Here is a 141,031-nt window from a genome sequence, read left to right as displayed (position 1 = left end):
ACCCCATGCCTGGGTACATACCTGTCCTTGTGTCCCTGCCTGCCAGGTTTTCCTGCCCAAATACCGTGGAGACGATGGAGGTGGTGCCAGTGAGGACAACCTGATGACCAGCTTCCCGCCGGGCCCCAAGGCCGGATCTCCCTTCCCCATCGGACACATGGGTGCTGGAGGCAGCAGCCTGCTCCCCTCTCCACCTGCGCTCTGCGGGGCCTCTGCCTGCGACGTCCCCATGCGTGTGGTGGCGGGCGAGCCCCCCGAGGCCCGGGTTGTTCCTGGCCGCGGCATCTGCCTGGACCTTGCCATCCTGGACAGTGCCTTCCTGCTGTCCCAGGTGGCCCCCTCCCTGTTTATGGGCTCCATTGTTCAGCTCAGCCAGTCTGTCACCGCCTATATGGTGTCGGCTGCAGGCCTGGGTCTGGTTGCCATTTACTTTGTCACACAGGTAGTATTTGACAAGAGCGACTTGGCCAAATACTCAGTGTAGAGTACGTCCAACCCACTGAGGGAAAGCCTGCCTTACTGGGTCCCCTATTCCAGTCTGTTAGCCCCACGGGGCTGGGAGCTGACCACCCGGTGCCTATTGCTGCCAAAGTGGTGTGGCTTTCTGCTGCCTCCCCATGGCAGTGTGGTGCATAGCTGCCCAGATAGGGGATGGGGCTTCTTCCTTCCCACCTCTCCCCAGGCTTCAGGGCTGGCAGGCTGGTGGCTCTCCATATGGCTTCAGTCTGGGCTTCTACAAGGAGAGAAGGGCAGAGAATTTAATTAACTCCGTGCACTGGAATGCAGGACACTGCAGAGGGATTACCCAGGCTCAGGGTTAACAGCTAGTGTCCAGGTCAAGACATACCCAGAGAACAGATGTGGGGGCCTGAGTAAACTCAGCCACCTGGCCTCCCACCACCAGGGCCCCTTGTCCTGTAAGTTCCCCCAGTGTCGCTGTTGCATGGGAGTTTCTAGTGTGAAACTCTTCTCCACAGGATTTGAAAGTATAGAAGATATTTGGGGGCAGAGTCCTGAGGGGAGAAAGGAAGCTGCCTGGCCCCGCAGCACCGCCTTTGTGCTGTTCCCTCACCCCTACATTTTATCAGGACTTGGCTTGTTGGCCCCTGTGTTGCCATCATAGGGACTCAGGCCTTTAAATATTTAACTTATTTATTTAAGTTGAAGAGGAATCAATTCCCAGCCCTGCTGGTATCTAGGAGTTGGGTCAGATAAGATCCCCAGCTACTGAGATGGCTGGTTATTGGGCTGAGCATTGCCAGAATCTCTCCTGGAATGATTGGTCTGGCCCCCAAACTGCCTAACCCTGAGCTTGGAAGCTCTGCTCACCCCAACTGATATCCCAAATCCTGTTACCCAAGGCAGGGAGGGCTGGGGCAAGGTGGAGGGTGGGGTTCCAGGTCTCAGCAGCCTCCCCCCACTCCCCTCCTCTCTTGGCCCAGCCTGGGCTCCCCCAACTCCCCTCTGCTCCCTCTAGGACTGGGCTGTTGAAGGAGCTGCCCAACCCTCACCTTTCCCCATTGACTCCTCTCCTTGGAGCTGTTTTGGGACCAGAAGCACAGAGTGTGGCTCCCTGAGCCTTTATCTGTCTCAGCCCCCAGGGCATATCTGTGTTTGGGAAATCTAGCACAGAAACTCAGGAGCACCCCCTGCCTGGGCTAAGGAAATCTTATCTCTGGAGAGGGGGTTTAAGTGCCGTTTGCAATAATGTTATGTCTTATTTATTTAGCGGAGTAAATATTTTATACTGTATGTGAGCAATCAGAGTATAATGTTTATGGTGATAAAAGTAAAGGCTTCTTATATGTTTAACTGGTCTGTGTATCTTTTCCGAGGAAGAAAGACCAGATCTCTCTAAAATCGTCCTCAACTTTCTTTCTCATCCAGACCTTGTTTTGGCAGCTTCAGTTCCCAGCATCACCAGCAGGTGGAGCCATACACCAGCACGCTTATGTCCTTTGGCCATTGGGTGTGGCTGTGCTACCCCAGGGTTCCGGAGGCCCTTTGGGAACTTGAGGGAGAGGGCCGGAAAGGTGCGGAGTGCAGGGGAGAGGGGGCATTTTCCCCTTCAGATGGCTCACAGTGTGGCCACGGAGATGGAGCAAGCACCTATTAATAGGAAGCACTTGGCACATATGGGCAAGGATTTTGACACCACTGTGCCTTGGTTCCCATGCTTTCCCATCTCCTTCACCCTTCCTGCCAGGCGCAGGTCAAGTTCAGCCTTCTCAGCTTCACTGCCTCCCTCACTCTTCCTGTCCCTTAAATTCAAGTGGTCAGTAAACACGCTGTGCAAGGACTAGCTTTATTTTTTCACACGTTCTCTTTTTTATTTAACTTTGTATTTTGGAAGTTTTCAAACATACACAAGTATTACGCCTGCTATAATGAGCCCAACTGCGACAGTTATTAACATTCTGCCATTTTATTTCATCTATTCTCTCCCCCTCACCCCACCCCCTTTTTTCTTCTGGGATATTTTTAAAGCATTTGGAAGATACAACCTCATTTCACCTGTAAATACTTCAGAGTGTACCTTTAGGAACTTGATCACAATACCACGTAAATATTCAACAAATAGTAATTCCTTATCATCAGTTACCCAGCCCATGTACAGTTTTCCCCAGTGGCCTTGAAAATGTCTGTTTACTATTAGTTTGTGCAAATCAAGATCCAAGTTAAAAAAAAAAAATAGTAAGTTGCAGTTAGTGGCTAATGCCTCTTAGGTTTCTCTTAAACTCTTAATAGTTTCCTTCTCTTTTTTTTTTTTTTTTAATTCATTGGTGAAGCAGCAGTTATTTTTCCTACAAAATTGTCCAACTTAATATTTGGCGGACTGTATCCTCAGTGATACTTAAGATGTTCTCCTCTCCCCCCAGCTTCCCCCGTAAGTGGTGGTAAGATCAGGAGGCTTGGTTAGATTCAGATTTGATTGTCCCATCATAGGGACTCAGGCCTTTAAATATTTAACTTAATACCTCCGTATACTCCTCTTAATAATTTTAAAGCAAATTTCAAACATCATATTCCATATCTAAAAACTTCAAAATGTATTTCAAAAAGATAAGCACTTTTCAAGAAACCCCACAGAGTCACATCATCATTATCAGACCAAGAAAAAAATTTCTTAATATAATCATATACCCAGTGTTCACATTTCCCTGTCTCATAAATTTTTAGGTATAGTTTCTGTTCAAATTGAAATCTAAATAAATTCCTTATGCTGCAATTGGTTGATGTGTCTCTTAAACCCCTTGTCGTCCGCGGGTACCTCCTCAATTTCAAGTGTTTTTCCTTGCAGTTTATTTGTTCAGGAAACCAGGTGGCTTGTACTGTAGACCATCACTCTGGGTTTTGCTGATTGTATTCCTGTGACGGTATTTCACCCGTTTTTGTTGCCCCTGTATTTTCTGTAAATTGGTAATGAAAGTCAGAGACCAGGTCAGATTTGTTGTTGTTTGCTTTTGCAAGAACACGTAATAGGTGTGTGCACCTCCATAGAAGGGAGTATTACTGTCTGGCTGTCTTCCTTTTTTGATGTTAGCAGCCATTGGTAGCTTTACTTTGATCCAGTTATTTCATAGGCAGTGGGAAACTACGATACTCTCTTATTTCTTTAAACAAATGCTGGCCTCCTTTCTCACATTCATGGGCTTTTGACATGGATTCCCTTGCATCCCCTGGTGATGACAGGTTTTTTTTTCCCCTTAATATCATTATAGATTCATGGATTTAAACACATGTGGTGTGTTTCAGTCCTTTCCATTTGTTACCCAAGTTCAAGTTGTCCCCGTCTTTGGCCAGTGGGAGCCTCTTCAAGTTGATTTCTGAGTCCTTTTGACGAATTCCTAAATGGCCTTTGAAAGCTTTGCTTTCCGGCCTGACTAGATGTCCCGGCTCATCGTGTGTATTCCCTGCCGCAGACCTGGAATGAGCTGTTTTCTCCAGGGGTCTCTGATTGCTTTTTGTGAGCAAAGGTATTTTCCCATAGAGACCATAAAGTCGGCATTGGGAGTGCTTGTTCTTGGGTTGATCATTGGTTTTAGGCCTTTTCAGTGCATAAAGTTAGGGGAAAATATTTTTAATGTAAATACATGGTGAGTTTATATTGTTACTTTCAATTCAAGTTCAGGGTTATAGATTTTATACACACACACACACAAACACACACATACACACACGTTTTACTTCTCTGTCTAATTTCTACCACATTGAAATAGACCTGAAGGCCTGGCCCAAGGCTTTTAGTGTGTGTGTGTGTGTGTGTGTGTGTGTGTGTACATATGTTGCAAGAAGCAAAAAGAACTACCAGTCAGTGGGGAGGATATAGCTTAGTGGTAGAGCGCGCGCTTAGCATGCATGAAGTCCTGGGTTCAATCCCCAGTACCTCCATTATGAATAAACAAATGAATAAATAAATTAAACCTAATTACTTCCCACCATCACCAAAATAACCAAAAACCAAACCAAAACAAACTCACCAGTTAGCTGTTAATCTCAGCCCGTCTGTGCCTCCAGCACATAGCTCTGGGCCCAGCGGGCATGTCCATCCCGTCTCCCCTGGGCCTCAGCCCTCCCACTCTCCTGTGCAGACTGTTTCGGAGCACACAAAATGGGACTAGGAATCAGCAGGGACCAGGAAGCTTGGGCTCAGAGGGGCTTTCCTTGCTTTTTATAAGAACTGCAATATAGTGACGTACAATATTACATTAGCTTCAAAGTACCACATTACAATTTGACATTTGCATACATTATGCAATGATCACCACAGTAAGTCTAGTAACCATCTGTCCCCGCACAAAGTTCTTACATCGTTGACCACATTCCTTATGCTGTATAGTCCATACCTATGATTTATTTTATAACTGGAGGTTTGTACGTCTTAATCCCCTTCACCTCTTTTGTCCATCTCCCAGTCCCCTGTTCCTTCTTGTAACCACTCATTTATTCTCTGCATCCGTGAGTCTGGTTTGGTTTTGTTTTGTTTTGTTTTGATTTTTAGATCCCACATATAAGTGAGATCATGCCGTATGTGTCTTTCTCTGTCTGATATTTCCCTTAGCATAATACCCTCCAGAGGCACCCATGATGTCACAAATAGCAAGATTTCTTTCTTTTTATGGCTGAGTAATATTCTGGGGTGTGTGTACACATACATACGTATATACCACATCTTCTTTATCGCTTTATCCACTCATCTATTGGTGGACACTTAGGTTGCTTCCATATCTCGACTGCTATAAATAATGCTACGGTGAACACTGGAGTGCATATATCTTCGATTTCAAAAACACTAATTCAAGTATTTTTATCTTCAGGTACTCAGAAGTGGGAGTGCTAGATCATATAGCAGTTCTATTTTTAATTTTTGAGGAACCTACACACTGTTTTCCATAGTGGCTGCACCAACTTACATTCCCACCAACAGTGCACAAGGGTTCCCTTTTCTCCACATCCTTCCCAACACTTGTTATTTGTTGTCCTTTTGATAATAGCCATTCTGACAGGTGTGAGGTGATATCTCATGATTTAATTTGCATTTCCCAGGTGATTAGTGATATTGAGCATCTTTTCATGTGTCTGTTGGCCATCTATATGTCTTCTTTGGAAAAATGTCTATTCAGGTCCTCTGTCCACTTATTAATCAGGTTGTCTGTTTTTTTTTTTTTTATGTTGTTTGAGTTCCTTGTATATTTTGGATATTAACCCCTTATCAGATATATTGTTTGCAAATATCTTCTCCTGCTTAGCAGGTTGCCTTTTTGTTTTGTTGACACTTTCCTGTGCTGTCCCCAAGCTTTTTAGTTTGATGTAGTCTAATCCCATTTGTCTGTTTTTGCTTTTGTTTCCTTTACCTGAGGAGACATATCCAAAAAAATATTGTTAAAACCTGTATCAGAGAGTATACTGCCTGTTTCCTTCAAGGAGTTTTATGGTTTCAGGTCTTACATTTAAGTCTTTAATTTGTTTGAGTTTATTTTTATATACAGTGTGAGGAAGTCCAATTTAATTCTTTTGCATGTAGCTGTCCAGTTTCTGCAAAACCATTTATTGAAGAGGCTGTCTTTCCCCATTGTATATGCTGCCTCCTTTGTCATAGATTAATTGACTGTGTAAGTATGGGTTTACTTCTGAGCTGTCTATTCTGTTCCATTGATCTATTTGAGTGGTTTTTGTGGCAGTACCATACTGTTTTGATGACTGTAGCTTTGTAGTATAGTTTGAAACCACAGCGAATACCTCCAGCTTTGTTTTCCTTTCTCAAGATTGTTTTGGCTGTTTGGGATCTTTTGTGTTTCTATACAAATTTTAGAATTATTTGTTCTAGTTCTGTGGAAAATGCTGTTGGCATTTTGATAGGGATGGATTGAGACTGTAGATTGCCCTGGAGAGTATGGCTATTTTAACAGTATTAATTCTTCAATCCATGAGCACAATATATCTTTCCGTTTGTCTGTTGTCTTCAATTTCTTTCATTAATGTCATGGTTTTCCAAGTACAAGTCTTTTACCTCCGTGGTTAGATTTATTCTTTTTGATGCAACTATAAATGGGATTATTTTCTTAATTTCCAGCACAAGTTTTCAATGTTTGGGGCCAGCTAAAACAGCTCATAGGGAAGTGGGGCCCTTTGTTGGTAGTCCGTCAGGTTTTTTTTTTTTTTTTCAATTGAAGTATAGTTGATTTACAATGCTGTATTAGTTTCAAGTGTATGGCAAAGTGATTCAACTATACATATACATATATATATATTCTTTTTCAGATTCTTTTCCATTATAGGTTATTATAAGATACTGAATATAGTTCCCTGTGCTATATAGTGGGACCTTGTTGTTTATCTGTTTTATATATAGTAGTGTGTATATGTTAATCCCAAACTCCTAATTTATCCCTCCCCTGCCATCCTTTTCCCCTTTGGTAACTATAGTTTATTTTCTATGTCTGTGAGTCTGTTTCTGTTTTGGAAGTAAGTTCATCTGCGTGATTTTTTTTTTTTTTTTTTTTAGATTCCACATGTAGTGATATATGATATTTGTCTTTCTCTGTCGAACTTACTTCACTTAATATGATGATCTCTAGCTCCGTCCATGTTGCTCCCTTGGGACAGGTGCTAACTTGCTAGAAAGTACAGAAGGGGAGGAAAGAAGCAGGAAGAAAGGGAACTCTGGGAAGGAGGAGGAAACTGCAAGTACCTCAGAGACATCACAACTAACACGGACTGAGTCCTCTCCGTGTGGGGCCTCAGACAAGTGCAGTCTGGCCAGTGCCCTTAAGAACCACTTAACTTAGGTGGAAAGGAATGGGCACATATGAATCAGATGCACAGAGATGTATCAGGCAGGATGTAAGTGGACAATGTAGAACATGAACCAAAGAGACTAATAGAATTTAGAAAAGGGAAAAATGAGATTGTTTTGTGGTGGAGAGAGGAAGGCTCAGGCTATTCCACAGCTCTCTCTGCCCTCATCATGTGGATCCCAGCGTGAGATGGACCCCGGGTCCTGGCTTGTGGTTTAAGCCCAGGAATTGGAGAAAGTAGGGGCTGGGATGAGGTTAGATGGGTGGTGACCCATCCTTTGTACATTCATGGGTCTTCTTGTCTGGCCTGGGGTGCCCCTCCCTGCAGGGCCAGTTACTGTGAGATAGGGGAGCAGGAAGGCAGGGGATGGGGGCGGAATATCCCGTGGGTGTGCAGCTTGGATGTTAGGTTACGTCTTGTGCTGCTGGGGTAAAAGCTCTAGGTTTCCAGGATCAGATTTGATTACAGCAGCCTGGCAGTTTTGTCACCATTGGCTGGAGAGCTATTCAGAGTTGGAACCTAACACTGTCACTAGATCTCCGCACACAACAGGAGGCAGCTTGGTGTGCTCTGGCGACCTGGTCACTTGACCTCAGTCTGCCCCTGACTAGCATTTGACCTTGGACAAGTCATTCTGCTGTGTGTACAAGGAGGGGGTTAATGTCTCATCTCTACAGACACAGCTCTAGACTTCCACACCCCACGGTTCTGTGTCCCCTCCCCAAGAAACTGTTTAGCACTTTCTAGTCCCCAGTTAATGCTCTCCTTCCATCCTTTTCAGGACATAATATCTGCCTACCTTCCTATGTGCTGGACCCTAGGTTAGCCCCGGGGCTGTGGCAATGAAGACACAACCTCCAGCAGCTCGGAAGGGGCTGTGAGGAGGTGGACTGGGAGCAGCCTCCCGCCTGTCTAGGGGCCCACATCCTGGAGGGGAAGCGGGCTGCAGGGAAGCCAGGTGTGGGTCTGCCAGTGAGCAGCCACCAGACCCTGAGACCACCTCTTCTCAGTGACGTGGAGAGATCATGGAGACGGGGACCCCCTGCTGTCCGTTCACCAGTGACAAAACCGAGGCTGGCTGCGGGGATGTGACATGTCAGAGGACACACCGACTCAGGGCTATTCTTGTTTCTCTATGATCACCAATTTTAACAGGTGGAGGTGAGGGGTATGTAAGAAGCCTCTACAGTATCTTTATAGCTCTTCTGTAAATCTCTTATTATTCCAAAATAAAAAGGTTTTATATATATATATATATTTTTTTTAATGTGGAGGACTTCTGACCCATCTCACCACCTTCTGATTTGCACCAATAAAGCAACTGATCAGCCCTTACTGTTCACTGAACACCCGATAGGTATGAGGCACCACGGTACCTACAACTAAGGGGCTGATGAAGATGTATCAGACGTGGGCCTTGCTCTCTGTGAGTTCTCAGACTTCCCCATGGAAAAATAAGACATGTTCAAATGAAAAGTTTTCTAACGGTACAAGGCAGTTTGCCAAGTGCCAAATACACAGGAGTACAAGGGAGCAGGGGAGAAACCACTGCCAAGAGGACGTTTTTTAAATAGGGACAAAGATTATTTCCTTCTATAAAACAAATTAAGAGTGTTCTTGACTTAATGAACACTTTTGAAATACATGAGCACTTCCATCGATTGTACATACATTTTCTCAGACTTCATGCATTAGTCATAAAGAACACCACCAAATCTTACTGACTCTACGTCCTAAATATCCCTCACATTTATTGCCTCACTGCCAGCCTCACTGCCACTGTCATGTCGTCCCTCTCCTGGACCAGTCCATTAGCCTTATCTGCCTCCCTTTCTCCAGGCGAGTCTCGACTCACCCCGACTGCAGCCGCTGTTAGGCCTGTGCTTGGACTGCAGCCTGGGTCACTTCCCAACGCACTGAGCTGGCTGCCCCGCACTTGGGTGGCAGGGAACCTCGGGAGGCTCCCCTGCACCGGCAAGCAAGCTCCTTCACACATGGCTCCGCCCACCTCTTTCTCCCCTTTACCGCCACCTCCCTGTTCCCCCAGCCCCTGCCTCAGGCACAAGGAGTTTCTTCCCACTGCTGAAGCAGACTTCACCCTCACGAGCTCGGTGCCTTTGCCCCTGCTGCCCTCTCTCCACGGAAAGCCCTCTCCCTCATCTCTGCCTGCGGTAATTGTAGTGGTCTCCAACCCTCAGCTTAAACATCTCCTTCTCTGGTTCCCCAAAGTGAATCACTTCCTCCTCTGTCTTCCCACAACGTACGGCCGCAGTGCTACTCTTGTACCCTGGGCAAAAACTTGACTTATTCATCCACAACTTCTTTCCACAAACATTTATTAAGCAACTACTATGTGCCAGAGCTGTGACAGGCTGAAAAGACAGGAGCAGTCCCTGCCCTCTTGGAGGTCCCCAACAGGTAAGGGGTTTGGAGATACGCAGAAGCAATACAGAGCGTGTGACAGTGCCTTGACAGGGGACACAGGGCTAGGGGAGTGGGTGGAGGGGCCCTCGCCCAGTCTGGGAGGTGGCCTGGTTGGCGAGGGGGTCAGAGAGGGCTTCCCAGGAGAAACGATGCTCAGTGAGATCGGAAGCCCAAGCAGCATTCGCCATCTGTTCCCCCATCAAGTTTTTCCAGAGCAAAAGCCACATCTTACTCATTGTTGTGTTGCCCCAAATCTAGATCTGTAGCTTCACATAGTAGGTGCTTAATACGTTTGCTTGCCTGGTTAAACGAACTGTTGAGCAAACAAAACGAATGGGCAAACAAAAACCATCTTACTTTTAAGCAAGTGGACAACCTCAGCCTAACGCTCCTGCTTCCAGCATCAGGTGGCTGGGCTGAACAAGGCTGTTTTGCCTTTGCATTTCATGTGGTTTATTGTAGTATTTCTCTTTGACCTTTAGATTCAGTTTAGTAAAACCGTGAGAATGATGAGTGGTTTCACTTTTTTTTTTTGGAATGAGTTTGTGGGTTTTGTTTTGGTATGCTGGGAAAGATTTAATTTATTAAAGTCTATGAATTTTATGGATAATATCTTCCTCAAAATTCTTTTAAAATATTCTTAATGTAAAAAAAGAAAAATTAAAGATGTGAAGTGGGAGTGGGAAGAAATTGTAGGGGTGGTGGGTGGGGAGGCAGGGAGAAGAGGTGGCGTTAAATACCAAGGGTGACCTTGCCCATATGTCTGGGGGTTCAAAGCACTTTCCCATCCAACTTCTCTCTGGTTCACAACCAGGGCCAGGCCTTTTGAGTGACCATCATCTACTTCTACGTGTGTGATGGTTCATCTTATGTGTTAACTAGACTGGGCCATGGGGTGCCCAGATATTTGGTCACACATTATTATGAGTGTGTCTGTGAGGATGTATGAGGGGGAGATTAACATTTAAATTGGTGGATGGAGTAAAGCAACCATGGGTGGGCCTCGTCCAATCAGTTGAAGGCCTGACCAGAACCAAAAAGCTGAACTTCCTCTGCGTAAGACAGAGTTCCTTCTTCCTGACTACCCACGAATTGGGACATCAGCTTTTTCCTGCCTTTGGAGTCAAACTGAGACAAAGGCTCTTCCTGGGACTTGAGCCTGCTGGCCTTCAGACTGGAGCCCCACCACGGTTCTCCTGGTCCTCAGGCCTTCGCCCTTGGACTGGAATCACAGCACTGGCTCTCCTGGCTGTCCAGCTTGCCAGCTCACCCTGCAGATCCTGGGACATGTCAGCCTCCGTAATGGTGTGAGCCAATTTTTTGTAATAGATCTTTCTCTGTATATGAATCCTATTGGTTCTGTTTCTCTGTGACCTGTGACTCATACGATGAGGTTTTAAATCGTCAACTCCTAGATGCCCGAGCAGGGCATCAGACACCGCCCTCGGCTTACAGACGATGAAACTGAAGCCCAAGAAGGAAGGTTCTTCCCGTGGCATATTTCACCTGCCATGTTCACTAATCAGCTGGTGCTTGGAGTCTCCTTTACTGGAAACCATATTTAGAAATAATACTTAAAATGCAAATATCCCTGGGAAAAGAATATACTGATATGAATTCATAAGAGAATATAAATGACTTGATGAACTGTTTTCCAGAGAGCAATTTTTGATGGGGGAAGGCAAGGGTACAGGGTGAAAAGATAGATGTAGTTTCTACCCTCTTGGAGGTCCTCGATGAATGAGTTTCAGTGAGGTACAGAAGCAAGCCATGCATGATGAGCATCATCTGGCTCTTGAAAGTGAAAGGAGGAGGCATTTCGGACAGTGGGAGGTGGGGTGCAGCAGGCGCAGGGCAGGCCCACAGACCTCATCTCCTTATGACCTTGAGAGCTGGCCCAGACCACTGTCTGCGTTGCGCTGGGAAGCTTACACGTCTGGGGGGATGAATGGCTGGAGCAGGCCCAATCCTTCATCTCAGGGAGCTCGCAGGAAATTTCTGAAAATACAGACTTCGAGCAGTAACGCTTGCATCTTTTTAAAAATAACATTTTGTGTGCATGCGTCTGCCTTCCTGGCTACACTGGGATGTGTTGTGGGTAGAGTGGGCGGAGGGTGTTTGGAGCCGTGAGGCAACCAGAAGCCTATTTTCAAACCTTATGTATAACCTTTTTTTTTTTTTGCTTTCAGCTGGTATGAAGCTTCTGATTTTGTCTTTGGGCGACCAGCCTGAAAGAGAAAGCCACGTTCTGCCAATCTGGCCAGTATCGTTAATTGTCCTTCCTCTTCAGAGCAAGGGCAATGCGTGAGATGGTGAAGCTGTGTGAAATTCCATCGCCCAAGGAAGGTGTGGAGGAAATGGGGATGTGTTTAGCTTGGGGAAGAGACTCCTCAGGGGATTTGAAGTCAGTCCTCAGCTATTTAAAGAGCTGTTGTGTGGAGGCAGGAATGGAGTTGTTCTGTGTTCTCCGGAGGGCAGGGTGCTGGGAGAGGTTATGGGGATACAGATTTGGAAAGTCTAGGGTAAATGCGCTGCTTCGGGAGACAGGGAGTGCTCTGCATTGGAGGTACTGGAGCATGGGCTGGATGAGTGCTTGGTGCAGGGTTGTGGCGGAGAAGCGAGCCTTCAGGGCTGGTTGATCTACGTGATTTTTAAGCAATTTCTAACCCTGAGATTCTCTGATCTGAGGCTCTGGACAATGGTCAGGTTTTACAGATAGAAGAGTTGAAGAGGTTTAAGTGTGACCATTCATCCAATCAAAAGTGTTGATCTGTTGTATACGAAGCCCGCTATTCAGCATGAGAAACTAAACTGGGCCCTGAGGAGTACAGATGGCTGTAAGGCAAAATGGAATGCTGTCTTGGCTGTAAAGACATGTCTCCTCCTCTTCTGTTAGATACAGAACCTGGACGAGGAGGCAGAGTTAGAATCTAGGAGATTGTTTTAAGATGGCTGAGGAGAAGGTGTCAGCAGAGGGAGACGGGCAGGAGGAAACAGAGAGGAGACCGAATGAGGAAAGTGTTGGGAGCGATGGCCCCTGGTTGTTCAGAAGGGGCTTTCTTGCCTGCAGCCCTGATCGAGTTAACATCGAGTTATCATGTACTGTGGTCTGAATGTTGGTGTCCTGCCCAAATTCGTATGTTGAAATCCTCAGCCCCAAGGTGACGGCATTAGGAGGTGGGGCCTTTGGAATGTGCTTCAGTCATGAGGGTGGAGCCTTTGTGAGTGGGATTCGTGCTCTTATAAAAGATACCCCACAGAGCTCCCCCGCCCCTTCCGCCCTGCGAGGACAGAGAGAAGGTGTTGGTTTCAACCCAGGAAGCAGGCTCTCAGCAGAATGTGACCCTGCGGGGGCCCTGACCTTGGGTTTCCCACCCTTCAGAACTGTCAGAAATAAATTCCGGTTGTTGGTAAGCTGCGTGGTCTGTGGTATTTTTGTTATAACAGCCCGAACGGACTAAGACATCATGGAATGTTTGACTCATTCAACCCCGCTCCCTCTGCCCAGACGCCGAGCTCACCAATTAGCATGACGCTCATGATGTGGCTTTTCATGCTAATCTCTCCGTGGGAGAAGTGGATGAGAGAAGGACCCCTGTCACAGCACTTGTCCCAGTGTCATAATTGTTTGCTTGCCAGTCTGTCACTCTAGGCAGAAGTTTCCTGTAGCCCTCTCTCTTAGCACAATGCCTGGTACTTTGCAGGAACTCATGAAATCCTTGTTAAGTGATGAAGGCTGGAGGGGACAATCACATCTAATTAGGGTGGAAGTGCGCCGTGGTCAGGAGAAATAGAGAAGTAACTTCTGAGAGCTGGGCTTTTCTTGAAGTAGGAGTTCCTCTTTCAATGTGTACTAAGTCCCTCTTAGGTACCAGGCACTGTGGACAGAGCTGACTGACACAGAATTTGCACTCTAGGAATTCTATGGGATGGAGGTGACATTCCAGGCTGAGGGAGCTACCCGCACAAAGGCTGGAGTCCAGGCAGGGCTTGATGTGTTTGAGGGAATCTAGTGTGCGGGGCTAGAGATTGGGCTGAAATGGGCGAGACTGTAAAGGGTCACTAAACAAAATAGGAAACATGGAAGGATGATAGCGCCTTTCAACCTTGTTCTTCACAGGCCTGTCAGGCCAGAGTTTGGGCTTCATCCTGGAAGCAGTGGAGAAATCAATCACTGAGCACTCCAGAACAGATGAGTGACATAGTCAGATGTGGGTTTCAGTAATTTTCCCTGTGGTGATGTGGAGGAAGCGCTGGAGCGTCAGGATACTGGGAAGGAAGTCAGAAGGCTACTGCAATAGTCCTAGCAAGAGACAGTGAGGGCCTTTGGGACAGGCATGAGGAGGAGGGGACAGATGTCAGCTATTCCAGAGATCAGGTACAACAGATCAAGGTGACTTGTGGAAGGTGTGGAAGGAGGACTCGTTAGAGAGGACCAAAACGGCAGGGGAATGCTTTCAACTGAAATTGGGAAGGAGGATTGGGGAGGTGTGGTAGGTACAGGTAATGAATTCAAGTTGTATATTCTGAGATACAGTGAGGGTGGGGTCAGGAAGACATCCAGGTGAAAAAATCCTGTAGGAAACTGGAAACATGGATCCAGAGATTGGGGGAGAAATAAGGGCCAGAGGTAAAGGTTAGGGGTCATTACCATTTGGGTGGTGAACAAAGCCTTGGAGAGAATGAGGCCCCTCATGGGGAGTGTACTGAGGGACAACAGTTCAAAGACAGAACTCTGAGGCAAGGGTAGAGCCCATTCTTCAGAGCTGGTGGAACAGAAGCCCCAAAAAAGACAGAAACTGGCCAGAGAGATAGAAGGATCATGGAAGCCAATAGACAATTGTGTTGCAGGGAAGGTGCCAGGAAGGGACATCTAAGCCTGCTTTGGAGGTTGAGGGATATCTACCTAAGATAGGTGATGTCTGAATCGGTCTTAAGGAGGAGTAGGAGATGGTGGACAGGATACTGCCTGAAAAGGGGAGGCCGGAGCTGGCAATTAGGATGGCTGCAGCCTTCCTTAGGGAGGAGCCACGCAGAGACAGTAGACATGTTCAGCAGATTGGAGAGAGAGAGCAAGGTGAGAAAGCGTAGGTGGCAGATAAAAGCCATAACTTTTTGAAGTTTGATACTGAAGGGAAGGAAAGAGGAAAAGATAGACTGATGGTTGAAGTTTTCTTAGGATGGGTGACTTGAACAGCAGGACGCTTCTCCGAGTCAGGCATGTTCGTGCCCTTCACCCAGACGATCTAGTCATTCCATGAGCATTTACTGAGCAGCTCCTGGGGGAGGGACCATGCTGGGTTCTGGGCTGCAAAGGAGAGCAAGACTTCTCAAGGACCCAGTCCAAGGATTGAAGACATAGATAAGAAATTTCAGGTCAGTGTGGTGAGTGCCACAGACAAAGTCAGTACTGGATACAATGGGAGACATTGGAGGTCACACTCAGTCTAGGGGTTTAGGAGGACTCCCTGGAGCAGGCGACATCTGAGCTGAAAACATGTAGAAACACATAGAAAACAGCCAGGCGGGGCAGAGCAGGGGAGAAGGCATTCCAAGCAGGATGTTTCTCCTACAAATCCCCTCTCCCACATTCTCGTGGGAGTGCCCAGGTAAATACATGAGGAGCCTCCTGACTGTCCAACTACGACTCCCAGCACTTAATTTTCCCCATTTAACATGCTGTCCTGTCATAGTGGTTTTCACCCCCTTGTCTGTTAGAAACTTCCAAAGAGAAGAGACTGGTCTTAGTCATCTCTGTACCTCCTGAAGAATCCAGTGTGGTGTTCAGCACATCACTGATGCTTAAAAATTATTTTTTGATATGAAATCTTCTCAGGTCCAAGGGCCACTATCCTGGCTAATAAATTTCAAAGGGGGCCACTGGCAGGATTAAGGAATAGAAGTAAAAAGGGAAAGGAAAATTAGACATAGGAAGAAAAATAAGGCTGGGAGAGAGGACTGGGATGGGAGGTGGGGAGAAAGCAAAGAAATGAAGATAAAGTGTGCACAGCGAGGAGGGTTACAATTCCAAACCAAATCTACCCAGAACTCTCTGCTCCACGAAACCCTGCCTGTGGATTCTTTTCCATCACAGGCAGACCTTCCTATTCCCCCTCTACTTTAGGGCTCTCCTGTTGGAATCTGATCGCTAGACATATTTGATCAGTTACAAGCATCAGGAGTCGGGGAGGCTGAGAGAAAGAGGGGGAGGGGAAAAAAAGCCCTGCAGATGCAACAATGTTTCCACTTTACAGGGTGAGCCCAGACGGAATTCCAGTTTCCTTCCCTTGAGAGAAGCAAGCCGGTGGCTCTGTCACACTCTTGAATTGGGTATACAACTCACACATTGTCTTGCATAGCAAAACTAACTTTGTTTTGCAGCTGGATAAATAAAGTAAGGAAGAAAAAAGCTGGCATTACACATTTTTGAATTAGCACCAACTCTTTCAAACTCCACGCCTTTCAGGATATGTTCCTTAATGCGGCGGGAGGTGGTCATTTCACTCCTCTCCCAATCCCTCTTCACAAGCAAACCTGTTTAGAGCTACGCTTCTACCTTCCCCTGCTTGACGCTTTTCCCATCATCTCTGGCTCCTTCGCTGAATGCTTTATCCATGTCAGTAGGATCAAAAGAGACAGTGTGAAAGAATTCTAAAAACAATGGAAATTGTAGATAGCAATGATGGTCTCTGAGGGTGTCAGTGTCATCGATCCAAGACAGAAAGTTCTTAGGAAAAATAACAAAGCCTCTTTGAGTTTCTTCTACAGTAAACAGCATAGTATTACACACTGGTGATTCCTGAATTAATTGCAATTGAAAAAAAAATTTCCAGCCTGTTATAAAGTATACAAGAGAGGAAACAAAACTTCAAGCTTAAAATTCAGAGCAATATGTATCCTACAAGGAGTTGGTCAATCCACTGAGAATCTTGTACAGTTACTCACGAGGTGGATTTCATGAGCTCTTGTCTATTCAGTCACACCTTTTTTTAAAGTTCCCTTCTCTTCCTCTAGAACACACTCCATGTTGATTTTCAGAAGCCTGGAAAAAGTACATTTATCAAGGACCAATAAAATTATTTTAGGTTAAAAATAATAATGGCAGAGGAAAGAAGTAGCCTGGATGTAGATTCCCAACTTGAAAATGATATGAAGTTATTCCTGAGGTGTGTTTGTGACAGGTCATGAAATGTCTTAGAGAGTTGCTATGCCCCAGGCATGTAACTGCAATGACTCATGTCTCATCATGCCCTCTCTGGGAAAGCAGTGTGTTGTGTGAAGCTTACGGCTAGGGCTGAAAGATGCTTTCAGGAGCCTTCCTCAGTCCAGAGGCCACAAGTACCTTGTTCAAGGACCTTATCATGGGTTTTTCTCTAGACCTTGAATATCCTCTGATTTTAAGTCTTATTATTGGGGATGAAATGTCTTTGCCCAGAACAATAGTCTTGGTGAAAAGAGATTTCTAACCATCATTTCACTGGTTGTCTTCGGTGAATTTTAGCCCCTTGATAGGTAAGGGGCTTAGCAAATGCTGCACAATTCAATAGACGGCTAGTGAACATTTTATTTTCAAAGATAGCTCTTCCTCTAAGATTTCAATCCCCATGCACACTATAGGTCATTTAACAAGAGTTCAAGGCATCATTTATTTGCTCAACCGTCTTTTTCTTTTACTCTATCCACCACAGACTAGAAGTTGAAAGATAATGACTCTATTCTTTTTAAAGATGTTGAAAGTGAGGCCCAGAAAGGATAAGGATAAGGATTTCCACAAGAAGATCAGGCTTCGAGTTTTGGGAGACTGAAAGGCTAGAACTCAGAAATCCCCAATTTTTTTCTTTCAACTCAGTCATGGTGCAGTTTGCCTCCTATCTGTCCCTCCCTGGGGTTGTTGGTGCTCCTTTTGACTTAAAGGATATCTTTTCTTTATTTATGTGCTGCAAGACACTGCCTGAAAAGACTCACCAGGCAACTGGATGGCTCTGTGCTTGCGCAGTGAGTCAAGTCCATGAAATATTTCTTTAGGAAAAAGGACTACAGTCATCCCTCTGTACCACAGAGGGTTGGTTCCTGGACCCCCAAGGATCCCCAAATCTGAAGATGCTCAAGTCTCATACATATGGCATAGTATTTGCTTATAATGCACTTCCCCTCCACATACTTTAAATCATCTCTAGATTACTTACAATACTTAATACAATGTAAGTGCTATGTAAATATTTGGTGCACAGCAAATTCAACTTTGCTTTTTGGAAACTTCCGGGTTTTTAAAAAATATTTTCCATCCGCAGTTAGTTGAATCTGTGAATGTGGAAACCCTGGGTATAGACCCTGGCTGACTATACTAACATGGGGTAATGTTGAGGCAGTGAAATAAAAAAGAGGGAAAGGGAAGCTGCCTTGAGAAGAAATGGTCATAACTCGTTATTGGGATAAGAAATGTAACTAAATAGGGGAATTGGGGTGGCAAAGCTGGGATAACTGTCATGGTTAAAACACATAATCTAGGGCAGGTCAGACAGAAAAGGTATGTTTAAACACTTAATAAAATCTGCAAATTTTATGTGAGATAGTCCTGAGTAGCTAAGGCTAAGAATGGGAATCCATCTCTCTGGTAGGAAAATGACCAAACAAGATAACAAAAAAACACATTCTCTTTGGTTGACCAACAGAGCCACTATGGAGTTTGCAAAAACAGAACCATCTGTTGTGTGAGGAACCATGGACAGAGATTCTGTATTTATAGAATCCTGAGTGAGAAAACCAGGTATATTAATAAAACTATTTTTTCCAGTTCACTAATCTGAAATCCACTTTTCTTTTAGTTTCTCTGCTGTCAACATGTACTGCGTTTAAACAAACAAGAACCCTAGTCAATATAAAAACAGACAGACTTGCTATGAGTAATTTCAGAGCTCCCAAAGTAGGCTCTTTTCCAAAAATACATAGCAATTGACAATACTGTCAGCTCAGCCTACAGGGTTACAATACACCTACAGACCCTGAGGCTAAATCGTATTTTATTGCTAATTTGGAGACAGCCGGACAGTCTGCAGAGGAGCTCCACAACCCTTAGCAGGTCTTGGTATGGGGTTTTAAAATGAAACCTTCCTGTAAACAATTGTTCCCAAAGGGTGTATCTTAAACAGCCTATCTTAAAAATTCTTATTTTTTATTGGTTTCTAAAATGGTAGTTGTTACAAAGAAAAAACTCTTGTATTAGGGGTAAAGAGTGCTAGTGTATTTCAGATTTTGCATGTTCCTTTCAAAACACATACATTCTATTTATTTATTTAACTTTTTAACACCTTTATTGTGGTATGGTTCCTGTACAGGAAACTACACATATTTCAGATGTGCACTTTGATGAATTTTGATAGATCTCTAAACCAGTTAAACCACTACCACAATCAAGATAGCTAACATTTCCATCATTCCCCAAGAGGTGCAATTTCTAAATTCCCAATTTATTCCCACCCCCTTTAACCTCTGGTAACCATAAATTTGTTCTCTATGTCTGTGAGTCTGTTTCTGCTTTGTAGATAAATTTGTAAAACAAATTCTTAATGAAAAGATGTTTACATCCTTTGGTAAAACTATTTTAGAAAAGGTAACATCTTTTAGAGGCCATTGCTTTTCCAGGAATACCTCTGTGTATTATAATTACTCTGTATTAAAGTGGAGGAGGTTAAAAATTGAAGTGATTATTCTCTTCCAAAAGCCTTCAAAGGAATGATAGAACCACATTTCTCTCAGTGAGTTTAATTACCTTTACCATGAATTCAATTGTAGGGAGGAGGAGGGAAAATAAATGACATCACTATTTACTGGGTGTCTACTATGTGCCAGGTAACACCCTAAACACATTACAGCTTTTATCGTATTTATCTTCTCAGCAATGTTGCACACTGCTATCTTCGTTTTACATGATGAGAGGAGGTTCAGAGAGGTTAAGCAACTCATTGCAGGACACACAGCTAGTAGATGGCCAGGAACAACCAGTAACTAAGGCATTGAACTGTTCTTGGCTTCCTGCTGAATGGGATACACATTCTATTTATTAGAAGTTTTGTTCAGCTGTCTCTACATCCCTTCTGTTGCTAAGTTGTTCAAGTACCTTCCTGTACCAAGTATGATCAGGTTCTCTAAGAACTGTGTTTAATGAGAATCTATAGGCTGGACACTGAAATGATTTACGCATCTCATCTAATCATTACAACTCTAAGAGAACGGGTTCTCTCCGGCTTATACAGGACGCAACTGTTTTGGGAGGTAAGGAAAGTTGCTGAAGATTGCAGGGTTAGTCAGAGGTAGATTGATGACCTGGATGGATTCCAGGTCTCTGACTCCAGCGTCAAAAGGAGCTTTCCCCACAAAACCAGGGATTCCCCTGGTCAGTCCCCGGGCTAGAGGGCCAGAGTTGCCGACTGAATATTTATCAAGTGTTGGTCGTGTCTGGGATCTTACACTTCGATGAGCAGACTGTGGCGGTACCAACCTCTCCTTCCACCCAGCCAGGAAGAAGGCAGGACGGGAAGCCTGGAGGGTGAAGCCCTCACACTTAAGCTTCACAACAACAGAAGTGGTCCCTTGGAGGCCGCTCGACGAGCGCCACCTCTTCCCTCGGGCGGGGGAGGCACGGAGGGGCCCCAGCTCCTCCGAGGTCCCGACGCCCGTGGCAGCTTTGGTGCGAGGGTTCGGGTCGTGCGCCTCAGCAAACAGTAACTGCTTAGTAGTCCAGAGGAGAGTGCACAGCTGGGAACCCCAGGGGGCGCCCTCGCCGCGCCCACACCCGCACCCCTGGCCCCCAACCCCGGGACAGGGGCGGCGGCGGCGGCGAGCTGCGCCCCTCCGCCGGCGGCCCCTCCCTTCCCGCCCCCGGAAGTGACGCGCGGCGGCTCCGGCGTCGGGAGGGGGGGCCCGACGCAACCTGGGGGGTTTGAGAGTGGCGGCGGCCGCGGAGCGAGTGGCAGGCCCGGCCGCGGCGAGGAACGCCCCGAGCGCGCGCGCCCGGCGGGTAGCGGCCCCGACGACCCGCGGCGCCGCCGCCGCCGCGTGCGGGGGCGGGAGGGCGGGGCGCTAGGAGCCGCAGCGGGTGCGGCGGCGGCGGGAGATGCGGGCGGCTGCGGGCACCCGGCGGGCTCGGCTCGGCCGCCGCCGCCTTCTCTGGCTGCGCCGCTGGGGTCGCAGCGGCTGCCGCGCCGTCCTCGAATTCCCAGCGTGAGGACGTGGAGGGCGGAGAGGAGCATCGTGTTCGAGGCGGAGACCTGGAGAGAGCCCCGCGCGCGGCCTCGGTGAGCTGCGAGCCCCGCGCGCCCCGTCCACCCCGCGCCCCGTCGGGGTCTCACGGCCGCCACCCACAACGGCGGGGAGCGCGGGCGGGGACTCGGGGCACAACAGGAAGTGAGCGCGCGGGGGCGGGCGCGGGGGCTGCGGCCGCGCGCTCCCCTGGGGACCCGCCCCGCCCCGTCCCGCCTTGTCTGGCGGCCCCAGCCCCGAGGCGCGCAGGTGGACGCGGGAGCGCCCCGCTCCCCTCTCTTCGCCTCTTGTTTGGTCCCGCGAGGCCCCTGGGTCAAAAGGGGGTTGGGAGGTTTTTCTGGGTTTTTCGTTTAGTTTTGTATTTTGCCGGGGTGGCGGGGCTGCCGGGAGGGGAGCATTTCTGACTTTCTGTAGTGAGAGGAAGTTGGAAAGTGAAAGTACAGTTTACCCAGGCCGAGTGAGGTTGCGGCTCTTCCCCCGGACTTTGATCTCCTCCGGGGCACACGGTCATCCGTGTCTCTTCCTCCCCCCCCCCCCCCCCCCGCCCCAGACTCGCTATTCATCCGGTGTCAAGTTTCATTTCTTTTTGTACTTCTCTCCAGCAAGCACCCTCCCCCCCTCCTTTACTTTCTGCTTAATGTACAGCTGCAGCGAGGCTGGTGGCTTCTTCATTCCTGGGAAGACCAATTGGAAACATCTTTTGGTGGCTGAATATTAACTGGCTTTGGCAGGAAATAAGGGGCATTGTTGACTGAAGTAGTCAAAAAATACACAGTTGGCTTTTTTCCAGGTTTTTGCTTTTTGAAGTTTAGGGTTTTAAAATTAAGATTCCGGAGTTTTACTCCTTATGGGAACGATTCACGCATGTCTGGTTGGTGGATCAGATCCTCCCTTCCCTTTTGCCGTCTCCTACTCACCACCCCACTGCGGAAAACCTGGTGCTTCGATACTCAAAACTGTCAGTGATGTTTTCGTTAAAATGTAGTGTGATTCAGTTTTACCCCCTCGGGAACTCTTTCCTCTTTGATTTTATTTAAACATTAAAACTGCGTAAATGGAATCCATTTAGGGAAGTGTTGTTTTTAAGTTTTATTGTAACAGCACACTTTCAATATTTCTGTTAGGATACTGTGTGGTTAGATACACTAGGTTACTTTTTGACAGCGAGGATGGTTTTAATTCAAAACTAGTCTTGATACATATCATAATTTGTTTTTGTTTTATTTAAGCAGCACTCTGAATTTGGAGGCTGGAATTTATTTTTTCGGGTCTAAATACTGTTTCTGAAAAATGGACTATGGGTCACCACAGCAACTGGACTATGTGTATTATAAACATGTTTAGGGTGGAAAAGGTTTTATTTAATAGACTTCCTTTCTCTAATGAGTTACTTCAGCATGTTCCCTCTTTCATTTTAGCACAGGGATTAATCCACTATCTTTGAAGCATTAAGGTAGAATCAATTATGTTTTCCACATTTAACCCCTCAAAAGTCAGATTCCTTCATTTGGATCAATTAAGTGTTTCCCTCCCTCCTTATAATGGTACTGAAAAACTTTTAAAACAGTAATTTTTGGGAAAAACTGTAATTGTAGAATCATTGAGATTTTTGTGAGACGTAAAACGAGAGTTTGGATTTTTTTGACTGATAGGTAACAAGAATAAAAGTAGTGATTTTTTTGGCTCTTTATTTTACCTTTGTAATTTTAAATAACTGTCTTTTGTAACTTTTTCCCTCTTAGTTCTCTTTTATGATTGAGGAAATTATTGAATTTCATATTAATAGCACATTTTTGGGAACTAGAATGAAGAGGTTCAACTTTATATGTCCAGTTGTTCACCACCTGTTCAAAGAATAAACTGATACCAAAACTGAATGAGTAAAATATTCCTTTAAAGTGCCCACTGAGCATGTTTGTTTTATGTCTTCGTTATTTTTTTGCAGAAGAATTTTTTTTCCCCAGTATTTCAGTCCAAAACCACAGTGCCCTTTTTCTTTCACAACAACTTTCTATCCCAGAGGCCCTGTAAAGTGCTAGAGAAGCTTCAGTGTTTTCCGCAGAATTATGTTCTGCCCTGAAGTATCCACCAGCTCCACCAGCTTTTCGCCCAGTACAAGCTCTCCTCTAATAACCAAAGGGGGAGGTGCATGTTAAACCAACACCCCCTTGGGAACACCTCTCATTTGCTCAGGATGGCACGTGTATGCTCATTGTGGAGATGTCGGTGGTTCTGTCTTTTTGCATGTATGGCTTAGCTGTTATAAACCTGTAGGGCTCAAGCATTATCTACATGATAGACATTAAGACTCTAGGATTTGGTTTGGGGAATTTTTCCAAAAATAAATGGAATTATAGGTACCAACTTTGTAATAGTCCTGAGATTCCGGTTCTCTGCCTGTCTTTCTTCTTTCCTCCTCCCTCTCCTCCTTCCAGCATCATCATCATCACCGTCATTGTCATCATCTTTCTCACACATATACACTCTCCTATAAGCAGTCTTTTTTTTGGGGGGGTAGGTTTATTTGCTTATTCATAAAAATCATTTATCTATTTAATTTCTTTCTTCCAGAACCCAGGACCTCATGTGTGCTACACACACACTCTACCACTGAGCTGTACCCTCTCCCCTCCTATAAGCATTCTTGATATGAGGATGATATCTGAAAATGCAGAGACCGAATTCTTTGGTTAAGCTGAAATTTACTAGGGAGTAGCAGATTTATTAGACTATCAAATAAGTGTTTAAATGGAAAACATCTGTAGTTAAAAAGTAACTTGCCATGGGTAGGGATCATCAGAAGAAAAGCCTCTTTGGTAAATTCAGGAAATGGCAGGGCATCTTCCACCTCCCCACCCAGTACTTGGTGGATATAATAAACAAACCACCATTTAACTTTTAACAGCTCAGGTGAGGCTATAGGAAACTATGATTTCCAGTGGGCATGGTTATTTAGCGTTAAAGTAACACTTCATATTTGTAGATTATTGTCACAGTATCTAATAATGTAATACTTCTTTACAACCCACTGGTGATCTGAATGCTTTTACCATCTGGGGAAGTGGTTTCCCTAATGAACAGAGTACATGACTGTGATGAAAGAGACTTGGATTCATGGCCTCAGTTTCTCCATTAACTCTCATTATGGGAGGCATCTCCCCCTTTTTCTTCTTTATTATTTTCCCATCTCTATTTCTGGATGACAGTATCTCTGTACAACCAGCTTCACAGTGATAACTGGAGGACATTCTGAGTGTCTCAGAAAAGTTATAGAAATGCAGATGCTTTCCAGTACTGTTCCTTGTCTCAGCCCATTTTGGAAGCAGGCATAGTTGATCTTTAAGGATCCCATCCTCTCTGAGTTAAATATGGTTAGAGTTAGGTTTCTCAGCCCTAACTTTTGTATTGTTTGTACTGTTTCTTTTGATATCTTTATTGAGATATAATTCACATACCATAAAATTCACCTACTCAAAGCGTTCATCAGTTCAGTGGTTTTAGTATATTCACAGAGTTGTATACCACTGCCACAATCTAAATTTAGAATATTTTCATCACCCCCTTAGCAGTCACTCCCCATTCTTCTCCCCGCCTACCCTTCCCGAACCCCTGTTCCCAGCCCTAAGCAACCACTGATCTACGTTCTTTGCCTATTCTGGACCTTTCATACAAATGGAATCATACAACGTGTGGTCTTTTGTGGCTGGCTTCTTCCACTTAGCATAATTTCAAGATTCATCCATTAAAGGAGCCCACATCAGTACTTCATTCCTTTTTCTGGCTAATACTCCACTCTGTGGTTATACTACATTTTGCTTGTCCACAGTTGATGGCATTAAGGTGGTTTCTACTTTTTGGATGCTATGAATACCATCGTGAGCATACCACAAGAGCACACTTGTACAAGTGTCTGTGTCGACATACAGTTTCATTTCTCTAGGGCATATACCTAAGAATGGAATTACCGGGTCATTTGGTAACTCTGTTTAGTATTTGAGGAACTGTCAAACTGTTCTCCAAAGTGGCCACACCATTTTACATTCCCACCAGCAGCATATGAGGGTTTCACTTTCTCCACATTCTCGCCAACACATGTCATCTGTCTTTTTGATTATATCCATCCTAGTGGGTGTGAAGTGGTATCTTATGTGGTTTTGATTTTCATCTACCTAACAACTAATGATGTTGAGCATCTTTTCATGTGCTTATTGGCCATTTATATATCTTTTTGGAGAGATGTCTTTTCAAGTCCTTTGTCAATTTTCAATTTTTTCCTAGTCATAAGAATTCTTTACATAGTTTTGATAAGTCCCTTATTATTTGAAAATAATTTCTCCCATTCCAAGGATTATCTTCTCACGTGGTGGTATTATTTGTAGCACGAAAGTTTTAAATTTTGGTGTAGTCCAGTTTACCTGTTTTATAGTATTTTAATGGTTTTGGTTTGTCTTCAAGTCCTGTCCTGATCCATTGGGATCTAATTTGTAGATAAAGGAAGGTTTTTTGATTTTTTGTGTGTAAAGTTCCATTATAGACCTCTTAGGATGTCCTTGTATGTATTTGGCCGGAGTTTCTGTTCTACAGAACTATTCCTTATAAACAAGGTGTTTTGAAGTTTTTGTGAGGAAAATAACTGAGAACATTTCCTTGCTGCTTGCTCCATTGTCTAAACCAATGGTTATTAACTGAGATGATTTGTGCCCCAGGAGAACATTTGGCAACGTCTAGAGACATTTTGATTGTCAAATTGAGCAGGATGTGCTACTGGCATCTAATGGGTAGAGGCCAGAGGTGTGGTTAAAACTGCATACAGTGCACAAGGACAGCCTCTAGGAACAAAGAATTATCTGGCCCAAAATATCAATAGTGCTGAAGTTAAGAAACTCTGGCCTAAACAGGAAGATCCTAAAACTTGAACTGTTGGAAGATTTCTCAGTTCAGGTCTTGATAATCCCATAAAGGTTGCTATTCAAGCAAAAGGAAGGTCTACACAAATGGAATCCCTGTGGACAAAATGGTGACAGAATTGTAAAGTAGAGAACATTTTGCTGAATTTTCAGTGCTGCCAATTTATATGTAAATTCCGCTTATGATAATGGAAACCATGTGGAGGAGAAATACCAGCGGAGCAAAAGTAGATTGTTCCCTATACCTCCAGCCACCCTGAGACACACACATACATGTCCTGGCACAGAAACCAACTGGACTAACTTAGACAGATGCTGAGATGGTGGTCTTCTCAGGGAATGTGACAATGAGTTTTTAAGATAAAATTTAATAACAGTGATACTCTATTGATTGGCATTCATCAGTCTGCTCCTGTCATTTATGCAACTAGCTTTATCTCCCAGCAAGATTTTTCTTTCTTTTTTTGAAAAAAAATTTTACTTATCACTGTATTACTTAATTGTTTTTTATTGGAGAGGGGAGGTAACTAGGTTTATTTGTTTTTAGGAGGCACTGGGGATTGAACCCAGGACCTCTTGCATGCTAAGCATGTACTCTACCACTGAGCTATACCTCCCCTCAAGGTTTTTCTTAAGTGGCTTGTCATGCTTCAGTTTGGACTCTGGATCTAGATTGCCTGGGTTTCAATCTCAGCTCCACCGTTTACTTTTGTGACTTTGGACAGGTTACTTAACTCTTATGGATCAGTTTTTTCCCACAAGTAATGAGGCTGCAGTAGTATCTGTCTTAGAGAATGGTTGGGGGGACGAAATAAAGTAATACAGTTAGAGGACTTAAAACAGTGCCTGACATACAGTGTTATGTAAGTGTTGGCTGTTAATTGTGTATCTTATCTGATGCCTCTTTCAGCTCATTGCTATGGACAGTGCTATCACCCTGTGGCAGTTCCTCCTTCAGCTCCTGAAGGAGCCGCAGAACGATCACATGATCTGCTGGACCTCTAATAATGGGGAGTTCAAGCTTTTGCAGGCGGAAGAGGTGGCTCGTCTCTGGGGGATTCGAAAGAACAAGCCTAATATGAATTATGACAAACTCAGCCGCGCCCTCAGATACTATTATGTAAAGGTAATACACGTCCACTTCAAAGCAAGAATTTTTCCTTCTCTTCTGTTGATGTTAGCCGTACTAATGTCCTGGTTTATTTATTTATTAAAAGAAATTTTTTAAATTGAGGTATAATTGACATACAAGATTATATTTGTTTCCTGTATACAGTATAATGGTGCAATATTTGTATACATTGTGAAATGATCACTGTTCTGGTTTATTTAATCCAATTTATTTTCTACCTTCAGCAGTTTGGAATTAGAATGAAAGATGTAAATGTTCTAGCTGTATTTCTGTAAATTCTTATTCAGTACCCCACTCCTACTGCATTTATTTCATTCCTAATTGTAATTGTCTTCAAAGAAGAAATGAGGATAGAGGTGGAATAAGGAAAAGGAAATTTGAGATTCTTAAGTATAAATAAATACTCTTGTTTCTGTCAATTTACTTTAAAAATTGTCTCATCTGGGGCATGGGTAATAGCTCAGTGGTAGAGCATATGCTTAGCATGCATGAGGTCCTGGGTTCAATCCTCTGTACCTCCATTAAAAAAAAAAAGTGAAAAAAATTTGTCACATAATTCTTTGTTTTTTAGCTTTACTTAATTTTTACTTTTTAGTTTAACCCAGAACACAAATTAAAACCTTAAAGAATAACTGTTAATACGTAGATTTGATTTCTTAGTTAAAATTTATTTTTTAAATTTCTTATTATTTTGAATACATTCTTGGGCCCTGAGGTAAAATAAATGGCTCAAATGGATAGAATTAGAATGAGAAGCTGGAATCGTAATTTCTTTCATCTGTAAGTGGTTGATACTATCAGCTTTCCTGTATGGAGATACGAGATAAGAAACAACTGGGGTTTCTGAAGGAAGTAGGGACCTTAGCAGAACTAATGTTCTAAATTCCTTTTGACTTACTCAGGATGTGAATGGCTTGTACCTTTGCAATTATTTGAGATTGCAGTTCAGCAATTTTTGACTTCACACAGATATTTGGTTGACAGTGTTTAGCAATTAAAATCTCTCAGCTTTTATGTAATGTATCAGTTCCATTGTTAATAAGACATTTAAATGTTTTAACTTTGACTCCATTATCGTAGGAACTGTGTTTGATATGACTAGATAAATTTGGATGCTTTTGAAGCTTTCAAGTGAACTACCTATCAAATAGAGAACCCCATTAGGTCAGCTTTTTCCTGAGCCGTTGTGGGGGGGTAAGTTTATAAGAAAGTGTAAGAATGCCTATTTTATTTATTTACAGAATATCATTAAAAAAGTGAATGGTCAGAAGTTTGTGTACAAGTTTGTCTCATACCCAGAGATTCTGAACATGGATCCAATGACAGTGGGCAGGGTTGAGGGAGACTGTGAAGCTTTAAGCATCAGCGAAGTCAGCAGCAGCAGTTCCAAAGATATGGAGAGTGTGGGGAAAGAGAAGCCTCCCCAGCCTGGTGCCAAGACCTCTAGCCGCAATGACTACATACACTCCGGCTTGTATTCTTCATTTACCCTCAACTCTTTGAACTCCTCCAACAGGAAGCTTTTCAAATCTATAAAGGTTGAGAATCCGGCTGAGAAATTGGCAGAGAAAAAATCTCAGGAGCCAGCACCATCTGTTATCAAATTTGTAACAACACCTTCCAAAAAGCCACCAGTTGAACCTCTTGCTGCCGCCATTTCAACTGGCCCAAGTATTTCTCCATCTTCAGAAGAAACTATCCAAGTGTTAGAAACCTTGGCTTCCCCCAAACTGCCTTCGCTGGAAGTCCCAGCTCCTGCATCCAGTGTAACTACGGCCTTTACCACCACCCCTCCTATTTCGTCCGTATCCCCTTTGCAGGAACCTCCTAGAACACCTTCACCACCGCTGAGTTCCAACCCAGACATGGACACAGACATGAAGTCAGTGGCTTCTCAGCCAATGGAACTTCCAGAGAACTTGTCACTGGAGCCTAAAGACCAGGATTCAGCTTTGCCAGAAAAGGACAAAACAAATAATTCATCAAGGTCCAAGAAACCCAAAGGGCTAGAGCTGGCCCCGACCCTCGTGATCACAGGCAGTGATCCAAGCCCACTGGGGATATTGAGCCCTTCTCTCCCTACAGCTTCTCTCACGCCAGCACTTTTTTCACAGGTAACACTCTTTCTTTTCAGTGTCACCATTGTTTGCTCTTACTCACCTTTTAAAACAAGTCCAGAATTTATTAACCTCAAGTTCTCATTCACTCTGTAGCTTTGTCTTAGGGAGGTTATGTATGGTTCCGTGAAGGTAACCCAATTCCTCACCTCATTAGGATTGTCAAAATAAAAGGTTTGGAATGTTGTGTTAAAAAATTCATTGTTCTACAAGTAAACAAATGTTTAGGTTTTTTCCACTTTCTCTTAAAGAGAATACTTTTTTTTTCTCTCCTTTTTGGTCTTATACCAAACAGCAGTAATCTCAAGTTAGAAAACAGACCCTGAGGACCTTAAGAAAAATGGTGTGATGTTGAGTACCAAATTTGTACAGTTACATGAGATATTTCTTAACTTGCTCATCTCATGTAACATTTAAATAGATTACTCCCAGACCTTCTTGTTATTAAAGCGAAACTGTGTATGACTCAGTTACCCATTATTTCTCTGCACCTGAATTCAGATTGGTTTTTCTGTTTAAAAAAGATCCTACAAAAACAGGTTAGAAAATATTTTGATCTTTATCTTTCCTGGGTTGTTAAAGTAAATTCTGAGGTTTTTTTTCATCATGGTAAAATTTCAGACTTGGAAATATTTGGAGTGGAGAATAAGACAATATTTGGGTTCAGGGTTATTTGTGTATCATTACGAGGGTAAAACACAATCCTGATAAGCCATTTAGTTCTATTTTTGTTCTGTGTATTGCAGACGCCCATCTTACTGACCCCGAGCCCCTTGCTCTCCAGTATCCACTTTTGGAGTACTCTCAGCCCTGTTGCTCCCCTAAGTCCAGCCAGACTGCAAGGTGCTAACACACTTTTTCAGGTAAATTGCATAAAAGTTTGTTGTCTTTTGTAACTGGGGCGTGGTAAATGAAGGAAGAGGTGAAAGGGCGGTATCCACTCTTCCGTTTAATCTCGGTAAAACTTCCACTTAATGAGTGTTCTTTAGATTTACTTTTGAATTTCTCACTGTTAACTTTCCGGCCAGCAAACAACTCACATAAATATTCACAGTAAAGTTTCCTTTGCATTATTTACTGTTTCATGCATTTGAATTAGACCAAGAATTGTTCAATACTGCAGTAGATTTTGAGCCCACCCAATTATTTTTTGTCATTTTAAATGCTAGAAATCCTCTTTTCTAGGGAAAAAAGCATATTTCTGTGTACGTATGTATTTTAGGGGGGGAACTCTGCACACAGGTTTCCCCTTTTAACTGAGGAGTGATGAAAAATAGAGAAAACTCTTGAGAAAAGTATTTCAAATACTCCCTTTTCCCCCTCACTCAGAATTGATACTCGTCAACATTTTAAATATATATATATTATACTATCTCTTAACCAGGATCTTAGGAAAGGCCTCACAGCTTTAAACCACCATTTTGCCCAAATCTAGACTTTATAACTTGCAGACTTTCTTGTAGTTGGTTCATTCACTTATTTGAGGGTGACTCCCTGGGAAATTTTCTTAGATTTTGTAATTTAACTTCTCATTTATTCTTTTGGAAATGAAGTGGTAAGGGGGGAAAAAAAGAACATTAAAAATCTTTTTACTTTGGCAGTTTTTTTCTTCTTTGCAAAAAGTTCTCAATTATTCATTTGAGAAAATGTTGAGAATTTTCCATATTTCATTTTTACATTTTTCTTTGCCTCTCACGGACAGATAATTGAGTTAAGAGAGAGATCTGTGACCTTCAGCAAAGTCACAGTGCTCGAGTAGCTTCAGCCTGACGTCCCCATAGAGACGTGGTCTCAGAATGCATGTTGGGAGCCCTTTTCCCTGATGAGCACCCTACATCTAAACATCTAGTTATACATCTAGTTACACACAGAGTGAGGAGACGGGCATCTCCTTCTGGACCTCTTATTGGCAGTCTGTGATTTGCTTTATAGCCGAATTATGCTCTGTAGTGCATGCTGTCATTCACTGGACTTTCTAAAACCTTCCTTTGAAGTTAAGTGTAAACCTGTGTTCCTTAGGATCTGAGAGAAGGTATAGGTTTGTTCTTTCTGTTCCATCAAGGTAGGCTGGAGAGTGTGTTAATATGTAACATATAAGACAAACAACTTTTTTCTTTCAAGTTTTTGTGTCATCATATTCTCCCATGATAAACAATGACTGCCTTTGTCCTGTGAGTCACTGCAGGTGGCTGTCACGTTCTGCCTCAGGGAATATAATAGTGAAATTTGGGGTTGTGTAATAGGATGATAATGTGTGTCATTTTCTTTCTCAGTTTCCTTCTGTGCTGAACAGTCATGGGCCGTTCACTCTTTCTGGCCTGGATGGACCCTCCACCCCTGGCCCATTTTCCCCAGACCTACAGAAAACATGACCTATGTGCTGTGGAGTGAGAGAACCAAGGAATAAGGAGACAGAGAGACTTTCACCGTGATCACATTCAGAGTGAGCGGTTGATAACTTCCACAGTGCTGATGATAGACTGTGGTGATTTTTGCCATTCTCCATTAAAACGCTTTTTTAGGATTCTCTTTGAAGAGGACTCAAGTCAGACTGTGTGTAAAAATGCCTTAATTGGAGTCGAAACTCCATTTCCCTCTTTTTCTTTCTTTTTTTAAAAATGTTTTGGATTTTGTGTTACATTTTTGGTGGGGTTTAGCAGCTAGCTATGCTTTGCAAGAGCAACTAAGAACAAAGTTACTCCTTCTGCCTTATTGGGACCCTTTACCCAGGAAAAAATTATGTTTTGAGTATATTATTTAAAGCAATGTAAGTTAAATGAAATTGGCCACATGCTTTGTTGAATGCTAAGAATGAGTTGTGCGTAAGTAGTGGAGGAAGAAGAGTCATTCCTATTCACACAAAGTAAAATTGGAGCAGGACTGTTGGGGAGGTTCTGTTTGGCTGTCAGCTGTAACACATGTAAGCACCTCCACAAAAAGGCGTCTTACTTACATTTATTCAGGCTGGGTCTCCTAGCCGTATGTGTGATGTTGTCTGAACCTGTCAGCAGAGCATGGAGCTGGTTTATTCCCACATAGGAAGACCTTTAAGCCTGAAGCTTAAGACAGTGTTTGGAACAATCAGTGAGAATAGGGGACCCCGTCTCTGGCACAGGAATGTCATCTGCTCTCTGGGTAGAGTGAGCACACACCTGTGGAATACAGCTTGCTACATGATGGGTTTTGAGGGGATGAACCTGGGTTTTGAAATTTTGAGGCATCTCTGAATCAAAGATTCAATTGAATAAAATAACTTGAAACAAGTGGGGCTTTTCCCAGTTATAAGGTACCCAGTGTGAAGGACCCTTTCTTCTGTTCATTTTATCCCGTTTTCTACTTTGTGTTTATCTTTTAAATTCAAGGTTGTTAGAGGTTGTGGTAGTTTTAACGATATAATTAGGAAGATGAAAAGCAAAGTGAAGCCTCCAAGTCTGTGGTGAGGTGAAGATACGCTTTTTTGAAAAAAAATTTGTTTTTAATTGGGAGCAGAATCCATTTGGAAACGCTCATACATAGGGATTGGATTATTTATTTTTGTAGTGAAAAACAGGCCTTCATCTCTACCAAATTTATAAAGTATTACCATAGGGTAATCAGTGCCAGGTCCAGGCAGATTTGTTGATCCCCCAAACTGAATTAATACCAACATCACAGTGGTGTCTTTTGAAAAATGAGGCTTTAAAATCCAGGATTAGATGGTATGCCGCACCACCAACCACTCTGCCCATTGAGCTAGTCTTTTAACCCTAGAAATAGTTCCTATAATTGAATCACCTGAACTAAATGGAAAGCGGGAGTGAGGATTTGAGGGCTTAACATGACACTGCTATAAACCAGCATCGTCCAGATGTATAATGTTCACTTTAGTTTGTTTATATACAGTGTAGAGGAACTCTAGTGTAAGACGTCAGTGCTAGTTGGTTAGTAGCAGAGGGACGGGATTCAGGGAGCTGCCTTTATATTTGTAGCGTTGGAGACCTGTTACTGGTTCATTTGTGGCCACCAGCGGAAGAGTTCTGTTCCTGAGATGTGCAATAGTGGTGTTGCCGGGGAGTGTCCAGTGGTGATGGGGAGCAGACGTCCGGGGTGTTGTCCCCGACATGGAATCATTTCGTTTGCATGCCTGTTTGAAATTAGACTGCTCGGCAGCACTTTGCAATAGTTTTATTAGGTTACTTAACATTTTGTACATTAAATAAGTAAATATTGATGGCTTAATGTAGAGATATTTTAAATTTTGAAAGCACAAAAGAGTATCTTTTTGAATCAAAGGAGAAAAGCCATTGGTTGGTTTTCACAGATGATATCTTTGATAATTAACCGTGTCAGCACAGGGGTGCCCGGGAAGCCAAGGGCACCTTGAAGACTCAGTCAAAGCAAGTTCCTAGGAACTAGTTTTAGTGAGTCCTCTGCCTCTGAGCCTCTCCCGGAAGTCTCTGAGAGGCCTGGGCCTTAGGGGGTAGATGGTCATCTGCTTATTACTCTTTGAGATCAGCTGTTCTGGGGAAGCTGGTGTGTGTGTTTGTGTGCGTGTGCTTGTGTGTTCGCTTTTTAAATGAAATGAAGCTACAGCCTTAGCGCAAGTATTTGAGGCAGATCATTCTATTTGTAAACTACCTCCTTCCTGGGAAAGTCTCTGTATTTTTTTGCGCATCCGCAGAGTTCTTAGCATTAAAAGGTGACATACCAACTTAAGATCAGCCTTCACTGGAGAGACTTACATTTGGTAGCTGTAGCTGGTGTCCATCACTAGTCACTTTGCCAGGATGAATGCTGGTGGGCAAAAGTGGCCCAAGTGAAGACGGGAGCATGTTGAATGAGTTTTTGAGACTAACACGGTGATCAACTTAGCTTTCCATTTGCCCTGGCCCTTACCTAGTCAGTCGGATGCTGGGCAACGTTTAGCAACCAGGCCCTCCTTAGGGGTAAAAAAGACCCTTAAATTGTAGCATTTGCTGATTTTCCATGATGTAAGTTATCCCCCCTGTGGCGGATTCTAAGTGGCCACCTTGGGGTTGAGAAGGGATGTACCGCTGGCTCAGAGCCACACGCTCAGCCAGCGAGCTGCTGCGTTCATTCCACGCTGAGGGCATTTTCACGTACTTTCTAAAATCACTGTTTTCTTTTTGGTTTGTCACACTTCTTTTGTGATGTAATACTCCTCGTGGCATATTTTGTGTGTTCAAAGGTGAAACTTCTATTGATTTGAAAAAATTTATACATAATGGAAGAATCTAGAAACCCTCAAAAGGTCAACCTTAAGCTTCTTAAGAGTTCAAATATAGGTTTACTTTTTTTACATTTTGGTGGTTAAAATACAGATACAGTGATTTTTCTTTAGATTTTGATGGGGAAAATAAGCCCAAGAGCCCAGATAGTAAAAGGGTACTAGACTGTTTTTCACACTGGATTTTTTCTTTTTTTACACTCAAAGAATTCCTTGAAGATTACATACTATATTAGAGATCAAAAAAGGCAAAACTGACTGTTGTATCTCTTTACATGGCATGGTTTCTGGCTTTCTCCCTACGATGTGTCACTTAAGACTTGGAGAGGACACCAAGTTAGAGGCTTGGGGTTCTGGAGCTGTCACTGCAGGCTGCTGATATGACCCCTTCAGTTCCATTCACACCTGGCACTGTGTCATGTCATCTGATGACACTGCTTCACCCTGGTCTCATCATTTGTGTTGTGATTCTAAAGTTCCCAAAGACAGTTTTGTATATTTCTAGTGAATTTATGCACATTAGAAACACTCAGTGGCATTTCAGAAAAGCAGTCTCTAACCTTTTGGAACACACACCTTAATCAGTAACAGGTTTTGAACACAGATTCCCCATTGCAAATTCATACACATATACATCAAGTTATATACTGCTGGACTGAAGTAGTATGTATGTTACAAGACACAAATACACAAAAACAGAAGTTAAGGAGGGCATAAAAATAAATCTTGAGTGGAAATTCTAGTATTTTCTTCCTGCACCCAGTAGACTGTCTTCTGCACCCCCCCCCCCCCCCGTGGCATGTACTCGACTTTGAAGACCCCTGAGTACTGTTTCTCAGTCTAATCTTGGGGGGGAAAATGTGGATGCCTTATTGTGATACATGGGAAAACCCTTTATGTATTTGATCTGATTTTTATGTAAAATCTCTAGAAGATACTAGGAATTTTTCAGAAGAGCTTGTCATCCTCTCTCCCAAGCTTCACATTAATTCTTTTTCATAAGTTGCCGAACAGCCCATTACCAGATGCTTTCCAGAGCTTCACACGTATTACTTTTGACAGCCCATGTCTCTTTCCTTTTCATCTTAGGTATCACTTTATAATTTACTTTTATTTTGTTAAGTGCTCACAAGCTTCTTTGGGCCTTTTTCATGTTTTATTTTACCAACAGTTTCAGAATCACTTCAAGTTGCTTTATGCTTAAATTGCCTAACAACCTCCGTTTTCTTGCTGCATTAGTGTTTTTGATTTTTTAAAAATTGGTGCCATTCTTGGCATCTGAAGATATACTTTCTTGATGGGTCTGTTCTGTCCGTCACTTCACTTGGTGTATATATTTTATGTACCCATGCTAGAAACCTAGAGCTGTGCTGAGGCGCCATCGCTAGGTGTGTAAATAAACACGGCAGCAAGTGCTAGGTCTTTGTGCAGAAGCCTGGCGCTCCGGAGGAAGGGCCACACCAGCAGGAGAGTTCGACTCCTCACCGGCACGCGCTCTGTGACCCGAGGGCGGGACAGACATGGAATGGGAGAAGCTGATTGGTCAGCTCGTAGTAGTGACGTGGAGGTCAGCCGTAACTGTCTTGAGCAGGTACTCTGACCAGAGAATTAGTTTGATGGAAAATGTTTTTTGTTAATTATTGTCTTGGTTTGGGGTCAACAAATAAATGTCTTGTTACTGTTTTTAGTGCTGCTGGCGTTGCCTGAAACAAGGTGCCCTGTTAGTCCCCTGTGTCATCAGAACCGTGCTTACTGAAGTTGAAGTTTTCATCTTAGAATCTGAATTCTTGTGGGTGGTGGTGTATTAAGCAAGAAAAGAGGGCGGTTTGATTTCATTTCTCGTACTCGGTGGAACCTGTTAGGATAAAAGTCCTGTTTTTACCTGTGAACAGGGCAGATCTGAAAGGTGAGTTGTTGATGTAGTATGAATGTTCCATTTGAAGCTGCCAGTTTCTTCACGCTACTTTTCTGTGGGAAAAATTGTGATAGATTGACAGCCTGCCAGGACATAGCAATTTCTAGGGCGCTGCCATCCACACTTAGCCATTGTGAAAATGGAAATGAGAGTGGTTTGTGTGAGAGGGAAAGTGTTGGCTCTGAGCTTTCTACAGAAACCAGGAAATGCAAGCTGTTGTTAGCATCATTTTAAATGAAACCTCTAACAAGAAAATTTGTGAGGGATACAATCAAACACAGTAAGTCTCTTGAATGCTAATCTTTTGAGTATAATGCACATCAGCAAGTTTTATGAGGTTGACATTTTTATTTTAAAATATTTAATTAGGAAACGAGAGCATTTCTTTCCAAGGCATTCTGATGTTTTGGCTGAGTGCATATGTGTGTGTGTGTTGTGTGTGTGTATATACTGATGTATTGACTGAATATACGTTTGTGTGTATAAATAAATCTATTTTTCGGAGGGATCATATATTCATCCTAGTCTAGGATGGTTCCTAGGCTATTTTATACTAAAACTTAAGGGAAAAATTTGGCTGCACTTTGCAGTTGCCACTTTTTAAAAATTAATGCCTTGCACATTTCAGTTTTTTTAAAATACTTAGAATCATAAGCCTTAAAGACTAATTGCTTGTCAACATTTTAGAAATACCGTACAGTGCTATGTGTGACATACGCTAAGCAAAGTCATCTTAAACTGTTCTCTTATGTTCATGTATTATTGAGCAAATAAGGATGTTCTTTTTTTAAATTTCTACATTATTTTTGTGTAAAATCCTTGTTATGTTGGGTTCTAAGTTTCTCAGAGAGGAGCTGTATACTAGAAGTCGTGTTTCTAAAATACAGATCTGACCATGACTCATACGGTGGGGGAGGAATTCTGGCATCGTAGCCTAATCTGTCCTCATGAACTGTACATAGTAAGCATTAGCAGAAACCTCAGAGTATCTTGGGTTGAATGTTCTTCCAACTTTGCCTTGGTTCCCATCTCATAAGGGCCCGTTCTGGTTCTGAACCCCTCCAAGGATTATAAGCCACGCGAGGACAGGCCTGGGATCTTCTGGACGGGATGAGGGTGGGGAGGTGCCCTGTGGCTTAAGTTCCAGCCAGTGGAATCACTCAAAGTTGCCTAGAGTTTAGGGGTGGGAATGCCATGTACTGGTATGAAATCACTTGGCACTTTTGGGGGCACCATTATTAGCACTGTTTTATTTTTAATAACTGGAAGCGCTTAATGATTATTTTGTTAAATTTCAGCTTAAGGATATTGAGGGTCAGGGAAGTAAGGTTTATTTCTTGTTTATATTTTCTGGAACTTAAGACCTGTTTGGAGAAGGGATAAACGATAAATGACCCAATGAGCCATTCTAGGCTCTGTAAGGTATGCTCTTTTGGCTAGGATGTTCTAAAATAATTTACAAGCTTTTAATACTGTGCTTTGTAGAAATGTATGAGTTTTAATGATTTGTCGTTGGTGGGTCATACTCAGCTTTGTGAGCTCGCCAATTTTAAGTTTCTTTCCTATTTAATCATTGTTGCTAATTGTCTGTCATGCAGGGGACACAGTCCCTTCTAAGACATTTCATACTTTTAATTTTTGATGGCAGTATTACCAGTGGGCTTTATATGTACATTACATTCATTGTTTATGTGATAAAGTAGCATATTGTATGAAGTTCCCCGTTCTGTATTAGTGAAATTAACTGAGGTGCATATATATAAAGATAGAAATGAATACAATTAATGTTTGATTACTCAGGCCTGTTTATTTGGGTTGGCCATTCGATCTTTTCCCATCACAATCATAAGTGTTTCTTCACTTTTACCTTCTAGCAGTTTCATTTATCTTTGTGGGCAGGGGAGATTAAATATGAAACTCAATCCAGTCATTTTGCTGCTGGTTGGCTTTGGTTTGAGGCAAATACAATTTTTGACTAAAATTGGTTTTTCTTTTTAGAATTATGCCCTTTTCACCAGATAATCAAGTTGGCTTTTTTTTTTTTTTCTTTTAAAGTGTATAATGTTGTGTTTTGCAGAACAAACTAATAATTTTCTAAGAGCCCTACTGGATCTTCAAGTGGTGGACATCACTTGAAAATTAAATAATGTTAAATTTTTGATTTTCACTGAACCAGTCTGTGAGTCAGGAGGAAAGCATCTGTCTGCTGTGGCGTTGACACAGAGTTGCGTTCTTCTACGTCCGTGTCTGCAGTTTGGGCTCTGTGGTAATAAGAACTCGTCGGGGTGCTTTCCTCAAACCTCTGTCCATTCAGCTGAGGAGACAGTTACTTCATTGTTTATTTTCCCCCTTGTTTATCTTTTTTTAATTTTACTTTGAAATCTATCTCATAATATCTAATACCCACTACTTTGATATAAATAGAATACATATGATGCCATTGCACACTTACCCAAAAGACTGCATTACTGTTAAAGTGTCATTGATAACTTGTCTTGATTAATTTCAATGTAATTTACATTAGGGAGACCTTCAGAGTATTAAAATCACTTTTTTTTTCCCTAAAAATCAACTCAAATGATGGTAACTGCTAACATTAATACCATGTTAATTGATGCAACTGGAGAGAAACTGCCACATCTTCTAGCTAAGCAGTCTGACTTCACCTGTTGGGAAATGAAGGGATGTTGTTTTAGGGAGGTTAGGATGGCTGGAGCCAGAGCCTTGAACTATCCATGTGCCCGGCAAAGAAGCTTTACAGAGCTTGGGGTGGTGAGCAAGAGCATGCGCTAGCACTTTGAGGGCTTTATAATATGCTGCTTTTAAGAGGAAAAAGTGTAGTTGATAACTCAGTGCATCTCCAGACACAGGAAGGGGTTGCTCTGAATAGCCAATCAGGTGATCTTTTTTTTTCCTCTCGCTTCAAGTTTTATGCAAAAATTACTGTTAAATTCTGTAATGATGATACAAAGATGATACATTTAAAAAATTATTTTATGTAAGAACTGACAGAGGAATCTGCTTTGTATAATGGCAAGCTGGCTTTAAGAAAGCACTGTATCAAATTTACTAAAGTCCAAGATTATATCGATGTGTTAATAGATGTATGTGCAACTAGATATGGACAACAATTGTATTTTTTTAAATAAATATTTTTAACAAAATGACTTTCTGAATTGATTATTTCCTTCTTGCACATTGATTGAGGTAGTTTCTGTGTATTTTATTTTCATCTATGCTAAATGTGGGTAAGGTAAATTCAGCTTTCCCAAGGGTTATCATTAAAACCTGGCCTTCAGCTATCTGATGTGCGTCTACATTAAAATATTTAAAGCCTGTGTTGAGATAGGTAGTGAAAAGGGGAAATGTAAAAATGATTGTTAATATAAAAAGGAATTAAAAGATTATTGACTTGCTAGAAAAGTTATTTGCCATGTGAAATCTTTTTTATTTTAGTTTTTAAAATGTGTTTACGCTTTTAAAAAGTATTTAAAATTTTAATCAGATTCTTTTGTTTTAGCCCTTTGTAAGTAGCAGGCTTTGCTTATTTCTGCTTTAGGCACTGTTCCTTCATGTAGTTGTGGAGATTAGAAACTGGAGACTTCAGTTCATTTAGCAAATGAAATTAGGCCCGTTTAGAACTGGGTTGATAATATATACGTGGGGGCAAGTCGGGGTAAGAGGTAGCAGAATCACATCAGAGGTCTGTTTCATACTCCACGTGAGAAGAAGTTGAGTAACAAATTGTCTCTGGGGACAAGAGTTCACTAGCCCTGGTGAGATGTCCTTCAGATGGTGGGCAGTGGGTGGTACACTTGTGAGGACTGCTGGGTTCTAGACCCAGGTTCTCAAAACGCACTGCCTGGAACAGTAGTCCCACAAGGGCAAGTAAGTTTGGGAAACTGGGTCTTCACCCCTTGAGAGTCAAGATGCATATTAGACCTATTAAAAGCTTGAAGAAGTCTTAGTGAAAAAGCCTGTTTAATTCACAATTTTCTAACCTTTCTGACTGTTGACACATCCTCTTTTGAGAGGCATGATGTCGATTTTGCAATTACTTTCTGTGTTTCATAAATGCATCTAATGATAAACCCTAATATTGAGTAATTTTCCAGGGTTGGCATTATTAGGTAGGAGATAATCATTAACAGTTGTTAGCTTTCACATTGATTGTCACTACAAAGCACTGCGCTTACTGGAATAAACCCTGGAACTGAAAGGCGTCCGTGAAGGTGACTTCATTTGGAACATTCTAAAATACGAGGACATTATATAATGAAAAATGAAACGATAGTTTCTAACCTCTGTGCAAGTTAGGTGGCAAGCATTGGCGTCAAGGAGGTTGCTGGGACATCGGAGTTGATTTTATGACTCGCATGTGTTTTGCAGGCACCACCATTCAAACACTCTCTAGTCAAGGTCCCCTTCCATCCTGCCAAATACAACGGCTGAGGTTCAGTCCACGGGGGACCTTGTGGCAGCACTGATTACTTCCTCCTACTTAAGATACGCCTCACATGCCTTCCAGGAAACCACATTCTCTCCTGAACTTCCTCCTGCTTCTCTGGTTGCTTCTCTTATTTGCTCTGCTGGATCCTGTTCTTTTTCTCCGACCTCTGGGTGTTGCAGCATCCCAGGGCTGCATCTCCCATCTCTCTCCACACTCACTCCCTAGACGATCTCATTCAATCCCGTGGCGTTAAACACTCTTTATACATTAAGTGACCACAGCATTTCCATCTCCAGGCTTGACTTTTCTTTGAAGCTCCGGATTTTATATCTGTCAGCTGCCTTGACATCCAAGATAGCATCGCAAAGTGAACGTGTCCGGAAAAAACTCGAGCGCCCCCATCACCTTCCAGTGGCCTTTTCATGTACCCACTACACAACTCAGATGCCTGGGTTTGTTCTTGATTCCCATTTTTCCCTCTCACCCCACACCTAATCTGTCAGCAAACGCTGTCCGTTTGACTTTCAAAATACACTTTAATCTGATCACTTTCACTACTTCCGGTGCTACCAGCGTTGTCCAAGCCACCATCATCCCTTAATGGTTTATTGCAATTATACCCTTCAGGTGTCCCTGATTTCATCCTTGCCCCACAGTCTATTCTTCAAACAACCAGAGTATTACTTTCGAACATGTGAATCAGATCATGTCCCTTGCATGCCCACAATGCCCCCAATAACCTCACATAACTTAAAAAAAAATTAAAAATCCACATTTCTACCATGGCTTAATGAGCTGGTCCCCAACTACCGCTCCAGTCTATTTCCTGCCGCTCTCCGCCTTCCTTCCTGCACTGAGCCGCCCTGGCCTGCTCGCTCGCTGTTCCCCAGAGGCTACAAGCATGTTCAGTCTAGGGCCTTTGCGCTGGTTGTGTCCCCTCCTGCTGGATAGGATCTTCCCCAGGTCCTCGGATGCTTGCTCCTGCCTCTCTTTTAGGTTTCTGCACAAATGGTACCTCTTTAGAAAGGCCTCCTGGAGTATCTCTTGACATTTCCTCTTCACATCCCTCTTCCCTGCTGTATGTTTCTTTGTGGCACTCAATCATCACTCACCCTGTGTAACAGTTATCTCTGTTAACTTTGTGAGGCAGGCACGTCTGTCTCATCTCTGCTGTATCGCACCTAGATCAGTGCCTTAAACTGAGCAGGTGATAGAGAAATCTTTTAAATGACTAAATGGATTCTCTAAAAGACCTCTACGTCACTGTGTCTTCCTTCGTGAATCTGGTGTACTGACGGGTTAAATTGCCACATCCAAGTAGCAGAGGGAAATCTGGGAACAGGGCAATTCCACAGGACTCTGAAATGTCGCAACCCTTCAAAGGAGGAGATCAGGAAAAAAGCCCTATTTGCTCTGTAACTGATTTTGAAGTGTGGCATAAAAACCTAGCTGCTTTCCCTTATTCTGATTATACATAAGAGGAAATAGTGGCTCGCAGTCCTGTCTCTGAGAGTTTTGTTTCTTCTAAAATATGTCATGTGAACCTACAGTATGAGGGACACCTGCTTTGGGGGAATATTTGGTCATTTGTTTCTTATGTAAAAGGAACAACTGTCCTTCATAATGGACAACACACTTACTAAATTTAAAATATTTTATTTTAGGAAAGGTACTCTTAGATTTGTTTCAATCTTGTTTTCTATATTCACAAATAAATCATGATCACCTTAGATACAGCCATGGATTCTTCTTGCTAAATCTGTATAAAAAGGATGTTGTCTTGAAAAATCACCAGAAAAATATAGCTGCTTGCTTTTTCCCCGGATCAGTCACTCACTATGGTTAGAGTGCACATTTAAGTTTGGCTGCGATCTAATACTTTTAAGTATTTACAGACACAGTTAAAACTATACCCCTAGACCACCAGCTTTCAAAAGAATTTGGATCTGTCTGATTTACAATAAATACGTACCAAACATATGAACGATTTCTCAGCTGCTAGCGAGGAGGTTTTAAAAATAAAAATTGCTAACAGTTATTAAGCAAATTTCTATGTCAGGCATATAAGAACTGCTTTACACAAATTCACTTAATTTTTTCAGAATTCCTTTGAGGTAGGGTAAGGTTATTTTAGAAATGTCACTTCACAGATAAAGGAAAGCAAGGCTGGAAGAGGTTCTGTGATCTGCCCAGGGCCACGCAGCTAAAAGGGGAGGCCAGTGCCTGAACCAGGTCTCTCTCTGTAGCCAGACCCTCCTCGCTGCCCCACGCTGATGGCAGATGGAGCTGGCTTACATGACAATGCCTACGGTTCCAGGATAACGCTTTCAGTGTGGGGCATGTGAACCACATCACTTGGCCAGGTTCCTGAGAACCACGACCCACTTACTTTGTACATTTATACATGGACATTTGTATTTACACAAAGTTCAGGTAAACTAATACATGAACAGCGACTGTAATAAGCCATTGCGCTACTTATAGAAGTCCCAGCACTCTTAGCCCTCCGAGTCCAGTTTGCATTCTCTCTCTGTATGACTACAGGGTTTCATCAGGACAGGAGTGAGTGCTCCTGGACAGACACCCCCTTCAGCATACCACACAGCTTGAACTGTTCAGCGGCCCAGCTTTTTGTTAAAGAAAAGAACGTTGACATGGTGGAAAGAATTTTTTCCTCCCCCTAGAGGAGATGTAAAGTTTAAGTTAGATATTTTTGAGAAATTCATGCTGTTTCTATACCTTTTGTAAGCTATTCAATGTCAATGAGAAAAGCAGAGCCATCTACCCCATTCTTCCAGGCAACTTCTGGACCAGTCAGCATTGGTTATTAGCAGTGGTATGCTGGTAAATGTTGATCAAATGGATCTCGAGAGGGAAAATAAAGCCATGCTTTACACCACAGAAATTGGCAAGAGCTATAAACAGTCCCACCATGGCTGATCTCAAGCCACTCACGTGTTACCAATGAAAGTGGAGTTAGAAATACACAGAAGCACATCTTTATGTAGTATTTCTACCCTGCGGGTACAATAAATAACCTCAATAACACAGGTAGAAAAAAATTAGGAAGTGATGAGCTTTGAGTAGTTATAGTTAAATTACATTAAAAGCAAAGGTAGTAAGTTTATATAATTTAATTTTAAATAATGGCTGCATTTTAACGACCAGCTCTCAAAATGAAAACTCAACTGACTTCTATAAGCTGGCATGCGCGAGCCCAGCATACCACTGAGTTAGTGTCCCAAAGAGTCAACTTTTCCTTTTGCTGCTTTAGGTTATAGATGAACTACGACAGCAGCCACAGGGGTCGGAGGGGCTTCGGAGTATTAATAAGTAAAAGCACGTAAATCCTTTGAGCATGCCAGGGAATCGCTTGGGGTTTGTTTTGATTGATTTTTAGAAAATCTATCTACATAAAGCAATGATCATCATTGTGTCTAATTTCAACTTGTTTGTTCAAACTTCCAGTTAAGAGTGATCTTCAAACCCAGGCTGTGGTCCACGGAGGAGGCGGCCGATGGAGTGAAGCAGCTGTCTTCATCCTTCCCACAGGGTCTCCTGGCCCGCTCTCACCCAAAGTCTGAGCCAGGGAAGAGGAAGGTGACCTGAATACCCAGGTAAACTTCCAATGATCTGCCCAGGGTGGACTCAGTTACCAGAATTCAATTTAATTTCTTCCACCCAACCAAGGATTAGTGAAGGTTGGAACCGAGGCGTCGAGAGGTTGCCTCCATTGCCGCCCCAGCGCTCCCCTGCCCTTTGGCCGGACGTCTTCGCCTGTCTCACTCACCCAGTTTTACCTCTGGTAGCACTCAAGACTCTCCATCCCAAGTGCTTTGTCCTGGGTCGGAACTGCAACAGAAAAAAACAAAAAACAAAAAACAAAAAAAAACAGGTGTTTCAGCAGCTCAGGTTAGTCACGGCCCTCACTCATTCTGAGCGCTTACCCAGGCTTTTTGTTTCTCTGCCATTTGGTGGCTCACGTTGGGGGAAAGGTCAGACCTGCGAAATCTGGCAAACTGCTGGGGGAGGCAGTCTGTTGAGACTAGTGTCCAGGGCTTGGGGAATATCTATTTCTTTTTGTCCCCTGTGAACAGGGGAACTCATTATTATTCATTGGATGTTCAGCAAATCTCTCTGGATGGATGGCCTGACTGCCAAGTGCGGGGCTGGACAACACCTGGACCTGCTGCCTTGGACGCGAGGCTGGAGCGGGTGCTGACTGGGGGATCCCTGCACTGGTGCTTAAAGGGAGCATGTGTCCCTACAGCGAGAGAGGGCTGTGGATGCCTGTTCCTTTAGCCTTTCTGTGACCAGTATTTTGCCTTCTGCAAAGAGGATGAGGGTTCTGCCTGGGCACCTTTTCTTAAGAGCTACGTGCACAGCTGGTGCAGTTGCTGGGGCTCTGAGAGCTGTGGGCAGAAAGGCAGGTCAGGGCTCAGGGTCACGAGAACAGCCCTGGGACTCCCCCTGCCTCGGGTCTCCAGGAGCGGGACTGTTATTAGGAGATGTCCCTTCCAGGAAGGAGCTTTTCTTTGCTACTTGGCCTGAAGGATTTCTTTTTGAAAAAGAGATTTGGACTCGAGTCAAATCCCCAACTGCAAAGAGATGGCCAGTTAGGCTGCTGGGCCAAGTTCCAGCTAAGGAGGCAGGCTCTGCCTTTCAGGTCTCTGTACAGGCTGGAAAGGCATTCTTGGCCCCCGGTCCCACGGCAGGGTGGGATGTAGGAAGCCAGTTCACAGTGCGTGCCCCTCTCTGAATGGAGAAACCATGAGTCAGCCTGTCCCGTTCCCTCCTGCCCTGAGAGTGGAGCTCAGACAATTGCAGGACAAAGCAGGAAGAGGGGAAAAGGAAGCTGTAGAAAAATAAACATTTCCTTGCATTTTACTTGGAACAGAACATCGTTGGGGGCGTGCTAAGATCCACAGCATCTCCCACATGCCCCCCCTACCCCCGCTCTGTTTTCCTCCTCTTGTGTAGAAACAGATTCTTTCCTTACCTGATGAGAGTCCAGAGTGCATCCTGTGGAAAAACAGGAGCAAGATATAGAAGGTGAAAGCCAGGCACCCAAAGATCACGCCGCAGACCAGGAAACTATAGCTGCCCCGAGCCTGGAAAACCTGCCAAGGGGGGAACACAGAGATACAGATCAGCAAAACCGCCCACGAAGATGTATGGGAGGCAGCGGCCTTCTCAGGCCTCGATGGGTTTTTCAGTCGAGTTGAGGCCCGTCACACCAATTGATAGAAACACAGGTAGGATGGACATCTTGGCCTCGTTTCAAGTTACGTTTCTGAAGGTGGCAGAAATCCTGCAGTAAGGGGGGGTGGGGTGGACCCAGTGACCCCTGTGGTCCCTTTAGCTCTGTGCCCTGGAACCTTCTAAAAATCTCCATGTCTTCCTTAAAACTCCAATCATATTAGGAGATTCTATACCCTCAAGGCCTGACCAGAACTGTCATGGAAGGTTGAAAACACGTGCCAAAGTAGCACATGGAATTTCCATGGACCCATCACCAACTTCAGAAACGAACACCGGTTTCCTCTGCCCCCTCCACCTCCCCCCTGCGCTGGGTTGCACCGAAGCAAGCCCCAGACATCACGTCATCTCAGCGCAGAGGGCACCATAAGGTGCAGCTCTTCCCCCTTGTCCAGCAGAGCGAAAGGAAAGGGGAGGAGAATCAAGGAATGGTTAGAGGGATCTTGGAGACTTGAAAAAACCTAGGATGGAATGTCATCTCTGTTGGTTATCAGAAGTGTGACCAAAGGCAAGTCGCTTAATTTCTCCGAGTTGCAACATCGTCCTTTGTAAAAAGGAGAACAGCAGTGTTTACATTCTAGTCTTCTGTCAAAAGCAGATGTATTTTTTCCTTCCTGGTGAACAGATGAAATGGGGGTATGTTTGAAGAGAACTGGGCAAGTCGGCCCTTGATCAGGGCCGGAGGTGGGCAGGAAAGCTGGGCCCTTTGTAGGGTGGCCAGAGGCGAGGAGAGGTGGGGCAGGGAGCGGTAGGTGGAGAGGGCTGGAAAGGAACTCTGCCTGCAGCCCAAGCCCAGCCCAGGCTCTGAGAGCTAAACGTTCCCGCGGGGCCTCTGGCCCTGCTCCCAGACAGGGCTTGTGTTTGCTTTGGATGGTACCACGTATCCTTTGCATCTCCAGGTCCCACATTTGGAGGCTCAGCTTTCAATGCTGACTCGGAAACGGAAACAGGTGACAGAGAGTGGAGCCCCGCTTGCTGTGTGGGAGGCTCAGGGAAGGGGGAGCGTGGGTTCAGAAGGGGGCTGGCCACGTCATCTCACCTGCCTGGAGGAGCACACCCCGACGACTCCCCCATCCCGCGTTGCCCCACGTACCGAACCGACTAGCATCTGGAGGACCATCTCGCCGATGCCTGCCCCGGTCACCAGCACCGTGGTCGCACAGCCTGACCAAAAGAGAAGGATTTGGCTTAGCAAAAGCCAGCTAAGGAGACAGAAGACTGCTGGCACAATCCAGGTTGTTTCTGGGAAGCCTCTGGAAAAACAGTGTGACTGCCTAAGAGGACTGTTTTGGATTCCTACGATTTCTTAGCCTTGAGCCCTTAACTTGGCTTTGGGAATTCTCAGGTCCTACTGTCACTATAATTCCTTCCTTATTCTGAAACCGTCCATTCCTCATGATTGTCTTCAGGGTAAATTCTGGCTTAGCCTGGCATTCAGGGACCTTCCCAATCTGACTGCCAACTACCTTTCCAGGAAGACTTCCTGATCTCCTCAGGCCAGCCCTCTGCTAAGCAGGCCAGTGTCCACACTGCCCTGGCACTGCACCGACCAGACACACCTCTGGTTAATCCCACGACATGGTATAGACCTTCAGAGCCAGACTTGGGTTCCAAGCTCACTGTCACCTACTAGTCAGGTGACTTTGGGCAAATCCTTTCCCTTCTCTCCAGGCCTTGGTTTCCTTCTGTAAAGCGCGCGTGACAACACCTCCTTCGCAGGGTTGCTGTGTAGACAACTCGGACGTGACACAAGCGAGTGCGTGGCATAGCGCTGACACACAGAAAACCCTCGAAACCAGGCCAGTTCTCTGTTTAAACCCTTCAACGCCGCTGTCAGGATCAAGTCCAAACACTTTAATGTAGTTTGCAGGGCCCTTTATAATGTGTCCGCATTGACAGCTCTACCTCCAGGAGAAGCTCTCTTCTGCCTCCTGACCCTGCACACGCTCTCCCCGCCAGCTTCTGACACACGCCTTCACTCCCTCCTGAACATTCCTCTTCCTCCTCCTCTTTGGCAAACTCCTGTTCATCTTGTAACAAGTCCAGGTTCAGATTTCCTTCATAATCCTCTCCCGCTCCTGCCGTCCCTGAACCTGGGTTTCTTGCTGCTCCTCTGTGCTCCCGCAGCCCTCCCCACCCCCTACTCTCACATCTCCACATCCGTGTCCCCAGATCTGTTTACCAGGCAGCCTTCCCTACAAGGCTGTAAGCCTAGGAGAGAGGACCTGGCCTTGACTTTCAGTTCAGTGGCACAGACCACTGCTGATTATTAGCACAGTGGCCAACGTATGGTCGTCACCTAGCTTTTTTTTTTTTTAATTTTTTTGAGGGGAAGTAATTAGGTTTATTTATTTATTTAATGGCGGCGGCACCGGGTATCGAATCCAGGCTCTCATGCATGCTAGGCACGCACTTTACCACTGAGCTGTAACCTCCCCACTTTTAATCAAACACAGATCATCACTGTCTACTCTGAGCTTCAAGTTCCTCGTTTATCTCACTTAAACGTTTCTACCTGTCTCTGTGTCTTTGCTCTCAGGCTGTTCACTGCCCCCGCCCCACCCTTTCCTGGAATGCCTTTCATTTTTCTTTCTGACTTTCCAAATCCTGGGCCAGCTCAAGTCTCATCTCTTCCATGAAACCCTCTCTAGATTCAACACTGGTCAGTGGCACCCCCTGTCTATTCCACTCATGCCTTCAAAAGCCTCTCAGTCCCTCTGGGCATCGGTACAGTGCTAAACACCGATGGAACCCAGATGAGTAATTAGAGTTACCATAGATACTAAGCACCTGTGAGCCAGGAATGCTGCCAAATCAAGAGCTTCACATTTTCTCAAATGCACAAAACAATCCTAATAGGAAGGTATTTGCATCCCAATTTTGCAGATAAGAAAACTGAGGCTCAGAAAGGGGAAAGGAATTGAACTGCACAAGGTCACAAAGCCAGAAGGTGTGGAGGCAGGACTGACATTCGGGTCTGCTGGTAACCTCCAAGCCTGTGCTCTCGCCCTTGTCCCTTGCTGGTGCCCACAGGGAGCATGCTGTCAAGGAGAGAATGCAGATAACATGGGTACAAAAGCCTGGAGGTGGGACAAACACAAGAGGCCAGTACAAAGGAGGGCGGCACACCCTCCCAGTGGGATCAGAGAAACTTCCCAGAGCGGGGAGGGACTTGAGGAGAAGACAAAAGGGTGGGAAGGGGTAAAGAGGGCATTCCAGGCAGAGGGGTCACTATGTGCCAAAGTGTGGGAATACAGAATAGTTTTCATGCCAGCAGGGAAGAACAAGTAATTCAACATGGCTAGAGTGTGGGCTCCGAGGGGAAGCAGAGAGTGAGAAGGAGGGAGAGAGAGTGAGAGCTCCACAGGGAGATATGAAGGCTGTGATCAGCTCTGGGTTTTAAAGCAAGCCCTCTGCAGCAGTGCAGAGGACGGCCCCGTAAGTGGTCCTCACCCTGGCTACACGTCAGAATCACCCAGCAGCTCAGGACCAGTTACATCAGACTTTATGCTGATGATGCCCACGCAGTGGGCTTTGTTACAAGGGCCCCAGGTGATTTAAATGTGGAACCAGCCTTGAGAACCGCTGACGGAGGCAAATCCAAAGGCGAGGAGGCAAGCCAGGACCTGCCAAGGCAGGGATGGAGATGATTAGAAATTACGAAAAGCTGGGCACAATTAACTATTCCAAGCAGGTAAGTGGAGATAAAGGCCTGAACTAGTGCAGGGATGCTGAGAAGAGAGGAGGACGGATTTGAGTGATCATTTGCAGGAGAGACAACCAACGTAACATTATTATTATTAAACTCTAACACTTGTTGATCACTTAAAACCCTGTGTGACATGTGATACCAACATCATTTCATTACTTTATTTTACTTGTTTGAGGGTTGGGGATTATCTTTATATTCCAAGGACTCCAGGTCTCAGGATCAACTCAGCGGATAATTGCTCTGATCTGGCCTTGCCCCAACCTCAACCCCACCAAACACCAATTTCCCCCATTCCTGCTCTAAAGAAATCACTCATCTTTAATGCTGGTTTTCCAACACCCTAGGGAGTCTCTGGTTACTCCTAAGAGTAACATTACATGTTCATAATTAACTTTTTTTATTTAACAAAAAGATATTTACTGTACAGACTTGGAAGACTACAGAAAAGGAAGATGCATTGACCGAATTAGAGGTTTCTGACATTAAGGAAGCTATGTCACAACCCCAGATCAGGTGTGGAATCTTTGTTCTAATCTGTTTCGAACAGTGTTCACAAGAACAACAAAGCAAGGAGGTTCTTTTAGTGATAAATTACGAAACTCCTTTCCAATGCCTCAACGTTTCCCCTGCAACTTTGCTTTTCTGTGAACTTGGACATTCCAGCACGTGCATGTTACACAAAATGCCAGCTGTGGGTCAGGAGCCACTACTATGGGGAGAAAGAAAATGGGAAAGAGATGCTTACTGTGTTTTCTCCGTGGTCTGAAGTCACATGATACAGGTATAATGTCGAGCGGAGGGAGCCACGTGGGTCAGAACAACCTTGTCAGTGAGCCTGTTCCCACGAGTCAGGGGGGAGCATTCGCTTCCATGAGGAAGTGGGGCAGGGAGCTTCTGGCTGGAGGACCCCAGGAAGCGGGGCCTGGTGGGGGGCAGCACCCAGCCTGAAGGAGGGCTTTGGCACTCTTCACGCCCCTCCCCACCCCAACTCACCTTTGTACTGCAGGATGTCCTCGGTGTAGGCCAGCAGGCTGGGGAAGGTGCTACTTAGGAACAGGCCCAGACTGGCTGTCCCCACGAACAGGAAGATGACGTTGTAGGAGAAAACAAGAAGCACCAGGAACGTCACCACCACGCCAATCTGGCACAGCAGAGATGGCGGCGATTAGAAATTTGAGGAAAGTTGGGTGGCCATTGAGATAGGAAAAACCAGTCTCCTAACTTGGAAAAGTGCCTCTCCAGCCCCAGGAGCAAGCACTGCGTGACCAGTGCGCTACCCTGTGGAGTCTGTGGGAACTGCACCTTCCCCTGCCGGGTGTTGGCCGAGGAAGCCCTGAGAATAGGAGGAAGGCGGGAGCCTAGGACCCCACCCAGACATCCCTGTCAATCCACTGCAAGTGCTTAACAAACGCTCAGCTCCTGCTCCCTTCCCGCCACCCGGCCACCGCACTTACAAATCAAGCCTTAAAGAGCCACCCTGAAAATCTCCAGACTGGGGAAGTTTTAAAAACCTCCAACTCTCCTATGTTAGCCGGGGTGACAGGAGACCGAGGAGGCCCAAAGTGAACTGGCAACTCTGCGTAGCCCCCTCCACAGTCTGGCTCTCAGTCTGCATCCCACCTGCCTTCCCGCTCCTCCTCTTCCGTGCCAGGCACACTCCCTCTCCCCGCCCACCTTCTTCCCGAGCCAGCTGTCAGCTCCCTGAAGGCAGAGACCTCATCTTACAGGGTCCTGCAGGGCCACCCTCACCACCCCCACCCCGGACCCCCGCACAGAGCGTCTGCTCATTAACCAGTAAGCGGTTGTTGAGATCCAGGAGCACTTCAAGAGTAGAGTGGCTGCTACTTTATCAATGAGCAGAATCTGGGAAGAAGGTGCAGTGAATGTGAGATGGCCCCTTGGCGGCTGCAGCACTGGGGAGCTTGCTCAGAGCAGTTCAGCTGCGGGCCCAACAGGCTGCCCACCGAAAACACATGAAAAGCTTTAAAACCATCCAGACACCCACGTTCCTCTCCACACACCCCTGAATCAGAATCTCTGGAGTATGGGCCCAGGCATCTTGTATCCCAAGTGCACCTCCAGTGGGCCTAATGTATTTGGAAATCACTTGCTCTAGAATAGTGTTGTCCCAAACTTGCTTGAGGACATGAACCCCCTGGGGTGCTTGTTGAATATATAGATTACTAGGCCCCCTTCCCTGAACATGCTTTATTTTTTTTAATGTGGGATTTTAAAATCTTTTTAAAAATGTTTGCTCATTTTATTCTATTTTTTTTAAATTTATTTTTAATGGAGGTACTGGCAATTGAACCCAGGACCTCATACATGCTAAGCACGTGCTCTTTCCACTGAGCTATACCCATCCCACTTCCCCTGGGCATTCTGATTCACAAAGTCTGAGTTGGACCCAGAAATCTGATTTTCCTTTTTAAAACCCAGCACCCCAGGTGAGTTTCTCATCAGTGCCTAACTCACGTGGTGGCTTCCAACTTTCTTCTTTCTCACACACCGAGTCACACCCAACTCTCCTCTCTAAGCAGCTGGCCTCATGTGCTACAGAGGCTGGCCACCACTGGCACCTGTTCCCTCACTCTTCCCCACCTCGTGGACCTGCGGCATCTTCCTGCCTACATCACGTCACCCCAGACCCAGAGAAAAGGAGCCCTCTTTCTACTGAACTACTTCTTCCCCTCTGCCCTTCCCATCTCCCCTGTCCCAGGGCCTTCCCCACTCACCTCCTCTCTGACAATGGTATCCACACAGCACCCCCCCCCCCCCCCCCCCCGCTTCCAGCCTTCCTCCCTTTCTCCTCTGCCTACAAACAGGCTCACACCACCCGACTCCTGTCAAACAAAACTCCCTTCAGCTCAGAAATATCTGCAATACTTAAACGTCTCCACTTCTCATCTCCTTCTCACCTTTAGCCTCTTGAGTTCGGCTTCTACCCTCCAGACCCCCCATCTGCACTGAATGGAAAATTCTTTTTTGAAGGTCATCAACTAGCACAAGGCCAAGTCCAAGGGCCTTTCTTGCAGCTCATGATCTTTGGCTTCTGTAGCCCCAGCATTATTCCCCAACCCACTCTCTGCTAGAGATTCAACCCAAGGAAGTACTTCCTGACAGTGGATTGGACTTTCTGGAAAGCTAGTGAGATTCCAGTCACTGGAGGTGTTTTAACAGACTCTGGACCCCTTGGAAGGGATATAATAGAGCTGATTCGAGCCCAGGTTGGAGATTGGGCTAGATGACCTCACAGGAATCTGTAATCTGGACCCCTCTGTCATAGATGGTGACATGGACACACATCAGGGCACAGGTCTTAACCCATCATCGCTCAGACCCAGACCTCCTGCTACCAGAGCAGACCAGTTCCTTGAAGGCCATCCTCCATGCCAGTCTGGCTATTTAAGAATCATCTGGGAGAGTCTTTAAGATGCAAATTCCCAGAGATGGTGATTCTGGAGGCTGGGGAATCCCTGGCCTCCGCTGGCCACAGGGCTCTGACCAGCTGGGCACCAAGGGGAACGAGGGAGGACCAAGGCCAGCACCTGCTTTGCTCCTGGCAGGCTGTCAGCTGGAATCTGCTCCAGACACAGTACTAATCACCTCCTGCAGCCCCTGTCTTCTCTGAGTACAAAATCAGAGGCCCAGAGAGAGGAAATAGCTTTTCCGAGATGGCAGAGGTAGGCTCCGCCCCTGGATTTCCATTCCTCCCCCACCAGCATGTCCCTTCCCTCCTCTCCTGCCTCTGCTCCTGCATGCCCACCCTGCTGGCATGTCCAGTGCAGGCAAACGTCCTGGGGCAGCGGGGGGCCAGGAGTGAATGGTTCTTCTGGGTCTCCAAGAAGTTAAAGGAGGCCACTTACCACATTGACGAAAACCATGGTGGCTGGCTTCACTCTTGAGGAGATGGGAATGGAGATGAGCCGACCCAGGGTGATGAAGCCCCAGAAGAGGCTGGGGAGGTAACCAGCCACCTTGTGTCCCACCGACAGCGGTTTCTCCACTGCATAGCTGTACACAAAGGCGGAGTACGCCCCCTGTGGGGAGACAGGCCCCGCTGAATACACCTGCAGCGCACGCTCACCAAGGAGGCCCGGCCGGGGCAGGTGTGGTGTGGGCTGGGAGGACTGGCTCTGCTCCTAGAGGCTCCCCTAGGGGTGGGCTTGGAGCGGAGACCACATGGCGCGTGCAGGCCCAAGCTGAGGGCGGAACCTGGGCGCCACAGCTGACGGATGGCACCTGCAGGGGCTGGAGGATCCAGGAAGGTGTTTCTGGGTCCCCAAAGGAGTCCTGAGGGGTCTGGGCACAAAGGCTCTGCTCCCCTCTTCAACCAGAGTAGAATTCCACTACATGTCTTATTTATGAGGATTCCGGAAAGTTTTTTTTAAATTTTTTTTTTGCTGAAGGAAGGGTACCACAGCTGAAAAAAAGTGTGTGTAGGCATCTCATTTTACGGATGAGAGGACAGAAAGAAGTGACTCGCTCAAGGTCACACTGAGTTGGAAGTCAACCAGTACTGTCACGAGTACTTTCCACCGGGTCATCTAGGTTTTTAGGGCCCTCTCCTCAGAAGGTCCCTCATATAGCAATCGGTTAATCAAACAGCCATTCAAAACTGTCCTAATCTAATCCTTAGAGATTTCTGGGAAAAGGCACTAAATAGGGTAACAGAGGTCACTAGTGAACTGAACACTGGGCCCGGATCCTGCCTGAAGCTTGTTTACTGTATGGCTTGAGAAGCCCAGGCTTGGAACACATTCCAGGAAGCAGAGCGCCCTTGAGTTTATATGGTATGACTTCTCCTTGGGTGAACAGGGCGTTGCCCCATTTTTAAAAAATGCGAGGAGCCTACACTCAGTGACAAACCAGAGAGTTCCCTTTTCACAGAGTTCATAAAAACAAAAACACCTGAACAAGCCAGGAGAGCGCAGCTCCAAGGAGCTGTGGGTGATTCAGGAGAGGCTCGCCCCAAAACTTGTATTTGGGTTTAAGTGTTTGGATCAACTGTACTACAGGTGAGGTCTCTCAGAAACCTTGATGCTCCTCCTTTCTCTTATGATCCCCGGACTTGAGGTTCAGGGAGCCCAGGGGGTGCCCTCAGAGGGCAGGCTCACCGTCATCCCATCGGTCATGAACAGGACCAGGGCGGCTGTGATGTGGATGGCGAAGAAGGAGTAAGGGGCTCCTTTGAAGTTCCTTCTCTGGCAGCAGCTGAACAGGTCCTCGTGCCCTGGACGAGACACAAGGAGAGCAGGGATGAGGCTCAGCACCCTCTCCCCTCCCTCTGCACGTCGGCCAAAGTGGCTGGCAGCCAGGAGAGCCCTGGCAGAGCCTTCTCTAGCTTCCAACTGTCCAGAAGCAACAGCCCCTGTCTGTCTCACAGTGCTGTTGGAAGCAAGGCTTAGAGAGGTCAGGTAACCCGCCCACGGGCACACGGTGAGGGGTGAGGCAGAATGGAGGTGGGAGCCAGAAGCCTGCCTTCCTCATTCTCTTGGCCCATTTGCTCCATCTCCCACCTTGCGAGACCAGCAGCGCCAGGGGTTTTTTTCTAACCCTTATCACCTGTGATCTGTGCTCACCCTCTGGGCAGAAGGGCTTACCAAGGAAGCCTCGGGATGGGGCCATGAGCACGAAAGTTCATTAGGGTCCCCCACCTGTGTTTGGCTGAAACTTGGGGGGCAGCGAGGATGTGTCTTCCTTCTCAGGAGGCTGTGTCTCCAGGGCGAGCTCGTCTGCGGGCAGGAGCAGGGGACTCCTCTGCGGGCAGCAGGTCAGCAGCCGCTCTTTGGACAGCAGATACAGCACAGCCATGGGCACCGGGAGCTGGGGGCGGGCAGAGGATCAGGAGAGCCCCATTCCCGTCAGGCTCCCCACTTCCCATGCCTGGCCCACCGCATACACCTCCACATGATTGTGCGGCAGACGTCTGTCTGCACGGTCCGGGAAGAAGACAGCTCTCTCCTGGGGGCGCTGACCTAAGCACCATCCCCAGCTCATGCAACCAGGTGTCCTGACCTGGGACAGGCTTGGTGGAGTGGCTGGAGCACAGCCCCTCACACGCCTTCCTGCTGGTAGATCATGTGATACTTTACAAAGAAGTTCGGCTTTTGTTTATCACAGCTCTGGAACACGTGCTAGGGGGAAATTATCACCCCCATTTTCCAGATGGGGCAACTGAGGCTCAAAGTTATCACTCAGTTGAAACCTGTTACAATGAGAAGAGACCTGAGAAGCATGAGTGCCAGTCCTACCGCTGACTTGGGGCAGAGCTAGACTGGAGCCCAGGCATCCTGATTCTGACCAGTGCCATCTCCAGGCCAGGGGCGTCTAGGTGTCATACCTTACGAAGATATAGAGGCTGTCCTCAGGGAGATCAGAGACACGGACATGGACTCCTTTAGAGTGAAAAATGCATGCTGGGAGCAACACGCATGCACAGCGCAATGCTGCATTCGCTGATACTCATATTGAGCCGCTTGGGTTTTATGAACTCCCCAGGGCAACGAGAAATGTCTCCTGCTCCTGAGGTTGCCTGGAGAAGCCTCCATCCCCTCCCTCAGGTGCCTTGCTGGTGTCTAACCACGCTCACCGCCAGGAAGCTCCTCGGCGAGTCTCATCTCTGCCCTTCCTGCTGCTGCCTCATCCCAGTTCCTTTTGCTTCAGAAAGAGAGGAAGCCCGGAGAGCTACCAAAGTGCCCAGGGGCTGATGGGCCCCTCTGGGCTCGCAGGTGAAGCTGGCCCAGCAGAGACGGACGTCAGGGGACTGCCAGCTCCTGCCTGGTGCTGCTATGGGGAAGCCGCCCCCTCGCCTGGAGGCAGGCTGGCTCACATGGTTTGGCAAGTTCCCAACTCACCGGAACGCCACCCCTGTGCTTACCTCCCTGTGGGCACCTTGGGAGCCTCCCTCCACTTATAAATAAGTCAGGCAGTCACACTGCAGCAGCATTAGAGTCACAAATCAGGCCTGAGTGGAGGAGACAGCCCCTGCCCTCAGGAGTCCCGGGTCTGACGGGGAAGGTGAAGCCCTCCCTCCAGTCCGATGGGGGAAACAGGAAGCCCACACGCAGAGGCCTGTGGTAGCAGAATGCCTGGGTGAAGGCCAAGGGGAAACAGCTGTAAATGAGGCGTGATCACTCAGACTGGACTTTCCAGGGAGGTGGGTGGTGGGAAGGACTTCACAGAGGATTGGCCGGCATTGCCAGCAGGAACACGCTGGATCTTTATAAGAAGCCGATTCAGGGAAGGCAGGCTCCACCCGAAAAGTCAGAGAAGGCCAGGTGGGCCGGCCGGTGTGTCTGCGGCACCTACATATATGCACCGCCCATTGCCTTCTCAGGCGGACTGTTTATCTTCAGACACAAACCAACGGAAAAAGTCCGGAAATCCTACAGCAAACAAAGTGCCTCCAGTCTGTGCTTTGTGGGGCAAGAGAAAACAGCCCTCATACTTAGCTAGGCGGACCTTCAGGCTTCCTGGTCCCAGAGTCCCTGACAGTGTACTGTCCCAGTACGGTCCCCGCATCGTACTGACAGTGCTCTTTCCCTTCGTAGGTCCCTCTTGGAGGGCACAAGCCCAAAGCTGCATTGTTTCAAAACAATGATGGGCAGTAAAGGGAAGGAGCAGAGGGAGAGGGGTGCATTTTCGAGAGTGCCAAGGGAAGAGTCTGGTACACGGAAAGTTACAAAAGAGAAGGGGAAATGAGCAGTTACCGTAGGGCAGCAGGTAGGGGCTTGTGCTGGGAGTCAAGGGCCCTATCAGGCCCTTGGGCCAGTGATGGTATGACACCCCTGCAGCAGCTCAGTGGGACTGGGGGACCTCAAAGGCCCCTCTCAATGCTATGTGCATGGCATCACTCTGAGGCCCAGCCTGCCTGCTTCCTGAGGGATGACAAGTCTGCCTAGAGCAAAGACGGGCTCCAGGTTGGGGTGACAAACTTCGTGGCACCTCCATCTCACAGCCAGGCGAATGGCCACCTGGAACACTCCCCACCCCCAGTGCACGCTCCTGGTTCTTCCCAAGCCAGAGAAGGGGAGAGGGGTGGGGAGGAGTACCCTCCCCTCTCCCTCTGGCCCCAGCCTGGGCTGACGGGGGTTCAGGGCACCAGAGGAGAGACCAGAGCCCAGCCCGAGACCAGAGTCAGTCCTGACTTAGCAGGGGAGGATGAGAGTTGGGGTGAGGAGTGGTCCTGGTATCTGACTGAGTCACAGTGAGGTGGTCTCTCTGCTCTGCTCCCCCCAGGGCAGCCTTGGCATGGAGGGTCCCTCAGAGTTCATCTTATCTATCCTCCAGACTCCACTGGAGCCCACAGCAGGCACTGGAAAACCCCACCAGTGACTGAGGACCCCAGGGAAGAGCCCAGCATGACCTGCAGTGCTCTGTCTCAGGGTCTACTTCATCTGGCCTTGGAGGAAAAGAGCTGGTTCTCTGAGGAGCCTCTGATGACTTGGAAGTTGACCCTGGATCTCACTGCACTAAACCGGCTCACTGTTGTACCTCCCTTGAGAATCGCAATCCCAGGATAGCGTAACTGAAGGACCTTAGAGATGATCTCCTGCGACCCCCTCTGTGTTCAGTGACTCCCTGGGGGTCAGTTCTCCGATCTTCTTGCCTTCCTGAAGGCACACCTCAGCCCCAGCACACTTCTCAGAGACAGAAGGATCTGCACTGGGAGCTGGTAAGGACAGGTATGGGTGACGGTCCACTAGTCCCTACCCAGCCCTGCCCCAGTGGCACTCACATTGATCAGGGCCATGATCCAGAAGGCGTAGGACACGCGGGTCCCTGCCCCGTCCTGCGGGGGCATCCCAGGGAACGTCTGGTTGGACCAAGGCTGGGCCTCAGCGTGGCGGTGGCCCAGGACCCTGGCAATATGGAGCGGGTGGCTGTGGGTGGTGGCATTGGCTGTGCTATTAGCAGGCAAGCAGTTGGCCTCAGACAGGAAGGGGTCGGCGATAAGAGGGCTCAGCAGAGCACCAAAGCCCACAAAGAAATGGAGAACCTGGAGAGGGAGGAGAATTGGGATGGGTAGAAACGTGGCTCAGGCTTCAAACCTCCACCCCCCGCCCCACCTTGTGCCTCATGTGGGGAGCCCCGGCCTGGGAGCAATAGGGAGTGGGAGGCAGGACTGGTGAGGAGTGGAGCTCCTTCATCACCTCCTCCCCGGGGGTAACTCCGTGACTGGCCACCCCCCACCCTCACTCCTTTTTCCCAAATCTTAACCCCCCACTGGGGGCTGTTCCCATGTCAGCATCCACCATCTAACACCCCAAAGGGAAGGCGGCTTAATACAGGGAAGGGCTGGACTGGAATCCCGGGTACCTGGGAGGAGAAGGAAGGAAGAAGAAAGATGGAGAGAGAGGAGGAGACGAGAGGAAGCAGCAGGCCCTCCCAGCACGCCTCTTTCCAACCCACAAAGAATCTTCGCTCCCCAGCACTTAAACACCGCCTGCAGGCAGGGGTCCTCACCTCATTTTAGAGGTGAAGAGACCCAAGTGCAGAGATAACATCCCAGGACGGCCCTGCTGGAAGTGGTCACACTGAACTTGACTCTGGTGCTCTCTCTGAGTCACCGCCCTGGCCTCAGGGCAGAGATGCAGGCCCAGGGAGAGGGCTGAGGGAGCTCCCCTCCGCCCACCCCACCCTGCCCCACGCCTGCCTGTGGCTCACCTGGAGGAAGACAGCCGAGTCCTTCTGGTAGATCCTCACCAGCTGCATGTTGGCCACCGTGTCGATGCAGCCCATGGCCAGGCCCGCCAGCGCCATGACGGCGGCCAGCACCTTCACGTCGCGGCAGAAGGGGATGGCGGCGAACACCAGGGAGATGGCCAGAGAAGAGGTGAAGAGGGCCCATAGTGACTGGGCTAGGCTGCAGTGGCGGAGGGCTGAGGTCAGTGGGAGGAGCCGCAGCCCTTCCAATGAAGAGCCCCCCACAGCTGGCTGGGTGACCCCAGGACGCCAAGACATTTCCTCCCCTGCCCCCGCCCTCTGGGGGAAGGGGGAAGGGAGCTGGGGCAGAAGCTCGGTCACTTATTAGCTATGGGTCGTGGGCAGGGTGTTTGACAGTCTCCTCAGGTAGCAGGGTGGTTGTGGGAACTCAGGATACTCTGTTATGGACTCACCACAAAGCACAACTGCTATTATTGGACTTAAAAGTGATTATGTATGGTTTACTTGAAGTTATAATTGTTCACTTGTAAACAATTATATGCAAAGAGATTTCCATCTGTCTTCAGGAAGGTGTGAGAGGAATGGGCTTTGAGCACCTGGAGGGAACCTGCATGAGATGGGAGGTGGGGCCCAGGAAGGCCCCAGAGCTGGGCTGCAGTGTACCCCCCTCACACAGGAATGGAACACACCAGTCCCCTTACAGGCACCAGGCCTGGACCAAAGCCTACAGCTGAGGCATTTGGGTAATTTGGTGACCCCTCTATGGGCAGAGGTGTTGGGCTCTGTGCCTGGCCAGTGTCCAGGAGGAATTCCCTTGGCCGTCCCCACCGAGAGGTGTCTGAGTGATGGCCTTCCCCCAGAGGAGCCCACAGCAGACAGGCTGAGGGCTGCTCCCCTGCGAGTGAGTCAGTGGGTGAGCGAACACGTGGATGGAGGCCTCAAGTCTTCCGGGTACACTCTGCCCAATATCTGGAAAGCAAGGCAGCCTTGTATTTTCCGGGACCTGTTTGAAAGGCTAACGTGGGGGGAAAGAAGAGTGGGCAGCAGGAAGGTTCTGGAAGGGAGAGGTTGTAGAGGAACTTTCTCAGATTATGACAAATTGGAGTGCCCAGGCGCCTCTGCCTGGCTGCTGGGCCTGGAGAGGTGAGGGGAGGGCAGTGCCAGTGCTGACGTGCCTGGAAGACCAGAGTTTCCAGCTCACTGAGGAAGACGGAGGCCCAGGAGATCCCTCAGGCTGTCTTTTCCCAGAGGTTTTGGCTCTCAGCTTTTCATCTTGCCCCATCTTTGATTAAATCCTTTATCAGAAGGGCTCTGCTGATGGCAGCAGTTCGTTATTTTCTCATTTTCTTGTTTCCGGGCTGATCTGCTGGGGAGATGACCCATCATGACCCCTGCCTGTTCCCACCTCAGAGCTGTGTGAGGGGGCAGGGGGACTCACTTCACCGGGAAGAAACCGGGGGGTGGGGGTCGTGTTGTGGGGAGGCCTGTTCAAATTCCCCCAGCACTCCCCTTCCCATCCTCCAGCGTCCCTGCTTCGTGGGCACCCCCCCCCCCCGCCCAGCCCGGCCCGGCCCTGGCAGCCCGGGGTGCTCACTGAGCTCCATGTGTTCTTGCTGCCTTCTACCTGGTGGCCGGTTTCCCTGGTACCAGCCCAGAGGCGATGCCCACACCTCTGTGGGCTGATAAAAACAACAGGCCTGTCACAATAGCTCTCTTTCCCCTTCCTTTCCCTTTACAAGATTGACCTGGTTGCTTCCCGGATGGCCTGACTTCAGGGATAGCAAGAGGGTCCCCATTTCCCCCTTAAGTGTTCCCCTCACTGAGCCGGTGCAAGGCCCTGACCCTACCGCCACCTCACTTACCGCTGTGCAGTAAGGCACAGACTGCCCCAAGTACAAAAATGCGCTCCCGAAGAATGAACACATTATCATGATTGCCCGGAAAAACCTGGACGAGAGTGATTCATGCTCAGTCCTGTAGCATGATCCTGAGGGAACAGGACTCTGGGTCCATAACTGAGCTGGGCAGGAGGTGCGGGAAGGCGTGGGAACTAATATTGCAGTGTACATGGCAGCAACTAACATCTGTGTACAGTGTCTAAGCCATTTGGTGCATGTGGCAGTGCAGTGAGGTTGACCTTGCAGTTGTGCCTCGTGTGACCCCTGAGTAAACTGAGGCTGAGAAAGGCCAAGAAAGTAGCAGACAGATCCTGGACTCAAACCCAGGCCTTCTGACTTGCCATTCCCTATGCCATGCTGTCTTCCCATGCAGGAGCGTGTGCGTGTGGGTGTGAAAAGGCTGCTGTGGCCGGGCCACAGAGCCTGCCAGGCTGGAAACGGGAGCAGCCAGTAGGGAGCAGGAGGCCAGATTCTGCAAAGCCTCGGTCTTTGGAAGCAGCGGCAAACAGCTATCGTCGCCAGAACACGAGCCCCAGGGGACCCTCTGCTGGTGTTATGGGAGCTCCGGCTGCTTCATGGTAACTGCTGGCCCCATTGCCAGCTTCCCCAGGCGAGGGCTGCCTCCCGTTCACTGCGTGACCCCATGCCTGGACTGTGCTCGGCCCTGGGGTGCCTGATTCTGGGTTGTTGGAATGCTAGAGAAAGACATGTCTTTCTTGCCTGGAGAAAGGGATTGGAGATTGTTAGGAGGCTGATGTGGGATTATATGGGGATGACACAGAGAGAGAGAGAGAGAGTCAGAGACAGAGAAACAGGAGTAAAGAGATAAAGAATCAAGTCAGCCAGGTTGCCAGAGAGGTGCTGAGCGGAGTGGCAGGAGGCTCAGGAGACAGGGATGGGGCTGGGGAAGGTCTGGCGGCCAGGGGGCAGCCCTGTCCAGGCCTCTCCCTTCTCCAGTTTGTCCCCTCTCACCTTGTTGTTCTAGAGAAGGATATTTAATGTCTAAAGGGTTTTTTTTTTTTTTTTTTTTTGTTCCCAGGCCCAGCGACAGGCGGGAGGGAGGGATAAAAAGAGAACAGGCCAAAGGAGAGGCTGCAGGGAAACCAGCCTGGGAAGTCCCCTCCCTGCGGCTCCTGCCAGCCCCTGGGCTGTGGTTTGAGCTTACAGCCCGGCCAGGTGTGACTGAGGAGAGCTGAGCCCGTGCTGGGCCTGGGTTCCCCGGGTGCGGGGGTGGGGGTGGGGGTGGCATGGAAGCCTGTTCCCAGTACATGGGGACAGTGGCACCACAACCCACGCTGCTCGCCCTCCCCAGTTGTTTCAGCAGGGCTGTGTCTGGGCATTCTAAAAATCAGCCTGAACAAATTCCAACAAAGAGTACGTTGTTGCCAAGAAAAAAAGGGGTCCTAGATACATCCTAGAGCCAGACTGAAATACACAAATTGACTGGGTCACTTAATGATTTGGTCAATGGCCCCTTCCAGGAATGTGAGTAATTGAAAATTATGGAATAATAATGTCAAGGCAGCTTTGACAGCACGGATGTGGTACGACTTGTAATCAGAAGACTGGTCCTGGGCCCACCTCTCTCCCTTCCCAGCGGGCGGCTCAGGGCAAGCCACATGCACTTGGCCCTTCTGAGCCTCAGTTTCTCCGCTATTAAACGGGGACAGTAAGCACTGACTTGAGAGGCTGAAGCTGCCATCCTCCTCTATCACTCGCGGGCAGCTCCCCTCGGCCCCCTGCAGCTCACCCCCTCCCTGCAGGCCCTAGGCTGCCCTCAAAGTGGCACTGCCAGGGCCGAAGGAGCACGGTCAACAGAAGGAGTCAGAGAACCGAGGCCAGTTCCTGGATCCTCCTGCCAGGCCCTGCCTCTGTTCCTGCTGCCGTGCCCTCTGGGGTGATCCTGGGAGGCTGGCCCAGGATCTGCCCAGAGTGGCAGCGAGGATGGAAGAGTCCTACCCTCACCTTACAGAGCAGGAAGTGGGCCCAGGCCGGGAAGAGAGGGAGTAATACAGAGCCGGGACCACCCACGTTCTGGACCCCCCAACCCAGGAAAAGGCCACGTAGGGTCACTGATCATCCCTCCCCTGGCCCTAGGTTCAGAGGTTAATTCAGGCCAATGAGAGGAAGGGCCCCACTCCCCCGAGGCCTGGGAAGACCCAGGAACAGCCCAGGCAGTCTAGGAAGCCCTTCCTCAGGAAGCCTGAAAATGTCCGAGTTACTTATTAATGGCTCCACACTGAAGGTGACAACCGGGGAGGGGGAGCAGGGAGCCAGGTCCTCCCCAGCCTTGCAGTGGCTCTGCTGGAGGTGCCTGCCCTGCCACTTCGCCACTTCGCCGTGTGACCTTGCGCACGCTGCTGACCTTGTCAGCCCTGGTGCTCTGCCTTCCCCGGAGGGCACATGTGATCGCCTCGTCGTCCTGCCCGCTCCTGGTTCTGTGATAGGAGGGGCTGCTTGGCTTTAAAAGCAGGTGTCGCGAGAGGCCTTGAGCAAACAAACAGTAAGATGTCAGCCTGCCGGCCTGCCCTCCACTCCCTAGATGGGGGTGGGGGGTGGGGTGGGGGGGTGGAGTTTGGGGTAGAGGGAAGAATGCTGCCTAGGGCCAGCTCCATGCCACTGGCAGAGTGAGTGACCCCAGGGTGGCACTGACATTCTCACATTTTTACCTCAGGGGATGCCCACATCCACCTTGGATAATCTCTTTCCCTGAAGGACCAGGGAAAGGGACAGAATACAGGACGAAGAGGAAGTCAGAGGCATCCCCAGCCCCTCTCTACCCCAAAAGGGGCAGGCAGCCCCCCAAGAGAAGAGTGGGGCTGGGACAAGAAACCAGGAGACAAGACACCCCCTGGGAGTGAAGGAAGGCTGGAGATGGCAGCTCAAGGCAGGGGGACAGGGAAGCGGTGTCTCAGACTGAGGGAGGGGCTGGGGGAAAGGGCCCCCTCTAAGTGGGTCACTCCCACACTGACAGCCTCGCTTGTTCACGGCTCTTTATTAAGGCTGGCAGGACCCAGAAGGAGGGGCAAGGAAGCCTGTCTTTGGGGGGATTCCAACCTAGGGTAGGACTGCCCTGTTAGACTCAGGTCAGGGCAGCACCCTCCCACGATGACGTGCTGGGCCCGCGGGGAGCACTCCCTCCACGCTGGTTGGACTTGCAGTTGTGTCTGCCTGGAACGCCTCTCCCCCAGTGCTCTGCATGCATGGTTCTCTCCTGTCATTCAGATGCCAGCTCAGAGAGGCCTTCCCCAATCACACAGCTCAAGTAGCTTCCAGCTCTGTAACTCTCCATCCTAACCTTGCTTTATTCCCCTCATTTCAATAAAACGGTCCTCCAGAATGTCAGCTCCATTTAGAGCAGGGGCCTGCGTCATATTCACGCCTCAGACAGGGCCTGGCTCAAGAGATGTTTGTTGAATGAGTGAATTAAGGGATGGGATGAGTTCTGAGATTTTTTTAAATTAAAAAAAACTCAGATATAATTTACATACGATAAAATTAATCTATTCAAAGTGCACAATTTAATGGTTTTTAGTATATTCAGAGTTGCGAACCCATCACCACAATCTAAGTTTGGAGCACTTACATCACCCCAAAAAGAAATGCCATGCCCATTAGCAGTCACTCCCCATTCCTCTCTGCACCCCACACCCAGCCCGAGGAAACTACTCATCTACTTTCTGTCTCTATAGAGTTTCCTACTCTGGAGTTTCAGCCAAATGGAATCCTAACAGTATGTGGTCTTTTGAGATTGGCTTCTTTCACTTAGCATAATGTTTTCAGAGCTCACCCATGTGGCAGCATGAGTCAGTACTTGCTTCCTCTTTATGGCTGAATACTATTCCATTGTATAGACAGACCACATTTTGTTTGCCCATCCATTGTTGATGAACACTTGGTTTGTTTCCACTTTTTGGCAGTTATGAATAATGCTGCTTTGAACATTCATGTACAAGTTTTTGTGTGGACAGGGTTTCACTTCTTTGAGGTATGTACATACCTAGGAGTGGAGCTGCTTGGTCAGATGGTAACTCCCATGTAGAGATGGGTTTTTAAAGCAAGAACCCATGTCTGGTGCTAGTCCCCTAGGAGGCTTTCAGGCCAGGTTTGCCGCACGCTGAAAGGTGGACAAGCTGCTGGAGGGAGAGGCAGAGGCTTTCTAGATGGGAGACCAACAAGGATGCAGCTCAGAGAAGGGAACTGGCTTTTGTATTGTGTTCCCAGGACCACAGGGGCCAGCATCCTGGGGAAGCAGGTCAGAGAGTGGCCTGGGGAACCTTGCATGGAAGACTGGGTTTCATGCTCTGGGCAGGAGGGAGTCAGAGTTGGGTTTTGGGTAGGGCAGGACTTGCAGGAAGTTGAGAAAAAAAGAAATGTAGAGAAAGAGATAGTTAATACAGCAAAGAGAAGAACTCAAGCCTTCAGCTAAGAGCGTGCAGAGAAAAGGCCCAGGTGAGGTTAGGAAAAGGCTGGGGCAACTCTGAAAGCCATTTATCTACCCTGATGCCTTTGAGATAAAGGGGTTTCCCAAACTGCCCAGGGTGGTTAGACAGGTCCCCATGAAACCAGGAACCAAACCCTAACCTTTCGTCTAAATACCCCTCTTCTTTCCTGTCTGACACATACCTATACACCCTGCCAACCAGGTGGCTTTGGATTTTTTTCCTTCTGAAAAGTTCCTTGCTCTCAATAAGCAAGATTTTTCTAAGGAAGGTCTAGTCCAGATTCTTCTGGCCCTAACTGCATGCTTTTCCCTCTTGGCCTGCAAGTAGTGGCCTCCTTCAAGATCTCTGTCTGTGTTAGAAGAGACAGAGAGAGGGAGAAGAGCTGGTCCCACCCTGGGCTGAGGACTCTTGCCCTCTTCTGCCCTCTAACATCCCAGGCTCTCCACACTCAGTCCCTCCAGTGTGTGTCCCCATGGAGGCATCCAGAAACCCTATTCAGCCCTGGTCCTCAGTCTGGGCTAAGGAGTAGGCGGGACTTACCAGGAATGCCTAGAGAAAGAGGCGCTGCCCTGACTCTCCTCCTGTGTGTCATCCCGCACTCACCCCCGCTCCCCCGCAACAGCTGGCCCTTCTCTATTTGTTAAACCAATCCGCCACTCACAGTACCAGGCCCAGCACTAATCACTTAAGCTGAAAAGCACTAGTAGGGGTATTAGCATTTTAACTTGCGGTGAGGCCCCAAGGAATCAAGCTTTAGAGCTGGTTTCAGAGCTGGTTTCAGGGCTGGTGGAGGTTCTGTTTGTCTGCGGAGATGGAGGATTGCGATGAGCTGTCCAGCCCTGGCTAGGTGGTGACTCTGTCTACACACAAGCCACCCCCGTAATGTCCCTCTATTTCCACTGAAGTCTACATTGCTCTTGATGGAAGGAAAGGGTTCTTTAACATACTTTGTCTTGGGGTGGGAGGACTGAGGTTCAGAATTTAAACCTGAACCACTGAAGGGACCTACTCCCCCTACTTTACCCTACCCTCACCCCTTGGATCCCATCAGGGAGCCCCAAAGGCCCACAGTTTCCTTCCCAGGAGTATCAGCTCAGGAATACTCAGCCCATGAGTACCCAGGGATACACACGCCATGCCTTTGCCTGGCGAGAATAGGGTTTAACTTGTACCCTGCAGAGATGAAGCTGACTACTATGAGTCAGCTTGCTTTTTCATGAAAAAGCAAAAGGCATTTCCAAAGTATCTGCTTCTAGACACAAATGTGTGGGTTCAAATCCTTGCTAGGCCTCTTAAGAGCTGTGTGACGGGGCCAAGTTTCTTAACCTCCCTGAACTTCAGTTTCCTTATGCACAAAATGCAGATAATACCACGATTCTACAAGGTGGTTGTGAAGGTTAAATGAGTTGATACAAGTGAGGTGCTAAGTACGAAAAGTGCCTGGCATCGTGTAAATGCTCCATAAAGTTAGTTATTATTGCTACCATCATCCTTCTTCTTTTCTTTGAGCCAGTTTCCTAAAGCAAGACCCTTTCTGCTGCCTGTTCAGAGCCCCTCATTGAGGGAGGCACAAAGCAGGTAAGGAAGAGCTGGCCCAGCTGGGTGTGTATCTCTGCTGTTTTCACAAAGCCTGGCACGCCAACCTGCCACTTAGAGTTATCCTCATCCCCCTTCCTGTTCTTTGCAATACACCTGTTCCTAAACTGTTTCAGGAAAGGGAGCTTTTGTTAAGTCAAAATACTTAAAAACAAAACCAGAAAAAAAAAAATACCGTGATAGATTTCTAATGAAACCTCTAGGCAGAATCAGAAAGGCTCTTGAGCTTTCTGTTAAGATTTTCTGAGTCCCCCATGCACCCAATCCTGTACAAAACCCACAGAGACACTAGTGTATACAAGAACACTTGCTTCTTAAGAGGATAATGCTTCAGTTTATAAGAGGATTTTGGCGGTGATGATAATCACTCCCTAGTTGATAGTTTTGTCAGTTGGATGGCTTAAGGTGGGGTCTTATATGCATGACACCTGTGTTCCTCTCCATCAGCTCTGGAAGTGAGTTGGAGAGGAAACCCCACCCTCACGGATACCTCTAGCAGTGAGCCAAAGGGCAGAGCCCTTGGTCCAGAATGGGCCCCCAGAGGCTTCTCTGGGATAAGTCAACTGTGGTTTTGTTCCCAGGCGTCTGCTTGCTTGAGTCCATGCAGTCCAGGAAACCACCCAGCCAGGAGCTGGGACTAGGGAAATATCCAGCAGCCTTCGACTTGCAAGTCATCTACCCCCTGCTTTGGGTCTGTTCTCCCCGCTGTACTAAGAGAGTGAATCCTGCTGCCTTTCCAAAGGACTCTGCGGAGGTGGCCCTGACGAATTTGTGCTGGGAGAATGAGGTTCTTCAATGGTGTCCAAACAGGGATCTCTGGGGGCCGTGCCAGGCAGAAACCAGAGCCATGCCCTGGGGCAGGGGCAGGGAGGAGTATCGCCGGGTGGGGGGAGCAGAGGGGGACCCTGGTACCTGAGATGGAGGGTCACCTCATTAAGTTACAAGTGAGTCACCCTGCACCTCCCCTGCATGGACCTAGCTCTGAGGTCCTGTGTGTCTCAGTGGCAGAAAGGCACTGCCTCCAGGCGCCAATGCAGGAACTCTGGCTCCCACACACAAGCACACAGGACCCACCAGCCCCGTGGCCACCCAGGGGAAGGTACACCCTGTGTCAGCTGATCTGGAGCTAAGGATCTGAGTGGAGCCCGCCCGAGGGCACTGTCCAGCCGCAGCCAGCTCTGGCACTCACACGGCCCCTGAGGTGACACTCTCTCTCCTGCCACCTCACTTCCAATTCCGCCCCCACCCCCGGCAGCAGGGGCTACAGATCTACCTCACACCGGCTGTGCAAGAGGGTGACCCTCCTACCCCTGCAAAATCCATCACCCCTCTCCCCAGGGGTTGCGGGTGGGAAAAGCGGGGTGAAAGCTGGGTTTATGCCCTCACAGGGGTGAGTGAAGGCAAATAAATAATCCAGAAGTCACCTTCAGTCTCCGGAGAGAGTTTTGCGGGGTGAGCTGGGGTGGGGGAGGGAGGGAGCCCTCCAGCAAAGGCGCGGCACGGCTGGCGGAGCCAGGAGGGGTGGCTGCCGCCTGCCAGAAGGCGGGGACAGCTGGTGGCCCGAGCCCCGCGGGGGGCAGAGATGAGGGCGGCGGGAAGGGTCGGGAAGGGTCGTGGGGGGGGCAGGCTCAGGGGGCCGCGGCGCGCGGGCCCGGCACTCACGTCCTCTTGAAGACGCCCCCGAGGGCGCTGCCCAGCAGGAGGCAGAGCTGCTGCGAGAAGAAGACCCAGGAGATCTGGGGCAGCGAGCTGTGCGTCTGGCAGCGCAGGTCCAGCAGCGTGGGCCCCAGGAAGGCGATGCACAGGCCGAAGCTGAAGAAGACGCTCCAGTAGGTGAGCGTGGGCTGCAGGTTGCGGCGGAGCAGCCCCGACACGCGGACGTCGCAGCCCATGGCCCCGGCCGGCGGGCTCGCGGCGGCTGGTCCCGGCGCGCGCCGGTGCCCGAGTGCCGCTTCGCCCGCGGGAGGGCCAGCCGGGCTGGGGAGGCCGGGGCTGGGGGAGGGGCGGGGAGGGGCGGGGAGGGGCCGCCCGGCGAGGGGCCCCGCCCTCGGGCCCGGGGGGAGCCGGGGGAGCCGGGGGAGCCTCGGCCGCCCGTGGGCACCGTGGCCCAGCCCGCGCCTTCCTCGTGCGGTGCCAGGCGCCAGCCTCCCCTTCCTTCCCGAACTCGCGTTTTCACCCTCCCCCGGCTTCGGGAGACCAACCGGGAGCCGCTCTTCCCCCCAACCCCCTCTCCCACCCAGCTCCCCATCCCCGCTGCCTCCTTATCCAGCCCCCTAAGGGCAGAGGGGCCTGGGCGCCCGTTTTAGAGCTGGGCAAACTGAGAGCCTAAGACGTCCGGTACGTACACCGGGAGACGAGGGAGCAGGATCTCGACCAGCGCTGCGCCTGGGCTCGGGGGACCGGCTGGCCCTCCCCAGACACCAATCCGGCCGGTGCTTTGGCGGTGGAAGAACCCGGAGCCCTCCCTCTTAAACCTAGAAGCTTCACAGATGAACTTCAGGGCTCTGACAGCACCCCATCTTCCCCTGAAGTAGAAGACAAAATCTCCTACATGCAGTTTGTCTTGGGAGACTATCCACAGCTTTCATCAGAAAGGTAATAACCCCATGCTTTGCAGAAGGGCCTGAGAGCCGGTCTTCACCTGCCACATTTCATCCATACAGGTGCCGGATAGAGGAAGGTGCAGCCGTCCTTCCAGTCTCCATCTCTCTCCATCTCTCTCTCTCCATCTCTCTCTCTCTCTCTCTCTCCCTCTCTCCCAATCTCTCTCTCTCTCTCTCTCTCTCTCTCTCTCTCTCTCTCTCTCTCTCTCTCTCTCTCTCTCTCTCTCTCTCTCTCCCTCTCTCTCGTCTTCCTAGTTGGGGGAGGGGGTGAGGAGAGGGCGGGAAGGGAAGGGCAGTGACTTGGAGGAATCTCTGGAGGAATTCTGAAATAATCCTCTAGGGAAAAAATAAAAAGAGTTCTGAGGAAAATTGCTTTTTTTGCTGGAAAAAGCTGGATGGGGGTGGAGTAGGAGGGTGTTAGCCTCCAGACTGGGAGTCCTTCCAGGAGCCTGCAGCTGACACAGACTGCTGCTCCCCATGGTGGCCACAGGGCTGTTGGGTCCTGTGTGGTCCTGTTCATGAAGGCAGCCAGACACCTCTCCTGCACTGGCTCCTGGAGGCAGAGCAGAAAGGCCCTACAGGGTCGTCTCTGCCCAGGTGTTCTAGTAGTGGCAGGAGCCATGACATCATGACCACTTGCCCACCATGGGGACCAGTGCTGAAAGGGCTGAGGAGATAGGTGGGTAGGTGTCCCCACGACAGCTTGGCATGTGGTGGGGGCAACAAACTTCTCTTGCGGGTACTGGCCCGACCTCACAGTGGCACACCGACATCTGCTCCATCCCCACCTAGGCTGTGAGCACCAGGGAGGGAAGCCCCAGGGTCCCTCTGGCTCAGTTGGTCTGTAGGTGATGACAAGTACTTATTTGGCAATGATAATGATGGGCCTGTGCAGTGCTTGCAATTAAGTAAAGTTATCCTGCAGGGGGAAGAAACAAAAACAAATCATAAATTCAAATGTTTAATTGAGTCCTCTCTTCCACCCTCAAAGAATTCCAGAACCACAAGAAGCTCAGAGTTGGAAGGCGCCATCTTCAGTTGAGTCCCCTACCCGCACCCCATCATTGCTGATAAATGCTGGTCAGTACTGTTCTTGTCTGCTGCCTCTTACTGACGGGGACCTCAATTATCCTTGCCTGGGGGTCTGCTTCCCATGTGGGTCAGCTCTGGTGGTAGGAGGGGTTTTCTGCAGAACTACCCGCTGGACAAGTCTCATTGCTTTCTTTGTGCATGTTAGTGCTTCACACAGATGAAGCCCTCACCCCAGCACGTGGCTTCTGCAGCCCAAATGCCTGAAATTCTTTCATAATTTTCTTAGATGGTACTCCGTAGTTACATCATCCTACTGGTTCGGCTCCTCTGGCCGCAGTGGCAGTGACTCTGGTGTGGTGAGGCAGCCCACAGTGTTTGCAGTGCTAGAAGCATTCTATAACTTGATCTGGTTGGTGGTTACACAGCTGTAAACATGTAAGTATTTATTGGGTTGTATGCTTAGATTTGTGCCTTTCACTGTGTGGAAGTTACACTTCAATAAAATAGTGAAAAAAAAAAAAAAAGTAGAGAGGAGGGTATAGCTCAGTGGTAGAGTATGTGCTTAGCATCCCCAAGGTCTTGGGTTCAATCCTCACTACCTCCATTAAAATAAATAAATAAACCTAATTACCTCCCCCCCAATCTTTTTTTTTTAAATAGTAAAAAGTAAACATAAGTAAACAAAACCAAAGTGAGACACCCCACCATGAATGCGGTACCCAGCCCCTTACAGTCAAAGGCCTTTCCTCTGTCTTTCCTTCCTTCCTGCCTTCCTTCCTTTGGTACGGGGCCCTTGAGCTGAGACAAGCAGGTAAGTTAACAGGTACAGCAATAAGGTACATTCTAGAAAAGGCATGCTTTGCAAGCCTAGGGTGGTGGAGGGTTAGGGGAGCAATGTCTAATTCCACCTGTCTATCTGGGAAGGCTTCATGGAAGAGGTGATTACTGAACTGGCTCTGGAAAGGCAAGTATGTAAAAAAGGTTTTGCTTATTTCAGTCGTTCTTCTCTTTATCTCCTGTGGTTTCCAGCATCATCACCTTGTCCACCTTCTCCAGGAAGCTTTCCCAGAAAAATTCTATTCAGCCCTTAAATTCCAGCAGCCCCATCCACTCCTTTCGCAGTACTTCATAGTGTGGGCCATTATGTTCCACCAAGTATCAGCTTCCTGTTCCTGCCACCCTGCCTCTCCTGCAGCCAGTTAAACTGTGAGTTCTTAAGGGCTGGGACCATATTTACCTATATTTCTAACTCTCCCCACCCCTACCCATTGCCTCACAGAATGCCTTGCAGATAGCAAGTCCTGGATAAATAGCTGGGGAATTATTTGCATAACATCTTTATGATTATTTTTTAATTTTCCTTTTCATATCTCCTGGTGATAACAAGTTTATCTATATTTCCTTTGTGCTATGTAGTCAAATGTCTAGCTCTAGCTAGGCACCCTGTGGTCATTCTTAAATTTGAAAGAAAACCTTGAGTAGTCCCTTAGCCACTCTTTGATTTGATTTCCCATCTTGTAAATTGGAAGGAAATTATTCCTGTCTTTCACAAGCTCTGAAAAGCAGTTTGAGACCCTAAACTATGGAAAGACTGAAAAGATTGGCAGAAAAGATCTGAAGGAGGAAAGGAGGGAAGTGCTTACTCTTGCCTGAAATCTATTCCTTTGCCTCAAGGGTCACCTCCTCCAGGAAGCTTTCTCTGACCTTCCTAGGGCCCCTCCTTGGGGCTCCTTAAACCATTGCTAACGACCTGTTTACTACTGCTCTTAAAGGCAAGGGCCATGGGGTTTGTTCTTTACTGGGTGCAGGGATTGACTCCTTAGTAAGAAGTGTTACACAACACTGACTCCTGCTTACACCTGGAAGTTTATAAGCAATAAATCAACTGCACATCTTGGACTACGGATAGACCATCTACATCCTGCAAACACTCAAGGAGAAAGCAAACACGATAATGTAACACAGAGCAAAATACGAGCGAGATACTCTTATCCCAGTTCTTTTACACGCAGCACAGCTGCCCAGATTCCTTAGTGTATAAACCCACGGTTTGTTTTGTGCAAAGACAAAATACATTTTGTTTTTGTTACTGTTAGAATTGAAAAGCTTAAATATTTTTTTAAAAATGTGCAAAGAGAAAAGCTCTGATTGTAGCATCCTAGAGGGGAGTCACTGGAACTTGCGCCTGCTTTCATGCTTGGCAGCATCCTCTAAGTGACCAAAGGCCTGCCCTCGGTCCCCAGAGCCCTCTGGTCTCTGCTTCCCAGGCTCTCAGGAAGCCAGGCAGGAACAGTAGAGTAAAGCCTCCAGTTCAAGATCATTAAGCACATCCTGCAGTTCCTCTGACCGTTCTGGGGCGTGTGGCTGCCCCTCCCCCACCTCCAGATTTTTGTCTTCTCCTCCACGTCATTGCCTGGCTGGCCAGACTGCAGAGAGTGGATTGGCAGCTCTGTCTGAGGTTGGCCTGGTGCTCTTGCTTAAAATAAATTCATTTGCCTCACGGGTCACCTCTTTCTTTGAGGTGGCAGACAGCTTGGTGTCAGGGACTGCACCCGAATGACCCAGCCACCCTACGCCATATGAACTCCAACAGCAGAGATGGGTGTGTGTACAAAGAACCTTCTTTACCAAATATTCAGATGAACTGAGTGCTCAGTCTGCATGGAGGGTGAAGGGGGTGGTCACTCTAGGTGCCAAGAAGGATAAGAGGAACAGGCATAGGTGATATGGCCCAGAAGCATCTTAAGAGTTAGCCCAGTGGCCACATACATCCTGGAGAGAATGTTACATAGCACCTGGCATTTAGTTGGCGCTGAATGTGTGTGTGCTTAAAAGTGCTAGTTGAAGCTAGTCTAACTTTGAGAGTTGGAAGGACTCTGAAATTATCTAGTGCAATCTCCCACTCAGAAATCGAATTCTATTTACAGCATCCCTGCAGGTAGCCACTCAGCCTCAGCTTCAGCCTGCTCAGGTCTGGAGTCAGAAGAAGCTTGTCTAAGCTGTGAAACCTATGAAAAACTGAGCCTCAGTCTTCTCCTCTCTAAAATGGGAAGAAGAATACCTCTCTTACTGAGAGAAAGTGTAGACAGAGTGTATAACAGAGGAGCTGGTACATCAGTTTCTAAATAAGTTATTATTACTATTACTATTACAATCAACGACATCACAAACTGATCTGGTCAGATACACTAGGACAGTAGCTAGTGAAATCAAGATCCCCCTAAAATCCAGTCCCCCTTCTGAGTTTAACCACTCTATCCAAAATTTTATTCCCTGTCTTGTCCCTTCTGACCTCAATCCTGGGCTAACTGAACACTAACACTTAGAGTCAGAGGACTAACCTTGCTGTTGTAGATAACATCGCTAACGTACAGAGTCAAGCTGTTTCTCCAGGGCAAGGTGAGGTAACAGACCCCTGGGTCATGGACCATCAGACCAGAGACTCGTAAACTTTAGGCATCCTGACTCCCAGAATTATGGTTAAGAAATGTCACAAGATGATGATTAATTCCAGTTTCCTTTTCTTCCCGTTTAACAACTCATGACTCAAAGAGTAAGTGGGACTGGATTGGATGCTTCTCTCCCTCTCCCTTGCTTGGAGTTCTGCAATAAAGCCTTACTTTGCTGCAAACACCTGTTGTCAGAGTTTGGCTTTCTGTGTGTCTGGCACATGAGCCTTTTTGCTAGGTTACGATTTGGCGACCATGAAGGGACTTCTCAAGTTCCCCTGAAGTTTGTGCCAGTGGCCTGCTGGCTCTTTATCAGTGAGGAACTTCCCTGAGCAGATCCAGCAGCTGCCCTGACTCTTTTGGCCTGGGGATCAATCTGAAGAATTCCCTTTTTGACCAAATATTAGCAACCCTAGGCAATATTCCAGGCTTGCAGTAAAGGGATGGTTTTTGGATTGGAAGACATCTATTGGTAAGCAACCAGTATGACGGTGTGAGCCAAGGACTTTTTTATGTTTGTATATTGATGTCCTCCTAGACACCCATTCCATTGCCAAGTATTGGGGGAGGGTTTGGGTTTGATAAAAGTAAGAGCCTAAGGTTGCTTTTGGAATTGGTTTGACTTTTGTCTCTGTGTGTGTGTGTGTGTGTGTGAGAGAGAGAGAGTGTGTATGTTTGTGCTAAAAAAGGTGCAGTATGTTAATTGGCAGACATGGGAAACAAAAGTTCAGTTTCTAAAAATAGCCTTTTAGGATACATCTCCTGCAAAATCAGACCACATTTAGCTATGGTTCCATGACTAAAGCAAAAATTACTTATTTATATTATATATATATGTGTGTGTGTGTGTGTGTGTGTGTGTGTGTGTGTGTGTAATTCCACGTGGCCACAATGTTCTTTACACTCTGGGGAAAAATGCCTAAAATGGAACTCATTTGATATCCCCAAACTGGGCTGCCAACTTAATAAAACACCTTTTCAGAATTCTTACCCTCAGGAAACAAGTCCTTCTGAGAGGAACCTGCTTTCCTCTCCCTGTGCCTTTGAGATGTAAACATTCCACCAGGGCTCTCGGGAGCTTTTATGTCACTCTTGTCTAGACCGTGTCCAATTCCTGAGACTGAGGGAATAAAGGGAAAGGAGGCCTTTTTAAACTTAATCTATTCCAACTCTTATTTGTAAACTAGTGAGTTTTACATTGTAATACCTGATACACGGCAAGTTTTAAAATAAAGCTATGAGTTCTCTGGTTGTGTCTGTGTGTACATTACAAATATGTGTCTTTACCTTTGGATGATATTATCAAAATTAATTTGTAAATGAGCTCTATTTAATTGGCTTAAAGAAAATTAAGCACTTATATAAATTCTCAGAAATATAAAAGAAACTAACCCAAATTTCATGTTCATGTGATCTGCAAAATATTCACCATTACATTAATATCTGGTATTGAAGTTAGTTTAAGCTTGTTGGTTTAATTCATATAGACATGTCTTTAGAGTCATCAACATTAAGTATAATACTTTTATTGTACCTAAGTTTACTGAAAGTCAAATAAGATCTTATCTTTCTTTCTGTTTTTTTTTTTTTTTTTATTGAGGTCTAATTTACAATATAATGTAAGTTTCAGGTTTACCACATAGTGATTAACAGTTTTAAGGGTTATACTCCACTTATAGTTATTATAAAATATTGGCTATATTCCCTGTATTGTACAACATGTCCTTGTAGCTTATTTATTTTATACATAGTACTTTGTACTTCTTAACTCCTTACCCCTATCTTGCTACTCCCCCCTTCCCTCTCCCCAGTGGTAATCAGTAGTTTGTTCTCTGTATCTGTGAGGAGTTTTATTATTTCTGTTACAAAAATTTGTCAGCAAGAAAAATAACTTGGTAGGATGAACTTTTTATAAGTAAATTAAATGTCAATGAAATGAGAGCTTTCAGGTAAACTCTTTAGGAATAATTCTGTTTTAGGAATATCTACTTAAAAATAATCTCTCCAGATTTTTGGTAACTTGAAACTTTAGAGTTTTGCTAAATTAAGTTACATGAAGGAAGTTTATTAAACATCTAGGTCATTCCCAAATAAAATAAGATACTAGAACATTAATTACTGGATGTAGGCTTCCATTTACAGGAAAACTAAAAATATTTAGGACCATTAATAAATATTTTTGGGGCCACACTGAGACATTTTCTGTAAGAAAGCATGTATTTTTTTGAAACCATAAACTGTATTTATAAGTTTGCCAGTCTACAGAATGGTAATGTAAAGACAGTTCATTATTGCTTACTTTTTAATTTTCACTAGAAACAAAGGTTTTTAAAGGTTAAGAATTCTAATCAATATATGTAATTAAAATGACTAAAAATTAATAAGGGAAACATCTTTGTATGCAAGGAAAAAGAAAGTATAAGTAATGGAAATGCATTTTGTTAGGGAAAATAAAGTAATGTTGTCCTAAAGCTGATTATTTCTAAATGAGAAAGAAAATAAGAGACAAATTAATATGGATGGAGAAAGTTGTAGAAGGTTTATGAGAAAAAAAGAGTCTATAGAAGGGAATTCTATATGTGGTCAGGACTGACTAAGATTAGAATACATTTAATTGATTAAATGAATTTTAATATTAAAGATAAGGTGGTGTACAAACAGAATTTGTTTCCCCTATGTTAAGAGGACAAAGTTTTCTTAGAATACTGAGCTATTTTTGATAACAGACTGTAAATTTCTTTACCTTTTAGGTGATCTGTTGTAGCTTTCTCTATTTGCCTTTGAAATCTTTTCTATCACGTTGGTTAAGTGAGTAAGTGTTGTTTCACAGTGATCCATGATTCTACTTGACCAAATGTTTTAAACTTTTTAAATATTTTTGACAGACTTCCCAAATATAAAATTCTAATTGAAGTTCCTTTGACTTTCAGCTAACTTTGGGATGATTCAGAAGACCCCTGAGACATCTCAGAGAGAGAGAGATGTTAAACTAATTTGGGACTATTTAGTATGTTAAGTTATAAGAGAAACATTGTCAAATGAGTGGTGATAAACCTTCTTAGGTTATATTGTATAGGTAAAATGTCATTAATATAAATGTTCTAGAAATTATATGAAATTTCTAAGATTTGAATATATCTGGTATAATATTGTATTATTTTAATATTGTCACAAAAATAATCAAATTTCTTTGTTAATTGCAATTTAATCAGATCTTTAAACGTGACTTTTTAAGTCTTTTGTCATTCATGGACAGTTACTGTTTTACTTTAATGCTTTTGCAGAAGTGCTTCATCTTCAAGAAGATTCATCGAAAGGACTTTTTGACAAGTAAGTACAGATTGCTGATAACTTTCAGATCATACCACTGAACTGGGTAAGACATTAAAGAATTCTAATAGAAAACCTGATGTCTTCATAAAACTATTACCAAAAGGATTAGTTACACAGGGCTGAGTGATCTGATGAATATGGTTATAATTTTTTATGTTTTTGGTCAGAAATGTTGCTGGCTTTTAATCTGTGTTTTCCAGAGATAAGGAAACCTTTCCCCTAAACTAATTATGACTTACCGCAATTTGGTAAGTTACAACTTTGTAAGCAGAATTGAATCATTTTATCTTTTCTCTCTGCCTGATTGCTCTAGAAACTGGAAACTCTTAGATTCCCAACAGCTTTATCGGGTGAATGAGGAAGACCACTTCCTGACTGGTACAGGAATCTCAAGATATCTTAGGGAACTTGAGAAGGGCAGAATTCACCCAAACCTCTAGATATCGCAGGTAGAATCTGATGGCAAGCCCTTGGCATGGATTTCCTGGCCTTGAGAGGCTTTTTTGAAAGTTTAATCTGAGATTCCTTATGAAAAATTCTAGCACAGGTAATTTAAAAGAGTCTATGTGATCAATTACATGTATGCAAATAATCAGGTCCATTTTGAAACCAGACTTATGTTGCAAACAACTTAGTCTTAATTTGACTATGTTTGGTAGAAATGAGGATACTTTTAAAGAAAAAGATTATGTTTCAGTGTATATTAAATTCTAGTTTTGTTAATTGAGGTCTGTGTTTACTGCCTCGGATTCACTTCCCAGATAGCTCCTTACTGGTATGTGACGTATTTGTGAAGTTTTACTGAATTATTAAAAGGGCACTGTAAGCTTGTTTCTGAATCTTATCACAGAAATCTATCTTTGGATGACGATCAGCTGCCCCATGACCTGCAACCAGGAGATTATGCAGATGGGAAAGGGCTATCTCCAATCAAGAAAAAAGATTCCTTAATAGGTAGTCTTAAGTAGCTCAAACTCAATAAAACCAAAGGGAATTGACTCTTCCCTTCATATTTTCCATTTACGAAAGGCCTCTGCCCTGGACAGGTCTATAGAATGGACTGATGACCCCAAATGACATCAGCACAAGAAGATGACAACAGCAGTGGTGGACAGCTGGCCCAAGAATCCAGATCAGGCCTGTAAGACCCATCCTACTAGTTCAATTCAACTGTTACCCAAATGTTATATTTCTATCAAAATTGAAAGTTATTCTTTTACTTCTAATGATACTGTTGCCCCCAGTGTTCAGGACAGGAAGAAAATGCTTTAGTGAAGTTGTCACAGAGGATGACTACTCATGACATACCTCACTGCTTGCTTTAAGTCTCCTGCTGAAAGCACATGTACAATGTTTGTGTGACAATTCAGTATAGTTGATAAAATGTATGTTTCCCTACTAGCATACTTCTGAGTTTGTTCCCTGTGTCGGATTAGTTTTGTCTCTAAGTAGATCACTAGGTAAATATATGTAAACAAACAGGAGGCCCAGCACCGAGTGACATCATGGACCTAGCGCAAGCAGCAACCAGCCTGGCATTGAGGGACAAGTTTCTTTTTTTCTTCCTTTTTTTTTTTTTAATTGAAGTATAGTCAGTTTACAATGTTGTGTCAATTTCTGGTGTACAACATAATGTTTCAGTCATACATATATATACATACATTCCTTTTCATGTTATTTTCCATTATAGGTTACTGCAAGATATTGAATATAGTTCCCTATGCTCTACAGTGTAAACTTGTTGTTTATTTTATATATAGTAGTTAGTATCTGAAAATCTTGAACTCCCAATTTATCCCTTCCCACCCCAGGTAACCATGTTTGTTTTCTATGGGGACAAGTATTTTTGATAGTCGGTGCTTTCTGTTGAAAGATTTGCAAACAAAAGGGGAAATGATAGAAGAAAATTTCACATATTGAGGAATGGAGAAGTCATTCTGGCTTATACGTGATTTAACTTAAACGTTATGCTAACTAGACCTGCCTGTTTTGTGGACTATCAAACATGCATTATACATCTGCTTTAACCATTAAAAAAAAAAAGAATGCATTTTGAAATAAAAAATAGAGTGACACTGGTTCAGGCATCCAAAATAAGGCTGGGTGGCCATTGTGGACATGGTTTCAGACACATTCCTGTATTACTGAGAATTTAAATTTTCTGAACTATATCAGACTCAAGGACATCACCAACCATTCTCAAAAAAAGTATCTGCTAGCAGCTGCCAACTGCAACCTTGTGGTCTCAAGGTCTCTTCTTATAACTATTAAATTTCTCTTACTTTGGGAATAGTGACAAATAAGACAGCTCAAGTCACAGCCTCCCAGCAGAAGGCACTAGGTTCTTAAGCCAGAATAGCACTAGACAATGAAATTGCTTTTGGTTAGATTTTAGCAGAAAAATTCCTGTGTGTAGTGGCCAATAGCTCCTATTATTTGTGTATTAATACCACATCTGAAGCTAAAACCTACTTAGATAAAATTAGGCAGCTGGCTACAAGAATTCCCCCGAGAAGTGCCAGGTCCAGGCTGGCTTTCAGGCTTATTTTTCTGAATGCTTCAGGGAGTGAGATCTATTTCCCAATGTCTGTTAAAGTTTGAGTTATCACTCTTCCTCCTAGTTCTAATTGAGCACTTGGGTATAAAATGTGCTATAAACTCTTGCACCAAAGCAGGTGGACCAAGGGACTAAGAATTTAATCATGCTACACTTGGATCCAAAACCTGGAATTCAGGAGTATGTCCACCTTGAGGTACAGTGTTTCCACGTCCCACGCTGAGGCAGGACTACGCCCCCTTTCAGCAGGAAGTAACCAGAGCCGTCATTGCCTGGTTCACTCAAAGATTTGGGGAAAGTTAAAACAGGAGTGGGGATTGAAACCGAGTCCCCTAAAACCAAGTTGCCCCTGCTGAATTTATGATTAACCTCTCTTCAAAAGTTTATTCCCTGTCCTATCCCTTCTGACCTCAATCCTGTGCTAACGAACACTGATCACCCAGAGTCAGGACTAAAATTGCTGTTGCTGATAACATCATTAATGTACAGAGTCAGGTTATTTCTCCAGCGCAACAGACCCCTGGGTCATGGGCCACCAGACCAGAGACTGGTAAACCTTAGGCGTCCTGACTCCCCAAATTATGATTAAGAAATGTCACAAGATGATGACTAACCCCAGCTTCTTTTTCTTCCCCATTAACAACCCATAACTCAAAGATTAAGTGGGAGTGGATGGGAGGTTCGTCTCCCACTTCCTGGCCTGGGGCCCTGCAATAAACACTTTCTTTGCTGCAAACACCTGCTGTCAGAGTTTGGCTTTCTGCCCAACAGACACACAAGCCCTTTTGTTCAGTTACACCAGCAAAATGTGTCCCTGCACCAGCAGCAGCAGCATGGCCTGGGAACTTTTAGAAATGCAGATTCTTGGTCTTGTCCCAGACCTGCTGAATCAGCAAGTCTGGGGGTGCGTCTCAGTAATCTGTTTTAACAAGCACTTCAGGGGGTTCAGATGCAGCTGCTGTGTGAGAATCACTACTCCAGAGCCACAAAGGAAAAGTCTGACTCCCATTCTACAGAGAGCCTTTCACTGTTTGAAGACATTCCTCTTGTTCTTCCTGAGTTTTGTTGTTCTCAGTGTGCTCTCTGCTTCCTTCAGTCATTCCTCATTTACCGTGTATTCCAGACCCCTTGCCATCCTTATCTCCCCATCACATCATGCTCTGATTGTCAGTTGCCCTCTTAAAAGGGGGGGCTCCCAGCACTATGCCCAGGGCTCCCAAGTGTCTAAGCAGCACACAGTGCAATGAGGTTTGCTGGCCTCGTCTTCTCTAGAAACTTTGACAGCTACTCATTGAATGCTTACTCTGTGCCAAGAAATGATATACAGTAACTTTTTGTTTACTTTCTTATTGAGGTTAAACTTACATCCAGTAAAGTGCACAAGTCTCAAGTGAACACGTTGAATTTTTACGTGTTTTTACATACCCAGCTGGCACCACCGAGATCAAGATGTAGAAAACTTCTAGCACCCATCCCAGAAACAGTAGGGTTCTTGTTCAGTGTCATGTCTATGAGAGCAGTAGTTCATTATTCTTCGTTGCTGGGTAAGAGTCCTTTATATGCATACACCCCAATTTATTTATCCCATCTACTATTGATAAACATTCTGGTTGTGTCCAGTTTGGAGCCATTATCAATAAAGCTCCTGTGAACATTCATGTCATTGTCTTTTGGTGGACATAAGCTCTCGTTCTACTGAGATTACACTTGGAAGTGAAACTGATAGATCGTGGGACTGATTTAGCTTTAGTAGACGCTGCCAGTCCCCCAAAGTGATTGTACTATTGTACACACCTACTTGAGTTCCAGTTGTTCCACATCCTTGTCAACACTTGGCATTGCCAGCCTTGTCAATTTTAGTCATCATGTTGGGAGTACATGAGTTATCTCAGTGGTTTAATTTACATTTCCCTCATAACAAATACTATTCAGCATCTTATATGCTTGCTGGCCACTTGCATATCCTCTTTTGTGAAACGCCCCTTCAAGTCTTCTGCCTACTTTAAAAATTGGATTGTCTGTTTTAAAAATGTATTTTGGAGTTCTCTGTATATTCTGGATATGAGTCCTTTCCCAGTTACATGAATTATAAATACCTGCTTCTTGTCTGTATCTTTAATCTTCACAATGATCCTGATATGAATGCCAATGATAGGCATTATTATCTTGATTTTGTGGATAAGAAAACTGAGGCTCAGGGATGCACAGTAACTTGCCCAAAGTCACACAGCTAATAACTATCGAAGCTGAATGCTGAGCTCAGATCTCCTGACTTCAAAGTCTGGATCCTTCCCATGACACCTTCTGCCTCTCACATTCATCTCCTACTTACACACCTAAGACCTGTGCTCGAGCTTATAGCTGTTACCATCTTCCTCCACAGGGACCACTATTGAATCAAGTCTTCCTGTCTCGTCTATGAGAAGCTGATGTATTGAATCCAAGTATAAACCTTGCTATATATAGAATAATGGGAAGAATCCACATGATATCACTCATATGTGGAATCTAAAATAAATAAATTAATTAAAAAGAGGACACTAACGAGCTCATCTACAAAACAGAAACAGACTTGCAGATATAGTAAACAATTTCATGGTTACCAGGGGAAAGGGGGTAGGAAGGGATAAATCTGGGAGCTTGAGATTTGCAAATGCTAAACTCTCTCTGTAAAAATAGATAAAAAAACAAATTTCTTCTGTATAGCACAGAGAACTATATTCAATATCTTGTAATAACCTTTAATGAAAAAGAATATGAAAACAAATATATGCATGTATATGCATGACTGGGACACTGTGCTGTGCACCAGAAAATGACACATTGTAACTGACTAGGCTTCAACTAAAAAAAAAAAAAAAAGAATCTGGACCTGGGCACGGAACAGACCTGGACTAGGGTCTGGCCTCACATTTGGCTGTGTCTGCTCAGGCTTGACATTATGAGAAAGAGAATTTCAACTGTAAAATGTCAAGTTCTTCCAGAGCAGTGGTGAGGTGAAATGAAGCACGTGCCAGGCCTCTGTTTGGACACCCTGTGGTGCTGCTCATGCTTGTTTGCCTTCCCCTGTTCTCGAGTCTCGTTTAGTTTTGATTTGGGTCCCTCTGCCCTGCCAGGTCCCAGTTCAGCCACGCAGCAGAATGGACTACTCCTCCAGTCGTCCGAAGGAAGGATGGCATGTCACATTCGTAATATATGTTTACTAATACAATTGACCCTTGGACAACATGGGTTTGAAATGCGTGAGTCCACTTATACACAGGGTTTTTTTTCAGTAAATACAGTTCTACATGATCCATGGTTGGTAGAATCCTCAGATGCGGAACCTGGGATACGGAGGGCTTTCTGTGGGACTCGAACATCCACAGATTTTGGTATCCATGGTGGGTCTTGAAACCAGTCTCCCATGATACCAAGGGGTGACTGTACTCATCCAGATCATTGAGAAAAACATTGAACACCCTCCTGCCTCCTGATTAACCTTTCCTTCGGGGCTCAGATGAGCTATTCATTCTCCTGGGGGCTCCCCACCCACTCAGAGCTACCTCAGGTGCCTGCCTTGTGTTCCCTCCATCTCCTCACTTACCACTCTTTCTTGTGGTCACTAGCTGGGGTGTCCATAATGTGAGTCAACTTGCAACAACTTGGGGGTGGAGGTTGGGTCACACATTAATCCTTTTATCTCAAGGGCGCAGTACAGCACCTGCCTGGCACAAAGCAGGCCTTCAGAAAATACGAACTCTGCAAATATGTGTTTAACTACCACAACCTTGAACATATGAAAAACTGAGGCAAGAAATAATATTCAGAGAGGATTTCATGAGTGATGTACAATTCATCTATTTAATCAGTAGTTCTCAGACTTGGCTATACAGATTCTGCTTGACTTATGATGGAGTTTCGTCCCCATAATCCCATTGTAATTTGAAAACATCATAAATTAAAAATGCATTTTATGCACTTAACCTACTGAACATCATAGCTTAGGTTAGCCTACCTTAAACGTGTTCAGAATATTTACATTAGTCTATAGCTGGGCAAAATCATCTAACGCAAATTCTCTCTCATAATAAAGTGTTAAATATCTCATGTAATTGATTGAATGTTGTACCAAAAGTGAAAAACAGGATGATTGTTTGGGTAGAGAATGGTTGTAAGTGTACTTGTTGTTTATGCCTGTGGCTGACTGGGAGCTTGGGCTCACTGCCACTGCCCAGCATCCCGGAGAGTATTGTACTGTATCTCGATAGCCCAGGAAAAGATCAAAATTGAAAATTCCAAATATGAGGGGGAGGGTATAGCTTAAGTGGTAGAGTGCATGCTTAACATGAAAGCTAAAAGTCCTGGGTTCAATCCCCGGTATCTTCTCTAAAAATAAATAAACCTGAGGGGAAGGTACAGAGATTTCCCATATACCCCCTGGCCCCACACATACATGATCCACCCCTGTTATCAGCATCCCTCATCAGAGTGCATATTTGCTATGACTGATGACCTATGTTGACATGTCACGTCATAAGTCTCCCAGTGTCCATAGCTGACACTATGGTTAACTGTTGGTTATTCATCCCCTCCCCTTATATTTCTTTCTTTTTGTTTAAACATTCAAGTTAATAAATGATTTTGTTAAAGAGATTTACACTACCTCTTGGAACTAGACACAGTTCTGTATGTGTTCCCTTTGTTGCATGACAATATTCAAGACAGCTTTGTAAATAGGCAGAGACAAGTTTTTAAAATAACATCTAGTCTTTCTAGATGCATAGAGTCTCACAAAGTATAATTTTGTAAATAATTCATTGTAAAATTTCGTGGTTTCTTTGTTTTCCTCAAATGTTAGCAATGAAATTCATATGGTTCTAGATTTCTTGAGCTAATCATAGTTGGGATCTGTTTATTGAGTTGCTACTGGAAAGCAAAAGGTAAAAAGGTATTTCCTCATTTAAAATAAAGTTTTACATTTAAAAAAATTAAAAAAAATAATAAATATAAATAAATAAACCTAATTACTTCCCCCCGCCAAAAGAAAAAATTCCAAATTTGGTTCCCACTGAATGCATATCGCTTTCACACCATTGTAAAGTCAAAGTATCAGAAGTTGAAACATCATAAGCTGGGGATCATATGTATGTTAGAATCACCTGGAAGCTCAAAAAAGTCAGACTTTCTGGTTTATGGAGTCTTGCTGTTTGTATTTTGCAAAAGCTCCCTGGAGCTTCCTAATGCACAGCCAAGGCTGGAAACAACTGCCCCAGACAATGAACATTTTATCAACAGGAACTGCTTGCATATCTTACACCATTTAGGCCCCTCATTAAAGTGTCTTTATTGACTCATCCTTGGGTTTCATGCTTAGTTTGAGCAACTCTAAGATACATGACTGGAGTTATGGTAGGGATGTTGCCAATGACCCCTGAAGTGGGTAAGAAGACACACAGGAGCGATTTCTATTGGCATCTGCACCAGGAAAAGCTGTGATTCTCCTGATGAACCAGTTCATGTTTATCTTACGGGTGCTGGAAATCATTTAATGAACACTGTTTTCCAAGCTTGTACTAGCTGCCAGAATGCTCCTGGTCAGAGTCGTGATCCACCTTTATCACCTGGATAGCATTTTATGGTACATGTGTTGTGCCCTGACCTGATTCCTCTTTATTTTCTGTCCTTTTCTCTCCACCCTCCTTTCCTCATTTTTTCCCATAATGCTTTTCAATCAATATAATTCACACACTATAAAACTTCCTCTTCTAAAGTGTACAATTTGGTGGTTTTTAGTGTATTCACATCACCACTACATAATTCCAGAACATTTCCATCATCCCCAGAAGAGACTCTTTGCCCATTAACAGTCACTCCTCATTCCTGCCCTCCCCTTTGGCAACCAACAGTCTACTTTCTGCCTAAGGATTTGCCTATTCTGGAGCATTTCATATAAACAGGATCATATAATTACGTGGCCCTTTATTTCCAGCTTCATTTATTTAGCATAATATTTTCAAGTTTCCCTCATGTTGTAGTACGTATCAATACTTTATTCACTTTTAATGACTGAGTAATATTCCATTGTATAGATGTACCACCATTTTGTTTTTCCATGCACATTTGGGTTTCCAACTTTTGGCTATCATGAATAATGCTGCTACAGACATTCATTTACAAGTTTTTATGTGAACATGTCTCAGTTCCCTTGGGTATATACCTACAAGAGGATTTGCTGAATCATATGGTACCTCTATGTTTAACTTTTTGAGGATCTTTTCTCATTAAAAACCTTTTTTTTTTTTTTTTTTTTTATCTTATGTATTGTCTGTGTCTTTGCCAGCTGCTACAAATTCTTCTTTTTGGAAGGAGGCAGAGTATAAATAAATAAATAAATCACAAAGCACTCCCAAGCCATCTGTTTTAATAATCTGTGCTAGAATTTTGCCAAGATTCTATATCAAGCCATTTGGTCTATAGTTTCCAGAAATACCTTCTGTCTCTTTGTGAAAATCAGAACATTTTTTTATCTTCAACGTTCTCATCATTTATCCAGGTTGTTTTTCAGTCCTACATGCAAGGTATTTCATGACTCTGTGTCTAATTCATCTGACTCTGGTCCCAGAATTCATTTGCAGCCACGTAAGCTCTCATCTATCTTGTGATGTACTTAAATTTTCAGTATCCAAGGAATTCATGTACATGGTTAAAAATAAAGTAGAACAGAAGAGCCGACAATGAACAGTCCCACCCTCATTTCTTCTCCCTCTAGTCCTGCTCCTTGAGGCAACTGCTTCTAAGTCTTTTAGCTCTTTATTCTGGGAGTGATTTCTGTATCTTTAAATAATGTGCTTATGCTGCTGTTTCTGTATTTCTCAATTTTAAATATCCTTTATTGATTTATAACTATGAAAGATGAGGATTTAATTCATATAGATCATCCAACCAACCTCCCCCACCCTACTCCCAATATGGTTATACTGCAGTTTTTATTTAGTTCCTCTAAATAAAATAAAAATAAATCTGTTGATTACCCATGTTGCTTTAAGTAACATTTATGTTTTTATTTCTCATTCCATCAGCTATTGATAGTAGTTTTGACTCACTGTTTTGTAGGATATGGTTATCACTCCTACCTCTCCCTTTTGGCTCCCCTTCCCAGCTTCTGTCTTCTGAACATTTACTTTATATTTTTATTTTATATTATATTATATTTATATTATTATTATATTTAAATTATATTAAATTTTATTTTTATTTTATCCTTTTTAAAAAATTTGTTGAGGGGGCAATAATTAGGCTCATTTATTATTTTTTAATGGAGGTATTAGGGATTGTGCATGCTAGGCATGCACTCTACAACTGAGCTATACCCTCCCATCTTGAACACTTATTTTAAATGCTCAGTGTCGATGATCTGTATATTTTAATTTTCTAACCATAATTAAATCTTCTGTGCTTGGCCTATTAGTTGGTTCTAGAAGGTCAAAACCAATAAATAATGCTTTTATTTATAACAATGTAAATATTACTTATTACAGAGCCAGCAACATCCTATAATTATGTTTCTTTTATCTAGTTTCAGACTGCCTTTCTGCTTCCCCTCCCCCTTCTCTTCTTCTCTTTACTGGCCATGATCATTTCCTCAAGTTTGTTTCCAACTTTTCAGCTTATCGAGTATTCTATTTCTGAGATCCCTCTTTTTCTAAAGGACCTCTCACACAGAGCCCTCTCTCTCTTTCTTTTTTTCAAAAATTGAAGTGTCGTCAGTGACAATGCATCAGTTTCTGGTGTGCAGCACAATGTCCCAGCCATGCATATGCATACATATATTCGTTTTCATATTCTTTTTCATTAAAGGTTATTACAAGATATTGAATATTGTTCCCTGCGCTACTCTCTTATGCTCTGATTTGGGCGTGTTGCTTTTCTGTTACACAGCTGTTGGCTGGGGATGTCTTCTTTTCACTGATGCCCTAGGCTGGCCCCAATGTTTTCTCCTTTCCTTCCTTCCTCCCTTCCTTCCTTCCTTCCCTCCATCCTTTCTCCCTCCCTTTGTATGTATGTATGTATGTATGTATGTATGTATGTATGTATGTATGTATGTATGTCTGTCTGTCTGTCTGTCTGTCTTTTAATGGAGGTACTGGGGATTGAACCTAGGACCTTCTGCCTGCTAGGCACGAGCTCCACTATGGAGTTACACCCCTCCCTCCCTTTTTTGTCTTTGCCTTTGTTTGTTTTTTTGGTCTAGGCTATCATTTTGCTGCTGCCACATCTCAGGTAATTTCTTAAGAAGGGGTATGTGATATGTCATAGACTTCCCAAGTCCCTAGCTTCTCAAAGTGTTATAGCTCCACTCTCACACTTGAATGATAATTTGGATGGATATAGATTTCTTCACTGAAAATTGCTTTTTTCACAGAATGTTGAGGGCACCATTCTAGCCTTTGCTCATGAAAGCCCTGAGGCCAGTCTGCAAACTTTTCTGTTCCACTAGGGAAGTTTTTAGGATCTTGTCTTTATCATTGCTATTCTAAAATTTCACCTTGATGGTGCTCATATGTGGGTGCCTTATTCACTCGTTGTGCTGGAATCTTGGCATCCCCTGTACAAGCCGTCCTTCAGCTTTGGCGAATTATTTTGTTTTCTTATTTGAGAATTTCTTCCCTTCTGTTTTATCTTTTTTTTTCCTGGATATTTCTCTTATCCAGACATTAGGCAAATTTCTAATTCTCTTACCTCCCAACACGTTCTACTGAAATTTTAATTTCCATAATCCTATTTTAATTTCCAGTAGCTCACACTTATTTTCTGGCCCCCCTTTCACAGCATCCTGTACTTATTTTATTCTCCCTCATTACCTATTCATTTTTGAAAACTCCTTCGGTCTTCTATTTCCTACATTATTTCTCTTTATTATGAAGCATCCTCCCCACCCCCATTTATCTTTATCTTTTTTTTTTAATGCCAGAGGCTTTTTTTCAAATGTCTGATGTTCTATGTCTTTTCATATTTAAGAGCAAGGCTGGGCTGGTCAGGTGGCAGATTTCTTTTCATTTGGGCAGTAAGCCTGCCTCACGTGGGGGTTCCAAGTAAAAGAGGCAGAAGTCCCTTCTTTGGGGCCACTGAATTGAACCCTCTGACGGGATGGATCCCTGGCTGCCCCGTGTGTTGCTTGGGAGTTGACTGCTCCAGGTACCGTTGGTCAATCCTCACTTCAGCTGTGGCTGTGTCTCCTGCCTCCTCTGCACTGTCCAACCTCATATCATCTCGGGATAATGGGATAATATGCGGCTGTCTCAGCTGCCTCCTCCCCGAGTCACTGTGCTCCACCCGCTTCATCAGTGGCCGCTCTTTTCTCCATTTCTCAGCTCCTGTATTTTGCCGAGAATGTTTATCTGCTAGTGGCCTCCCTCCTGGTCTCTTTGCCATTGAGAGAGTAAATTTTTCCTCATTACTTTATAATCATTTTAGTGGGATCACAGAAAGGGAAGTGGCAAACCCAGGTGGCCAGTAACCTACCTTTAAAGGGAAATCTTCAGTTCCCTCTTAATGTGTCTGTTTTACCTTTTGCAGAGTGTAGGTCATTTTCCTTGATATGGGAATGAAGCAAAGTAAGAATTTTACCATTATAATCAATATCTCTACACTGTGGGAAACAGGGTTCCAGGGGTCTCCCCCTTTTCTGTTTGGCTGCTTTTGTTTTACCTCTTTTTCTTTCAGATGCCGTTTCCACACCTCTCCAGTCACCCTGTCAGAGACCTCTGCACCCTCACATCCAAATGCCAATTTTTTTTTAAACTGCAGTATAGTCAGTTACAATGTGTCAATTTCTGGTGTAACGCATAATGTCCCAGTCATGCATAGATATGAATATATTCATTTTCATATTTTTAATTAAAGGCTATTACAAGACATTGAACATAGTTCCCTGTGCTATATAGAGGAAAAATTTTTACCTATTTTTATATATAGTGGTTAACATTTGCAAATCTTGAACTCCCAAATTTATCCCTTCCCATACCCTTTCCTCGGTAACCATAAGATTTTTTTTACTATGTCTGAGAGACTGTTTCTTTTGTAAATAAATTCATTAGTGTTCTCTTTTTTCTTTTCTTTCTTTTTAAGATTCCACTTATGAATGATATCATATGGTATTTTTCTTTCTCTTTTGGGCTTACTTCACTTAGAATGACAATCTCTAGGTCCATCCACGTTGCTGCAAATGGCATTATTTTATTCTTTTTTATCACTGAGTAGTATTCCATTGTATAAATATAACACAACTTCTTTATCCAGTCATCTATTGATGGACATTTAGGTCGTTTCCATGTTTTGGCTATGGTACATAGTGCTCTTATGAACATTGGGGTATATGTATCTTTTCGAATTAGCGTTCCCTCTGGATGTATGCCCAGGGGTAGGATTGCTGGATCATGGTAAGTCTATTTTTAGTTTTTTGAGGAATCTCCATACTGCTTTCAATAATGGCTGCACCAAACGACATTTCCACCAACAGTGTGGGAGGGTTCCCTTTTCTCCACACCCTCTCTTTATGGTTTGTGGATTTTTAAATTATGGCCATTCTGACTAGTGTGAGGTGATACCTCATTGTAGTTTTGATTTGCATTTCTCTGATAATTAGTGATATTGAGCATTTTTTCATGTGCATATTGGCCACCAAATGCCAATTTGTGTCTCTGTCCTGTCAGTTCTAAGTCCAGCACGTTTTTGAATTCACATCTCCAGATCCTTTGCCAGTGGTCCCGACACACAGCTCAGTTCCAGACGGGTCTCTCCTGTACTATTGCTGCAGCCTCCTAACTGGTCCCTGCCTGCCCACCTCTAATCCAGCCTCCTTACACTCTAAATTCAGACCTGATTTCATCTCTCATTTACATCAAAAGAGGGACATTTTAAAGCAGTTAGTATCGCCTCTACAAAGGGCTGTTTGACGATATCCATCAAAATGGTAACTGTACCTGCCCCTTGACCTGTAATTGCACTTCTTGCAAGTTACCCTGCATGCAGGGGTGTACTTGTACAAGATGACTTATACACAGAGCTGTTTATTGCAGCACTGTTTATAAACACAAACAATCATAGACAACCCAAATGACTATTAGTAGAGTCTTGCTAAATACTTTAGAATACATTCATATGATGGAATATTATATAGCTATAAAAAATGAGAAAAATTTTATGTATTCATAGGAAGTGGTATCTAAGATATATTAATTAAAAACTGAAGGATGCAGAAAAAGTGACTAACACTTGTGTAACATTTGTGTAAATTGGGGACAAAGTAATATGTGTTTATCTTCTTGCCTATGCATAGAATTCCTGGAAGGTTACAACATTTACTGAGTCCAAGGAGGGGAGCTAGATCGTAGTGGATGGGGTGAAAGGGACATTTTCACTATATACCCTCTTGTGCCTTTTGAATTATGGAGCACACAAATGTGTTGTCTATTAAAAATAAATAAAAATTAACCTTTCCCTTTATAGCATCTCAATTTAGTTTTTTTATCCATTAAAATTTGTTTTTAATTTTTCTGATGGGGGGAAGTAATTGGGTTTATTTATTTATTTATTTAAATAGAGGGACTGGGGATTGAACCCAGGACCTCATGCATGCTAAGCATGTGCTCTACCACTGAGCTGTACCCTCTACCCTACTTGTGTATTTTTAAAAAGCACCTTATTATACTAAATTATTATAAAATAATTTGTAGGTTTATCTATATATTCTCTGAATTCAGAATATGTTCTAATATGAAATATGCATTTTGCTACATTAATAAGCCTATTTATCACATATTGTAGCTATCATACTTGCACTCATTTTAAAGATCTCTTTACAAGAAAGAATCTGAAAGGAAAACATTAAAATGTTACCAGTAGTTATTTCTGGGTAGTTGGCATATCAGCGACTTTAATTTTCTTCTTTATACTTTTTTCTGTTTCTCTGGTTTTTATGCCAAAGGTATATTGTTTCCAATAATCATAAAAAATTATATATGTTCCCCACTCGCCTCTGCCCACAGGATAAAGCTCAGTGCCTTCAATGTACCTGCCGACGTCCCACCTACATGTCCATTGTCACCTGTCATCCTTCCCCCTACCCCCGCCCCCAGCCCGGGAGGGTTTGTGACCTCTGAACAAGGTCCTTTGACTGTTCTCTCCTGTCCTGCAGAAATGTGACCGAGCCTTCAGTGTCCAGCTCAAATGTCCCTCCTCCCAGATAGAATCAGTGGGGCCCTCCTCTGTGCTCAGGTGACCCACTGTCTCGACTGGGGTCCTCATGTGTGTGGCCCTTGTCTTACGAGGCCCTGAAGCTCCAGGTGCAGCCCAGGTGCTGACTCAGCATGAACGCAGGGCAAGTGTGGGCCCGAGGGCTCCCTCGTGCTTCCTCCAGCTTCTGTGAGATGGAGATACTCAGAGAGTGACTGCTGGCGGCAGTGCTTCCTTCACTTTGGTGTCTCCTTCCTGCTTGTGAGTTTCTGGGGTGTGATCTTGGTGCTCTGCTCGACCTGGCTGCAGCCCTTGGTCCCATCCTGGTGGGGCCCTCTGCCTAGTGGCCTTCTTCAGATGGAGCTGCATCTTCCAAGCCAGTGATGGGCACGGATCAACCCCCAGTGGTCCCGCCTGATGGGAAAGGACTCTCCCAGGGTGGCTGGTCTGCCTGAGGGAGAGGGGACGGGGAAGAGCTGCTTTTCTCATGTTCGTTGGGGAAAGTGGGGCTGGGAGATAAGGTGACGTTTGCCCCAGAGACTTCCAGTCCCCTCCAGAAGCCTTCTGAGTCTTCCTGCCTGCCCTTATCCAGAGGGAAATTGTCCAGAGGCCAGAGAGATTGGAGCAGGAGGAGCGACTGAACAGGCCCCATCATCCATCCCCTTTCTTGGAGGATTTGCGTCTGTTCTTTGCCTTTTTGCAGACACACAGACTGGTACAGGAGAACAAAGCTCTCAGAGAATCCCACTCCTTCCTGGTGTCTCAGAGCGCAGACACCCAGTGATTCACAAGCTGCCCCCACTCCCATCTCACCAAGCCCTGCCCCAGTTCACAGGCACTGAACTTAAAGGACCTGGCAGAGAGGAGCAGATGTCAAATTCCTTTCATGTCCATGTCTGCTTTCCCTTAAGCCCTGGCTTAAGAGATACTAATAGAGACTCTCCCTTAATCCAGCCACTGTCGCTCGCTTCCTCATCCTTATTTCCGAGAAGATTTACCAAGAGGATGAACCCAGCCTGAGAACACGGACACTTGGCGCCGTTCACAGCAACACTTCTAGATGAGGGCAGCCAGGGCTACGCTTGGACGTGCCAGACACATGGCCCTGGATGGACACAGGCAGTTAACCTATGAAATCCAGACTATTAAAAGTCTCCTCCGGGAGAGGGTTTAGCTTAGTGATAGAGTGTGTGCTGAGCATGCAGGAGGTCCTGGGTTCAACCCATTAAAAAAAAGAGTAGGAAAAAAATCTAAAAAAAAAAAAAAAAAAAAAAAGGCTCCCCCACGTCCCAAATCTTTCCATTAGTAAGCAATAATGACTAATAGTTACTGAATACCTAATATGTGCCAGACGGGTTCTGAGTGCTTTCCCTGTGTTAAAAAAGTGGATACGTTTGTTATGTCTCTGTTTTATATGTAAGGAAACTAAGGCATATACAGGTGAAGCAGGTGGCCTAAGGGCTGTCAATGAATGAATGGTCTAGCCAGGATTTGAACCCTTTGTCTCCAGAGCGTGTGCCCTTGGCCTGAAGGCTATACTGCCAGGGGAGATGCACGCTTCAGGTCCTCCTGTCTGTCTTTCTTGCAGCTGCTTGTAAAGTGCACCTGTTCCGGGGGAGGGCTTCCGTTTGCCTAGTCCGCCTGCTGGCTATGAACTGGTTTATCAGATCCTTTTCCCTGGAGGGAGTTGGTACTTGGCCTGATGATGGCCCCTGGGCTTGCTGAGATGGGGAGGGAAAAAAGAGCCTCTAAGGAGGGCATGAGTGTCAAGGAAGAGGGGATAGGGGTCCTTGGAGGCACTCAAGGGAGGTGCGGAGGAGGGTCCTCCAGCTCAACAGAGACAACTCCAGGGAAACAAGACTGAGTAACAGTGAGGGTCGTATGGGAAGCTGACTCCTCAGGGCCCGTGCTTTTGGTGTGATTCTTGGGGTGAAGTTGAGGGTCTTGGGAGTGGACGGAGAGGGGAGTGGAGTGATGGAAACAGCCCTTTGCACATGACTTGGGCTTCAGGGTCCTTCAGGCTACAGCCCGACCTCTGACCCTCTGAGGGTGCCCCAGGCCACTCCATCAGGGTCCACAGTCATGATTCTGAATTCTAACCCCCACTGCCCAACCCAGCCCTTGGCTCTCCAACAGAATGAAGTGGGTCTGTGCCGGCTCGACTGCTGCTGGGAGCCCTCTGTCGGCATTGCATGAACGTAGAATCAGTTTCCACTGCACACCTGCTGCCGTCCACGCAGTGCCCACTGCGTGCTCATCAGGTCTTCACAGCCATGCAGAGAGGTGGACCAGATTATCCTTATTTGGCCCATGAGGAACTAGGCCGAGGGAGGTTGTCATTTGTCCAGGAGTGCAGACTGGCCTGGCCAGGATTCAAACCCAGAGTTCCACACACTAAGCGTGGCACTCTTTTCACCAGTCCACAGCCGCGCCCCAGGGGTTCCCACCTGGGCTGTAGCCTGGGGGCCCTATCGGGCTCCTTAACCTCAGGAGTTCCTTTCCATTCCCAGACCTGCTGGGTACCAGTTTCGCAAACCTCTATTTGCTTCAGAATTGTCCGGGGAGCACACTTAAAACAAAACGCAGATTCCTGGAGTTCATCCCCCCAGGGATTCTGGCTAAGAAGGTCTGGGGTCGGGCCCAGGACTCTGCATTCTTAGCAACCTCCCCCAGCCCCAGGTAACCCTGGAGCAGGTGGTTCCTGATGCATCCAGGTCTGAGATACCTGCTTTACTCGCATCGGAGAATCTCAGAGGAGCATCCCATGGCCGTGGTCCATAAACGTCGGATGGGTAAACGAGAGCCCCTTTACTCTGAACTTGTTGCTCAGGCCACACAGAGAAAGATGTTGTAAAGCGAGACTTTTCTGGGCTGCAGGTGGGTTCCCCTTGTCTTTTGGGGCTCCAGGCTGCTTCTCCTGGGTTTCATACACAGGCAGGGGCAAGTGAGGGGACAGGGCCACTTCCAGAGGCTTCAGCAGGGGCCTGGGGCTGGGCCTATGTTTTCATTTATTTATGTATTTAAAGTATTTTTATTTATTTTTGAGGGGGAGGGTAATTAGGTTTATTTATCTTAATGGAGGTATCAGGGATTGAACCCAGGACCTCGTGCATCCTGAGCTACCACTGAGCTATTACTCACCAGGATGCTGCTCTCTTGGATGAAGTCACAAAACGGAGCGCAGCCCCCAAGGCAGTGTTGCTCAACCTGTGGCTTCAGAATCCCCTGTGTTGTTTGGCAAAAATGCAGATTTCTGCCCCGCGCTGATTTATTGACTTAGAATGAGGGAGAGTGCAGGGCCCAGAAATCTGCATTCTTAACCAGCACCCCAGTCAACTCTTATGCAAGTGAATGTTTGAGATATCCTGTTGTAGATCGTGGACTTTGGAGTGTCACAGACCTGGGTTCAAATCCCAGCTCTGCCACAAAGCAGCTGTGTGGGCTGGAATGAATTCCTAACCTCTGTGTGTCTCAGTTTTCTCATCTATAAGAAATGGGGCATTATACCTGCTTATTGGTCTTGCCATGAGAATTCAACCAAACCATGAGAAAACCAAAGCAATGCACTGGGCATCCAGGACGCACTCTGGAGGCACACCCAGCCTAGCGGTAACGAGAGGGATGCTTGAAGAAATGCCTCCCCTGGGAGGGAAGAGCTACGAGTTAAGAACACTGAGCATTACTCACCCCACAGCAAACACAGAGCAGCTTTAAAATAATTCTGACCTTGTGTTTCCTCTGGGGTGAGCTCAGTGAAACTTTTCAAGGTGACCAGGTCCTTTCCCACCCTCAGGTGTGAGCCATCCCAAGTTGGGGTCAGGTGTTGGCAAACCTCTTGGGTCTGCCAAGGTCCCTGGGACCTTTAGCCTCAGGGCTGGCTGCCAGGAATGGGGAATCACCAAGTCTCCAACGGGCGGGGCCAAAGAAATGCCAAAGCTTGTAAAAAGCTTCAGCCATTCATAATGGGTCAGTTCCCTCCGGAAATGTTCTCCAGCTCTGCTGAAAGCTTGCCAGGCGACTTGGTGACGTGCCTGCTCTCAGCCCACACAATGGGCACGGGCAGAACAATGCGGAGTAAGAAAAACATCCCGCCTGTCCATAGGCTCACATCCTCCTGGGACCCCCTGCCCCACCCCTCAGCTCCCAGAGTTGGGGGGGGTGGGGGGTGGCTGGGAGAGAGGCAAGAGGATGCCAGAGCAGCTGTGGGAGAGGGGAAGGGGAGTGGAAGCAGAACCAAATTTCCCCGTTTGGCTGCATTCTGAACCAGCTGGACAAGTCAGATTAGAAGTTAAATCTGCTTATTCTGGCTCCCCTGTCAGTCCCGGGCCCACGGCTCCACAGCCCTGACGCTAGCACAGATTAAAATCTGACCTGGCAAACAGAGCCGTGCAGAAGGCAGTGAGGCAGGTAGGCAGACGTGGTGGTGGGGTCTTGCTTTGTCACTTAATGAACTATGTGCCAGGTGTTAAACCTCCCAGGGCCTCAGTTTCCACATCCATGGAATGGGGTAATTGTACATGCCATGTCTACCACACAGGGTGTTTTCAGAGCAAAATGGGCTTCCATGCATGAAAGCACCTCAGTAACTCTAAATACGTTACTTGGTCACCAACTGGTGTCATTATCCTCACAAAGCAGTTGGAGAGTGGGGTGACCTGTCTGGGGGAGGTCACACTCAAGAGGCCCTCTTCAACCCAGGCAGCTTGCAGCTGGAACCCCAGGAGGAGGCCTAACAGCTGTTGGAAACCTGGATACAGGAGCGCAGAATACAGGCTGTGGGAACTTCTAGACAGTCGGGCTTTAGGGTAGGACGGCGGGGAGGTGGGGGTGTGTGCAGAAACTTACCTGGAGGTCACATTTCCATACTAAGCTGCCTGTTTTCCCCGTAGGTTGTGTATATTTGGGTGGCCTCTTGGGAAATGAAGGCTATGAGGGGGTAAGGCCCCGATGAAGCCCTGGCATCAGCATTGGTGTAGGTCTACTTGGTGCCAACAGAACTGAGCGCATGGTGCTCAAGGGGTTGATCAGGGAAGGCTTCCTGGAGGAGAGTTGGAGGCATGCTTGAAGGGAGGAGGGAAATGGCTCCCACAAAACCCTGAAGTGGGAACAGACAGGTGGATATGAAAGCGGGAGCAGGGAGGACACTGAGGGCATCTGCCCTCCCCCACCCCCGTCATTGTAGGGACAGGAGCACTGAGTCCCAGCAAGGGGAGGGCGCCTGCCCAAGGCCCGGAGTCTGACTGAGCTGGAGCTGCTGAGGGAGGTGGCAGGGAAGTCCAGGCAGGCGGTCCTCGGCCTGCCAGCAGGAGTGTGGAGTGTGCAGTGGGTGCTCAGACACCGGACTGGAGGGCCAGGGCTGAGACACAGAGGGGCTAGGCCGCCTGGCCGGGGATGGGCACAGCCCCTGAGAGATGGCAGCGGGACGGCCACAGGCTGTTGTGATGCCTCCTGTAGCTCCTCTGCATCCCAGGGCCACGTTCTTCTGAGCATCCTGAGGGTGGTACTGGGGGTGAGAGGACTAGAGAACGGAAACGTCTAGAAATAAAACTGGCTTCACTAAAGGGCACCGTGTCCACAGAGGTCTGAGCTCGAAGCAGAGGGTAGCCTGGGGGCGCTCACTGATGCAGGCAAGGGCAGGAAGGGACGGGGCAAAGGTGGGTTCCAGCAGGTTCCCAATGTGCCAGGTGTTTCATTTCTATGTGAATTTATTTCCATTCACAACTATGATCTATATGAGGCCTAGAGATGCAACTTACTTTCTGGGGCTTGCAAGACCGATAGGTACCTGGAGGTTGAGGGAGGGGAGCGGTGGCAGACATGAGTGACAAGCCCCCTGGGCAGGCTGCCCACACCCTCTGGGATCATCTGCATCTGTGACATGCAGCTAACAGCCCACTTGGAAGCCATCATTGTTATTATATCTGCAATCAGCTTCTCTCTCCCTGGCCAGCCTGTGAGGTCCTTGAAGGAGACAGCTCTGTTTACTTAACTCTGAATCTTTAATGTTTCAGAGTGGTTTGGACCAAGGAGATTTTTAATAAATGTCTGTTAAATTAAAAAAAATTTTAAATTTACATAATGTTTGTTAAGATCACAGTACCTTGTCAAATGCATATATCTATTAGGATAAGGGACATCAGAATTCTAAAACGCTGGTGGCAGTGTGGGAGGATGGGTGGCTGCCCACGGGCAGAGGGGCTTTTACTCACTCCTGTGCCCTCTTCCACCCTTCCACCCTCTAGAGAGTGACGCCTGCTTCCACCCTAGGGGACAGATGACATAACACCCAATACATGATGCTTTTCTATGTGGCCAGTAAGTTCTGAGTGCTTTCTATGTATTAACTTGTTTAATCTCAACACTTATCCTACGATCTCCCCATTCTACAAATGGGAAAATTGAGGCACAGAGAAGCCATGTTATGTGATCGCATGACTAGGAAATGATGGAGCCAGCATTGGTGCCGCTGCAGCCTGACACGAGAGCTCTGCTCTTGACTGCACTGTCTCTGCTGCTTGGGAATCCCATCCTTCCCCCTCCCCTGGCACCCTGAAGCTGGGCAGTCGGTTCCATTACTAAGTGGAACACAGTTGGCCAAAGGTGTAGAATCACAGGTGGTTGAGGCTAACTGTGCAAGTCATCCATGCAAGGCAGGAAAAGTACTGGGTCATGACCCCAGGGCGCCTCCCCCTGGTCCAAGGCAGCCTTCCCACACCCCAGGGTCAGTTCCAGGTCTTGTAAGGCCAAGGTGGTCTGGCCTCAAAACAAGTGGTCCTACTGGATGCTCTAGGCATACTGGAATCCAGGTGGAAGGGTCTTCGCAAGCCCACAACCATGATTTGCCACATTCCTCAAGGCATCCCTGAGAAATGCTTCTTACCTGTGGGCTATATCTTGCTGCCCTGCTTAGCAAAGCAGAGACCCAAGGAACGAGATCAGACCAGGGGCCGATCTGGCTGGCCCCAAGACAACCTCTTCCTCTGCAATCTGATAAGACTTACCAGAGACACTGCATGCCCCTGGAATTCCCAGCAAGTGGCCTCCCAGCCCTTGCTTGAATGCTTCTAGGGACAGAGAGCTCACTGCTCCAGAAAGCAGCTGATCTGCTGAGTGATACCCGTGACCCAAAGCTTTTTATCGTAAACAGTTTTCCAGTGTTTACTTCCCTAGCTCCATTTAAAGGTCTGTGGAGACAAAACTCTGGGCTGAGGTAATTTTAAAGCCTTGCAAATTTGTTCAGGTAGAATGTGCTTAATACATTCTTGCTAATTGAGATCTTATCAAGGGTGAAGAATGTGAGAAAGGAAAAAGTATGATCCAATTTAAATGCCAGGACTGGGATCCCTGGGGGAGGGAGCAAGCCGGAATTTCTGCTGGTGGAGAAAGGGCTGGGCCTGTGCAGAGTGACAGTCACACTTCCACTCACGGAGCACGTGGATGGGGATTCTCCCATGATTCCTTACAACCCCGTGGAAAAGATGTTGTCAGCATCTCTGTTTTACAGAGAAGGAAACAGACACAGACGTTTAGTAACATGCCCAAGGTGACACAGCTTGTAAACAGCAGAGCTGGGATTTGGATCCAGGTTCATGTATTTTGGAGCTGTGGAAGTGCAAGTCTCCTCCCCAGGAACCAGGGACCCAGGTGATCCCTCCTCCAGGGAAAACATGGATGGCATAAAAAATCTTTGTTGTGTCTGAAACAAGAAAACAAACAAACAAACAAACACCCTTGGCAAATTTGAAAAGAATAACTAATGGACAACCGCCCTCCCCCACATAACCGAGACCTCAGGAGAGGAAGCAAAGACCACATCCTAACTGACACTGAGACTCTGAGCTCCTACAAGTAGGGTCTAAGTCAGGGTCAAGTTTGTATCCCCGATACTGGAAACAGAGCCTGGTGTGTAGTCAGATGAATGATGAGTGAATGTGGGAGGGAGGAGCTTGGGAGGCGACAGGAAGATGAGGAGCTGGGAAAGAAGCTTTGAGCAGGGAGGAGGGCTGACTGCATCCTGGAGGGCCGAGCCACGTGTCTGCCACTCTGGCTGAACCCCGCCATGCACACACAACCGCTGCCACAGCGCCACCGCCTTGTGTTGACATCACTCGGATGAAATGGATGAAGGTGCAAGAGAAAGGGATGACTTGGCATCAGGAGAACTTCTTAGGGGTTTGGGCTTGGGGTGAACAGCAGGGAGAGGCTTCCTTAAGGGAGAGGCCCAGTCAGATGATTGATCTCTGGGTTTGTGCTACTCAGAGCCATCCCAGGAAGAGGGAGGGGCAGGGGAGGGGCAGAGAGAGGGGCGAAAAGGGGGAGAGAGAGAGACAGAGGAGAGAGAAGTGGCCCAGTGGCATCTGCGATCCCATCTGAGCCGCCTGCCTGCCCGCCTCCATCCTGTCTGAGAGAGTTGGCGCTCTCTCACTGGAGCTGGGCACCAGCCTTCAGAAAGGATGCCGGTCGTCATGGGGGTGGGGGTATAGCTCAGTTGTAGAGCGCATGCTGAGCATGCATGAGGTACTGGGTTCAATTCCCAGTACCACCATTTAAAAAAGGGAAAAAAACAAACAAACCAAAATGAGAAAGGACACTGATCACAGCACTGGAGCAGGAATTGGGGCCCCCAGTGCCCAACACTGCCCTTTGAGTTGGTGGATACTGGGGAAATCCAGAGGGTCCTGAGGAGGAGCTGGGTGATGGCAGGGGGACATGTGGTGGGATTGGGCGCAGTGACTTCTGGCTAATACTCTGGGGGTCTACCTGCTGCCTGTCAGCCATGCTAGTAGGTGACGGGGTTTGAGGGGAGGTGCTGCTCCAAGTCCCAGCAGACAAGTGAGGCGGAGCCTCCTAGCCCAGCCGCCCACCCCAGCCTGGGGAGCAGGCGGTGCGGTGTGAGCACTGTGCTGCTCAGGCAGGCAGACCTGGGTTCGAATTCTGACAACACATTGCCCTTTCTCTTTGTGGCCAGGCAAGTTATGTCGTCTAGAGCCTCAGGCGCCTCACCGTCCCTGGGATGACAGCCCCCATCTCAGGGCACCTCTCTCGAGAGGCGGCTCCTCCTCCCCTCCTGTGATCCTAGTGCCTGTGTGTGTGTGTGTAGGGAGTCCTTCCCCCTCCCGTCCCACAGCACCCTCCTCGTGGGGACTGACATCTCCTATTAGCCTCTCTGAGCCCTTCTAAAACAGAGGTCAGTGGTTTCCCAACTCAGAATGTAATCCAGAGTCCTTCCCGTGCCCACAAGACCCTGTATGTGCCGTTCTCCACCCTGGCTACACACTGGGGGCATCAGGGGAGTTTTTAAAAATTAATGATGCCTGGTCCCACTGCTGGAAAATCGGAGTGAGTCAGTCCAAGCCGGAGCCGCGCATCAGTACTTCCTGGGTACTCTCCGGTGGATCTCCTGTGCAGAACCACCACTCCACGGGAGCGAGGCGGTCCTCCTGCCACCCCGCCGGCCGCTGTGCTCTGGCCCAGCTGCCACCTTGTTTGTCTCTGAGGACCCCCCTCAGCACCTTTGCTGGACTACTCTGTCCTTGGGGGTCCACATGGCTCTCCCGTTACGAGTCACTGCTCCCCTCAGTCTTATCAGAGAGGCCCCGCCCACACTATATGTCCGCCCCTCCCCCACCGCCATTGCATCTCCCCTGACCCTGCTTGATGGGGCTTCATCGCACCTGACCCTTTGATGTGCCATGTGTTTATCTGGGCGATGTGTCCTCCCTCACTGGAATGTAAGCTCTCTGAGAGCAGGGACAGTGTAATGGAGCTCGCTGCCCCAACCTCAGTGCCCAGCACGGTGCTTGACACACAGTGCGTACTTGATAAAAATCTGCTGAGAGACAGGCCATCACCGCCAGTAGGTTTGAGCTCTCAGAAGGTGAGCGTGGAGTCTTGTACCTTGGTGTCCCAGCACCTAGCAGGGGGATAGCCTGTGACCAAGTCATGCTGCTGGTGATTTGCTCTGGAGACAGGGCATGGGGGAGCTATGGAGTGTCCAGACTGGAAGTGGCGGTCTGAGCAAAGATGAAGGTGGAAAGATGGGTAGAAAGGGGCTGAGCAGCTTTGAGGAGGAAAGAAAGTAGGTTTGGCAACAGTGTCCGACACCTGGATGGCCCAGATGGCCTAGCAGGGCAAAGAGGGCAGTGGCCCGTGGGGCATCAGCCTTGACTGCTGGACCCAGGATGGGAAAGGATGACTGAGAGCCCACAGGAAGGGTGGGGCAAGGAGATCCAGCCGCAGGTCCCACCAGGGTGTGAGCTGATGTGGGGCAGAGCCCAGCAGGAGAGCTGCTCTCACTCTCAGCTGCAGCAGGAATGCCCCTACTGAGCAGGCAGGTGAAAGGAAAGGCCCGTCGTCGGGGCGCCAAGCACTCCTGACCCATCCCAGGAGCAGAAGTGAGGCCAGAGGGGGAAATGACTGGCTGATGGGGGTTTGGGGTCAGGGACTCCAGCGTAAAGGGCAGGCTGCTGTTTGTGAGAGCCAAAGGCATATGGGAATGATGGTGGGGAGACCAGGAAACAGGGTGCGTGCGCCCGGTGGGGTGGCCTGGGGGCAACCCTGGAAGCCCTTCTGCCCCAGTAGTTCATGACCAGAGTGACGTGCCCTTCCAGCTTCCTTCCCCAGAACCATCATTTTTCCCTGAGCACTAACTGCACGAAAGACCTGGTATAAGCCTGTCCAGCTGAGTGCTCCCCCTGCCCCCTGGCCCCACCCCACCAAGCTTTCTAGGGCAGAAGCTGAGTGCCTTGATGCCTCCACACAGACCTCCGAAGTACCCCTACCCTCGTGAGCCTCCACAACAGGATCAGCTGCGCCCCCCCCCCCTTAAAGGGGCAGGAGCCTCTGTAAACCTTCGGGCTGCTGCTGCCCGTGATACAGTGGTGGTCTCTGGTCTCGAGAGGTGCTCCAGCAAAGCAGTGTCTGCCCCGGGGCCTTCCCTTTCATGTCTTTCCCTGGCTCCTGGGGCTCCATCCTGTCTACACCTCCCTTCTTCTCCACTCTTTCCCCTCCAAGGGCCGGGGTGGGAGACAGACTGGGATTCTAATTTGCTCTGTGACCCCAGGTAAGTCATTTAACCCCTGGGAACCTTACTGTCCTCACCTGCAATATGGGGAGAAATGGAGCTGCTGTGAGGATTAAATGAGAGGCTTTGCATAGCAGGGGGCTAACAAACCTTAGGGCTCTTCTAGTCCCCTCCCAAATGCAACTTAAAAGACTCTGATTCCCACCAATGTGTTTCCTGGCCCCTGCCCTCCGGTCAAGCACTCACTGGCCTCCAGTTTGGTGACTGGCTGCCTTTAAGAGGTGAGGAGGTCTAGGCTGGTGGAACAGGTGTTGAGAACCAAGCCCTGACCCACCCTTTACTTCCATGACCTTGGGTGACATCGCCCAGCCTCTCAACATTAGCTTCCTCCTCTGGGAAGCAGCCTCCACTCTTTGAGTGTGCAGGCAAACTGGAAAGTTCTCATGGCCAGACACGAGGCCACTAGACAGGTAAGGTGGGGAGGTGTGGTTTGGGGCCTGACATTCTCAGGGTGGCTTGTGGAGAACAAATCTGGACACTGAATTGGAAAACAGAGCAGGATGCTGAGAACTTTGAGAGATGTGTGTCAAAGAAGGTGTGGACAGACCCAAAGTAAGAGGCCGTCTGGGCAGCAGAAGGGGGAGTCAGGTCTGAACCAGAATTATCATGAGGCTTGTACCCTGGCTCTGCTGCCCTGGCCTTCCTTGGTCATCCACCATGTCAACCCTCTCTTGAACCTCCCTCCCTGCCTCCCCTAAAGTCAGAAAGCCACTTGGTTGCGGGAGCACACGGGTCAGCTACAGCAGCCAGAACCCCAGGACTTTTTCCGGGACTCCTGGCTGGCCCCAACCTTCAGGCACCAACTTGGGCCAAGGCTGGGACCCAGAGCATGGAGTCCCAGGGCTCCTCTGCTCCCACCCCATGACACCCAGAGTTGACTTCCAGCCGTGAATACAGCAGGGAGGGTGCAGGGCACCATGCCCATGGCCCAGGGTGGGTTCAGAGATACACACAAACCAAACTCTCTCTCCACTTTATATATATATATATGCACAAGCAAGCCCCACTTGCACGCAGGAGGCCCTGAGAAGGGCCTTCTGTCCTCCATCTTTGGCATCAATCTGTCAAAATCAGCTTTTCTGCATGAGACTGTCACTCTTTTCTGTACATGAATTAAATATATTATCTGTTTTTGTGCTGAGTCACAGGACATTCACAGTACAGTCAGGGAGGAGAGGGACTTGTGGGGAAGCCAAGACCCTCCAGGGCTGCTCCTTAAGTTGAGGGGGGTGGGCTGGGGGCCTGGCCTCCCCTTGGCCTTGCCATCTAAGACTTAGTCAAGTGTTGAAACCTTGGGTATACAGTAGGCATGCTCCATAGGGGCAGTGGTGGTGCCTTCTTTGGGGGTCATGGCCCCTCATACTCCCACCCCCGTGGGGCGGGGGTCTCAGGATCAAAGCCTGTCCTATCCTGTCCCCTCTTCCTGTACCTCAGACTGTGGCACTGACTCTCCCTCTGGGAAGGCCAGGAGCACTGGGAGGCTGGTGCCCAGATACTGCGGAGCAAGGACAGGGCCACAGGGGCTGGGAAGGAGGGGGCGGGGGAGGAGGGGACAAGGGAGGCTGCGCCAGCCCCAAGGGGCTGCGGCCGGCCTGGCCCCAGTGTCAAGGTGACCCTGCATATCTGGGTGCCAGCCATCCTCGGGACCCTGGCACAGGGCTGGCTTATCAGTGCTCAGGGGTGATAAGCAGGAGCCACTGTCGGGAAAGGGTGGACAGGTAGGAGCGCGGGTCAGAGCTCCAAGGACAGTGAGTTCTCCACCACCTGCCAATTTAAGGCAATCCCATTCAGACTGGGGAGATGGGCGGGGGCGGCTGAGGTGGCGGGAGTGCGGCTGGCGGGGCCAGGCCACCTCTGGACTCAACTGGGCATCCAGCAGCATTCCGGGCCCCTGGCGAGGAGTGGGGAGTGGGGCATGGTGGGAAAGGGGCGGGCTACGATTCCCTCTGTTGCTCTGGGGACACCCACCCTTCAGGTAGGGGGTAGGCTTTGGAACACATGTTGGCACCCAGGATTCCAGGGTCCCTGACAAGGTGCCACGTTGCTTCCTGCTCTCAGAGGGGAAAAGGGGAAAGATGTGTGGGCTCCAAAGAGCCCAAAAGGGACTCGATCAAACTGGTGAGGCAGGTGGGGCATGGTGGTGCCCACATCCAAGGCATAGCGCTCGGCCTGGCCTCCAGATTCTCCGGTCCACGTGGGTCCCACGCTGGTGCCCGAGCACTTCAGGGTGGGGAAGTGTCTGAGGCCGCCCTCTGCCCCCTCACCTCCTCCCAGAGAAGCAGCTCCTGCCCCGCCCCAGGGCAGGAGATGGAGGGGGTTGGTGTCCAGGCCAAGGCCACCAGGGAGGCATGTGGGAAGCAGGGAGAGGAAACAGCCGTGGCCAGCAGGGCTGCCGAGAAGTCTTCTGGGCCCGCCATTAGCCCTCATTCCTCTGTCCTCCGAGGCCACACGGGCCCCATCCTGATGCATTTGTGATCAATGTGACCTGTCATCCCTTGGGCCTCAGTAGTGCAGTCACAGCTCAGAAGATGCTCTGCCGCCGGCTCTTCCCTCGCCCTGGAGAATGGAGGGGAAGATGTGGGACTGCAGGGAGAAGGCTGGGCCAAAGGTCACCCGCCATCAGGAGGGACGGGCATCCTCCACAGTTCCTCTGATAGAGCCAGCAAGAGCATGTGCTCGGGAGCTGGTCAGTCCTGGTTCAAATGCCACCTCTGCTACTTACTAGCTACATGAAATTGCAACTTAGCCTCCCAAAGCCCGTTTCATTTAGTTTGAAATGGGGAGCACTAACTCACAGTATCAACTTTAAGCGGTGTTTTAGGATGAAATGAGATAATACATGGAAAGCACTTGTCACGTCTGAGGCCACGAGCTAGTCTAGAAAACATACAGTTCTCCCAGGATGGAGGCTAGAGAGCTCCAAGGCTGCAGAGAGAATGCACCAGAGAAAGCGTGCACCTTCGTCAGGGCTACTGTCAGATGCAGCGCTCTGTCTGGGGTGGGGATGGAGGAAGGAGACACTGAAGGAGGAAGCCTGGGCAGAAGACAGGGAGAACCAGCCCCTCCCCTGCTCCCCACAGGAAGGGAGGCCAATGAGGGGAGGCCATGCTGATTTCCATGGAAGGAGCCTGCTGCTGGGCCCTGTCTCTGTCCCTCGAGAGGGCAGAGTAGCCTGCCCTGGTCTTCTCTAATAAGGAGGGGAGGAGGAGGAGGAGGAGGAGGAGGAACAAGCCCCTACCTGGCTGATGAAAGGCCAGGCCCCGGTAGCCTGGGTCCTTCTGGAGCTGGATCTCCTTCAGGGAGAAAATGGAGGCAGCTGTGGTGGGAGGGGAAAGGCAGGGAGAGAGCTGAGTGGAGCCAGCAGTCCCCATGCCCACTGAGCACAGGAGCTGAGAGTACCCCCTTCAGGCAGGACCAGCCCAGGAGCACCCCACTGGGCCTTTCAGGCGGCACCTCAGATCGCCAGGGTTTGACCCCTTCGTTACAAATGAGAACCCAAGGAGGGGAAGCCAGGCTGCTCAGCCAGACCCGGGGCCTCTGGCCTCTTTGTTCCGGCTCCTCCGTCCACGTTGGCTGCCCTCCTTCCCTGGCCCTGGGGTGGCCCTGCCCCCTCCCCCCAGCCTCCTCGACACACTCACTGTCTTCTAGCTGGTGCACACGCTCCCCCAGAGACCGGAAGTATGGGTGCTTCAGGGCCGCCTCTGCCGACACACGACTCTTTGATTCGTACTGAAAAGCAGAGGGTGGGCAGTTTGGCCCCAGCTAGGGGACTGCAGGGACCCCTCTGGGTAATGCAACTGCTATACTAAGTTACATGGCCAAGATGGGAGGCACCAGAGTCCGACCTGAGAAGCCCCCGGGGTCAGCTGCCCACCCAACCCAAGGCAGTCTCAAAGCTCAGGGTCCCAGGTCTCCAGCCACCAGGAGAAAACCAGAAATGGGACCATCGGAGAATGACTTCCTCTTGGGATGGAAATTACAGATGCTAAAGCATCCAAGGTCATAACTTCAATGCCAGTCATATTCATACGTAATACTAACAACTACCCTTTATCGTGTCATTATTCAAGACAGGCACCCTTCTAAAGTGTGTTCCATAACCTCAGTTTATCCTCACGTCCAGCTTACAAAATGTGCATTATTAATTCTATTTGCATTTGAGGAAACTGAGGCACAGAAAAGCTCTGTAACTTGCCCAAAGCTACACAGCCAGGGTTTGAACTGGGGTTTGCGTTCGGAGCGCGCCCACTCTGAAGTCTGAGACCTTGCGGGTGGAGGGCACAGGGGGACACGGCTCAGTCTTGTGAGTCCGTGAGCACACACGTGGGTTGGGACTGAGGGCTGGGTGGGGTCCTGGGGCTTCAGCTCTCTGACTGCCTGTCCCTGGCCAGGGCGGAGCACACTCACCAGGAGGAGGCTGGTCAGGAGGTTGATGCCATCAGTGTCCAACCTGCAGGAGGAAGGAGCTGGCACAGGCCTGGCCTGGCGGGGGGTGGGGGAGGAGGGGGCCCGCGTGGGCTGGATGGAGCTTGTGGCCACCTCCAGAGGGACAGCCAGAACCACAGGCAGGAGAGGAGGCGTGGGGAGGAAGGGCTACCTGGGAGCATGGCTGATGAGCGGCTGGGGGAGGTACCGGGGGAAGCTGTAGGCTCGAAACTCCGAGAGGGCCATCACACCAGGCCACGTCTCTTCCGTGGGGGTCCCTGGGGAGATGAGAAGAGGTGGGGAGGGGTGAGAAGCCAGGGCCAAGGGTGACTTGAAGGGGTACAAGGTAGAAGGTGGGGACAAAGAATAGCTGAGGGGTCCCCGCCCTTTGGAGATCAGGCCGAAGCTGCTTCTCGCATTCCCATTATGCGCCTGGGCTGGACAGAGTTCTCGCGCCCCCTCGTGGTGAGAGGGAGGGAGCGCAGGACACTGACCGAGGAGTCTGAAGATGAGGTGCAGCTCCTCCTTGACCGTGGAGCCGGGGAAGAGGGGCCTCCCCGTGGCCATCTCGTAGTGGATGCAGCCCACGCCCCTACAGAGAGCAATGGGCAGGGGCGGCGTCAGGCTGGGCCTCCTTGCACCCGCGCTTCCCAGCGCTGCTCCACCACGATGCCTCGGTGGCTCGAATGGGTCACGGCACTGGGGTGGGTGGCCCACGGCTGCAGAGGCTCGTAGTAACAGCACAGCCCCCCACTACAGCCTCCCTCTGGGAGCTTCTCTGGGCTCTAGGGCGCTTTGACCTCTCCCCTTTCACTCTGGATGGTTAGGGTCTGCATAGCCAGCACCCACATGGCAGTTCTTCAAACTGCGTTGTCTCAAACTTTTTCCATCGTGTGCCTCCACTGGAAGAGAGAAGCCCACAGTCCAGTCTCCAAGGAAGCCCCTGGCAGAGGGCACAGTGGCCATTCGTTGGAAACCTGTGTTTTAGCTTTAAAATTAGGCTCACTTTTCATTCTACACCTAATCGTGTGTGTGTTAATTTTAACACAAAAATAATGTACCCCTTCTGAATTTTTCAGTAGCACTGATGCTTGGGCAAGATTCATCATATTTACAGTGGGGGCCTTCCTGTACCTTCTGGTAAGCTGTTATGTACTCTTGAGGGGGATATTTCAGAAGCACGGCCTTGGAGGGTCTATTTAGAGCCAGGGAAACCCAAATGTAGCTCAGACTTAATTCTTTAACATTCAGTTCAACAGGATGCCACATGGCTTTTACTCAAAAGAGGTTCGACAGTACTTCGCAGGGTCCCTTGGGACAGCAAAAAGCGAGCCTGGAGGTGTGGAGGGCCCCCTCCCCTCGGCCCCAGGGCACTCACCACATATCGATGGGGGTGGAGTACTCTGTGGAGCCCAGCAGCACATCGGGGGGCCTATACCACAGGGTCACCACCTCATTGGAGTAGGTCTTCGTGGGCACTGACTTGGCCCGGGCCAGTCCTGGGGACAGACCTGTCATTGAACCTCCCCGCTACGGCACCCACATCCCAAGAAGACCGTGTCAGACCCCCCTTCCCCAAGCCCTGCGGGCTCGGGCCTCACCGAAGTCGGCCAGCTTCAGCTCCCCTCTCTCATTGATGAGCAAGTTCTGGGGCTTCAGGTCGCGGTGCAGGATCTTGCGGCGGTGGCAGTAGGCAAGGCCCCGGAGCAGCTGGAACATGAAAATCTGGGGGAGGGAAAAGAAGGGTGAACAGGGGATGGTGGGAGCATGTCCCATCAGGGTGACCCTCTGCCTCTGCCCCATGGCTGGGACAGGGATGGGGACAAAGACTGGGCGGAGGTGAGGAACCTGCCCGGACTGCCCACCCTGGGCCCCAGCTGCCCCAGGGAATCCCATCCAGACGAGGGGCACCAGGTGTACGGAGGAGCTAGGATGGTGGGGGAGGAGAGAGTTCTTCAACCGAGGAGCCAAGAGGGGCCACAGGTGGGGATGTGTGCACACAGAAGAGGTCTTTCATCCCTCTCAGCGTCCCTGGAAGCCTCTTCATCCTGGCAGGTGCTCCAATTTGACAGACAGGGAAACTGATGCTCAGAGTTGGTGGGCAGGGTTGGGGGGGGGGGTCCATGACACGGAGGCTCCTACCTTGACATTGTGCATGCTCATGAGGTTCCCACAGTGGTCCAGATACTGCTTCAGGTCACTGTCCTGGAACACAGGGCCTGGCTCAGCCCCGCTCGACCCAACCCCTGGCCAGGAACCCTTCCATGGGCAAGGCCCAAGCCCAGGAGTGGGCCAGGCCCCTGGCACTGAGCTGCCCCTAGACCTGGGCTAATCCTGCCCTCTGCCCCCTTCCCCCCCAACTCACCAGGTACTCAAACACCAGGGTGAGGGAGCGCTCCGTGTGGATGAGGTCATGCAGGGTCACAATGTTGGCATGTTTCAGGTTCCTCAGCAGAGACACTACGGGACAGGAACCGTGTCTTTTTCTCCACTGTACTTGCGTGTCCACTACACTCAGGTTCCCTGAGGCCCCACGTGCCCCTCATACCCTCCCTTCCGGGGATCAGCCCCAGGAGTCCCCACGCCACCAGGGCTCAGGCCAATGAACTCTCCTCCCAGGAGCCCCGAGACCGCAGGACTCTATGCTGCTGTACCCTCTCGGATGGCAGTGCAGGGTGCCCCCTCCTCATGCTCCAGCCGGATCTCCTTCAGGGCCACGAGGTTCTCTGTCAGTTTGCTGCGCCCTTTGAAGACTGTGGCATAGGTGCCCTGGGAACAAGAACTCCAGCAGCCCAGCCACACTCAGGCCCAGCTCTCCTCTGTCCAATGGCCCCCCTCTTTATGCCTCTGCTTGGGCTGTGACTTTGGCTGGAGGGTCCTTCCCCCATCTGCTTTCACTGAAATTCTGTTTCCTCCAAAGCTCACTTCTCTGTAAAGCTGTCCCTGACTCCTGCCCCTTCAGAAGAAAACGACCTTCCTCTAAGCCCCCAGCAGGCGAGGGGCCCCTCTATTATAACACCGCTTTTGTTCTTCCTTAAAATTATGTTGATGTTTACATGTAGGTCTACCCTGGGTTCCTGGAGGGAAAGGGCGGTGCCCACCTCCTCTCTGTAAACTATCCCCCACCCCCAGCCTGCAGCACAAAGGGCCGGTGGTGTAGTGATAATGGAAACAGCTAACAGTCACACAGCACAAAAGCTTACTATACCCTCACGTCCCATGTCGCAGAGCAATTACGGTCTCCCTTTGACAGAGGAAGTAACCAAGGCACAGAGGGACGTGGCATAACTGGCCCCAGGCCTCAGAGCTAGTAACTGTGGACTTGGGATTTGATCCCAGACAAGAAGTACTTGCAGGGAAAAAAAAAAGGGACTGGCTTCTGCCCCAGAGCCCATCAGCCACTCCATCCTCATGCCCTCCTCCAGGACACGGGACAAGGGCTGGGCCAGATCGCACAGCCAAGGTCGCGCACCTCTGTGGAGCAGGGGCAGTGTGAACACAGATCAGGGAGGGCGGGGTAAGACCCTGGTCCTCCTCCTGGCCATCCTGCCTGACGGCCCCAAGAAAACTGAACCCAACCTCTTACCTCCCCCAGTTTGTCCAGTTTCACGTATGTTTCCAGTTTCCCAAAGCCGATATCTGACTGAGAGGGAGAGACACAGGGTCCTGTGAGCTTGAAGGCCCCGGTAGCCCCACATACTACACCTCCCCATCCCCAGCCTCCTGGTGGGAAGGGAGTGAGACCCCCATGGGGGGGAGGGGATGACCGAGGCTGGCAGTGGGAGGGGGGCCCCAAATCCTCCCTCTCCACCTCTCCCCTCTAGCCCTGCGATAAAGGAAAGAGCCCTGGACGTGTGAGCTTCTTCCTCCCATGGCAGTGGGGGGTACAGAGTCCAGGGCTCTAGTCCTGGGATTGCCACACGCCTTTATCACCTGTCTGTCTCCATCTTGGTCAGACTACTAGCCCCTGGAGGACAGGAACTGTGTCTTTTTCTCCACTGGACCTTGTGTGTCCAGTTCAGAGCCCACCTCCCTGCAGCCTCTCTCATCGGCACACTTCCTCTAGCTCAGTAGTTCCCAACCCTTAACAATACGGATTCCTGGGCCCCACCACCCAGAGTCGGGTTCTGTGGGTACCTGGAGTGGAAACCAGAATCTACGTTTTGTAAGATGCTCCCAAGGAAATTTGATAAGCAGTCAGGACTTGGGAACGTGTGCCAATTGGTCTATTGGTCTCACCTGGTGAAGACTCGAGCCCAGAAAGGGCTTGGAGCTCAGCTCCAGCCCTGTTAGGACCCAACTAGGGAACAGAAACTGACCAAGGAGAACCCGCTATAGGAATCCTCTCCGGCCAGCAGGTGGCGCCAGAGGCACAGAAACGCCCCTGGAAAGCACTGCCGGCCTCAGCTGGGACAGGGAAAACCAGGCCTGATGTGTCTTGTAGGGGACAGTGTCTACCCTGGTGACCTCTGACATTCTTGGGACTCACCAGGGAGGCGCGGCGGGACATTCGGCTGAGTGGTTTGGGCAGGTCTGGGCTCTCCAGCTGCAGCTTCTGCAGGAATTCCTGGGGCAGGCGGATGTCCATGGGCAGAGAAAGCCTCTTACTGATGTCCTGCAATGGCCAGGATGAGATGCGGATGCCAGTGTCCGCTCCAGGGAGAGAGGGCTGCGGGACCCTCGCCTCTCACCCTGGGCCTGGCTTTCCATGTGAGCAACCCCAGCAGGACCGAACCACGGGCTGTGACACCAGGCTCACAGCTGCTTCAAAGATGTGCTCAAGACACACATGAACGTCCAGGGGTTGCTGTGTGATATTAGGAGATCCTTTCCCCTCTCTGGGCCTCAGAATCTGTGGATGAGATTCCTGCACTGCTTGTCTGTGAGCATATTTTTTTATACACTTGGGCACACATATATGGGTCGTAAAAACAGTCAAATTGTCTCGCTGGTGCTATGTACCAGGAATGCTCTGAGCACTCAGCATACGTTAACTCATTTAATCTTGAGGACGATTTTAACGCAGGAAGACTGTAGCACACAGTAGCTGAGTAACTTGCTCAAGGTCACAGAGCTGATCGATGGTAGAGCTGGGATTTGAACCCACGAAGTCTGGCTTCAAGGCAACCACCCTCCTTGGTGCACCCACAGCGTAGAGCCCACAGCCCCTCACCTCCATGGAGAAGCGGCGCTGGTTCTGCCGCCGGTACCGCATGCCAGGCGACGGCTGCCCAGGGTCCTCCCCACTGTCTGTGGGGGAGAAGGTGCTGGACTCTGGCTGGGGGTCTCTGCCAAGAGGACCAAGCTGTAGGTCTGAGAGGGAGAGGCATCAGCTGCCCTCCCTGCCTCTCTGCCCCGAACTGGGGTGGGGCGGGGAGTCTACCCCAGATCTCTGTCCTTCCCCCACCAAGGCGGCAGTGAAGATGTGTCAGGGAGGGGGCTCTGCGGGAACAGGGACGAGGGAGGGGCTGGGGAAGGGCCCCAGACCCCTCACCCTCATTGCGCCGGTTGTGGAGCTGGTTGAACTGCTCTGTGATCTCAGGCCAAGGACTCCTCGATGGTCTCGGTGCGGGGCACTGACAGGGAGAAGCGACGCTTAAAGTTCTTCATCTTGTTCATGATCAGCAGGGATCAGGCAGCCGGGTCCTTAGGCAGAAGTGAGAAGAGAAGTGACAACAGGGCGACAGGGTCTGGTCGACACCAAATGTGAATTCTGGGTCATGGTCTCTTGTCTTCCCATCAAGCTGTCACCCTGCACCCACGGGCCAGGGTTGCACCTTCCCCAGTAAACTTCAAGCTCTCGGAGAGGCAGTCGTCCTAACCCTCTTCCTCCCTGTGAATCTCATCCCCTCAAGGATTCCCTGTCCCTGGGGAGATAGTAATAATGTGTACCAAGCAGCCCAGCAAAGTACTGCTCATAATAATAGCATGAAGTGCCAATAGGTTCCTGCAGATCTCCCCAGGGCCAGGCAGGAACCTTTAAGCTGCTGGAGGTCTAGAGAATTCTGGAAGGAGGCACCAGAACCCGGTGGCCCTCAGGCCAGCAGCTCTTTACCAACTTGCATGGAAAAGCCTGAATTTGTCAACAGCCAGTAAGTCTTACAGATTGATGCCTGTAAGCTGAACATCAGCTTAGCCTACCGCCTTGTGACACAGTCTGGTCCAAATCCCATTTCATCCTGATATTGACACTTGGAGGTCCCTCTCTGGCTTGTCCTGGGTCCCCAGGAGTCAGAAAAAGAGAGGAAAGGGATGAGGGAGGGAACGTATGCATCTCAGCTGACCCAGCTCCATCTCTCCAGCTGAAATACGGGAGGTCAGGAGCAGCTGAATGTCTCAAGGGAAACACAGAAGTTTACCGGAAATAGGCAGGGCCCCAGGGAGGGGAGGCTGAGCACGGCTGGCCCCTCCAGTGCCACAGCAGGCAGCGTGTCCCTGCAGGCAACACGATGGGGGGAGGGGGCAGGCTGCTCTGCTCACCCCCAGGTCCCCCGCCCCCGCCAGAAGGGGCGGCCCCCAGCAGCTCCTCAGCTCTCTTGTCCTCTGAGTGAGGGGACACCCGGCCGGCCTGCCAGGGAGCCTTATGCAACTGCTCCTTCCCGCAGATCCTTCCCCCTCTGATCTGCCCTGAAAACCCAGAGCGGGGGCTGTCACGCCTCCCCGCCCCTCCCCTCCATGGTTTCATAAGCTCCCAGCGTGGCCGCCCCCACATTCTGCTCTGCCCACTTCTCCCTCAGTTACAGTGCGGCTGGGACCAAAAGGCCTCACGAGGACCCCCACCCACGCCTGCCACGAAGCCATCAGACCAGCCCTGTGACAGGAGGGGGCCACCTTGCACGCTCTCCCAGCTCAGCCCATTCCCAGAGGATGCTCTCAGCACTGTCACTGGCCAGTGCTCAGTTGCCAAGGCAACCAGGCCCCTCCTGAATCCTCCTGGTTTAAGGGATTATGGGTCAGTAACATGTTTACTTTGCTTAATGATCACATCCTTCTGCCTCTTCACCCAGCCTGGAAAGCATTCTTTCCGTGGGCCTGCTGGTTCCTGGCTGCCCCCAAATGCATCTAAGTTGTGGTCCTCCAGCTTCCCTGTGCCCAGAGACTGGGTATGGCCAGGCCCTCCTTCCTCAGGTTGGCACCTCTCAGTTCAGGCCCCGGGTCTGCACAGCCAGCCCAGTCTACCTTTGTCAGTGGGTCCTGAAGTCTCCCTCAGCTCAGCTCAACCAGCGATCACTGAGTACCGACGCCACGCCAGGCTCTGCGCTAGCCACTGGGGTTACAGTGGTGAGTAAAGCCTGGTGCCTCTTCTCCAGGAACCCGGGGGCTGTGAGGCCACCCTTGATGAGAAGGTAGCCAAGAGCCCTTCTTCCAGCTTCCTTGCCAAGCCTGCCAGTCTGGGGCTTTCCTCCTTCTCCATCCTGGAGCTCATCCCTTCCAGACAATCTCAGCTGCTCCTCCTGGCTCCATGAGATGTCCTGGGCCAACCGTCTGCAGGATTCTCACAGACAGGACGTTCCCAGAGGGCTGCCACCCACCTCACACTCTTGTGTGCAGTCTGCAGGGGCCCCATGATGGGGCCTTTGTGGTGGTGGTGGCGGCGGCCTGTGGGTTCCAATGACAAGAGGACCTAGACACACCCTGCCTGCTGACTCCCATTTCCCACACGACACGACAGTGGAGGTGCCTGCATTGCACGGATCAACTGTTTACAGGTTGGCTGAACATCAGAATCACCAGGGAGTGTTGGAAAAAATCAACTCCTGGGTGCATGGAGGACCCAAGGTCAAGAGCTATCCCCCAACCCCCAACCCCCAACCCCGGTCTCGAATGAGAAACAGAAAGCCCCAAAAAAGAGCAGGGAATGGCCCCAGGCACCCAGGCCCGGGCGCCCTGTTTGCCCATCCTTTTCTGCATGGATTCGAAGCCTTCAGAGCTTATCTGAAGCCACAGGGAAAATGGAAAATTCACCGTCCATCATTTCCAGAAAGAGCAATCTACGGCTTTGTTCTTTTCTTAAGCTCCCAATTTGGCTTCATATTATATCTCATGTGGGCTTTTATTCCTGAATCTTCGCTAAACTCCTTAGGCTTAACCTATTGGCCTCAAAAATATTGGGCAGTTGCACTGCCCGTGTACCTCCTCGTTACCATAGTAATTGGTTATTTACTCTTACTTGGAGTAAACGTGGTGAGTACCTCTCCACTCAGTCCCGATCCTACAGTCACAGATAACTGTGCTAAAGTCCACAGCAGAAGAGATACCAAGAGGCCATCCCAGCACTGAGAGGTGCTCCCTTAGTAAAAGTAACCCAAATGCTCTTTCTTGCAGCTGAAGAACTGTACACCAAAACCTGAGCTGTATATAGACTAACACCAAACATTCATTCTACGTTTTTGACTTAAAAATTTTGACCATAATTATTTTGACCATCTTTCTAATGAATATCCAGTATTGAAATGTTAAAAAAAAAAAAGGAAATTGAACTTCTCTTTAGTTTGTTCCATTAACAGTATAGATATTCTCAGATAGCACTTATTAACAGACAGAATAAGCAAAATACTGCAGTACAATTAAAAAATTCAGACTTCTGGGTCTCTCTTCAGTTTCTGGAACTGAAGCTCTGAGGATGGTGCCTGGAAAATGCATTTATCTTTTTTTTTTTTTTTTTTTTTTTAGTTGACGTAGAGTTGATGTACAAATTACATGTTACAGGTACACAACAGAGTGAGTCAAAATTTCTAAAGGTTATACTCCATTTGTAGTTATTACAAAATGTTAGCTGTATTCCCTGTGTTGTACAATACATCCTCGTAGCTTGTTTATTTTAGACATAATAGCCTGCACCTCTTAATTCCCCTCCCCCACTTTCCCCCTCCTCCCTTCCCTCTCCCCACTGGTAATCACTAGTTTGTTTTCTGTATCTGTGAGTCTTTTTCTTTTTTGTTGCATTCACTAGTTTGTTTTATTTTTTAGATTCCACACATAAGTGATGTCATACGCTATTTCTATTTCTCTGACTTATTTCACTTAGCATTAATACCTTCCAAGTCCATCCACATTGTTGCAAATGGCAAAATTTCATTTCTTTTTTTTTAATGGCTAGGTAGTATACCATTGTGTATGTATATATACACACACACCACATCTTCTTTATCCATTCATCTGTTGATGGACACAGGTTGCTTCCATATCTTGGCAACTACATATAATGTTGCTGTGAACATTGCGGGTACACGTATCTTTTCAAATTAGTGTTTTCATTTTTCTCAGATATATATACATACCCAGGAGTGGAACTGCTGGGTCATGTGGTGGTTCTATTTTTAGTTTTCTGAGAAACCTCCAAACTGTTTTCCACAGTGGCTGCACCAACTTACATTCCCACCGGCAGTGTAGGAGGGTTTCCCTTTCTCCACATCCTCACCAACATTTGTTATTTGGGTTCTTTTTCATAATAGCCATTCTGACAGGTATGAGGTGATTTCTACTGTGGTTTAAATTTGCATTTCTCTGATGATTAATGATGTTGAGCAAGAAAATGATTTTTAAAAAGCATCCCCAATGATCTGAACATTGAAGCCACAGCTGGGGAGCATCTAAGGTCCAGGTAAGGGATGGTTACCTGCCCAGGATTCCAGATTGCCCTACTGTGCTGAGATGGGGACTCTTCGGAGCTGGGAGGCACAGGAAGGTGGAGGCAATGCAGGAGGACCACCCCCTCTCCCCGGAAGGGGAGAAAATGTTTGGCCTGCACAGACTGATGCCCTGGGCTGTCATGGTCATGCAGGGGGTAGGGGCACCAGGCACTTGGTTCCCTGAGGTCTGCGGGCCAGTCATGCCCTCTTCTAAAAACAGGGCTCCCTGTAAAGCCGTCCTGCAGTCTGGGCTTATGGGATGGCGCGTTGGCTTTGTGGCTCAGGAATCCACCAGTAGCTGCCGTAAATCTCCCGTCTTTGCGCCTGCCTGCAGGGGAGGGGTGGGGAGCACATCAAAAGCCGCCTGGGAGGGAAGCCCTCAATTTCTACAAGACAAAGGAGAACCTGCCTGAATTGCACCCGCCCTCCTCATGGTTCAGTTAGGAGCAAAGAGCCACCAGTGGGGCCAGGAAGCCCGGGTGAAACTGGGGACGGCTGACTTGAGCAGGAATGTGGGGCCAAGTGAAATGATGGGGACCAGCTGTTCCCCACCCAGCCTGAGAAGAGACCAAGAGGAAGTGGCTGTCACTGGAGCAGGAGCAACGGTGGTCAGATGTAGAGATGGATTTCCTGATGGCAGGGGAGCAGGCAGCAGCAGTGGACGCCATGCTCTGATGGGGACAATCGGGGCATTGGGCCCGGCAGGGTCTGGGTGTGACAGGGCAGATGGGGCGGTGAATGGTCTGTTGTTCCCTAGGTCAGGACACAAGATGCCTCTGTCACTTCCTTCTTGGGAGAGTCAGCTCCTCAGATTTGGGGGTCAAGGGGGAAGGGAGACAGGAAAAAGGCTTGTTACCTTGGTGCTGTCTGCCCCTCACCCCTATCTGGGGACAGAAGGGCTCAGTGTCACCCAGCCTGAGGCCAGCCCAGGGCCTGGACACAGTGTGGCCTTTGTCCCCAGGGCCAGGGAGCCATCTGGGGCTGTCCCCGTGCAACTGGTGCCAGGGGAAGAGGGAGACAGCGTTCGAGGAGGCTGGCCTGGCCAGGTGGGATAGGGGGACGCTGGAGGAGCAGCACCCCTCTGGAGTGGCGGGGGTGGGCAGACAGACCCCCAGCCGGGCCTTCCCTCCTGCACAGGTGAGTCCATACAGTTCTCAGCCCACCTTCCATCACTTCCTCCTGGGTACACACCAGCCAGCCCAGCACTTCCTGCCGGTGCCAGAGAGCGGGTGGCACAGGAGTAAGGAGGAGCCAGGCTGGGAGGAAACTGACACTTGCCAGGAGGCCACCGTGCGCCCAGCGAGAAGGGGCTGGACTCCTGGAGAGAGCACTTACAGAGCCACCATTCTAATCCCTCACCATCCTGGGGAGGACAATGCGGCTCCGAGAGGGGAACTGACTTGCTGAGAATCAGGCAGCAATTTCCTGGTTGTTGCCAAGCACGCAAACTCAGTGATCACGTTGCTCCTTTCTTCTCCTAACTGGAACTCCCCCAACCCCGGCCCTTCCTGTGGCTTAGGCTGTCAGTGCTGTTTCTACCTTCCAGGTCTCCTCCAACCCCACCCTGAATTAAAGCCAGACAACCCAGGTTCAAATCCTGGTGCTACCACTAGCAGGATGATGGTGGTGATTAAGTGACACCTTCACAGGTGGCTTTGGCTCGAGTCTTTCTTTGGACAGTTATTTACTGAACAGATCCTACATGTCAGACACTGTTTCTGACCCTGAGAATCCACTTGTGAACAAAACACACATTAATCCTGCCCTCATGGTACTGACATTCTAATGGGGATGGGGAGAGGCAACACAGACAACAAAATAACTAAGTAAAAAACACAGTATGTTCGATGGTGACAAGTGCAATGGAGAAAAATAAAACAGGAAAGAGGGGTGGGGTGTGAGAGGTGGGGTGTTGCCATTTTAAATGGGGGTCGTCAGGAAGTCCTCCCTGAGAAGGTGACATCTTCTAGGAAAAATTCTGAGTAGGCACAGGGGAGGAAGCTAGTCATACAGAATCTGGCAGAAGCAGGTCAGCAAGGGAACAGCAGGTGCAAAGATCCTGAGGCAGAAGTGAGTGTGGTTATGGTCTGGGAACAGCAGTGTGGCTGGAGAGGAGGTCACAGGGGAACAAGCAGAGCAGATCATGTTGGGGTCCCTTGGGATTTGGCTGCAGCAAGGGGGCAGCAGGGAGCCAAGTCAGGAGGTGGCGGCTGGGGCCAGCATGGAGCAGTGGAGGTGGGGCCAAAAGGATTTGTAGACAGATTCTATAGGGGGTGTGAGAAAGGAGTCCAGCACGACACTGAAGGGTTTGGCCCAAGGAACTGGAATGATGGGTGACCACTGTGGGGATGAGGGATGTCAGGCAAGGAGGTTGGGGTGGGAAGACTGGGAATGGGGTTTGGGCACCAGTGTGACGTCCAATGGATGTCTGAGTAGGGATGCTGAGGGAGCTGATACAAGGCAGACACCCAGAAAATGTTAGCTCTCTTTTCTCCTTTTATTCTCGCAACTTCCTGCACAGACGTAAAAATGTGCCAGAAAAGAGGCCCATATAAAGCTCAGCAAACACCTCCCTCACAGACTTCCCCACAGCCCAACAGGCGCTCTGAGACCCTGGGATGAAGAGGAACAGGAAGCAGGGAGCATGGTCGGCAATCGGCAGGCCTGAGCCACCAGACTAAGAGGGAAAGGCCAGGCAGGAGGGGGCGCCCCACTCAGACTGACAAAACTCGGCAGGGCCACGTGGGGCAGGGGACCTCAGCCTCCTGGCTGACCACTCTCATCCACGGGGCAGGCCAGCAAGGCGCCAGAGACAGCCTGCTGCCCCCGCCCCCAGGACAACCTCTGCCAGGCCCCGTAACTGACACCAGCCTGCTGGGATACCTGGGTGGCCCAGATCAGGAGACCACAGAGGCAGAGGAGGAGGCTGGCAGAGCGCCCCCCGCACAGAAGTCTGGCTGCAGCCTGGTGCAGAGGGCGGGGGGCGGCTTCGCTTCTTAACCTCCAGGGAGCCAGGCTCTGAGACTCCTCAGGAAACCCTGATGAGGAGCCCCTTTGCCTTCCTCCTGAAAAAAGCCCCAATTCACAGCCTGCACGCAAGGTCCTTCCAGATCTGCCCCTTTCCTCTCTGGCTCTGCTCTCCCCACTCCCCCGCCACACCTGCATGCAGTTCAGGTCCCGGGTCTTCAGAAGCTTCCCAGACCCCCCAGGACCACGGGGTGCCCCTCTGACGGGCACACTCCGTGAATGTGCATAATCCGATGGGACCACAGGGAGGACTTTTTTGTGTCTCCCTCACCAGGGGCACTTTGATCCCCAGTGCTGGTGACACACAGCAGGCCTGGCTGTCTAGTTCACCAGACATGGAGCACTGACCGTGTTCCAGGCACACGTGAGATGCTTTTCTAAGTCCCTCTTCTTGTTTTGCTTTGTTTTCTTTTCCGACTCAGTCTCTGTGAGCCCAGGGACAGGGGATGAAGGATGTAACTTCCAGATGCCCACTTTCTGAAGCCCAGAATCGGACCCTTGGTCCCAAAGGCTGACCACCAGCTAGGATCCTTATGACACTCTGGGCTGCCCACTTCCCACCCCCACCTCAGTCCCTCAGTCACTTTGGGCCTTTGGGCAGGTTTCAAAAGAACTAGAGGCCATGGCTGACCAAGTCTGCAGACGTCAGGAGCTAAGGCATCAGACACGCCCTCCTCCCAGTAGAACTGTGCCTGCAGGGAGCTGGCAGATACCATCTCTTCCTTCATCCTCTCACTGACCCTGCCACGCACCCGCTTGAGGCTTTAGTTTCCCGAGCTTGCGACAAATCTCGGGGGAGGCCAGTCACCCCACGGCTGCCTGGAGCTGAGAGGCAGCGGCAGCGGCAGAAGCCCGCCAGCCCTCATCGCCCGCCTCACTCCGCAAGCTCCGGCCTGGATGACAGAGGCTGTCAGCCTCTGGGTGGCCAGAATCGAGGGGACAGGTAGGCCTGCAGTCACCCTGCCAATGAACAGATGCTCTGGACACAGGGACAGAGCTCAGAGAAGACTCCCACAGCCTCTGTTTGGAAAGCAGGAAGCAGGCAGGGGAGGCCTTCCAGGAGCCAGCTGGACTAACCTGCAGGAGGCGAAGTGTCTGGGGCTCAGGGTCGCCCCATCCTTGGACAATCGCACCACTAGCCCCCACAGTGTCCTACCTGATGCAAACATCCCCCGGTGAGGGCCACGTGCTGTCCAGGCCTGCTCTCCAAAATTCTCTGCAGTTTGGAGTCATGGAAGAAACCCCAGCTCTCCCACCTACTAGCACTGGGACCTGGGAAGACACCCACGCCTCGGTTTCCTTGTCTGCTAAATGGGCAGAATACCTAGCCTCCTATCCAATTGCCACCAAGGCTGCGGGACCTAACTTTCTCAGCTGCTTTCTGATGACATCACTCCCCTCTTTAAAATCCTTCAATATTAACACCACCCTCAGGAAAAAGTCCAAACTCCAGAGGCCAGTAGACTAGGCCTCTTGTGTTCTGACCCCTGTCTCCTGGTCTCAGCTCCACCTCTCCCTGGAGGGCTGTTCCATGGAACGAACTTAGCATTCTCGGAGTAAACCACACGCACGTCGCAAGCGAATGTTCGCTTGGCCTGGGACACCCTTCCTCATGTTTTCCTCGGCAAATCTGCTTCCAAACTCAAGTCAAGCGTTGCTTCCCCTGGGAAGCCGCACATGGCCGCCCCTCCGTCCTACAGGTGAAATGAGCTGCGTGGTAACTAGAGTGTGATGTCCTTCAGGGCAAGACGTGGTCTCAGGCAGCTTCGCCCAGCGCCTCACCTGGTGGGAGGAACCTCCCAGGTGCTCAGTCAGTGTTGGTGGGATGACTGACTTAAGCTGCTTTTTTCTACAGATATTTAAACATTAGGCCCACTGAAGTCAAGGACCTTTCAGCACCTTGAATCTCCAGGACACTGTTTGTCCATCTGTCTGTCTCTTCCTCCCACTCTCGGCAGGCCAAGGACCTGTTTCTAGGTTTATCTTCTCCTTGTCAGGCCGGCCCCACTCTCAGCAGGAGGGACCTGAGCCCACGGAGGTGGCCTGGCCCTGTCCTCTTTCTGGGCACACTAGAGCAAGTCCGGGGGTCAGTCAACCAGCCCCGGGACCCAGACTCCCTGGGACATTTTTCTCCTCGGTTCTCCTGGCTCTTAGTGGGAACTGGAACCCAGGGATCCGTGGGCGAGGGACATGGGGAAAGCCAGTGAAGTGTCCGCATCTTCAAGGCTCAAGTCCAGCACAACCCCCCTCCTCACATCCTCTCTCACCTGACACCCCCCTGGCCCAGCCAGGTTGGGGGCCCTCGTCTGTGCTCCCTGGCATTCTGGATGTCCTAGGCAGCTCACCTGGCTCCCTGCACTGTGACTGCTCGCTTGCCTGTTTCCCTAATTTGCCTGTGAGCTTGTTAAGGGCAAGGACTGGGTCTGACTCATCCCTGCACCCCCAGTGCCTGACACCGAGCAAATCCTCAAATGATCAATGAGTGAATCTACGAAAGCTGAGAAGTCTTGGTTCCGGGAGCTGTTTGGAGGCAGAAGGGCTGCCAGGAGACTGTCGGTACCCACTAGACTCCAAGCCTCAGCTGTAACCTAGCCCTCCTTCTCCAGCCAACTCTTCACAGATAGGAGTGGGAGGCGGGGGGGGGGGGGGCAGAAGGGTGGTCCTGCCCCACAGCAACTCCCCCAGTGAGGTCTGCGGAGGTCTCGGGTTGGCAGGTGCCACACCACAGTGAGGGATGGATCAGGGATAGAAATGACCCTAATGAGAGGTTCCAACTGAACATACATTGAGCTGGGGACTCCAGGGCTTGTGTGCAGCATTTGGCAGGCCCTCAGGGCCTCCCATCTCTCAGGGGCAGATTCCCAGGGCTTCCCAGTCAGGCTCAGACTTTGGCCTCGACCCCTACAGATGACCCCTCCTGACCCCTGACCGCCCCATCGTGTGGGCCCCACATCGGCTCTGCTGAAACTCTGCTGCTTTTTGGCTTCCTGAGCCTCAAGGAAGGAAGCCACATGTATCATCTTCTGTTAGTTTCTTTTTCGCCTTTTTTTGGAGACCCGGCTAAGGCTGGCTTGCAATCTTTAGGGAGGCTCTGGATTTCCAAGTGACAAGAGGGGACAATGCACCCTCTGTCAGCTCCGGTCCTGGCCGTGCAGAACATCCCAGACCAGAGGCTGGAGGAAGGGCTCGGAGCAGGCAAGACCTGTCTGTCACATCTGCTTGCAGACGAGGCCCGCCTCACCTCCGAGACAGAGGGGACCCCTTGCAGCAGCATCCTTAGTAGACCTTTAAGGAAGGTCCCTCACCTACCACCCAGTGTTTTTAAAATTCCATAGTCTGAAACCTTTTTTTAGGTCTTCCTTAAATCACTAAGAAATAGCTCACAGCTGTTTCCTCTCTGTTTGCTTAAAGACAGACGCTGAGGCCCACCATCCTCTACACAATCAGTAAAAGGAGAAACAGAGCATCAAGTTCACCTCTCCTTTAGCCTTCCCTAGTCCAGATTTAAGAACCTGTCATGGAATCTTTGTTAACATCTCTTTGGTCTCCTCGTCATGCCCAACTTTAGCAACAGAACTGCAGGGGCCTTCAGGCGCTGGCATCCCGGGGGACCTCTCAGTCTCATGAGCGGAAGGGCAGGAGGGGAGGGTTTCCCAGCATCTCCAGACCACATTCCTATTTATACTCCACTCCCAGCCCCCACCGCTGCCATTTGGCCCAGCGACACCGTGCCCACATTCCGAGGGAACACTGGGCCAACATTCTCCAACCTTTAGGGCAAGCTGGCCTCCTCACACTCAGCCTGGCCTGCCTCCCACCAGGCAGGGCCCAGGCAGCTGCCTCAGCCTGGACCACCTCCTTGCTCCTCCTTATCTCCAAGGCCCACTCTGGGAAGCCTCTAGACGCCCCACTGGGGGCACCCACCACCCAGAGTTCGGGGGAGGTGCTGCTTTCTCCCTGTCCCTCTCTTGTGTTCCAGGCACCAGGCACTGTCCCAGGCTCTTGCCTCGTCCTCTCCTCCTCTGGCCTCCTGGTTCTTCTGCTTCTTTCTCCCTCCCATGTCTGGTAGCTTCACTTCCCCTACCTGTCCCTGTGTCCCTGAATGTCGGCACTCCGGAGAGTTCCCTCTTTGGCCCTTTGTCCTTCCCCTCTCTACACTCTTCCTGGTGACCTCATGCTCTCCTGCAGTGGAAACCACCACCCACGTGCTGATGACTCCCAGATCCACAGCTCTGGCCCCACCAAGCCCCGGAGCCTCACACTCACAGGCCCGACTGCCTGCTGGGCACCTCAGTCTGGATGTCCCCCCAGGGTCTGAGATACTAGAACAACCCCACTGGGCTGAGGACAGTCCTGGGATAGTAAATAGTTTGGGATGTATTTTTATTTTATTTTATTTGGGGGGGGTAATTAGGTTAATTTATTTATTTTTAGAGGAGGTACTGGGGATTGAACCCAGGACCTGTGTATGCTAAGCATGTGCTCTACCACTTGAGCTACACCCTCCCACCTTGAGATGTGTTTTTAAAGAAAAGGGCATTTGTGTACAACTTGTAAAAGCTGCATGACTACTAGGTACACACGTGCCCTAAGTGTACATTATATAAATACACGTGAAGACAAGCACTGTATATAATCCAGAAGGATATAACACTATATATATATATATTATATATATATATACACACACAATATATATAATCCAGATGGATCTAAGTTAAAATGCAAACTGTAGTTATACAACAGGGTGGCAGAATTATGGGTGATTTTAATACCTTCTTCTTGCTTATTTGCAACTTTTAATACTTCCATAATGAACAATCATTGCGTGTGGTAAAGGAAGATGTAACGCTTCTTTTTAAATGAAAAGAAAGTATTTTTAGATTGCGATTCCAGAACTGTTCAGTGCGAGTCTTTGGGAGAACTATGATTATCTTGAGCAGGCTGGGCAAACATTTTCTGTAAAAGGCCAGACAGGCAATATTCTCGGCTTTGTGGGCCACACAGTGCCCGCTGCGGTCACACAGCTCTGCCCTGGTACACAGCACCCAGGACAAGATGGAAACACACGTGTGGCTGCGTTCCAGTAAACCTTCACTCGTGGACACTAAAGGTCGTATTTTATATAATTTTCCAGTGTCACACAATATTACTTTCATCTTTTGAATTTTTCCCAACCACTTAAAACTATAAAAATCACTCTTAGCTCACGGGTAAGACTAATATACGCTGGTTTTGGCTCAGGGACACCCCTCACCGAGCCTCGCCCTCGGGCATCCAGTACCTGTATGGTGTTTGAGTCCGACACCCACTCCTTTGGAAAGTAATTTTTCTCCTCCTGTTGGACAAGGAGGAGGCCCTCCAGGGCCTCCTCATCCATCTGAGCTGTGGCAGGGACCAGCTGCCCAGGCCTCAGCTGGGCAAAGGCCCTGTGCTCCAGAGTTTGGGGTAACAGAGGCAGAGTCCCTCCTGGGGTCTCAAAGCACCATTCATCTTGTCAGCAGGAACCAGAAACCAGCTGTCTTGGATGGGGCTCTAGAAATCTCCAGGTGCGTGCCCGCGGTCTTTAGGTGAAGAAGGGAAGACTCAGAAAGGGGGGCGACCTGCCCAAGGCCACTCGACAGATGAGGCAGAGCTGAGGCTAGAACTAAGTGCTTGTGACTCTGAGTTCAGAGCCCTTTCTGCTCCCCTGGGGTCAGAAGGGACGGCAAGGGCCTGGCCAGAGATGACATTCCCTGTGCCGGGCACCGTTATCAGGAAATCAGCAGCCCACTGGAGGGCTGCCTGGCCAGGGAAGGAGCCGGCCAGGTCTGGCAGCCGCCCAGAGCAGGGCACCCGGCCCAGCAGTGGCAGGGGGTGCTGCCAGCTGGGCTCTGGGCCAGGAACAGGGAGGGGTTGGGGCCCCTTTCCCAGCCTCAGCCTATGCCCTGCTGGCGGAGAGGGTTTGGAGACCCAGCACTGCTGATGTCATGAGTGATGCCCTCCAGCACAGGACCTATTGCCTACCTGCTTCCGGGCACTGGATCCTGCCAGAATGTGCGGAAGGTCAGCTCTGTCCCCTCCCGCGTCTGGTTGCCCAGCAAGGGTAGGGTGGCTAGGGCCAGAGGAGAGAAGCAGTCCTGGTTCCTGAGAGGACCTCCAAAGGCAGGAAGTGGGTGACTTCTTTAGGGAAGCAAGTTGTGTGGACAGAAATCATTCTGGGGCTTTGTCAGAGCTTCCCACGACAATGATAAAATGGAGAGGGTGCTTGGGGTATGGAGGAGAGTAGAAATCTTTTAAGAACAGAATTTCCTTCCCAATTTGAGGCCTGAGCCCTGGTTTCTATAGGGAGCAGAGGCCAGGCTACTGAGAACTGCCAAATGTGGTCCCCTAATTCCGCCTGCCACCACCCCTCCATAATGACACCAGGTAAGGCAAAAAGCGAGGAGTATCGTGGACAGGATCTCACTGGCATTCTAACAACCACGTGACGGAATATTACTCTCTACATTTTCTAAGTGAGGAAACTGAAACTTGGGTGAGCAAGTCCCTTCACCTAAGGCCACCACTTACTGACTGGCAGGGGAAGGATTTAAACTGACGCCGAAGTCCGTACCTCGCCCACTCCCATGGTGGGCAGGAGATGCACGCTCCACGCACAAAAATGAATGAACTCACCAGCTAGCCATTATCAGGTCATCCTGTCTAAACCGACCCCTCCATTTCCAGGAAAGACTTTACTGAATGTTGGAAGGGTGGGATGGGAGCACGGTGGGAGAAAGAGGGTCTCACCACTGTCCCTTCAAAAGTTAGGACCAATGTCTCTAAGACCAGGGTGTCCTGTCTCATTAGAGTCACTCACGCAGTCAGGAAGCCTCAAGACCCTTTTCAGTTCACAGGCAATTCTCACACTCGCCTTCCTATCCCTCCTCCTCTGAAGATGGAACCGGGGAGATTTCAAGGGCAGATGGGCTCTCCTTCAGACAGGAGGTCTGGCTGAGATGTGCCTACAGCTTTCCCTCTTCCTGACCTGCTGCTACGCCACTGGCCAGCTCCTGCCAAGCCCAGCCACTGGCTGTCATGATCCTGGGTCCCACACCCTCTGCCTGAGCTTTAAGAGTCCAGCCTTAGAGCTGGCTTCTGTGTGTGTACGTGCGCATGCGCCACGGGGACCAGGACAAGACCAGACCTTGGTCTGCTCCCACCCCCTGGAGATAGGAAAGTGCCTACTCAGCAGCTAATGCCAGGAGGGCAAAGGGTCCAGGGTGGAGGACAGAGGGGTTATGGCGGGACACAGGGCAGGAGAAAAGAAATGTGACTCGTTCCCAAAGGGATGAAGCTAATCAGGTAAGTCTGGATCCAGGCCAGCCACTCCCTCACGGACAACAGAGCAGAACAGGCACTACAATTAAGTAAGTACTGAGGGAGGGTCCTCTTACCTCCAGGGAAAGGAGGCCCTGCCAGAGGGCTCTGGGAACAAGGGGCTGTAGGTTTTCCAGCTCCCAGTACCTACCTCACTCATCCTGGACACTGGGGTGGGGCGGGGGATGGAGAGTCCCACAGCACAGACTCCTGGTTCCCTCCTGGCAGGTTTTCATCCAACTGGTACCCCACCCCTACACTCATTCTCTTCCAGAGCGCCCTCCTCCCCAACCTGGAGGAACAGGAAAGATACTAAGGGCCCGATGGGATTAGAAAAGATTGTCTTGGTCTCTACTCAAAGTCAGGCACCATGTGATGACTAGGAATTCCTTTCCAAATAAATACAGCTACTGTGTATTCTGTCATGTGCCAGGCACCATACATTACTTCATTTAATACCTGGAACAACCCTCCCTGTTATGATGCCCATTTCACAGACGAGGAAACTAAAGGTGGGAGAAGCTCAGGAGTTTGCTGGGGAGAGAGGAGTCACATAGCCCGTACTTGTTAGAGCTGGATTCCAACAGAGTCCTGGAGTGGCCCTCTCCTTTAGGTCTCAAACTCAGGGAAGGAAAGAGGGAGTCTGGGGGAGGGATAGATGGAGATGCTGGACAGAAGTCCAAAACAGGGTGACCCCAGACAGCAGCGGCATGGTTGGGGCAGAAGCTGTGAAGAGCCAGGTCAGGCTCTGCACTACAGCACAGGGCCTGTTTGCCTGGACACAGGAAGGCCAAGTCGGCAGAGGACAGTCCAGGTCTGTAGAGAAAACAAATGCAGCCAGAAAGGCAGCTCCATCTCCTCCAGGCCCGAGGGGGAGGCTTCCCGGGCAGGAAGACCAATCCCGTGAGATCTCAGACCAAGAACCTACTTGTTCCTCAGACCTGGTGCCCTCTCTCCTGCGACCCACGAAGAAGGCGCAGGACAAGTGGGAGCCTTATTACTCAGAGTACCTGCCTCCCCGCCCCACCATCATTCCTTCTCCTGGGACTGAAGTAGAACCAGACAGCTCCAGAGTGGGCTGGGATCTCGCGTGATGGGGCAGGGACTGAGAGCCAGGGGGGCTGAGGTCAGGTGAAGAGGGCTAGATCCCACCTATGTGGACTTCGGGAATGTTGGTATCTCAAAGTCTGTTTCCTCACCATAAAATGGGGATAATAATACCTACTTCGTGAAGCTGTGTGACACACTGCTTGGTACCCGGTAGGTATTCAGAAATCAGATGTAACTGACTGAAATCTACTCTGGCTCTGGAAACCCCAATAAGTTCGGGAAGAATGAAGGCTCCTAGTGGAGAGTGGGGCAGCCGCTGGGGAGAATCCCAGGACCCCAGTGGGCAATGAGGTTGCAGGGCCAGGGGAGGTCACTCTCACAGGCTTACCAGCTGCCCAGGAGGTGACTGGGGCAGGGTAACCTAAGACAATAGCTCTGCTGTGTGGCAAGGTGACCCTCCCTCTAGAACACCTTCAGGATTCAGATCCAAATCCAGGAGCCAATGTTGTCTGGGTCCACCCTTGCCTTCCCTCAACCCTAAGCAAGGTGGTCCCCGTCCCCCTCCTCTGCCAAGGCCAGAGAAAAGGTAGGGGATCTCTGAGGACGTGTCTGGCAGCCAGACATTCCAGGCGTCCTCATCCTGAGGATTCTGCTCCCACGGGCCAGCGTCCAGGAATGTTCAGTGTGCCCATGCCCAGTGGAAAACGCCACACCAACATGCCGAATCTCACAGGGTGCTGACACAGGAGGTGTGAGCCGGTGGTGTCAGTGAGTCACAGCGCCCAGGCCACAGCTGGGGAACTGCGGAGGGCTGGGCTGGGGTGGCGATGAGGTTCTGGGGAGCTGACCCCCACTTCTCATAGCCCCAACTCTCCCACCCTTGCTGTCGGGAAGGGGTTCAGAGAGAATTAGAAAGAGTCCACTGGTGCCTAGCAGAGTGTCGATCCCAAGCATGGAAAATCAGTCACTGTCTCAACAGCAGGACTCCCACCGCAGGGCCTGCAAGCAGCCCCAGGAACCCCTGCCCCCAACAGGGCGAGAACAGAGGCCTCCAGCTCAAAGCTGACTAGAGATTCCTGATCAGCTCCCCCCTCCCACCCCAGACAGCAGAATCCTCAAGCCACATCTCCCAGCAGGCCACCCACCCTTTCCCACGGCTGCATTAACCCTTCGCCCGCTGCTGCTGGGTGGGGAGGTGGCACTGCCCCTTTGGGCTCACGGGTGGGCAGAGAGAGAAGACGCACAGCAGTCCCCGGAGGCCCCCCACTCCACGCAGCCCAGCGCTAGAACCTGCCAGGGCTTCACGTGTCCTTGCACCTTCACCCCAGGGCCCTGCCTCCCACCCCCCAGCTGCAGGTCTGGAAAGTTCACCGGAGCCCGGAAAGCCCTTCAAGGCGGCAATCTGGTCCCACACTCGCGAGTTCTCCCGTTACCAGAGACTCTTGACCCTTGCCCTTCCCAGAAGGAAGGAGCTTTAGAAAGCACCGGGTTCGCGACCGGGTGGAAAACTTTGCTTCCTCGGAGCCCGGGGGCCAAAGTGAGTCCCGCTGGAGACACTAGAGGGAAAGTGGGGGGCAAAGGGTGTCTGAGAACGCAAACAACCCTCCCGCCTAAGCACCTGGAGCCTGAGAGTGGCCTTTACAGGGCGTCGGCCACCCCCAACACACTTGCCCACACGCCTCGCGATCTGAGACCTCCCCACGTAGCCCCGGCATTTCCCTCCAACCTCTCGCCCCAGGGCAAAACCAGGACGGCGCCTTTAAGAGCCGCTCCGCTTACCTTTGCTCCGTTTACCCGCCGCCGTGGTGCCCCTTCCTCCGACCTCCCCTTCCTCCCCGCCGGCGCGCCGCCCGCCAGCCCGCCCGGCCGGCCGGACACAGCGCGCCGCCCGCGGGACTCACCGCGCGCGTCCCGGGGGCCGCGGCGCGCCGGCTCCCGCCCGCGACGGCCGGGGAGCCGCGGGGCTGGCCGCCGTGCCCTGCGCCCGGCCGGGGTCCCTGTCCGGGCTCCGTGCAGCCTCCCCTGCTCGGCAAAGGTGAGCGGCTCCTCAGAGAAGCTGCAACCTGAGCTGGAGGAGGAGGAGGAGGAGGAGGAGACGAGGAGGGAAAGGGAGGGGGTGGAGGAAGGTGGGGAAGAGGAGGGAGGAGGAGGAGGAGGAGGAGGAGGTGGAGGAAGGGAAGAGCGCGGCCCCCGCCAGACTTTTTCACACGTACAAGTTGACTCCTCCCCGTCCCTCCCGCCCTGCCCACTGCCGCTGCCAATCCCCAGGGCTCCCTCTGCCCGGGTGCCCACCCCTTTCTCCCACTCTGAGAACCAGGGTCCAAGTGCCTCTTCCGGTTTCATTCCTAGGCCTGGCCTCTGCCAGCCTTCTGGGGCTGGCCCTGAGGGCCTCGACTAGGGGATGAGCCCATCTGGACTGGAGCACCCAGGACTGGGGCCAGGGCACGGAGTGATTCACTGAGAGTGTCCACCTCTAAGTGTAGCTCTCCCACCTTCTGAGTCTGACCCTGGATCCCAGCACCTGGCACCCCAGGAGCTAATGTGCCCTGACAGATCCTGTTGGTCATTTTTCACTTTTAGAGTTCTTGACAATAGTCCTGGCAGGGCTGTCCCTCTGCCCTGTCCAGTGGGATTTGTCACTTACCTTTAGGGACAAAGCTGCCACCTGGTTGGCCCCACCTTTCCCGGGCCTGCATGAAACCTCATGTCTAGCCATTACTCCCTCTTCCTATCCTGAAGAGTAATTCAGTTTGTCCTTTTGGAATTAAACCCCACAGGCCAACCAAGAATCATCCAAGAAGCCTCACAGAAGAGAGAGTGCTAGTCCAGCTTTCATTTTAGAGAAGGGGAAACTGAGTCCCAGAAAGGAGATTGGTCTGGCCCAGAGTCCCACAAGGAGTTAGTGGCAAGCCACAAATAGGACCCAAGCCAATGGCCACTCCACCCCAACCATCAGACTTTAGAGATCAGAGGAAAGGTGGGGTGGCATGAAGTGACCCAATCTGGGCCCCTGCCAGCCCGGCTTCCTCCTGAAAGCTGTGAGGAGAGGGGTTGGTGCCACAGACTTGATGGTCACCAAATCAAGGAGGTCTGTGTCCTCTGCCCTGCCAGTGGACATGGCCTCTGCAGTCTGAGGGCCCTGGCAGGGATCTCTTGAGGAAGGGTAGTCCACGGTGAACCCTTTCTGATGATTGATCTGAAGTGACTGCTGCTCCTTAAGTCCTAGGCTTTGAGCCTGGGGCCTTTCCCCAGGAAGAATGAGTTGCTGAGAAAAGGAAAACTTCCTTTCTGGAAGACACGAGCCTGAGGTCTGCCCTCCACCATCAGCCTGCACCCAGCCTGCAGCACAAGATCTCTCGGGACTCCACGGGGCTTGGACTTGGGAGGTGGAAGGAAGACACTGGGCCCATCAGGAGGGTACCTTCTGGGTAGTTAGCAGGGGCCCCTCACAAAGGGCCTCCCAACTCTTTGCTGCCTCTGTTTGCTCTGTCAGAGGATGCAGATTTCCTAGGCACATGCACTTTATGAGAAAAAAACTGCCGCGTGTTAAAGGGGTGCAGAGTGGATGGATCTGGAGCCTCCAGGCTTTGGGGAAGAGAAGCAACCTGCCTGGCTCCATAATCCACATGTGTGATAAGAATACTGGGCGTGCAGGGAGGAGGCCATGCCGAGGCAGGAAGGGCGCTATGGCTAAGGAACTATGTGCTAGGGGATTAGAGAGAGTGGGGCCAAAGGAACCAGGGGGATGGATGAGGTCAAGCGGTTTCAACAAAAGTTTGCTGAACATCTCTTATATGCCAAATAATAGCCAAGAGGGCACAAAAGGTGAGTGAAATGCAGTCCCGACCCTCAGGGAGCTCAGTCTCATGGAGCAGGTGAGTGAACAGTCCCTGGGCTGTAGGGCCGAGGGCCGGGCTGTGGCTGCCTGGAGGCGTTGCTCTGCTGACTGAGCTGAGGGTAATGGGGTGAGAAGACACTGGAGGGAAGGAAGCGGTTTTCTGTTTTTCCAGGAGGGATAAGACCACGTGCAAAGTGCAGAGGTGAGAGAATATGGCCGTACAATTCTGTGAGGCCAGAGCTTAGAGCTGGGGCTGGAGATGACTTTGTAAAGGGAGGCAGGTGCTGGGTTCTGAAGACCCTTCCACATAAGCCACGGCTAACGAGCCAGGACCCTCTGCTGACAATACGGGCAACCTGGAGCGTTTCAGAGGAAAGAGGTACCACCAGGGCTGTGATATAGGATGATCTCTCTGGCAGTCAAGTGGAGGATTGATGGTGGGGAAAAATCTGGAGATGCGAGCCCCAATTTGGAGGCTGAGTCTGGCGAAAGATTGTGCAGGCTTAGGCTGGAGCAGTGGCAGCAGGGGGGAGAGGAGGATACGGAACTTTGTGGATATTTGAGTCTAGAAAATATGGGAGCAAAGAGCGTCAGGGTTAAAACCACTGGTGTGAAAGGCCAAGCTGGGAGCTTCTTAGGGATGCTTTGATTCCCAGAACCTCCTTGTATGCACAGTCATGTGCCCGTGGGCAAGTGCCTTAAGCTTTCTGAGCCCAGTTTTGCAGTCTGTAAACAACGGTACTAAAATTGATCTGTGTGGTTGTTGTGCATATTAAAGATAATGTATGCCCAGGCACAGGGCTTGGCTCATAACAGGAACTCAGTATATAGTAGCTGTAATTACTATTGTTTGTTCATTCAACAAACATTTATTGAGCACCTGCTATGTGCCAGGGTCTGTACTGGATCCTCGGGATTTAAGTCTCAATCCTTATTCTCATGTGTCAGCATCCAGGGGGAGAGAGACCTGCGCAGGAAGGCCAACATAGCAAGGCAATATGGGCTGGGGCCGAGGAGGAGCCTTTTAACTGTGCCCAAGAGAACCAGGGACAACTTCACAGAGCAGAGGTGACAGCTTAAATGATGTAGGCTCAGCTACTTGCTCAAGGACTATCACAACAACCCCCCAATCCCCTAACGTGGGATTACATCTCAGAATCCTTGAGATCTTCAGTTTGAAGACAATGCCTTGCCCCTTGGGGTTGGGGAAGGAGATGGGCTGCAGGTGGGTGTCTGTATAGAGTCTACATAGCAGGTGGAACCCTGGCAGCCCCAGGGAAGGGCATGAGCAGATGGGCAGGTAGAAGAGGGGAACCAGGTAGGAGTGACCGTGGGCATGTGGGTGGAGCTTACTAGCTGGATAAAGAGCCCACGTGTGAGTGTGTGTGTGTGTGTGTGTGTGTGTGTGCTGTTTGGGTCATCCTAATTTTTCTGCTCCCTCTCTCTGCCCTTCTGAAAACTTCCTTCAGATCCTGAGGCATCCTCCACCCTTCTCCGATGCCAATTTTCTTTCCATATATCTCTCAACAAGCCCAGCTTAGTAGAAGCAGCATGACCTGGGCCCTCTACTAAGGGGGGGCTCCCACCCTGCTGCCCCCACAAGCAGGACCTTCTGCTTGAAAGCCACAGAGCCTGTGTGACCTTGGGGGCAGTTACTTACATCCCTGGTCTGCCAGTCTGGACCGTGGAGATGGTAACAGTCCCTCTCTCCTGGGGCTGTGGTGAGGTTTCAGTGACATGTAAGCTTGGCGCCCGATCAATGCTTGCTTCCCTTCTCTGCAGCCCGATACTGCTTCCTTGCAGAGGGTCAGACAAGACCCTCTCAGCTGGGGGTTTCCCCTGGCACCCCGGCTCCTGAGGCCTCTTCCCTGCAGGCCCTCTCCCCTTTGCTAGCAGAGAAGGTCTGTGGCATTCCTGGGCAGCCCTAGGTGGCCCTAGTGTGGCATGCTGGCAGGCCTGGGCAGCATGACAATGCATCCCCCCCTCACCCCTGGGAGCAGCCCAGCCCACTCCTCGCTCTGATCCTGTCTTTCCTCCCCACCCACAGCCAGCGACACGCGCTGCTCTACGGAGAGGACAGGCGTCCCTGGGTGCCTGAGGGCTGAGTGGGGAGGCTGGAAACAGCTCTCCCTCTCAGACTGTGTGGGCAGCGCATTCGAATAGCATCTGAAAAACCAAAGTTCAAGCCCGCCCCACTTTCCGCCGAGGAGGCACAGCATCCAGACAGGGAGAGTTCAGCAAGGGGAGAATCTCCTTCCTGCGACACTGCCACAGGCTTTCCTTTCTGGCCCTGCCTGCAGCCACGCAGGCACAGGCTCAGAAGCCCTGCAGGAGCCTTGGGGAGGCCCAGAGACCCGACTCTACCCCTAAGGTGCAGGAGTCATTTCCTTTATATGGGCCTCAGTTTTCCTCCTCTGCAAAATGGGAGGATTACATGCGGGTGTGAATGTGAAAGTGCTTTGTAAACTGTGAAAAGATCTGCATGTGTGTGACATCATTAGTGTTTGTCCAAAGGGCCCTTCTTAGGGTTCTAGGAGACAAGGGAAAATGAGAGATGGGAAACTAAGAAAGAACAGAGAGAAACTCTCCTCGAGGGTGTGTATGTCCTTGGCAGGGAGGAGGGAGGGTGGCAGAAGAGAGAGACTTCAGCCCATGGACTGACCCCCTAGTGGCCTAGCTCCTTAGGGTGTACTCGCCAATTGGGAAAGCAGGACTTGGCTGGACTCAGCCAATTCTTACTCCTCCTCTGAATAAACCCAGGATATTGTTTTCCAGTGATTTATGGAGGGTGGGGATGAGTAGGAGAAAAATGTCATTTACCTGATTCCATTGTGATTCCAGCAGAGATCCTGGGAGTTTCTACTTTCTCACTGCACCAAGCATCACATCCTCTCCTCTCTCTTTGTGCCAAATGTACAGGCACGTGTGTAGTTGTGCATGTGTGTGCATGTGCGCGCACACACATACTCACTCACACACTCAACGCGTGACCACTCCAGACTTCAGATGGGGCAACAGCTGCATCCCCAGAGGGTTCTGGGACGGGGTGGGCACATACACGGAGTCAGCCAATCACAGCCCAGTTGACCCTAGCAACCATTAAACCAATTAGAACCCCACCCCTGTATCCAGCAATGCCTCCCAAACATACCAGGTACACACACACAACCATCAGGTTGCCGCATTGCCATGGCAACGAAACCACCACACAGAGCTGAGAAAATGGGAAGTGGCCCTCAGCAACGAGACTGGACCAGTCATTGGGGTGAGGACACAGGCAACACTGGCTGGGGTTAGGTCACTGAGTAGTGTCCCCATGCGGGATGGGGGAGAAGAGACAGAGCTGGTTCACCTGGGCCTTCTAAGTCCATTTCTAAGTCCTGAGCCTCAGTTTGTTCCTACTTGTATTATAATATATGCTCGGAGCATGTAATTACTTTTCAACTAATAAATAAGGATGGGAACTATATACTTTCTTTTCAGGAAACCTGAAGAATTTTTAGATTTTTGAGTAAAAAGAGAGTGCACTGGTCCCCAGAAAGACCTAAAGATATCAAACCCTAAAATCCAGCTCATGAGTTCATTGTCAAATTGGAACTGAGTTCAACCTGAAAACATTTATTTGGTGTCTGCTGCTTGCCTGGAACAGATGCTGACTTTAGCTGTGGCCAGGTGGACTTCGAGGGGCCTGCAGAGCACGTTGGTGGAGACGTCTGGAAATATCCAGCAGACTCATAGGGCGGGCCTGGAGGCAGGTGCTGGTAGGGGTGGCAGACTGCCTTAGGAAGACTCTGCTCGGGGCAGGAGAGCTGAGCCTTGGACCCTGTGCACCCCACTGCTGAATTGCCTTCTCCCTTCTGTACCTCAGAATCCTCCCATCAGTCAGCTACCCGAGGGATCTTAATTAAAAATGAAAAATCTGGCAATGGGCTCCTCTGCCCAGCTGCATCTGATAGCTTTCCACAGTGGGCCTTTGGATCCCCAAGGACTCCTTCAGAATCTGACAAAAGCTGGGGAACTCCCTTCCTAGAATCAAAAGCACATACGCGCAGCACTCTCCACTCATTTGGGGGAGCTCTGGGGCTCTTCATCAAACTTCTCTTGCACGCCTGCTGTATTTCACTGCTTCATGGCTTTGCATATGTTGTTCTCACCAACTAAGAGGCTTCCTCCTTTACCGTATCTAGTCAACTCCTATTCATTCTTCAAAGCCCAGCTCAGGAGTCACCACCTCCTTGACAGGCTGAATCACTCTGCAGTCTGAAGCCTGTCTGTTCCATCTATACACTTCTCTCATTGAGTGTCTCATGATACACAGGGGTTCCGTGTCTGTCTTCTTTTCGGGGCTATGGGCTTCCTGAAGCTGGAGACCACATCATTAGCCTCCGTATTCCCAGGACCTAGCATATAATAGATCTGGAGAACCACAGTGGCAGAACTGAACTGGCAGAGGGAACAGAGTTGATGAAGGAGAAAGAGCCAGGAGCCAGAAGCAGAGAGGATGTCAAGAAGGAAAGAGGTGTCCGGAGGAGCCTACAGGTCAAGATGGTTCAGGCGTCATTGAATCTGGCAACTGAGAAGCCAATGGTCTCAGTTTTCCTGGGATTCTTCTAGTTCTAGAGTGAAAAGTCCTGGGCAGATGGAGATGGTCAGTCACTGACCAACACTGGTGACCTTGACCAGGGCAGTTCTGGAGGTGGGGGTAGGTGGAAGCCTGATGTGGGGGGCTGAGGGGTGACTGGAGGGGAAGGGAGATTGGGGGTACAGGTGACAGCTGAGCTGTTAGGCTATGCTGAGCTCTTCTGGCCCCCCGACTCCACAGAGAAAGCAAGCAAAGCAGGTGTCAGGAACACTGTGGGCATCTGGGGGACTTGTTACAGAAGGGCTCCAAGCCTGCCACCTCTGTCACTCAGCTGGTCCTCCACCACCCCGATCCCCACAGCACCAGCAGCCTCTCATCCTCTGCGCCTGTGTATTTTGTCCAGGGAGCATGGTGGACCCCGCTTGGACTTGAGGCTGAGCACTCTTCTTTTGAGTTGTTATTTTAGAATCTTCTTTTAGTTTGTGTATCTTGTCCAACTAGTTAGATCCTAAACTTCTTGAAGGCAGGGCTCACGTCCTCCCTCCCTGCCTCCCTCGCCTCCCCCTCTCCTTCCTCCTGTCAGCACTAATTAAAAAGTGCTGTCTATCCGGTGGTCAAGATGTTGGGTACAGGTCCTGCCCCCAGGTATCTCACAGTCTGCTTCAGGTCTCCGGAATGTGAGGGACTTTGCACCCTGGAGCAGCGGAGGGCTTCAGTGAGTCTGCGAACATGCATACGTGCCAACATTGACTCTGTGTGTGAGAGAGAGGGAGAGACAAGAGATGGAGATCGCACGTTTCTAAAGAGAGAGACTCTACAAATGAACATATTTAAGTGGAGTCAATCTGCTGGATTCAAGCAGTATCTGTGCAATCTGGCAAATTATTCTCCACTCTGTGCCTCAATTTCCTAATCTGTGAAATGGGGATAATATAGTGTCTTTCCCATAGGGTCATGGTGAAGGTTAAACGAAGCATGTTTGTAAATAACTTAGCACAGTGGTTGGGACGTATTAAGAGGACAATTAGTGTTAGCTATTATTCTTGGAGAGAGAGGGAGAGAGAGGAGCTTTTGTGAGACTCTGAAAGGGCTCTGTGATCCAGAAAAGACTAAAAGCCACTGGTCCAGTGGTGAGACTGACCTGAGTGACCGTGGGGCACGCCGTGACAGGTGCCAAAGAGGCGTTAGTCTGAGGGGCAGTCAGGGCACCTTGAACTTTCTCTCTCCGTCTCTCAAGTGGCTCAGGATCCTGCTCCAAACAGTGGCTCAGAAGTGAAGACTTTGAATGGACCGCCCCCTGCCACTGAGTAGCGTGTCCAGGTTGAAACAACATGCTGGGAGAGAACAGAAACTCCATTTCTCCCAGTTGGATGGATTAAAGGGGGAAAAAAAGGTCTGTGCTCCTGATCGCATTAAAAAGCAGTGGCTTCCACAGCAATTAGGCCCCCGTAAATTAGAGCCTGCCTCTGTCAGCCGGCCGGGCACTGGCTTGTTAGCCAGGTGCCAGAGATGCTGCACGCCCTGCCGGAGCCGCCTCACTGCCAAGCACCTGCTCCATAATTAAACACAAAGCCCCGTCTCCTCAAGGCGCCCGGCTGCCCCTCCTGGGGGACAGGGAGGCAGCAGGCAGGGGCAGGGCCAGGGCGAGGCCGGTGATGGGCCCCTGATGGGGGAAAGGGAAACTGGAGGGGTGTGCGTTGTGAGTGGCGAGTCCCAGGCCCTCCCATGACCTTGGGAGGAGATTTGGGAAGTCCTCAGGGAAAGGAAGTGAAAGGGCATGGGGCAAAGGGAGGGACCCCACCTTCTCCCCACCTGGACACCCAGGACCTAGAGCAAACAGGCCACACTGGCTTCCCAGACATTCTGAGTTGGACTTTAGGAGAGAGGGGAGTTGTGAAGGCTTTGCTCCAGGTTTGTCTGAGAACATCTAAGCATCCCACCCACTCACCACACACACATACACACCCCACACACACACACCCCATTGGTTCACAATCAAATGGGGGCTCATGGGGATGGGTGCTGGGGCAGGGGGAGGACTCAGGGGAAGAGAAAAGATGGCCCAGAGGGACTCTTGAGGCCAGAACTGGAGTAAAGGCTGGGCCAGCAGGCAGGTGCACAGGATGAAAATGTAACAAGATGTGTGTAGGAGAAATCATTTGACAAGCCTCTTAGGGCAGAGCTGAGCTCCCCTCGTGGTCAAGAACGCGCCAGTGACAAGACGGTGGGGTTAGCTCTACCAAGTGGGGAGCACAGACCGACCGCAAAGGCAAGAGGGGTAGAGGCTGGCCCAGCGGTCCCTCTCTGCCTGCCCACAAAGCTCTTGGCCTCTCTTCTGAAGCCACTTTGAACAATCCATGAGGTGTCCTCACTTAGAGGTGCCAGGTGATGGGCCTGCTCTAGACACCCTCGTGTCTCCAGCTGAGCATGACCGCAGCTGAAGGTGGGAGAGGACGCTTCAGGGCTTCTTCCCACTGCTGCTCCCCAGGCCCAGGTGAGGATGCGGCTGGAGAGAGGAGACTGGAGAGAAGGCAGCTGTCTGGGGCCTGGGCTGGGGAGCTCCACGCCCCCCTCCAGAGTTCTCTTGTGTGTCCCCCCTCCCCCAACCTGGGCGGCCTGGGCCTGGCTGATGGGCGCTCCAAGGTCCAGCTCGGGCAGCTGGATCCTGATGGAGAAGGACAGCGCTGCAGAGGAAACATGCAGCACAGGCGGGAAGGTGGGTTCACTGGGACCAGAGATGGGGAGACCCTGAGGCCAGGGCCGCTGACACTGGGGCCTGGATAGATGCGGATGCCATTACATGGGCAAGGTGTTTTCCGTTAAACTGGGCAGCTGGACTGCTGGCCAGCGCCCAGCAAGAGCCCAGGGAACTAACTCTGCTGAGAGTCAGAAGAGAAACCCTGGCCCTGCCCCTCCATCCATGGTTATCCTGGCTCTGATTGGCCCCAGGCCAACACCACTGCCCCTCCAGCCTCCCCCAGTCTGGGGAGGAAGGGAGGGGTGAGGACAGCCTTGCAGTGGTGACTCATGGTGCTGGCCTCTGAGGTTGGCACAGCCCGAGAAATGCCCAGGCAGGCCATTCCCCTCTCATCCCCTCTCAGAATCCCAGCCCATCAGCCGCCCTGGGCCAGGCTTGGGGCAGGTGCCCAGGGCAGAGGAAAAGCCACTGTCTCATTTCCACTTCAGCCTGGAGGAGCCAGTTCCTGAGCCCAGCCTATCCTGCCAGGACCAGCAGGGAGCCCTTTGTCACCACATCTTGTGAACCCAGCCTGGGGACCCTTGTTCCCTGGAATCATAGCTCATTTTCCTGGGGGTTCCTCCCAGGCCAGCTTCCCCTTTTCCTGGAGCCTGGGAGCGGCTGGGGCTCCAGAGCAGCCAGGTGTGGCCTGAGGGATGGGAGTGGGGCCAGGCAGAGGGGAGAGGTCAGGAAGCAGAAGCCATCTGGACAGGCCCAGAGTTGGGGGCACGTCTGCAGAGGGAGGAAGTAGAGGGTTACACTCACAGTCCCTTTTTCTCTGGGCTGAGCCCCTGACCAGAATGGTGTGGGTTACCAG

General features: G+C 48.9%; 4 protein-coding genes, 1 long non-coding RNA gene and 1 pseudogene across 11 annotated transcripts in view; 4 read left to right on the top strand and 2 right to left on the bottom strand.

Moving 5' to 3' along the window:
- Positions 1-3,229, top strand: part of SLC45A3 (solute carrier family 45 member 3) — a 20,891-nt gene extending 17,662 nt beyond the window's left edge. For both annotated transcript variants that reach the window (XM_032467030.1, XM_032467031.1), the window contains one exon: positions 47-3,229. In XM_032467030.1, the coding sequence (XP_032322921.1) occupies positions 47-484 (438 nt within the window). In that variant the 3' untranslated portion in view covers positions 485-3,229. The remainder of the gene's footprint in view (positions 1-46) is intronic.
- A 17,446-nt stretch (positions 3,230-20,675) lies between these two features.
- On the top strand, positions 20,676-39,447 carry ELK4 (ETS transcription factor ELK4). The gene is made up of 5 exons (XM_032467029.1): positions 20,676-21,017; positions 26,800-27,015; positions 28,263-29,135; positions 29,885-30,001; positions 31,412-39,447. Exons 2-5 carry the CDS (start codon positions 26,809-26,811, stop codon positions 31,508-31,510), a joined length of 1,296 nt encoding a protein of 431 aa, XP_032322920.1. The 5' UTR covers positions 20,676-21,017; positions 26,800-26,808; the 3' UTR covers positions 31,511-39,447.
- A 4,266-nt stretch (positions 39,448-43,713) lies between these two features.
- Positions 43,714-69,300, bottom strand: MFSD4A (major facilitator superfamily domain containing 4A). Of its 4 annotated transcripts, none has more exons than XM_032467026.1 (11): positions 68,972-69,300; positions 59,371-59,569; positions 58,442-58,702; positions 55,359-55,527; positions 54,819-54,934; positions 53,568-53,741; positions 50,695-50,842; positions 47,029-47,153; positions 45,730-45,850; positions 44,521-44,582; positions 43,714-44,310 (listed from the first exon to the last, which is right to left on the bottom strand). In XM_032467026.1, exons 1-10 carry the CDS (start codon positions 69,199-69,201, stop codon positions 44,527-44,529), a joined length of 1,599 nt encoding a protein of 532 aa, XP_032322917.1. In that variant the 5' UTR covers positions 69,202-69,300; the 3' UTR covers positions 43,714-44,310; positions 44,521-44,526. The 4 variants fall into 4 exon arrangements, with proteins under 4 accessions (XP_032322917.1, XP_032322919.1, XP_032322916.1 ...); XM_032467028.1 differs by adding an exon at positions 60,546-60,733 and having other exon boundaries at positions 43,714-44,582; positions 68,972-69,104; XM_032467025.1 differs by having other exon boundaries at positions 43,714-44,582; positions 68,972-69,299.
- LOC106729296 lies at positions 69,006-86,416 on the top strand. 3 transcript variants are annotated; one of them, XR_004314778.1, is made up of 7 exons: positions 69,006-69,142; positions 69,550-69,904; positions 70,904-70,992; positions 71,231-71,379; positions 77,678-77,723; positions 78,756-78,867; positions 83,400-86,416. It is a non-coding gene; the product is annotated as an uncharacterized LOC106729296 (long non-coding RNA). The 3 variants fall into 3 exon arrangements; XR_004314777.1 differs by lacking the exon at positions 83,400-86,416 and having other exon boundaries at positions 78,756-79,124; XR_004314779.1 differs by lacking the exon at positions 83,400-86,416 and having other exon boundaries at positions 69,012-69,142; positions 69,788-69,904; positions 78,756-79,124.
- An 18,124-nt stretch (positions 86,417-104,540) lies between these two features.
- Positions 104,541-113,653, bottom strand: CDK18 (cyclin dependent kinase 18). The gene is given in 16 exon segments (XM_032467024.1): positions 104,541-106,138; positions 106,821-106,898; positions 107,221-107,311; positions 107,990-108,032; positions 108,180-108,285; positions 108,502-108,599; positions 109,386-109,506; positions 109,609-109,732; positions 110,150-110,212; positions 110,373-110,467; positions 110,662-110,776; positions 111,594-111,650; positions 112,497-112,622; positions 113,181-113,320; positions 113,502-113,547; positions 113,549-113,653. Coding segments are annotated over 16 exon segments (1,416 nt in total). The 5' UTR covers positions 113,627-113,653; the 3' UTR covers positions 104,541-106,103.
- A 1,302-nt stretch (positions 113,654-114,955) lies between these two features.
- On the top strand, positions 114,956-116,358 carry LOC102509496 (annotated as a pseudogene).
- Positions 116,359-141,031: the final 24,673 nt, after the last annotated feature.

This window comes from Camelus ferus, chromosome 23, assembly GCF_009834535.1.
Source record: "Camelus ferus isolate YT-003-E chromosome 23, BCGSAC_Cfer_1.0, whole genome shotgun sequence".
NCBI lineage: Eukaryota > Metazoa > Chordata > Mammalia > Artiodactyla > Camelidae > Camelus > Camelus ferus.
Note: the sequence above shows the minus strand (reverse complement) of the source record. Positions and strands in the feature narration are given on the sequence as shown.

What these genes read in the sequence shown, in the direction of transcription:
- ELK4 (XM_032467029.1), top strand. Translation starts at nt 26,809, where the DNA reads ATGGACAGTGCTATCACCCTGTGGCAGTTCCTCCTTCAGCTCCTGAAG. An exon ending in TCAGATACTATTATGTAAAG is followed by an intron (nt 27,016 to 28,262) that starts GTAATACACGTC and finishes ATTTATTTACAG; the next exon opens with AATATCATTAAAAAAGTGAA. An exon ending in CGCCAGCACTTTTTTCACAG is followed by an intron (nt 29,136 to 29,884) that starts GTAACACTCTTT and finishes TGTGTATTGCAG; the next exon opens with ACGCCCATCTTACTGACCCC.
- MFSD4A (XM_032467026.1), bottom strand. Translation starts at nt 69,201, where the DNA reads ATGGGCTGCGACGTCCGCGTGTCGGGGCTGCTCCGCCGCAACCTGCAG. An exon ending in CAAGTTTCAGCCAAACACAG is followed by an intron (nt 54,935 to 55,358) that starts GTGGGGGACCCT and finishes TGTCTCGTCCAG; the next exon opens with GGCACGAGGACCTGTTCAGC. An exon ending in TCATGACCGATGGGATGACG is followed by an intron (nt 53,742 to 54,818) that starts GTGAGCCTGCCC and finishes GTCTCCCCACAG; the next exon opens with GGGGCGTACTCCGCCTTTGT.